Source organism: Dromiciops gliroides, chromosome 2 (assembly GCF_019393635.1).
Source record: "Dromiciops gliroides isolate mDroGli1 chromosome 2, mDroGli1.pri, whole genome shotgun sequence".
Taxonomy (NCBI): Eukaryota; Metazoa; Chordata; class Mammalia; order Microbiotheria; family Microbiotheriidae; genus Dromiciops; species Dromiciops gliroides.
In genome coordinates, this window is record NC_057862.1 from 87,375,499 (window position 1) to 87,519,677 (window position 144,179).

General features: G+C 38.3%; 1 protein-coding gene across 1 annotated transcript; it reads right to left on the minus strand.

Annotated features, from left to right (window-relative positions):
• Positions 1-1,297: 1,297 nt before the first annotated feature.
• On the minus strand, positions 1,298-80,493 carry DMBT1 (deleted in malignant brain tumors 1). The gene is made up of 33 exons (XM_043986672.1): positions 80,383-80,493; positions 72,944-72,967; positions 71,869-71,916; positions 70,121-70,438; positions 66,190-66,246; positions 62,952-63,008; positions 59,649-59,966; positions 57,984-58,010; positions 55,455-55,499; positions 52,482-52,511; positions 51,198-51,251; positions 48,754-49,071; positions 45,967-45,996; positions 44,167-44,223; positions 42,969-43,286; positions 41,351-41,380; positions 39,346-39,375; positions 38,013-38,330; positions 36,525-36,554; positions 34,289-34,318; positions 33,589-33,906; positions 32,271-32,300; positions 31,417-31,443; positions 28,207-28,360; positions 25,801-26,000; positions 22,154-22,465; positions 19,276-19,368; positions 14,052-14,202; positions 11,104-11,312; positions 9,472-9,644; positions 6,150-6,547; positions 3,771-4,041; positions 1,298-1,935 (listed from the first exon to the last, which is right to left on the minus strand). The coding sequence occupies exons 1-32, from the start codon at positions 80,438-80,440 to the stop codon at positions 3,792-3,794; spliced, it is 4,512 nt and encodes a 1,503-aa protein (XP_043842607.1). The 5' UTR covers positions 80,441-80,493; the 3' UTR covers positions 1,298-1,935; positions 3,771-3,791.
• Between the last annotated feature and the right edge of the window lie 63,686 nt (positions 80,494-144,179).

Genomic DNA, 144,179 nt, shown 5'->3' on the forward strand with positions numbered 1-144,179 from the left:
TTGACTTAAGTAATTTAGATTTAGGTGAGGCAGGGCTGTGCAAAGTCAGCATGGTAGTGGGGGGAGATATTTTGGGTCAACTATGATTATTTGAGACTAAAAGTACAATTTTGAACTTATTGGTATTACATGGGCCTTTTCTAAGCAACAGAAAAGAGAAGGAACATTTAGCAGAGACTACTGGTTCAGCTGAAGCTGCACACCACTTGAGATCAGTGAGGAACAAGCCCTTCAGGAGTAATATCACCAGAAGACATCAGCAATCCTTCAGTGTTAGAGTTATGTGTTACATCTCTGTGGAGAGAAGTTTTGAGAAGCCAGGGTGCCAGGATGCAAGCCCTGGGGTTCTTTGAACTTGGAATTTGGTGGGACCATACTATATAGAAACTGGGTTAAACTGGAAGCCTAATCCCCCATCCCTTCTGAAGGACTGAAGTGGTGTAAAGGGGATTTTGCCCTCCAGATGTTGAGGGAGGAGGAGTGTGTGTATGTTTTTTCTTATACTTTTGAAGTAAGATTCTCTGATAGTAAATGGAACTGGGTTACAGGGTAATCCTAAAATTAAGGGAACACAATCAATAGTGGTTTGAGTCAATGTCAGAGAAAAACACCTCAAACCTCTATAAGGATTACAGAGAGCCCCCTGGAGGAGAAGTTAAATATTACACATCTGGCCTTCAGGCAGTGGAGGCCAGGGTGGTCACTATGAGTGTCACTGTCCCCTGTGCCTAGAATTTTCTCCCACACTTCATCACTTTCTCCTGGTTTCCTCCAAGTCCTAGTTAAAATCCCAGCCTACTCAATCCTCCTTAATCTTAGTTGCTGACTTCTGAAATGATCTTCAATTTATCCTGTATGTATATTGTTTGGCCATTCTCCATGAGATTGTGAATTGCTTGAGAACATTAAGAGCAGGAACTGTTGTTTTGTTTTGCTTTTTGCTTCTTTGTATCCTTAACACTTAGCACAGTGCCTGACACATAGTAAATGTTTGTCAGTTTTACTTGACTTGACTTTGGCAAACACTGGTGTAACCTAACCTCCATTATTTTATAGATGATGAAATTGTCCCAAAGAGGAGAGTTGTGTGACTTGCCTCTGGTCACACGACAGCTTAGTGGCAAAGTAGAACATAAACTAAAACCAAGACCTCCTGAATTCTCATCCACTAGACCACAAATCTTTTTCTACCAGACCATTGTGGTCATTTGAAACCATTGCTTCTAATAACTGATGGATGTCTCAGAAAATACTAATGATACCAATATTTGCTTTAACAAAGATATTTTATTCAGTCTATAATTTCCCTAAATAAGGCTATTATTTGTATTAAGGGTTCCACATTAGTTTTCCATTTTTAATATTTTTTTCCAAATGCATACCCAAACATAAGAAATCCTATCTAGCAGAAATTTCCCTTCTATCTGGACTTTTTAAATCAAATTTTATACAGAATTTCTTTACGCTGGCAACTGTTTCATTTTTTTAATCAACTGCTTAATATTTCAAACAAATCTGAACAACATTGGGAACTCACAACCACCCTGCCCCACTCCCAACCCCCAGCTCAATTACGCCAATGTAAACCGAATCACAGCACAATCCATAGGGCATATTCATGCTGATTTCTTGAATGTGACTTTTCTTGGACTGCATGACTTGCCAAGGATGGTGCCAAAAAGGGAGACAGACAGACTATGATCTTCAAATATTATGGAAAAGAGACCTCTCCAGGAAAAGATAGACTCTTTTTCCTACTCAAAAAAAAAAATCAATCTGGGAGGGAAAGACCCTTAGTTAGGGTTTCTTCTTTTTCTTCAAAACAAAGGCTGCAAACACACTACAAGGAAGGCAACAGCAGAGACAGCGAGGGGGTTAGAACCCTCCTGGGTGGGATTCACTCAGTCCAGTCATCAACATCTGCAACAGTTCAATCTGAGAAGATGAGAAAAAACATAGTTGATTTTTTTTGTCCCAGTTATTTAATATCAGGAACTAGAGCATGACTTGGGAGTTGAGAAAAGACCAGAGAAAGGCTTTTGAAGAGGCTCTTTATGAACTATATGTAAGAAAGACCTGATTATATTTAAATGTTAGTGTGTCATCTAATTAATTTTTTAAAAATATTTTATGATATTTAGTTTGTTTTTTGTTTTAACTCTAAGAACATTATTCATTCTTTGCCTGAGTGGGAAAAATGCTCAAAACCCAGCAATTATTTGGAATTTACTTGTATTACATTGTATCTTTTCCTCTACGATCCCTACAATACTAACTTTACAGTGTGACCTTGGGCAAGTCATTTCCTTTACTTGTGCCTCAATTTCCTTCTCTATAAAACAAGGAAGTTCTATCAAATTATCCCTAATGTCTGCTTTCTATATCTGACAATATTAATATTGTATAAATATAGTAACCATAATAATCATATGGAAAGTCACAATAAGAACTCATTTATATTGTACCACTTTCTACCAGAAGCCTTTCCTGATTCTGATCCTTTCCAGTTCTTTACCCATTTCTACCCCACAGCTGCTAGAGTTGTCCCTACCAAAATTGTCTCACATTTATTTTGGATATCTATATCTATATCTTTATCTATAGTTAATAAGTATCTGATACTAAATTTGAACTCAGGCCTTCTTGACTCCAGGCCAAGCACTCTATCTGTTGCATCGCCTGGAGGCATGATCTATATTTTTATATCTATATGCCTATCTATAGACCAATATCTCTACACCTATATATCTATACTTACCTATAGATCTACATTTATACATATCTATATCTGATACCTATATTTATATACATCTACAGATACATATTTACATATTGATAAATATTTACATATGAATTTTATCTATCCTTATCTATATCTCTATAGAAATCTCTATATCTCTTAGATATCTCTATAGCTATGTGGAGCTACATAGAGATATAGGTATAGAGACATAAATACAGATCTGCAAAGCTAAGCAACACAATAGATAGAGTGCTGGATCTAGAGGCAAGAAGATCTTAATACAAATCTGACCCTAGACCCCTACTAATTATGTGACTCATGGCAAGTCCCTTAAATTCTGCTTGCCCCAATATCCTCAAATTTAAAATGGGAATAATAAATAGCATCTGCCTCACAGGATTGTGTGAGCATCAAATGAAATAGTATCTCTAAAACACTTTGCTTAGGACCTGACATATAATAGGCATTATATAAATGCTAGTTATTATTACTATATACACATACTGAGCATGTATATCATATATAGAGTATATAGCATATATAGAAATATTTATGCATGTATTAATATAAAATATATACATACACATATATATTATATCCATATATATGTACACATATATATTATGTGTGCTTTAATAGCTTAAAACTGCATAAAGACTTTTGCTTATATGTATATGCCTGTATATATGTATGTGTGTATATCTTTTATTGAGACAGAGACTATGCCTTTTTATCTTTGTAATTCCCATTACCTAGCATGGCCCACAGTAGGCAACTAATAAATCTTTCTTGATTGAATAAGTTAAGGTTTATAAAACTTTTGTTCACAATAAAACTGTGAGACAGTGTTTTGCACCAGGTACATTTTTTCAAGGGAAATATATGATGTTTACAGCAACTGGTTCAAAGAGAAACAATTAAATCCAGTCATATTAGAATTGTCATTCTAGTTATTAACACATTTTCTTGCTGAGCTACCCTAATTATTTAGCTCCTAGAATTAAGGTCACCAAATTTTTGAGTTTACCCGATTTTAGTCTTTTGCTTCTTATTTCTGAAGTTGGAATGGCCCCAAAACAACATCCACTTTCTCCTGATAGGAACTTGTATCTCTTTTGGACCTTGTTACACATCCTCTGTAGCATCGTGAAGAATAATCAAAGGCCTGACACACCACCAATTTACACTGCAGGTAAACAGATGGATATCTCTCCAGGAAGGCAAAGGATCTGAATCCAAAACGAACTTGATGTGGGTATGGTGAGTAGTATGTCAAATAGGTGTTGTCCCTTGTGCACCTGTAAGCAGAGAAAATTCAGTTGATGGCTTTTACCAATAGGTTATAACATCAGAATAAAATAATGCCCTATTACTCCTAGAACACAGTGAGCCAGTTTTTATCACCCGCTCAGAAGCCTGGGGCCTTTTTGGTGACCCTAGGGGAGAATGGATTTATCTAAAGTTGGGATTAGACATGGTCCGTTGGCTCTATTTGTCAAAGAAATTTCTGGCAAAGTGAAAACGTCAACCTTGACTTAAGAAGCAGTAAGTCAATTAGGAAACAGAATTTAGGGGTTTGTGTTGAAAGGAGTCTAGATGTCTTGTATAACTCCCTCAACGGATAGATGAGAAACTGAAGTCCTGGGGAGGTGAAGTGATTTGTTCAACTGGCAATTAAAGGGGAAAACTAGGATTTGAACCCCACCGCTCCTGATTCCGAAGCCAATATTGTTCCTACTATATGCCATGATGCCTTTTTCTAAGTCATTAGAGATTAATGAGTAGATATATATAGTTGCATAAATATGTCTGTGTGTATGTATGTATATAATATACATTTATATAGTATACAATTATATATAATGTTAAATATATAACCATATCTGAAAATTGTGGATAAACTAGTTGCTAAATTCAGAACATATTTTTATATAGAAACGTTTATTCAATCAGTCAATATTTATTATCTTCTATATAAAAGCCCCGGTCATAAGAGTTAAGGGAAATATAAGATGGTGTCTTCCCTCTGGGAGCTTACAGTCAAATAAGAAGAAGAACTCATATCTATATAGCATGTTAAGGTTTGTAAAGTGCTTTTCTCACAACAGCCTCATGAGGCTACCTCCAATTCTCAAGCAAAGAAATGGAAACTGATAATGACCAATTAACTTGTCTATGATCACATAGCTAGTGAGGGTCAGAGCTAGTATTTGAATGCAGGCATCTTGTCTCCAAATCCAAAGTTCCTCTCACTACACTTTGATTTCTCTCATAAGGAAGAGGGTGTGTGGAAGGAGAGGGAGGCATGTACACTCATGAGTATAATGCAAAGTAGAAGATGATGAGCACATAAGAAAAGCATTAAAAGTTATAAGATATCAGAGGAAGGGGAGATCAAGGAAATCTCAGAAAAGATGGGATTGGGGTTGGATCTTAAAAGATGGATGGATTTCAGTAGCCAAAGATGAGGAAGAGGATATTCTAGAGATAGGGAATTATGTCAGCAGAGGCAAGAAATGACTACCTACTATATCTAAAGAGGAAGAGTATAAGATAATCCTGGAAACTGAACCCCTCCATTCTCCTAGGGAAAAAAGTTAGCCAAAGAGAAGAAAGATTCAGTTGAAATCACTAAAGTGTTTAGACTGATAAGGGTTTTAGAGATCATCTAATCCAATCCCTTCATCTGACAGGTGGAAAAAACAGAAACCCAGAGAAGTTAAATTATGTGCCATGATCATATAGCTAGGATTTGAAACCAGGACTCTCTACTTCTTGTCTAATCTTTGTCTGCTCTACCATACTACCTCTAATTTCAGGCATTTATTAGGAATAAAATTCACCTCCATTAGGTTGACCTGGACTCATTTTAGATTAAGCCCAATATTCTTCATCTAGGAAATATAAATTTGATGTTCATAAATATAACCTTGAGCCACAAGATCTCTACCATCTAAAAACAATTATTTTTACCTGTACTTATTAAACATGAAAGTAAAATAACATATTTGAAAAATATCTTCAGTAACAAGGCTTAGCTGAGAGTCATAAATTCTAGACCTGAACTCAGCTGCTTACTTGCTATGTGACTTTGGACAGACAAGTGACTAAATCTCTCTGAACTAAATTTCCTCCTCTGTCAAATGGGTACAAGGGTCTACTGAATGAGACTGTTAGGAGGATCATAGGAACTATTAGATGCAAGGAACTTTGAAATACTTTTTTAAAAGCCAACTAACAGAGGTAGTATTGTTATTACTGATTCTGTTGTTGTTTATTATAAGGACTTTGTGATTTATCAATACTATTTATCCAGAAAAATCCATCCCTTGAGCATTTCAGGAAACTTAGTTTTTATTCTAATGAATGGAAGGTAAATTTACGTAGCAGCAGAGACAGTCCTTACCCATTCCTGATTAAATCATAAGTCAAGGTCCTGAAATCATTTGCACTTGGGGATGCTATGCAGGTGTCCACAAAAAGTGCCAAGTTGGAATCAGAGTGGTGGATTTCTGCTTGAAAGTACAAGGGCTGGTTTAATTGTACAACATATGGTGTACCATTCACAGGTGAGAAGAAAGAAGAGGATTCAAAGAAAGAGATGTCCACATGGAAACTGCCATACTGGATTTCTTTGATTTCAGCAGTCTCATTAGTAACAAACATCGTTTCTACCCAGGTGTTTCTAAGCATTTTGCAGCTAACATGCAAGCGGAGACCTCTCTGTCTTGTGATCACACCATTGGGTTGACTAGGTAGATTTGCTATAAGGACATTGCTATAGTTGATAGTATCATTGTTTATCTGTGGAGAAAAAAAACAACAGCGACATTATCAGAGAGATGATAAGGCAATAATAACTACACCCAAAATAAAAATCATTGTACCTCACATGTGTATGTCAACAAAAAGTTTACAAAGCACTTTTATTCACAACAATCCTATGAGATGGGGAGTGAAAGCATTATTGTTCCAATTTTAGAGATAAAGAAACTAAGACTCAGAGAGAATTGATTTGCTCAAGATCTCAAAGCTACATATTATAAAAGTTGTCACTCAGACCCAGGCTTTCTGTTTACAAGTCAAATGCTCTCCTCCCTGTGCAACACTGCCCAAACAGGTTCAGTTCAAAAGAGTATTGAGATGTTTGTGAAACTCAGTCCAAGTCACACCAAGGCTGCCTGTTGCAAAAAAAAGCTGGTCAACTTGATTGGCCTTTGACCTTGCTTTAACCTTACTCTTTTGCTCCCTCAGGATACACACCTGAACAGATAAGTAAAGGGATCCGTTTCATCTTCCTGGTAGAATATAAAGTACTTGAGAGCAGGGATACTTTCTGGTTTTATCTTCCTACCCCAGAATTCTGTGGGTAATTTCAATATTTTAATACCATATTGTTCCAAATATAAGATAACCTTACTTTTCAAAGATAAAGAACTATTTTAATACAAAAGTGACAACGTCCTGCCTCTTGATGCTGTGACATAAAAGGAGTGAAGGGACCCTTCCTCCCACTGCTCTTTGTTTTCTGAGACTAGAGCTCATTCACATAAAGCTGGAAGGAACTTCAGAGGTCATCTAGTTCAACTTCTTCACTTTATAGAGGAAGAAACTGAGGCAATTAAAGTTTAATTTAAAGGTCATGCAGATAGCTGAGATTTTAAACCTATGTCCCCTGGCTCCAAATCCAGTAAGCTGGAGTTAGCGTTCTATTTAATGCTTTACTCTGTAGCCATCTGGTTTCCAAAGTACGCTATCAGATGAGTCTCTGTACCTCAGATCTTCACAGGGCTATTGCCTTAAACCTGGGATGGGCCTTAGGAGCCACCTAGTTCTACCATCTTATCCTTGTTCTTGTTGTTGACCCTTCATGGTCCCATAGCCCATGGCATAGCCAGGCCCTTCGGTCCTCTACTCTCTAACATGTTAGACACCTTCTGACCTGAGGGGCTCATCTTCTGATGTTGCATCTCTTAGCATTTTAATCCTATTCATGGGGTTTTCTTAGCAAAGATACTGGAGTGGTTAGTCATTTCTTTCTCCAATGGTTCACCTTTTGTCAAAATGCTCCACTATGGTCCAGCTCTGGTAACCCCTGCATGGCATAACTCATGGTTTCATTGAGCAACACAAGCCCCTCTAACATGACTAGGCAGTGATCGAGGAGGGGCCATCTTATTTTACAGAAATGAAAACTGAGGTCCACTGAGGTTGACTGACTTGCAGGGTTTTTTGTTGCCTTGTGTCTTAGATTCAGTCTTTGTGGAAACCCACCTTGCTGCTGCAGTAACTCTCTAAAGCTATTTAGAAAATCAAACTTGGAGTCCCGGCTCTTGCATTAACTAGATACATGACCATAAGCAAATCATTTGCCCTCTTAGGTCCCTATTATATTTGTTAAAAGTGAGACTTTGCTAGGTGTTCCTCTAGTTCCCTTAAAGTTCAGAGATTGCAGTGATGCTGGAGTTAAGGTATTGATTAACTGTTTGCTTTCAATCAGCCTTGAAAAGGCTGTTTGATTCAACAAAGAAAAACACCATATACTTATTTTGTCACTGTGCAATTCACCCTTAACATTGAACATTGACTTTAAAAGACAACTTTCAACTTGTAGGTGTATTTGACATAATTTATAAAAGTCATATTTGTGCAAGGAATTGGATGTGCTAAGTTTCAAGTGCCTTTTAACTTAGAAACCTTCTATCAAGAATTATTTCAAGGCCATGAAAAGTGGCACATATTTCCTAATAAATTATATTATACAGAGTATGGTCAGTTTTGGAGGAATAACCCCTATTTGCAATGTGGTCCAGAGGAAAGATAAATTCATTGAGAGTCAGAAAAAAACAAGATCATATTCACCCATCTCTTATTAGTCATGCAACTTAACTTCTCTGGACTCCAGTTTCCTTATCTGTAAAATGAGGAGATTGGACTAAATGACTGTTAAGGTCTCTTTTCACTCTAAATCTCTATCTCTATTATCTTACAAGGCTGAGCTAATGTTATTGGGATGCCTATTCTCCCAAAATAGCTGGAGTTTTATCACGGTGGTATGTGAAAAGGAAGGAGTTTCTTATGACAGTTAAAAATGCAAATGGAAAGAAGTATGTTGTATTAGAAAGAGCCCAAGACTTGGAATCAGAAGGATCTAGTTTCAAATTCCAATTCATCCTGTAGCTCTGTATGACTACGTTACTGTACCTATTTGAGCCACCAATTCTTCATCTGTCAAATGGGAATGATGACATATGCGGAACCTACCTCAGAGGGATGTTGGGCAAATCGAATAAGGAAATGTATGTGAAAGCATTTTATGCGTTCTGATGTTCTATATAAGAGTGAACTATCACTATTACATGTTAGCTGGCATTGTAATTAGAGCACTGTACTCAGAGTCAGGAATACCTGAGTTCAAATCCTGCATCAAACATTTGCTAATTCTATGACCCTGGACAAGTCACTTCTCTCAGCCTCAGAAAATGAGGATAATAATGATAGCACTTACCTCCCAATGTCATTAAGAGGATCAAATGAGATAACATTCAAGCAAACTTCAACATGCTATATTAATTTGAGTAAATAAACAAGGTCCCCACCAACTGTGGTACTGTCATGGATGGTGAACTGGCAAAGGAAACTGACAGTCTCAGAATTTCAAAAATAATTATTTTCTCTTATAAGAAGCACTGTTTCATATCACATTAAAAGGCAAAGTGAAGACTTACGGTTTCTACTGTCCCACAGCCATTATATGGTATATCAAATACAAAATAGCTGGAGTTTTCCATAGGCCAACAGGATGAATTATATAAGAGAAAATTCAATGAGTGATAGCCCAGAACCTGGAGATAACTTTTACTGATGGTGGCTCTCATTTTTTCTGGTAAGCATGTTAGAGCTGATGGTGGACAAAAGATAAAATCCTTGTTAGTGTCTTTGGATGTGTACAAACGGGTACTAGAGTTATTCTCAAAGAAAAGATGCAAACAGTGAGATAGTCTATAACACCTGTTTTGGGATTTTATTGCATGGAGCATTAAGAAACAGCAAGGCATGAGAAGGCCTTCAACATAGCCAAAATTTATTCTGCAGAACCCAAATGGGCAAAAATCGATCTAAAAATCAAAAGGTAATTACATTCATGGGATCTCTGAAGAAGCAGAAGGATGGGGACTTCACAATATGAACACAACCCTGCACCGCAGCACCACAGCACCACCCCCTAGTGCACATTTGTATAACTCCTATTTCATAGCCATGACATTCAAGATATTTTTCATGGCCTGATCGATAAAATCCTCATAATATCCTGGTGGCTGCATGGGGCATCAGTAAGCCATAAAGAAATTCCATGAAGGGATTTCAGTGGAATAAAATAACTTACCATTGCAAAGAAAAGTACAATTCCCTACATATGCTGGAAGCTCACTCTCCTGCTACTCTTGGGAATCCACAATGGGACCCTGTTGGTTGTAATGATTGGAATGATGCCACCTGCTGGAGAGTTACTGTAGGAAAGCTCCGCCATGAGGAGAAGGAGTCTGAGGGCAAGCCATGCGGCTTTCCGTGGCATCAGGAAGTGATGTTTTCTCGTGGGTACTGTCTATAAAAGAGGCGAGGCTTGCTCTCTCGCTCTCTTTCTGGAGGACTTTGGAGGGGAGAGGAGCTGGAGACATTTGCTCTCTGAGATAGACAGCTGAATCTAGGCCTCTTTCTCTCTCTTCACCAAATTCATATTCTCCTTAACAAATGCTTAAAAGTCTGAACTCTTGCTAAAGCTTATAATTTATTGGCGACCATTCATTAGATATTTTAGACAGACTAGCTAGAATTTTAGCTCTTACATGGTTCAGTAAAGACAAATTTGTCATATCAAATTTGTCTCTACTAAAAACAGCGCCATGTCAGGGTTTGTAGTGGGTTATTATTGCATATTTGAGCAAAAACTCTAACTAGGTTTGACATCATGGAGGACAGTCATGGTCTCTATAAAAATTCTCCTAGTCACCATTGCAAACAAAATGACAGATTGCAAAAACTACCGGGATGGACCACAATTCCTATGTCCACATTAGGTTCTGGGGCAGTACCTACACTTCCTACTTCACAACTTACCATCTAATAATTCAAATGGTAGGAAAAGAGACATGGAAACCATGATCAGGTCCATGAAAAGTCTACAACTTGACTGACAGCATTCATTTCAGCTCCCCTGCCTTCCATTTCACCTAAGCAAAATCATTGAGAACTCAATGACCTGACAGGGCTTGTAGAGCTTCCTAACTTACAATCAGGAAGTGGCAGAGGCAACACAACAATCTCAACTAGCCAATCACTTTGCTGAAGATGAAACTTACAGGTGCCATCATCATATGCTGTGGAATAGTACTGAGCCTGGAATCCTCTTCTGGTGACACTGCCATCGGTGATGAATCGAATGGACATGAAGTTTGATGTTGATGTAAAGGAACCTCTTCCTCCATCGCAAACTCGTGAAATTAATGGGGATGTCTGGTAAGGCCCATCATATACTTGAATATAATCATAGTTACATCCTCCTTCTAGCCTAAAGAGCCAGAAGCAAAGGATATGTTAGTTTTATTCCTACTTGGATGTAGGAGATCAGATCTCCTGCTGTCCCCACATCTACTTTTCCCCTTCCTTCTTGTGCTGTCTCTTGGTTGCCTGGGGGTCTTTACTGGACCCCCATTACCCACCCAGGTCTGTCCTACTCTAGCAGGGCCCCATCCTCTGGCCTCCCTTTCCCACCTCCCATCCCAAATTATGTGTCCCTTTCTATTTTGGCATTCCACTTTCTAATTTCTCTAATAAACTAATTTTCATTGATTCTAATGATTTAAGTTGCTAACTCCCTTAACTAAAAATTTGTGTTCTGGAGAATACAAAGGAATAATTTTTAACTTAGGAAATTGAATCATAATTCCAGGTAGTGAGGAAGATATGTGAGACAAGTTGGGGCCTCAAATTACACAGCATAGGAATCTGCCTTCACTGAAAGCCAGGCATCTACCCAGTAAATCGAGTAATGACTAGCAAAGCACCCCAAATTTCCTTGTACCAAGTTGTCTTTAAGCTAATTGTTCTGATACCAGAGAAAAATATTCCATCCTTAGTCCTAATGTACAAATGGGTCACTGAATCTTAAGATTATAGTTCACAAAACTATGCTAAAATAAACCAAGTCTGCACTTGGGGCAAATTCATTTTGAGAGTACAAAGGACACTCTTACCCTGGTGACTATAGTGTTGGAGAAGGAGGGGAAAGAGAAAGGTAGAGGACAAGCAGTCCCAGTGTAGGTGAAAACAATCAAGAGCTGCCCCCCCCACCTCAAACTTAACCCAAAGTGGGGAGAGGGAGAATAAGGCCCCTTGAAGAAGGGGATACAGTGATAGAACACTGGATGTATATAGTAATGGTTGTGGCCCATGCTGCCAGGCAAAACTCAGGGATGATGGCTTCCTCACACTAGTCACAGTTCTACCTTAAAATAACATGGTGTTGGGGTAGTGGAGGGCAAATCACTTAGAATCATATTGATGGAGATACTGTACCCAATTTGAAAGAGCATTGAAATTGCAGTCAAAAAACCGAAGTTCTGGGGAGAGCTAGGTGGTGCAGTGGATAAAGCACTGGCCCTGGATTCAAGAGGACCTGAGTTCAAATCCAGCCTTAGACACTTGACATTCACTAGCTGTGTGACCCTGGGCAAGTCACTTAACCCTCATTGCCCTGTCCAAAACAACAACAACAACAACAACAACAACAACCAAGAAAACCAAAGTTCTTGTTCTGATAGGGGAGACACAGATTGTTCTAAGTACTACACATATATGGCTTGTAACTAGAATGTACTTCATAAGTGCAACAAATAATTATGATTATCATTATTATTAGTACACCTGTCATTTCATCAGTATGGTTGTGAGCTCCCTCTTCTCCTTTCTGCCTCATTTACTATCACCCAGGTGCCTTCTGCCACTCTCTCTTCCTTCATCTCTGTCTCATGTGATGAAGGGGCCTTACCCTTCTACTTGTTCAAGAAATCCCATTCCATCCCAACTCCCCCAACAGATTGCCACTCATGTCACCCCACTCTTTCACTTACGTTCAATTTTTCCTACTTCTCTAGGCTCCAGACATTCTTCTCTTTGGCTGTCCACCATACCTGGAATGCCCTTCTGCCTCTATTCTGCTTACTGATCTCCCTGCCTTCCTTTAAGTCATAATTAAAATCCACCTTCTATAGGAAGACTTCCCCAGCCCCTCTTAATTCCAGTGCCCTCTCTCTTTTAATTACTTCCTTTTTATCTTGTATATATTTGCTTTGTGTGTGTGTGTGTGTGTATATATATACACACACACACATATATGTTTGCATATTGTCTCCTCCATTAGATTCTACACTTCTTGGTACATTGGCTAAAGCATTGGACCTGGATTCAGGAGGACCTAAGTCCAAATCCAGCCTGAGGTACTTGACACTTACTAGCTGTGTGACCATGGATGAGTTATGTAAGCCTCATTGCCTCACCAAAAAAAAAAAAAAAGATAAAAAGATTGTAAGCTCCTCGAGGGCAGGAACTATTTTTTGTCTTTGTGTGTGTGTATTCCCAGAGCTTGATAAATGTTTATTTTTTATTACTGATTACTCTGTGTAAGAGCTTCCTGTAGAGAATGACATGTCCTGTGCAACTTATAGTCTTAGTTGCCTCGAGCACTGATAAGTTACATGACTTGCCCAGTATCCCCCAACCAGGATGTGTCAGAGGTAAGACTTGGTAACATGCAGGGTCCTACTGAAAGTCTCACCTCGAGTCTCAGTTCTTATGAGATGGTGAGGGAGACACTAGACATGCACAGTCTAAGGATTTTGCAATGGCCCCTGATGTGACATTTCTGAACATAGTCTGCATCCCCAGACATTCCTCAGGCTCCCTCCTCTGTGTTGAAGCAGCATGGTATCAGGGGGCAAGTAGAAAGAGCAGCAATTTAGTGAACTCCTTGATTCTTGTGTCCCAAGTCACTGGGTGGTTGAGTTACCCATCACTACCCAAGACTGACCAGGGATGCTGTAACTATTGAGTAAAACCATCACTAACTGGCTTGCTGCTGATTTACAGTGGAATGGGGAGGTTGCCACCGCTTATGTCTTTATGTACCCCAAAGTTATTTTCAGCAGCCCAGTAGCACAAAATCTGTGCTTCTGGGCCAGCTTTTTGTCCATTTAAAATTCTGTGTTTTGATTGGGTTGTCATATTCTGTAAAGAAGCTCTTTTCACTTACTGTACATATTCAAATACTATGGTCACACGGTAGTTGTTTGAGACTTCAATATCCCAGACACAATCAGCTCTGTTTGGATAGTTCCCAGGGTAATTTGGGCTGGAAATGATTCCCGAGGATTGGGAAAGGAATCCTCCACAAGAAAAGGGTGCTGTAGAAAGAAGACAGAAATTAAGACCTCACTTTCTTGATCTATAAAGGAGGGATTATAATCCTTGCCCTATGTGTCTCATGGAGTTGTTGCAAGGATCAAATGAGATTATGGATGTAAAAAATCCTGTTAAACTAAAAATAGATCCTTATACCACTTGGAGTCAACTAGAGAAATCATGTGTTCATTAATGTCATTGGAATTATTTTTGGCATAATATCATATCACTTAGGAAACAGATTATGGAAAGCAGATGACCAACAAACCACCTTCTCTCCCCCAGAATTCCCTTTTTTAAAACTGAGTAGCCCCTACTCTTATGATTATCATCACAAAGCAAGAAGGAATGTCTCCATCATAGGAAGAGTCAAATAAATCTGCTTTCCAGTAGTTCACTATGCTTTGATATGGAAATCCCAGGCCTACAGGGAGGTAGATTTTTTTTTCTATATCTGTCCCCAGCCTCCACTGATTAAAGTGCTGGGAAAGAGAGATGAAAATAGAATAATAGATCAGAACAGAAACAATTTAATTTCTTTTTTTCTTTCCTTTCTTTTCTCCTTCCTTTCTCCTTCCTTTCTTTTCCTTCTTTCCTTTTTTCTTTCTTTTCCTTCCTTCCTTTTTTCTTTTCTTTTTCTCTCTCTTTCCTCTTCTATCTGTCTTTCTCATTTTCTTCCATTCTTCCAGGCATTCAATTTCATGAACATAGGGATACCCAATATAGAAACTCCCTCCACGGATGCAGATTTATCATTCATCTGTACCTTCTAATTTTAGAGAGTTAGCTAAGGGTACTCAGAGACCTGATGTCTTGTTGGGGTAACACAAAATAATAAATGTCAGAGATAGAAATTGAACCCGGTTCTTCCTGGCTCCAAGGCCAATCTTCTATCCACTGTGTTGCACAGCCCCTAGAAAATTTGGATATTCATAGAATGCTAGTGCTAGAAGGTACCATAGGCATGTGGTCCAACAATCTTCTTCACTTTATTGCTGAGGAAACTGAGATCAAGAAAATGACGTGTCTCAGATAATGTAGAGAGATAGCTGCAGAGTCAAATAGAATACAGATCTTATCCAGTGTTTTTCCATTACTGGCATCCTGGCTCATGCTATCTCCAGTAGAAATAGGATACCTTTGACCATTTGTAAGAGTTCCCTGGAGGTTGGGGTAAACTGTGGGGGTATGAAGTTGATGTGCACTACTCTCAATCTAATTTCTTATCTGTAAAATGGGAGGACTATTTGCCCTTAAGGTGAAAATGCAAGATTGCTGTGTTTTTGAGTTCTTTCTTATATCTACTTCTTATACTTTCTTTTTTCCTCCTTAATTTCACTTCAGTTTTGCTATCACCATGCTTACTTTAAGCAATGCTCACCACCCCCATCCTCTCTGTTTTTTTGCTTCTAATCTTCTATGACATTGAAAACCAGATAACCAAGTTAGTTCTAATACAAAATAATATATGCAAAGTATATATGATGATATATAAAAAATGTATACAATAATATATACAAAATAAGAGCAAATAAGTTCTGAATGAGCATCTAAGGCTCTCTTCCATGATTAAAGAGTGTGTACATTATTGCATGGACTTTGTGACATCTGCGTTTGGCTTCTATGAGGCCATTTGTACTTACTTCGTGATCATCAGCAGTCCTCTAGATAGCATACGTTGACAAATAAGTCATCTCTTGACAAATAATATATTGGTACTTCAGGAATTTCAAGGATTATGAAGGCTTGTGGCCCCCATCAAAACTCCTTAATTTGCCGACTGATACAGATTGTCAAGTCCAGACCAATGATTTTTTAATTCCTTCTCCTACCCACTCCACCCTACCTCCCCCCAAAAGGCCATGCAAATTACAAACCCACCATCTCTTGGAAATATCGAATAAGTGGTAGGTAATTAGGCTGAAAAGAATCTCAGCAAATCTGAAGATGGGAAGCCAACGAGAATCAAAGACTATAATGTGGAAGAGGTAGACATCCTGTTTGACTCTGGAAGATATTACAAGGACCAAACTAATGAAAGGACTGGGGAAATTTACTAACAATTAGAATGAATAACAGAATGGGCAGTTTTAAGAGGCGAGGCAGAGAGTTCCCTATCTTCAGAAGAACTCAAGCAAACATTGAATGACCACTCAAAGATGTAGAAAAGATTCATGATAGCTCAGGCAAGGTTTGGACAAGATGGCTTCTGAGGGTATTTCAATTCTAAGATTATATGTGTGTGTGTGTATGTGTATCAGTACCTCATAATCACAAATTGTTATGTGCACATAAATTTAAGGTGCAACACATCATAATAGAAAGAACATTGGACAAAATGTCAAAAGATCTGGGTTCCAATCTTGGCTCAGCCAATCTGACCTCAGACATTTACTAACTGTTTCACCCTGAGCAAGTTACTGAACCTCTCTTGGCCTCATGTTCTTCATCTATAAAATGGGAATAAAAATAGCAACTACACCCTAGAATTGTGGTTAAGATAAAATGAGATAATATTTGTAAGACACTTTGCAAACCTTAAAGAGTTATACAAATATTAGTTATTGTTGTTGTTGTTAGTTAGTTTTGAGGCTAATTCTTCTTAACGTTGCTTCTCTGATAAGGATAAAATGAGCTATTTGTTGTGAAAGCATTTTATAAACCTTAAAACATGGGGGCAGCTAGGTGGTGTTGTGGATAAAGCACCAGCCCTGGATTCAGGAATACCTGAGTTCAAATCCAGCATCAGACACTTGACACATACTAGCTGTGTGACCCTGGGCAAGTCACATAACTCCCATAGCCCCACAAAAAAAAAACACATATAAAGTTAAATTTATGTTTATTGATGTTGTTATTATTCCACAAATATTCTTCTCCCTCAGTATCATATTGTGTCATGGAGGTAACTCCATATTTTCACAATCTGTGTCAATTAAATACAAGGTTCCAGTAGGGTTCACTGAAAAGTTTTCAAGTGTGGTCTTAGGAATGGACTGTGTCAAAGAGAATCATTCAACTTTGTCTTTAGTAAATAGATCTATTGGAAACCCATCCATATGAAGTCTTTCCTGATCTTTTCAACTTCTAGTGCCCTTCCTCTCAAATAACTCAACTGTCTATAGTTAATTTAACTCAGTCTATATATAAATCTGTCTATATTTCTATGTGTATCTGCTCTCTCCCCCACATAGAGGGACTTTTTTTTTCATTCTTTGCCTTTGTAACCTCAGTGCCTCACACATAATAGGTGCTTAATAAATGCTTATTGATTGTTTGATATCAATTAGAATGATTGGTATAAAGATCTCTCCACAATTTTATTGCCAGTTTCATACAAGAAATCTAAGCTTTATTTAACTTAGTGAGGGGTTTCTAGAAAGTTCTAAGAAATTACTTCAGACTGCAGAGATCTTTTTTAATCTCACAGGGAAAACAAATACAAAATTCATTCATGATTTTAGATCATAAAAACTAGTTACATATTACTCCCAGGGCTCCAATATGAGATAAAGGTGTTGCAAATTACAATGATTCAAGGAAAGTCATTATGAAAAATGAGAGATTATTTGTTCAAGGGTTGATTATTAGTCATGTATTTGAAAGTGGTTTAAGTGACCTAAGAAAGACGATAAATCTCTCTTGTGGCTCAAAACCTAACTTTGTGTTGAATTCAGAAGGAATGCTTATGATGCAGTAGTAAGCCTAATCTTTACCTCACATTGGTCCAAAAATCAGAAAGTAAATTGCAATACAGAGGAAGTTCATGGTGAGTTTGTGTTAGATGTGCCCATTGAGATTAGGGGAAATTTCTTCTTGGTTTGACCACCTAATTTGACAACACTGAGGACAACTTCACAAGAGACTCAAGTCAGAGCCACAGGCCATGTGTTTTCATGGATGGGCCCAGTAGACAGGAAAACATTCATCCCATTTGTATATATGGTATGCTTTGCTTAAGTATTTTGGGGATGTAAAGCAAACCACCACACAAATGGAGATGCCTTTGAAACTCTGTGAAATCGCCAAATGAAATTTGCAGGGAAAATGTCCCTATGAAAGTTGCAAGAATGTTTATGATATTGATGGGAACATTTTTTAAATTTAAAAAAAGGAGGGAAAAGGCCTGATTTTATTTGGTCATATAACAAAAATCATTCCTATCCTTTGCTACCTTGCATCATGGGGATCTTGATCATGTGCTAGAAGTTTAAAGTTAGTTATTTCAGCTAAGTTTTCAGGCCCTGCGAAAACTGGGGTGTGTGTGTGTGTGTGTGTGTGTGTGTGTGTGTGTGTGTATGAAACTCTTAATATTCTACTTTTTCAATTGGAATTGTTATCCAAGGACCACCCTTGCTAAATTTTGAGAGACTCATTCCTAGTATGTTGGCAACCTCCACGCACAGGCTTGTCTACTAATGGGTGGAAGGGTGTGAACTAGATCATTGGAAAGAATACTCACCAAAAAACTCAGGGGTCATTGATGTATTGAATATATGAATATATGTATATGAATATTGTCGTTATAAGGAGAGAAGGGGAAAATCCTTTCATGGATTGGAAAATTGGGCCACTATTTGGGGTTCTCACCCAGGGTCTGCAAACTTGTTTCTTAAGAAATGTATTTTTCTGGCTTTGTTTGTAATATGACATATTATATTTTATGCATTTAAGAACAGTAATCTGAAAAAGGGTCCATAGGCTTCACCAAATTACTAAAGGGGTCCATGACACAAAAAATGTTTTAAAATTCCTGGACTAGCTCATCTTTCTAGGTCTAAGCATCTCTGACTCTACAGATGAGTTAGCTTACAACCTCTAAAGGACCTCACACATGTCTATTTTGGCATAATAATTAATGGTGATGATGATATATCAAAGATATCATTTATATAGTGCTTACAATGTACCAGGCACTTTTCTAAGTGCTTTAAAGAAATCATACATACACCATTCTCATTGGCATTGCTTCTGGAACTGTATCATGGCACTTAGAGATGAGAAACATATAAAGCAGATAAAACCCAAGAGCATCCAAATTCCCCACCTGGAAAGTCAAGGATGCTCCCACTTACCTGCTGCAGTTGTGCTTGTTGGGTAGACTAGAGTTGTATAATATGGATAGACTGGAGTTGTATATTGAGGATAGACTGGAGTTGTATAATGACCTGTTGGTAGGGATTTTAAAAAGTAAGTTAGCTTTGCTATAGAACACCTAGAAAATGACCTGGAAGCATTTATTGTTCATACGAAAGATTTTAAAATGAGCCAGGCAGGGGCAGCTAGGTGTCACAGTGGATAAAGCATCAGCCCTGGATTCAGGAGTACCTGAGTTCAAATCTGACCTCAGACACTTGACACTTACTAGCTGTGTGACCCTGGGCAAGTCACTTAACCCCCATTGCCCCGCCAAAAAAAAAAAATTTTAATTAAAGAAAAGAAGAAATTAGCCAGGCCACAAATTGGCCTTTTCTAACAAAATCACCTAGCAGGCAGATGGGCAATTCTAAAGCGTGTTACAAAAACAATACTAAGTCTCACCAAGGTAGAATGGGAAAGATCCAGTAATTGGAAATATTTTTTAAAAAAAGAAAGAAAGAAAAGAAAAAAGCACAGGGATGAGTCAGGATCAAAAGTGGATATTAAAAAAATGGGTATTTTAAGCTGCATAATGAACAAGAGTGACCTACCCTGCAAGCACACACACACACACACACACACACATACAGACAGAAAAATTGCGTTTCTGATGCTTGATGACTTAGACCTGTCTGGAAGAAACTTTGGAAATCATTTAGATTATCTGTCATTTTACAGATAGGGAAACCAAGGCCCAAGTTATGTACTGATGAGACCTTAACCAGAACACTTAACGGGGTCCTGGCAATGCACTTAAAGGGGATATTGGCAGATGGATAAGGAAGAAGTCTGATGTAGGGAACAGAAAGCTAAGAATTTCACATGAGGGGCCAATTGAGTTTGCACAACAGAATAGAAATTAAGGAGTTGCATTTTATAGCTTCTCCTTCCCTGGTGCACTCAGCAGATATCCTAAGGAGAGATGAATGAACAATCAGGCTGACCAAACATTACTCCAGCAAACTTACCTGATTTGGTGAATTTCTGCATCTCCTCTATTTGGGAGAAGGAAACTCATACAATTGTTGCATGGGGACAGGTCACCCCTTCCTGAAGGGGTAAGGGTGAGATAGAATTGGGAGGGAAGAATAGGAAGGGAGAAAGGAAAGCAATTCCATCAAGGTGGTCATCTAGCATCTAGGGGAAAACTAAAATAGCTGCTGGACTAGCTGAAAGTTTTCCATTTTCCAGAAGCTAATTTAGTGTTAACCTAAGTGGATTTCTCCAAAAAACCTATCCCCATTCTCTTCTGCCTCAGATGGTCATAAGAACAACAGCATTAACATGACTGACCTATAATGAGAAAGTGAATTGACTCATAAAGAGGAGCAGCAGGTTAGGCACCTGTACAGCAGATGTGTCAAACACACTGGCCCACAAGCTTACGACTGCCTTCAACACTCCCACAAACAGCCCAAACCAGATTAAAATGTAATTTAAAAATATTTAACAAAACAAATAAAAGTATAATAAAACATAATATAAATTTATGTTTTTCTGAATCAATAAGCAGCTCACAGAGATCGTTATGTTTGGCTTAGTGGCTCTGTTTCTATTGGAGGTTGGCATCAGTGATATACACCCCAGGGATTTTTTTTAGCAAATAAGGACACCAGCTGATATTTATTAACACATATGCACAAATTCATGAGCTCTCACAACTTGACTATAAAAAAAATGAAACTGATTTTAAGAAAAAATTGCCAGACCTTACACATCTAAACCAGTGCCACAACCTTTAAAGTGGTCACTTTAAGTCACTTATTTTAACATTTCTGTTGTCCTCCCTACATTCGTCAATCATTATTGTTCACCCTAAATTCATACTTTGGGAATTCAGCTCATCTGATATAAAATTCATCATCATCTATCCAAACCAGCTCTTCTTCCCAACTTCCATCTTTCTGTTAGTGCTATCATCATTCCTGTAACTCAGATCCCACACCTTAGAACTCTTCCTTTTCCCTCCCTTCCTCTGAAATATGCATTACCTCCAACTCTTCTCTCTATTCCTCTTACTTCCATCCTAGTTCAAACCTTCATTATCTCTTCACCTGTACATTTAGATAGTCACTTAATCACTCCTGGCTGGCCTCTGCTGACATTTTCTCCCTGCTCTGATCCATCCAGCATATACTGCTGATGGATTAATCTCATGAAAACATAGATCTCATTTTGTTATACATCCCCAATTCCTATTCCCCTCCCTCCCTTCCAAAAAAAGTTCAAGGGCTCCTTATTACTTGTCAAATAAATTCCAAAACACTTCCATTTGGCAATCTAGGTTTACCATGATCTGGATCTATCCTACCTCTAATTTTGTTTATGTTCCCACAGTCTAGGGTTCAGCAAAGCCATTCACCAAATTCTCCTACTTTTCTTCATCTATGCCTTTACTCATATTATTGTTCATACTTTGAACATTCTTCCCTCCCGGGTTTACCTGTCCCATTTGAATATATCTTGCAAAGGCCAGTTCAAAAGTAACCTCATTTATCAAGGTTTCCCAGATATACCTCACCCCCAGAAAAAAATAACCTGGAAGTAATCAATTCCTCCTCCTAACTTCCATAACTCTTTATATCTCACTTTCAGCACTTTCATCTTTTACTCTATACATCAATTATTTGTGTATATGTTTTATCTCTCCTACTAGATTGTAATCTCCACAAGGGCAGGGAATATATTGACTTTTCCACTATTTCATCTACCATAACATTTTGCACATAGCAGGTTCTCAGTGAGTATATGTTGAGTAAAGGGATGCGTAAATGAAATATGTTTTCCTGAAGTTATTAAGAAATCATTAAATACCTGAGCAGATGACACCGGCATCTTCCTGGTGACCACAGTTATGGGCAAACCAGCCATTATTCTGACACTGCCAGAGATTTAATTCGTTCCCTCTACACCTCACATCATCCAGGGTGATGGGCCCAGACCCTTTACCAAAGTAGGCATTTCCTGGGGCCAAAATGGCTGTTCCACACCCTAACTGTCGGCAGACCACTTGAGCATCTTGTAAGCTCCAGCTGTCATCACAAACTGTCCCCCACCATCCATTGTGATAAACTTCAACACGACCAGAGCAGTAATCAGATGAGTTTGCCAGCCTCAAGGCTGCATCTGGAAAAGACATGAAACAAATGATACTTTTGGTGTTTTGGGATTTTTATCATAAAAGTATTTTATTATTTTCTCGTTACATGTAGAGATAGTTTTCAACATGTTTTTATAAGATTTCTAGTTCCAAACTTTTCTCTCTCCCTCCCTTCCAACCCCTTTCTCCCCAAGACAACAAGCAATGTGATATAGGTTATATATATATATATATATATATATATATATATATATATATAATCACATTAAACATATTTCCTCATTAGTTATGTTGTTAAAGAAGAATCAGAAAAAAGGGGAAAACCTCAAAGAACAAAACCAAAGGAGAAACAGTATGTATGCTTCAATATGCATCTAGATCCCAAAGTTCTTTTTTTCTGAATGTGGAGAACATTTTCCATCATGAGGCCTTTGGAATTATCTTGGACCATTGTATAGCTGAGAAGAGTTAAATCTATCAAAGTTGATCATCACACAATGTTGTTGATACTGTGTACAATGTTCTCCTGGTTCTGCTCATCTCAATCAGCATCGGTTCCTGTAAGTTTTTCCAGGTTTCTCTAAAATCCACATGTTCATCGTTTCTTACAGCACAATAGTATTCCATTACATTCATATACCACAATTTGTTTATCCATTCCTCAATTGATGGGCATCTCCTCAATTTCCAATTCTTTGTCACCACAAAAAAGAGCAGCTATAAATATTTTTGTACATGTGGGTCCTTTTCCCCTTTTTATGATCTCTTTAGGATAAAGACCTAATAGTAGGGGGGACAGCAAGGTGACACAGTAGATAAAGCACTGGCCCTGTATTCAGGAGGACCTGAGTTCAAATCTATCCTCAGACACTTGAAACTTACTAGCTGTGTAACCCTGGGCAAGTCACTTAACGCTCATTGCCCCACAAAACAAAAAAAAGACCTAATAGTAGTATTGCTGGGTCAAAGGGTATGCACAGTTTTGTAGTCCTTTGGGCATAGTTCTAAATTGCCTCCAGAATGGTTGGATCAGTTCACAGATCCATCAACAATGCATTAGTGTTCCAATTTTTCCACAGATTCTCCAACATTTATTATTTTCTTTTTTTGTCATATTAGCCAATCTGATAGGTGTAAGGTGGTACCACAGAGTTGTTTTAATTTGCATTTCTCTAATCAATAGTGATTTAGAGCATTTTTTCATATGGCAATAGATATCTTTGATTTCTTCATCTGAAAACTTCCTGTTCATATCCTTTGACCACTTCTCAATTGGGGAATGACTTGCATTCTTAACAAATGGTACTTTTGACCTGTAGCTACTAGTCAATAAAGATAATTTAACATTATATAAAATTCTAAATCCTCTTTAATTAAGTGGTCTTATTTACCTTATCTCTAAAGCCAACTGAGTATTTATAAAAGAAGACTATATTGGGAAAAGTATTTTCTCTTCTGATACTCAGTTTTCTCCTCTGTAAAATGAGGTGACTGTACTAAATGATCTCTAAAGAATCTTCAAATTCTATTATTCTATGATTCTATGCTCTATTAGGAAGCTTATAAAAAGCAAATATCATTACAGGATGATTTATGTGAATGAAAAGCCATATCAGTTCTAGATTTTCTGTATTATTGTTCACATGGTCAATTCAATATACCCCATATGACTACAAGTTCATTATAGAGACTAAAATCTCTCTCAATAAATGTAATATCAATCTCCAAAAGATCCTAGATACCAAAGTGGTACTATCTAGTGATGCTACCACCTTTCCTTGCTGTCTTGGTATTCTTGGAAAAATGCTAAGGAAATCATAACTCCATAACTTCCATCCCATTGAGAATTAAGTTAATTACTCCTTGTAAACATAAACATTGAGATGTATTGGTGGCTCTGTCCTGACTTCTCTGGAAATCTCCTTAAATGTAAATTGCCAAGCAGGAATATGATGAATCTGGTACATTTATTGTCCTTGACAAATGTTTCTAAAGACACTGCTAGCAGGTGCAGCTAAGGTTACACATGAGTGAATCATAAATTAATCATAAATCTTCTCTGGCAAATAGACCCCTCTACCCCATGTTAACCTCATGGAAGTGGCATAAGCTACCTTCTTATCAGTGAAGCTTTTCCTTGGGGAATGATATATCTTATAATGGAGTATTCTTGACCCTTCTAAGATGTAGTAGAGTATAAGATTTTTGAATATTGTGGTCTTTGGATTCCCTATCATAGCACCCAGAACAGAGTAGACAGATGTCTATCAAGTTCAATTGTATGAAAAGCCAGGACTATCTAGCTATGTCCCAGAAGAATCAGAATATACTGAAGATTAAGATTAGTCTGAGACATTCAAATATGTAATGATATCTTCACCATGTCCATCAAAATATTCATAAGAAGCACCAAGGCATCAAGAATAGAGTTGGCCTCAGAGATAGGAAGATCTGTGTTCAAGTCTCACCTCTGACATATACCAGCTAGGTGACCCTAGGCAAGTCACAGCCTCTCAGTGTTCCCAGGGAGCTGACAATAAGTTACAGTTGCTGATCTAATGGGAGGTAGGAAGTAAAGTGGAAAGAATACCAGGCCTGAAGTTAGGAAGACCCAAGTTCAAATGCAAGCTCAGACACTTTCTAGCTGTGTAGCCCCGGGCAAGTCACTTAGTCACTGCTTGCCTAGGTCTCATCCTCAATTAAATGGGGATAACAATACCATTTAACCTTCCAGTGTTGTTATGAAGATCAAATGAGATAAGAATTGTAAAGCACTTAGCATAGTGCTTGCCACATAATAAGCACTATGTAAATATTAGTTATCATCATCATCATTTATTTACATTGGTAGTGGGGCTACTTCAATGGGATTCCCCTATACCAATGAAATCATGGGTCCCAATCCAAAAACAAAACATGTGTTCAAGAATTCTACATTCATGTTCATTCTAAGCTATAATCTAAAACCAATCATTCTAAGACCAAGATCATAAATGTTACTTTTGAAAGGGACCTCAATTTAATTTAATTTAATAATAATATTAATTTAATCTGTTTTCATTTTATAGATAAGAAAACTGAAATTTAATAAGGTGAAGTGACACAGCTAGTCAATGTTGGAGCCAGATCTAGCACCCAGAAGTAATGATTTCTACTGTGGTGCTTCCCACCTGACCCCCACCTCTACTATGCCAGCTGATATAAACACAGAAAAAGAAAAATATGATGTCAAAAGACATCCTTTCCAAAATGATCTCTTGAGAATGGCCATGTTAAAAAAAAAAAAAGGCAGCAGGGTGAGGGATGTGGGGAGGTTGTTAGCAACCCACATATAAGATCAATTCTTGTTGTTGGTTCTTACCTCTTGGAAAAGAGTTAAACCAAGCAGAAAATCCTGTGTTTTGGATACTGACATCACTGACAAAGCGAACAGTCAATCGGTTGGAGGAGGAGGTAAATATTTGCTGGGTTTGGTTGCAGAGTTTCCCCAGTAACAAACCATTTGGTGATCCATCAAAGATTTCAATATAATCATAATTACAAGAATTGTGTGCCTCCAGCCTGAAGAGGAACAGTAAGAACATAGCTTATCAGCATTTTAATTCTAGATAAACTGTTTAGTAGCTCTGAGCCCCCAAATCAAGGAATGGTAGAGAAAAGCTTCTTATAGTACAAAACAGCTCATTGAGCTCCACAAATCTATTCTCTAACAAATTCTTACATGTACATGGAGCAAGAACCAGATTGAGGAAATTGATGGTTTTTCATCATCTTAAAATTACATTCTAGAACTTATTTTCTAAAATAGTACCATATTCACTTACACCCCCCCTACACACACACACATGCACCCACGCGCACACACATACACACACACACACACACACATTTTCCCAGATTTTTAAACATGGAAATAGACATAAGATGACCAGGGTTCCCACTCTGACAGGCCTCCTAGACTAGAACTGTGGTTCCTCATTAAATAAATCCTCTCCCCTTCTCTCAGGCTCCTATGGCTATGAACAGCAACAAACTCCTTCATAATGGAAGGAACCTTGAAAAGACTTTGTAAGGACAATAAAAATGGGTGCAAAGAGTGGTCAACTCTTTCACTTACTCTTTGCCACTAGGATTTAATAAAATCTGGTTCTCAGCTGCTCTGATTCAAGTATGAGAATCTCTGGTCTGTTGCTCTTATGCATTCTATTATGCATGTACATGTGGACAACTGTCTCAGTCCTTCTTACTATCTCTCTTAAATGCACAGTGATGTTATAAAACTCTTTGAGTTGCTTAAGGATAAAGACCAGAATATCCTATTATTCCCATGTGACCAAACCCTACAAAACATTGGAAAAGGTCTCATTCTTAATTTGCTCATTCTAGCCAACTCTCCTCATCTACTCCTGCCCACAAGAAGGTTCTATTTAGGTTCCAATATCTGGTCTTACAACCCCTATAAGGTAGTCACTTCTAAAGCTAGAACTACATAGGCTTCTTTAATTGCATGCTGTATTTACTCAAAAATTTCCCTCCCTCCCCATTTCATGCATTTCTTCTACTTCTTTATTTTTCCCCTTATTCTATTTCATTTTGGGGGGTAAAATATTGGATTGGTTATTTGGCCAGAGATTAAGGCTTAAGGAAAAATGCTGTATTTGTAGTCAGAGAACCTGGGTTTATAATCTAGTTCTTACACTTATTACCAGTGTGACCTTATCTCTGAACCATGGTTTCCTCATCTGTTAAATGAATGGGTTAAAGTAGATGACCTCTATGTGCTCTTTCAGTTCTAAATACTGATCCTGTGAAATCATGAAAACCATCCTCGAAGGACAGAGGAGGTTATAATTTGTGTCAATGAAGAGACTACTAAACTGGGCAGTTCGGTGGCACAGTGCCCATCTGGAGTAAGGACTTGAGTTCAAATCCAGCCTCAAATACTTACTAGCTGTATGGGCAGGTCATTTAATTTCTGTTTTCCTCAGTTTCCCCAACTTTAAGATGAAGACAATAATGATAGCTACCTCCCAGAGCTGTTATGAGGATCAAATGAGACAATGTGTCTAAAGCACTTAGATCAGTGCTGGGCACATAGTAGGTAACTAATCGTATCATCATCTTTTTAAATAAATACAGACACATTTGTAGATAAATATGTATATACACATCTATGTATATATATATATATATATATATATATATACATATAAAACCAACTTAATATATTTTGTGTTGTTCAGTCTTTTCAGTCATGTTCAACTTTTCATGACCCTGTTTGGAGTTTTCTTGGCAAAGATGCTGGAGTGGCTTGCCATTCCCTTCATTTTACAGATGAGAAAATGGAGACAAATGGAATTAACTGACTTGCACAGGTGCATATATATGCATATGTGTATGTATATGCGTGTATATACAATGTATATGTATATGTATATAATATAAATATAATTAACATAAAATGAAACTATTAAAACCTATCAAGGGGCAGCTAGATGGCGCAGTGGTTAAAGCGCTGGCCCTGGATTCAGGAGTACCTGAGTTCAAATCCGGCCTCAGACACTTGACACTTACTAGCTGTGTGACCCTGGGCAAGTCACTTAACCCCCATTGCCCCGCCAAAAAAACCCAAAAAAAACCCTATCAGCCAGCAACTAGAATTATGCACATTTGTGTGTGTGTGTGTGTGTGTGTGTGCGCGCGCGCGCGTGCACGTGAGTACTGAATGGACACTGTCCTGTATGTGTATCACTGTGGTATTACTTACTGCAGGTAATTGAAGCCCAGATTTATCCTGGAAGTGTAATTCACTTCTATCTCCCAGACGCAGTTGACATTGTTTGGGTAGAATGAAGGATATGAAGGACTTGTAAATGACCCAGAGGCATTCAAAAAGAAGCCGCCACAAGTAGGAGGACTCACTAGAAGAGAGAAAGAGTGGAAAGTGAATATTTCCTTCATGGCTCCCATGTAAACCTTCTGTTCATTGGTCCCTCATGTTCTTTACCACTAGTGTCAAGCCCAGACCATAATCTGCTATAAGGGGGGAAGGAGAGCAAATTCATTTTGATGTCTTTCCTCAGGATGGAAATCTCAGGGCTCTTGGGGACTTCCCCAACATCTCAAAGGGACTGGGATAGTTGCGATAGGAATTATCATTCAGTCATGTCTTGGGGGGAGAAAAAACAGAAAGGGTATAAGAGCCTCTTTAAGGGATAGACCTTCAACATTGGTCATTAGAGCCCTCACTTGCCTTGCTGACTCATTCTTTGCAAATCTTTGGAAACCAGGACTTTTCCTATACTTTGGGTGTTTCATTTTCATGTGATGACTAATGCTAAGTTCATCCCTATCCTAATAGCATTTTAGTGACCAGAGTCCTTTCTTTTGCTTCTCCTTTTCTGTCTCTGTCTCTCAGGCTGCTTCTATCTTTGTCTGTCTCCCTTAATCTCTGAGTTTCTGCCTCTGCTATCTGCTCATTCTCTCTCTCTCTCTCTCTCTCTCTCTCTCTCTCTCTCTCTCTCTCTCTCTCTCTCTCTCTCTCTCCCTCCCTCCCTCCCTCCCTCCCCACCTCTGAAATGATCCTTTGTGGAAAGAAGGAAGGAGGGAAGGAAGGATTCACAAGACTTGTGTTGAAATCCTGCCTCTTCTATTTACTACCTGTGTGACCTTGGGCAAGTCATTTCATCTCTCTGACCTTAGTTTCCCTATTAGTAAAATGATTTGGTTAAGTTTGACAACCTCTAAACACTCTTCCAGCTCTACATGTATGATACTATAAAGGCTGAGTTTGGGACTTTGGTCTCAATCCAACAGATTTTATTCTGAATTTTTAAGGAACTATGATGACAACATCAAGTCTTTGATCTCTATCTACATGGTATCTACTATGCTTCTCTCCCTCTAGATCCCAGAATTTTCATGCCATTGGTATATACAACGCCAATATTTCTATTTAATTTCCAACTAGCATGGGAAATGGATGGTTTACCATTGATTCTCAGAATAGACTTGAATTTGAAAATCAGTCTCAAAGAGATTTCCTGTCAAAATGCCCCCTGAAAAGGGAAGCAAGCTTCCCAGCTTCCATATACCAACTCTAGCAAAACCCTGAAATTCATATCAGACTGAACCATGCTCAAGAAATCAAAAAAATATAGTAAATTTGTTTTTCTATCACAGATTTGTACTACCCCCAAATCCTAAAAATTAGAGCCATCTGAAAAGTGGAGGTAAACTGACTAACCTCAACATACTAGAATGTTGGACTAAATATAATGAGATGAAATTCAGTGACTCTTAGCCTGGGATTTAAAAATTCCATTTCACAAGTACTATGTGGGAAAGGCATGGTCAGATAGCATCCTATCTAAAGATTCAGAGACTTTAGTGCATGGCAAACTCAAAAATATTCAACAGATGACAGGCAACCAGAACAGATGATACAATAGTAAATTGCACTGAGAGGCAGGGGATCCAGGAATAAACTATCTGAAGTGTTCATCTACCCTGTTTAGACAATTTCTATGTTAGATTTTGAGTACCACTTTTTAGGAAAGATAATGATTTTTAGAAAAGTGGACAAAGAACCAACCACCAGGACAATGAAGCACCTTGAGATATGCTACATGAGAATCTGTTGAAGGAGTTTGGGAATATTTAGCTTAGAGAAGAAAATACTTAGAGGGGACTTGATAGCTGGATTTAAGTATTTAAAGGTCTGCAGTTCAGAAGAGGGATTAAGCTTGTTTTGTTCTGCCTCAAAGGTTAGAACTAGGAGCACTGGTTGAAAATTGTAAAGAGATGGATCAAGTCTTGGTAGAACTTGGTAACAAAAAGAGCTATCCAAAAGAGAAATGGGCTACCTTGAGAGGCTGAGCCTCCTACAGGTTTTCAGACAAAGACTGGATTATTGAATAGGTTGTACAAGAAATTCTTGCTCAAGCACTGGTTACACTAGATGACCTCGGAGGAATACCACACCAATATTTTTTCAACGGGCTGATTGGTTTTGTTGGCTTTTTCCTCTTCTTTTTAAAAAAATTAATTGTTGGGGGAAGCTAGGTGGTGCAGTGAATAAAGCACTGGCCCTGGATTCAGGAGGACCTGAGTTCAAATCTGGCTTCAGACACTTGACTCTTACTAGCTGTGTGACCCTGGGCAAGTCACTTAACCCTCATTGCCCCAGAAAAAAAGAAATATTACAACTTCATGAGGTTGATAGTATAGATATCCCCCTTTTATAAATGAGAAAACTAAGATTCAAAGAAGTGAAGTGACTTGCCCCTGCTTATACCAATTCTAAGAGCAAGAACTAAAGTCCATTTCCCCTTATTCCAAGATCAGTGCTTAGAAAGGTTTTTTCCTCCAGAATTCATGGATCTCCAAGGTGGGAGATTTGTGAATGGCTCAGATTGAACCTCTCAACCTTATAGAAAACGTTGCTTAGACCAAACTGCCAGGCTCTTGACCATGTCTTTATATCATTATCTCAAGCAAAATGTAGAACAATGATCAATTCTGTCACCTAGAGCTCAAATTAAAGGGAAATGTATTGGACATTGCCTAATATGGGGGAAATTTACAGGAATGGTTGGACAAATCATAGCTTAAGTGAGATATGTAATATAGGTCTGCACACTACAGTTAATTTCTAGAGTTCAGCCTTGAGGCTTTCAATGAAATAAAAGTTTGGGTTTTTTTTCTGGATCTTTGGCAGGGAAGGGAAGCAGTTGTTATAGTGAAAGTAATAGTTCTAAAATACAGTATCTCTGGAATTATCCTTTTTCTGCTTCCTACAGTTAGAAAAACAAAACAAACCAAAAAAAGGAATTGAGCATCCAAGACTGAGCTCATTCACTTCAATCAGTCAAACGACAATATTGATATTCTATGGTACTTATTTGCCAGCAGCAAGATTGGCCACCAGCCTGGTGCTATTTGGGCCTTTTGATTCTCTTCTCTGGTTTAAGCTTACCATCTGTGGTTGTTGGATGCCACCAACCTAGAAAGAGAAAAAAAAATTTTTTTAAAAGGAAGGAATAGCAATAGTCCCAAAGTATGCAAACTTGGATAAGAATTAATGCTCAGAGTTCTTTATTCTGGTAAGAAGCAGTAGAAAAGTGATCAAGTGGACTGATTTCTCTAAAGGAGTTGGCTTGAAACCTAAAAGAATGAAAACTTTTTTTCTTTGTTTATCTAAGGATCTAGAACAATGCAAGATTCACTGTATGTAAAAACAGAGGGTTAAAAAAAAGGCAAGAATAGTACCTAAACTTATATATTTCAGAGAAAAGGGCTTAAACATGATTCATACAAGAGCAAGAGAATGATAACCTAAAATTAAAGGGCAGTGCACTGCCACAGTGGATAGAGCACCTGCCATGGAATCAAAAGAACCCAAGTTCAAATCCTGCCTTAGACCTTTACTAAGCTGTGTGATCCTGGGCAAGTCACTTAACCCCAATTGCCTCCAAAGGAATTAAAATTAAATATCATAGCATTTTATAAAGAAACTTTTAGTTTGGCAATATTTCTAAAGCTAAAAGAATTATAATGGCGAACTCTAACTCAAAACAATGCAGCAATGAGCAAATTCAGTCAATAGGATTAGATGTAGAGACCAGGACTCTTGAAGCTCCCCAGAAGGGTGAGTCAGATGAATTGGATAATTTTGGGCTATAAATGAGAGCTCTTAACATGACCTCAGCTCATGGGATGGGCATCATAGTAGGGAAAAAAATCCCACCACCTTCTGGATCACTAGTAAAGAAAGCAGGTTTTACTCAAATAGGAAGCCTCAGTGTTGAGTACAAAAGGAACCAGACTTACTCGTGGTGGGTGAAATTGTTGAAGCAGCTTCTGTAAGAAAGATAAGGTCAAAAGATTAAACAAATCCTATTTTATAGGGAAAGTTTTATTGGGCAGGACGTCTAAAATCCCCCAACAGGTACCTCTTCAACAGTTACTGTGTACTAGGCACTGTGCTAAGCACTAGGGGACATAAAGAAAAAGCCAAAGAAAAAAAATCCATGCCCATGAGGAGCTTGCATTCTGATAGGAGTGATAACATCTACATAAATTGGTGTGTAGAAAGGTTCCATGCAGAGTAGTTTGGGAGGGGGGACAGAAAAGAAGGAGGGAAGAAGAAAGAAGGTCTTCCTGCAGAAGGTGGTCTTGAAGGTAGCCAGAGGCCAGAGGGAGACAGAGGGGAGGAGGAAGGACAGAAGGAAGGAGAAGGGAGATGGAGCATTATGTGTAAGGAGTGGCAAGTGAGCTATCACACCTGGACTATAGCATGGGCAGATATGTAATAAGTAAGAGGATGGGAAGGAGTTATAGGTTAGGAAGACATTTAAATGACAGAGAAGCTTATTTTGATTGATAGGGAGCAGAAGCATCTAGGTGGCCCTGCGGATAGAGAACTGGATCTGGAGTCAGGGAAACTCGAGTCCCAATCCAACTTCAGCCAATTACTAGCTTTGTGACCCTGGGAAAGTCATTTAACCTGTCTGCCTCAGTTTCCTTAACTAGGAAAAGAGAAATAACAATAGCAGTTACCTTACAGGGTTGTTGTGAGGGCGAAATTAGATATTTGTAAATTGATAAACACAGGGTCTTGAACAGGATAAATGCTTAAGTAATGTGTTTCCCTCCTGCTCCATTCCCCCAAATGGCATTACTGAACAGGAAGTGACCTTGTCAGATAAATGCTTTAGGAAAATCATTAGAAAGAAATTAGAACAAGTTCGAATTCAAAATAATGGGAACTATATATTAACACTGCTGATATGACAAGGTAAGAACATCAGCTCTGCCAAAATGGTCAGGAAGGGTCTGTACAAGTCCTTTGGGGAATCTAACAAAAGAGTTCTTAGTCTAAGTCTTAGTTCATTGTATAAATTTTTTTTTTTGGTGAGGCAATTGGGGTTAAGTGACTTGCCCAGGGTCACAAAGCTAGTAAGTGTTAAGTGTCTGAGGTCAGATTTGAACTCAGGTACTCCTGAATCCAGGGCCGGTGCTCTATCCACTGCACCATCTAGCAGTCCCCTAATTGTATAAATATTAATGTGAAGGTGAAAAGAACCCTCCTCCTATGATATAGGAGTCCTTCCAGAAAGGAAACTGATGTTTCCCAGAGAGATGATACCTGAGCAGATGACACTGGCGTCCTCACCATGGTTACAGTTGTGGGAAAGCCACCCATTATGGGGACAGTTCCACAGGTAAAATTCAGACCCAGAACACCGCACATTATCCAGGACAATTCTGCCAGTGCCCTGACCAAACCGGGCACTTCCTGGAGCTGACACAGCATATCCACAGCCCAGCTGCCTGCAGACAACATTGGCATCGCTCAAATCCCACTCGTCATCACAAACAGTGCCCCAGGATCCTTGGTACCACACTTCAACTCGACCCTGGCATCTTTCTCCTCCATTCACCAGTGTCAAGGACAGACCAGAATCTGATACAAGGGAGAGGAGGGGAAAGAACAAATGCTGTTTCAGTGTCCTTCCTCAGGTATGAAACCTACAGGCTTTTAGAGACTTCCCTAAAGGCTCAGAAGGGGCTGGGACTGCTAAGTTGGAAACTCCCTTTAAGTCATATCTTAGTGTGCACACAGACACACGCACACACACTCACATGTATATGTAATCTAGTGAAAGGGAATAAAGGGGAAATGGAAGCTAGAAAGGCAAGATGAAAGGGGAACAGAGGAAAGGGGAAATGACCCTGGAACATTTGAGAAGCTGTGTGATTTTTCTTTCCAATATTTCTGAGTAAAGAAAACAGGTTTTACTCAAATAGGAAGCTTCAGTGCTGAGTACAAAAGGAACTCGACTTACCTATGGTGGGTGAAATTGTTGAAGCAGCTTCTGTAAGAAAGGTAAGGTCAAAAGATTAAACAAATCCTATTTTATAGGGAAAGTTTTATTGGGCAGGACGTCTAAAATCCCCCAACAGGTACCTCTTAAACAGTTACTATGTACTAGGCATCTATGTATGTATGTATGTACTATGTATCTGTTCACATAGCATTTAGTGGCCATAACACCATCTCCATCACAGACACTAAATTGATACTTCCTCTACGATCAGGCCTTTTGGGTCATTCTATCTCAATTCATGGACTTGACTAAAAGCTTAAAAAAAACATATCTGGGGGCAGCTAGGGGGTGCAGTGGATAAAGCACAAGCTGGATTCAGGAGGACCTGAGTTCAAATCCTGCCTTGGACACTTGACACTTACTAGCTGTGTGACCCTGGGCAAGTCACTTAACCCTCATTGCCCTGAAACAAAGAAACAAACATACAAAAATCCATATCTGCTGAGACTACAAAAGAGTTATTTGGAGAAGGAGTATGAGGAGAAGAGGAAAAAAAAATGGAATGGGTAAAGCAAGGGGAGTAAGGAAGGGGAGAGGAAAGGAAAGAATCAACTAAGAAAAGACAAAATGAATGAAGGGAAGAAAGAAAGGAAAAAAGAAGAAAATCAAAAAAGTGGGAAAGGAAAGATTTTTTGGCCTCTAAAAATGCTGCGGAAAGTTTCTGTGGATAAATACTTAACGTCTTAAAGCTGCTTTAAACCATCTATTTCTCTCACATAAAAAGTATAAAGCTGCTTACATGGAGAATAATTGTTGGGAATGGTTTCCAAAACAGAAAAATCTACCTCCTCTAAAAGTAATGAGTATTTGGAAAGCTTGGACCACATGCCCTTGCATAAACATTCAAGCTCTAAGAATTCTTGAATCCATCATCAAAAAACTGAGTGCCATCTATAAAGTGTGGTCTTTCAAAATCTGTGATCAATAATTTTGGTTGATATTTGGTGCCATTAAGGGAAAGGATCATAACTGGTTGTTTCAACTTAATGTGAACGGAGGATGATGTCTGAAGAACTAGTCTCTACTACCTACACAGAACATACAAATAATCTCCACTAGGGAAAGGTTTTCTCCTGTCCATGGGGATTCACATGGTCCAAATTGAAAGGAATATTCCCTTGTTTGAGGAAAATACTAACCTCCAGAAGTTCAGGCATCAGAAGCACTTCTTTACATATTCTTTGAGGAAAGCATCATCTGCCCACATTCTGAGGGTCTTATTTTTTAAATGAGAGGATTGGACAAAACACAAAAAAAAACTGGAATTAAAGGCATCCTTGAAAATAGCTAAAATCAATCAAGGTTTGTCCATAGGTTCTTTTTTTTTTTTTTTTTTTTTTTTGGTGAGGCAATTGGGGTTAAGTGACTTGTCCGGGGTCACACAACTAGTAAGTGTTAAGTGTCTGAGGCTGGATTTGAACTTAGATAAGAAAGCAAAGCAATGGAAAGGGGACAAGGGAACAATAATGAGAAAGGGAAGGGAAAGAAAGGCAAGGAGAGGCAAGGGTAGAAAACCAAAAAGAATCTGATAGTGTAAACATAAGAGTCAAAAAAATGGCGACAGGAGGTAGAAATCATAGGGACTACTGATAATTTCAGAATGAAAGATTTAAAATAAAACAGTGAAAGTAATGGAAGGTTTCCTAAATATACAATTAAAAGAAAAGGAGAGAAGGGGATAGAAAAAGAGATAGGAGAAATTGAAGAGAGCAGGAGAGAAAACAGAAGATGAGACTAGGAAAAATGTAATAAAATCTGGAATTTCAAACTACAGAAAAGATAGATTATCCTGGATTCCTATAATCTCCTAGAAATGACCACTTAGCTATTCCCTAAATGTTTTAAAATAAAGATTAGACATGATCACTGCTTCTATAGGATTTCTCTTTTGTCATATTATTGAAACATAAAGAATCAAAAGAAAAAAAGGTAATTTAAAATAATTGGAACTATAAAGAAACTTTGCCAATAGGAAAATCTCTGGGACCCATCACAACATTCAGGAAGGGTCAGTCAAAAGAAATAAGTATTTGGGGGATAGAACTAAAATGAATTTTCTTCACATAGTCTCAGCTCATCTCATTCACATCACTGCAGAGGAGAAAAGACTCAGGTCTTTACAATGCTAGAAAATACATTAGGTTTTTATCATATAGAAAGCCATGATAATGAATAAGAAAGAACGCAGACTTACCAGTGGTAGGTGGAAGTGATGTACTGGCTTCTACAAGAGAAAGAAGGTCAAATCAGACACAGACATATTTTAGAGACAGAAGTGACATATAGGAATAGCAAGTCAATACTCCTAGCCCACCAAGGAATGAGGAATATCCATAGCACACACCATAAAGATCAACAAGAAATTCACAGTCACAGAATTTAAGATTTGGAAAGAACCCTAACAACCACCTAGGCCAATGCTTGATGAAAGGAATACCTGCTACAGCACACCTGGCTAGTGGCTATACAATGCTCTCCTTGAATAATTCAAGGAAGGTCATGCAAAGATGATTCACTTTATGGGAGGTCACTGAGCTATGCAAGATGATCCTGTGGCCAAAGAAAAATGGAGACTATTACCCACTTAATCTTCAACAGTGTCACTGCTGAATCCTAACCAGTATGACAAAGCCATCACAGAGCCAAGTCCAACAAGGCCCAATTAAGAGTCAAGAAACAATAGCTAAGGGCACTAGACCAAAAAAGCAAAAAATCTGGGTTTAAGCTCTTTGTCACTTACTAGCTGACCTTTAGTCAATCTCTTAATGTCACTTGGGCTCAGGTTCCTCATTTGCAATAGACATAGCTTGGACCACATTGCCTTGCATAAACATTCAAGCTCTAAAAATTCTTGAATCCATCATAAAATACTGAGTGCCATCTATAAAGTGTGGTCTTTTAAAATCTGTGATCAGTAATTATTTTAGTTGATACTTAGTGCCATTAGGGACAAGGACCATAACTGATTGTTTCAACTTAATGAGAAGGGAGGATGTTGTCTGAAGAACCAGTCTCTGCTACCTACACAGAACATACAAATAGTCTCCACTAGGGAAACGTTTTCTCCTGTCCATGGGGATTCACCTTGTTCAAACTGAAAGGAGTATTCCCTTATTTGAGGAAAAAGGAACTGAGTTCATAATATTTGGAGGAAAACTTGGTACCTTGGATTCCTTTGAAGTGTTCCAGGAATTACAAAGGGGCAGGCGTAAGAGGGAAAGAGCATAATAAATTTAGGGGTAGAAGAGATGTTAAAAGGTACCCAGTCTAGCCCCTTCCCTTTACCTCTAAGGAAAATGAGGCCCAGAGTGATTAAGTAATTGGCAATGGTCATAGCAATAATGAGAGACAGACTCAAAGTTTTAACCCAATTCTATGACTCCCAAACTAGGGCTCTCTCCCCAGGACCACCCTTTCCCTCAACAATTCCTCTCTCAATGTTATTACCATCACTGGAGAAAAGGATAGTGACTGGGTTTTGGAAAATGAACCAAGTTCTCTCCTTAACTATAGCAGTCACTGATACTCAGTACTCTCTAACTCTGAGAAGCTTGTCAATATTTCTGGGTAGGAAAGAACTCTCAACAATCTCAGGACAAGAAGAATCTCATCCAAGAAAAATGTCCCCTGACAGGATTTACCCCAGAAAAGAAGGAGCAGCTGTTTCCCAGAGAGACCTTACCTGAGCAGATGACACTGGCATCCTCACCATGGTTGCAGTTGTGGGAAAGCCAGCCTCTATGGGGACAGTTCCACAGGTAGGATTCAGACCCAGAGCAACTCACATCATCCAAGACAATGTTGCCAGTGCCCTGACCAAATCGGGCACTTCCTGGAGCTGACACTGCATATCCACAACCCAGCTGCCTGCAGACAACGTTGGCATCGTTCAAATCCCAGCTGTCATCACAAACAGTGCCCCAGGATCCTTGGTACTGCACTTCAACTCGACCCTGGCATCTTTCTCCTCCATTCACCAGTGTCAAGGCCAGTCCAGAATCTGATGCAAAGGAAGAAGGAAGCATTTCCATGGTAGTCTCCTCCCTCAGGGATAGAGTCCTTGGCTGCTTAGACACTTCCCCAAACCTTCAAAGGGCCTGGGATTACTGAGATGGGGAATCTACTTTAGTCCTGTCCTAAGGCCAGAGAAGCCCAAGGAAAAGAGGACCAGAGCCTGAGGAGGTAAGTGCTATCACACCCATAGCAAGTATTCCACCTCTTTGTGGGATCCTGGCATGCCACATAATCTCCCTGCTTAAAGGACCAACAGGTAATGATGAACTAACCCTAAACATTCCTAATTTCCTTTATTTAAGACAAAGGAGCATCTAATTTTAAATTTACTTTCTAATGCTTCCAAATCCCAATCTGTCTGCATAGCATTAATGGCAACTATACCAGCTAGTTCAGAGAAACTAAACTGATGATTCCTCCATGGTCAGGCCATTAGGGTCAACCCATTTCAATTTATGCCCCTAACTTCAAGATTTTTAAAAATCACATCTTCTGAGACTACAAAACAGAGTAATTTGAAGGAGAGTGAGTAAAACAGAGAAAAAGAACAGAATGGGAAAGGCAAGGGGAAGAAGGAAGGAAGGAAAGAGAGAGGAAATGAAATAAGGAAGTAAGGATAAATAGAAGAGTGAATGAAGGCAAGGAAGAAAGAAAACATTGAAAATTAAACCAAGAAAAATGGGAATGGAAAGAAATTTTGGTCTCTAGAAAATGATAAGAAAAGTTCCAAGGCCATGTGTATCTTTTACATTCCCATGTGCCCATCAGAGTCTTCACATATAGCATCAATGAGACAGGCCCTCTTCAAACCCTCATTCCACATTCTACAAGAGCAAAAAGTCCACGTGCCAAGAGGACCTTCTCCTGACCTTCTTTTATAGAGAAACAGCATGAAGCTTATGAAACATCCTTCTGGCTGCCCTCCTTTCCACCTGAAGGTCATCAGCTAAAAACCCTTTTGTAACATGTCAAATATTGAATAAGAAAGAACTCAAACTTACCAGTAGTAGGTGGAATTGATGTACTGGCTTCTACGAGAGAGAGATAGTCAAATCAGACATAGAGATATTTTAGAGACAGAAGTGACAGATAGGAATAAGAAGTCAATAGTCTTAGCCCACCAAGGAATGAGGGATTTCCATAGCACACATCACAAAGATCAACAAGAAATTCACAGTCACAGAATTTGAGAAAGATCTTCTCAGACATAAATGCCAGGTTCTTTTTTACAGAACAGTCCAGACATGCAATGACAGACCTGTGTTAGAAGTTTTGATCTCCAGCAAAATATTCTCAGAAATTAATGCCATCAATCATTCCCATGCTGAGCCATTATTAAAATAATTATGGGAATGGCTTACACACAAATCCATATGTGTGTGTGTGTGTGTGTTTATTTATATTTATATGTGTGTATAGATTTGGTTTCTAGAAGACTTTCTAATATCAGATGGTTTTCCATAAGAAGTTTTAAAGTATAAGTATATACACCTAGCAGATCTTTGACTTTGACACTATCACACATCCCCTTAGGCATTCTTTTGAGCTATGCCTTCTACCCGAAACAGGATTCCTCCTCATCTTGCTTTAGCTTTCAGAAGTCCTGACTCACAGCAAGGTTAACCTCAGGTGCCATCTCTATGGGGATATCTTCCCTCAATTCCTCAGCTTTATTCCTCAATGGCTACATTTACCTTGTTTTATGCTTATCTCCATACATAAGACAGACTCCTAGCCAACTGCAAATTTGGGGGTGGGGGGGACAGGAATGTACCCATTTGATAGGTATATCCACTGTGACTAGCAAACACCTTGAACATTGGATGCACTTAATAAAAGTATGTGCAAAAAATTGAATTGCTATTTAAAGATGCTCATATCTTTGTATCAACTCTATTTCTCTGACCAAAACTTATCAGAGATTCACAAAAAGAGAATGGCAATATAGGAAGCATTGCCTGTTCCATATGTTGTGTATACTGGTGACTGAGTGGTTGGAAAGGCAGCTCTTTCTCAAAGTGAAAAGGTCAAATTCAATCTCATCTCTCCATGAGAGGGTACTCCCTCAAAGTGCCTGCTCATTTCCTTACAACCACAAATACAGACATCAGGAGCACCTCCTTGGACAGTCTTTTAGGAAAGGCATTTCATTAAAAAGCTGAAATTTGGAAGATTCAGTAATATGTTTTTAGGAAAAAGAAAGAAAAAAGGAAAGCAAAGCAATAGAAAAGAAATGGGGGAGAAACAACAGAGGAAGGGAAAGAAAATGAAAAGAATAAAAGGATGAGAAGGAAAGGGAAGGGAATGGAATGGAACAGAATAAAAAATAGGAAAGGGAAGAGGAATGCAGAGAAAGGAAGGAAACTTTATATATCCTATTGTTGTAAATTTAAGAGGAAAGAAATTGTGGTCAGCAGGTAGAAACCATACTGAGTATTCAATTATCTCAAAATAATAGCTGGAAAAATAAGACAGTGGGAGTAATGCAAGGTTTATTAAATACAAAACTAAAAGAAGAGAGGGGAAGGAAAAAGGGAAAAAGGAGAAGAGGGGACGTTTAAAAGATGGAAAGAGACAAGACAAGGTGAGAATGGACAAAAACAATAGAAGCTAGAATTGTTAATAGCAGAAGAGAGATTAACCTTGATTCATATAATTTGCATTAAATGGAAATTTAGGTCCAAGAGTTTTCAAATAAAGAGTAGACATGATGACTTTTTATGTGGAACTTTTCCTTTGGTAGAATTTCTAAAACTAAAAGAATCAAAAGATGCTAATATAAAATAATTCGTGGCATTAAAGAATTTCAGAAATAATATGAAATCTAGGACCCATCACAACACCCAGGAAGGGTCAGTCAGAAGGAAGAAGTATTTGGGGAAGAGAACTAAAATGAAGTTTCTTCATATAGTCTCTGCTCATCCCATTCACATCAATGCAGAGGAGAAAAGCACCATCTCTCATATAGAAAGTCATGATATTAAATAAGAAAGAACTCAAACTTACCAGTAGTAGGTGGAATTGATGTACTGGCTTCTACGAGAGAGAGATAGTCAAATCAGACATAGAGATATTTTAGAGACAGAAGTGACAGATAGGAATAAGAAGTCAATACTCTTAGCCCACCAAGGAATGAGGGATTTCCATAGCACACATCACAAAGATCAACAAGAAATTCACAGTCACAGAATCGGAGATTTGGAAGGACCCCTAACAACCACTTAGGGCCAGCACTTGATGAAAGGACTTGATGAAAGAACAGAACAGAACAAGGCACAAGAGAACAATAATCCTCACACAACCTGGCCAGACCACGTGTGAAATAATGTGCTTAGTTCCAGAAACCATATTTTGAGAATTCAAAATATGTTCTGTTCTGTTCTCTTGTGCCTCAGTTCACCTGGCTAGTGGTTGTACAATGCTTTCCTTGAATAAATCATGGAAGGTTAAGTAAAGATGATTCACTTTATGGGAGATCACTGAACTATGCAGGCTGACCTTGTGGCCAAAGAAAAGTGGAGACTTAATCTTCACCAGTGTCACTGCTGAATCCTAACCAGTATGACAAAGCCATCACAGAGCCAAGCCCAACAAGGCCCAATTAAGAGTCAAGAAACAAGAGCTAAGGGCACTATACCAAAAAAGCAAAAAATCTGGGTTTAAGCTCTTTGTCACTTACTAGCTGGTTGACCTTTAGCCAATCTCTTAATGTCTCTTGGGCTCAGTTTCCTCATCAGAAATAGACCTAACTTGGACCACATGCATTGCATAAACATTCAAGTTCTAACCATTCTTGAATGTATGATCAAAAACTGAGCACCATCTATAAAGTGTGGTCTTTTAAAATCTGTGATCAGTAATTATTTTGGTTGATTCTTGTGCCATTAGGGAAAAGGACCATGACTGATTGTTTCAACTTAATGAGAAGGGAGGATGTTGTCTGAAGAACCAGTCTCTGCTACCTACACAGAACATACAAATAGTCTCCACTAGGGAAACGTTTTCTCCTGTCCATGGGGATTCACCTTGTTCAAACTGAAAGGAGTATTCCCTTATTTGAGGAAAAAGGAACTGAGTTCATAATATTTGGAGGAAAACTTGGTACCTTGGATTCCTTTGAAGTGTTCCAGGAATTACAAAGGGGCAGGCGTAAGAGGGAAAGAGCATAATAAATTTAGGGGTAGAAGAGATGTTAAAAGGTACCCAGTCTAGCTCCTTCCCTTTACCTCTAAGGAAAATGAGGCCCAGAGTGATTAAGTAATTGGCAAAGGGCATAGCAATAATGAAAGATAGACTCAAAGTTTTAATCCAATTCTATGACTCCCAAACTAGGGCTCTCTCCCCAGGACCACCCTTTCCCTCAACAATTCCTCTCTCAATGTTATTACCATCACTGGAGAAAAGGATAGTGACTGGGTCTTGGAAAAAATGAACCAAGTTCTCTCCTTAACTCTAGCAGTCACTGATACTCAGTACTCTCTCCCTCTAAGAAATCTGTCGACATTTCTGGGCAGGAAAGAACTCTCAAAAATCTCAGGACAAGAAGAATCTCATCCAAGAAAAATGTCCCCTGGCAGGATTTACCCCAGAAAAGAAGGAGAGATGTTTCCCAGAGAGACCTTACCTGAGCAGATGACACTGGCGTCCTCACCATGGTTGCAGTTGTGGGAAAGCCAGCCTCTATGGGGACAGTTCCACAGGTAGGATTCAGACCCAGAGCAACTCACATCATCCAAGACAATGTTGCCAGTGCCCTGACCAAATCGGGCACTTCCTGGAGCTGACACTGCATATCCACAACCCAGCTGCCTGCAGACAACGTTGGCATCGTTCAAATCCCAGCTGTCATCACAAACAGTGCCCCAGGATCCTTGGTACTGCACTTCAACTCGACCCTGGCATCTTTCTCCTCCATTCACCAGTGTCAAGGCCAGTCCAGAATCTGATGCAAAGGAAGAAGGAAGCATTTCCATGGTAGTCTCCTCCCTCAGGGATAGAGTCCTTGGCTGCTTAGGCACTTCCCCAAACCTTCAAAGGGCCTGGGATTACTGAGATGGGGAATCTACTTTAGTCCTGTCCTTAGGCCAGAGAAGCCCAAGGAAAAGAGGACCAGAGCCTGAGGAGGTAAGTGCTATCACACCCATAGCAAGTATTCCACCTCTTTGTGGGATCCTGGCATGCCACATAATCTCCCTACTTAAGCATCAACAGCAATTCATAAACCAAGCCTAAATCTTCCTAATTTGCTTCATCTAAAACATTGAAGGAACTAAGTTTTCTTTCTAATACTCTAAGTCCTAATCTGTCCACATAGCATTTAGTGGCCCCAACACCATCTCCATCACAGAGAAACCATACTGATGCTTCCTCCATGGTCAGGCCTTTTGGTTCACCCCCCTTCACTTTATGGACTTAACTTATAGGGTTTTCTCAAATCATGTCTGCTGAGACTGCAAAAGGGCATTATTTGAAAAAGAAGAATGAGGAGAATAGAGGAAAAGAAGAACAGAATGGGAAAAGCAGGGGAAGAAAGAAGGAAGGAAAGAGAGAGGCAAGGAAATAATTCACTAAGGAGGAAGAGAAGAATGAATGAAGACAAGGAAGAAAAAAAAGGAATGAGAAGAAAACTAGGAAACGTGGGAATTGAAAGAAATTTTCTCTGTATCCACAGAGACTAGCACATGCCTTGAATACTTGATGCACTTAATAGTATATGGAAGCAATTGAATTTAAAGGTGCTCACATTTTTGTATCAACTCTTTTCTCTAAAGAAAACTCATTAGAGAATCACAGAAAGGGAATGGCAGGATAGGAAGCATTACCTGTTCCATATATGGCAGTGGAGAAAGGTGTCTGAGGAGTTGGAAATTCTGTTGCTCCTAGAAGAGATAAGGTCTAAATCAATTTCATCACAGGATTAGATGCTATTCCCTCAAAGTGCCTGTTCATTTCAATACTAACTGTACGGACATCAGAAGTACTTCTTTACATATTCTTTTAGGAAAGCATCATCTGCCCACATTCTGAGGGTCTTGTTGTTTTTGAAATGAGAAGATTGCACAAAACACAAACAAACTGGAATTAAAGGCATCCTTGAAAATAGCTAAAATGAAGTAAGGTTTGTCCATATGTTCTTAATTAAAGGAATGGCCAGTGAAGGGAGGCAAGACAAAGCAGTCAAGGGAAGACAAAGGAGTCAAGGCAAGACAAGACAAGGGTAGGAAATTGAAGAGGATCTGATAGTGTAAGCTTACGACCTAAAATTGGGGACAAGAAGTAGAAATCATAGGGACTGTCAATAATTTCAGGATGAAAGATTGAAAATAAAACAACAGTAGTAATGGAAGTTTTACTAAATATAAAATTAAAAGAAAAGAAGGAAAGGGGGAGGAAAATGAGAAAAGAGAAGAACTTGTATAGAGAAGAAGAGAAAAAAGAATATGAGACTATCTCCTAGAAATGACCACTTAGCTCGGCCTTGAAAGTTTTAAAATAAAGATTACACATGACCACTGCTTATATAAGATTTCTCTTTTGTAATATTTTTGAAACTCTAATAATCAAAATAACAAGTGAATCCTTGAAAACAGCTAAAATAAAGCAAGGTTTGTTTGTCTGTTTTTTCAGGGCAATGAGGGTTAAGTGACTTGCCCAGGGTCATAGAGCTAGTAAGTTTCAAGTATCTGAAGTCGGATTTGAAATCAGGTCCTCCTGAATCCAGGGCCAGTGCTTTCTCCACTGTGCCACCTACTGCCCCCTCTATGTTCTTAATAAAAGGAATGGATGAGAAAGCAAAGCAATGGAAAGGGGAAAGGGGGAAAATAATGGGAAAAGGGAAGGGAAAGAAAAGAAAGGGTAGGGAAGGGAAGGGAAGGGAAGGGAAAGGAAGGGAAGGGAAGGCAAAGCAAGGAAAGGCAAGAGAGGACAAGGAAAGGCAAGGGTTGGAAATTGAAAAGAATCTGATATTGTAAACTTAGAAAAATGGGGACAGTAGGTAGAAACCACAGGGACTATTCAATATTTTCAGAATAAAAGCCTGAAAATAAAACAGTGGAAGTAATGGAAGGTTTACTAAATATAAAATTCAGTGAAAAGAAGGAAAGGGGAAGGGGAAATAGAAAAGAGAAGAACTTGTATAGAGGAGAAGAGAAAAAGAAGATGAGACTAGAAGAACATGCAATAGAATCTAGAGTTTCAAACTGCAGAGAAGATACATTAACCTGGATTCCTATAATCTCATAGAAATGACCACTTAGCTATGCCATGAACTTTTTAACAAAGATTAGACATGATCACAGATTCTATAGAATTTCTCTTTTGTAAAATTTTCAAAACTCAGAGAATCAAAAGAACAAATGTTAATTCAAAATAATTGGAACTATAAAAAACTTTGTCAATAGGACAATCTCTGGAACCCATCACAACACACAGGAAGGGTCAGTCAGATGGGAGAAGTATTTGGGGGATAGAACTAAAATGAAATTTCTTCACATAGTCTCAGCTCATGTCATTCACATCACTGCAGAGGAGAAAAGCACCATTTCTCTACAATGCTAGAAAATGCATTAGATTTTTCTCATATAGAATGCCATGATATTGAATAAGAAAGAACTCATACTTACCAGTGGCAGGTGGAATTGATGTACTGGCTTCTACAAGTAAGAGAAGGTCAAATCAAACATGGACATATTTTAGAGACAGAAGTGACAGATAGGAATAGGAAATCAATACTCCTAACCCATGAAGGAATAACGGATGTCCATAGCATACATCAAAAAGATGAACAAGAAATTCACAGTCACAGAATTTGAGATTTGGAAGGAATTCTAACAACAACTTCAGCTAACACTTGATGAAAGGAATACCCACTAAAGTACACCTGGCTAGTCTCTCCTTTAAGAATTCTGGGAAGTATGCACAAAGATGATTCATTTTATGGGAGGTCACTGAGCTATGCTAGCTGACGTTGAGGTCAAATAGAATTGGCAGTAGCCAATAGTTACCAACATAACTGTCAATATTGTCACTGTTAAATCCTACCCAGTATGACATAACCGTCACAGTGTCAGGCCTAGTAAAGCCCAATTAAGGACCAAGAACAAAGAGCTAAGGGCTCTGGACCAAAAAAATCAAGAAATGTGGGTTCAAGACTCAGCTCTTTGTCACTTACCAGCTACATGATTTTTGGCCAGTCCCTTAATATCTCTCAAGCTCAATTTCCTTATATATAATAGGTATAACTTGGGTTAGATATCCTTGTATTATCATTCAAACTCTACCCTTTCTTGAATCTAGCATCAAGAAACTAGATGCCCTGAGTGATCAGAACATTATGTTTGATAATTGAGCCACTCAGGAAAAGGACCCTAATTGCTTGTTTCAACTTCAAGTGAAACAATGTTTTCTAGTCTTTGCTACCTACAGAATACATGCATATACTCTCCAGCAGATAAAGGTTTTGTCTTGTCCATAAGGATTCACTTATTTCAAATTGAAAAGAGTATTCTCTTATTTAAGAAAATAAATTGAGTTAATAATATTTGGAAGTAAATTGGCACCTTGGATTCATTTAAAATGTTCTAGGAATTACAAAGGTGCATGAGTGACAGGACAATATGATAATAAATTTAGAGCTAGAAGAGATATGTGGGAAAACTAGGACACCAACGCACTGTTGGTGGAGTTGGACATTGATCCAACAATTCTGGAGAGCAATTTGGAACTATGCCCATAGGCCTATAAAACTGCATATATCCTTTGATCTAGCACATACCACTGTTATTTCTATATCCCCAAAAGATCCAGAAAAATGGAAAAGGACCTGTTTGTATAAAAATATTTATATCAACTCTTTTTATGGTGGCTAAAATAGGAAGTCAAAGTGATACTCACTGATTGGGGAATTGCTAGACAAGCTGTGCTATATGATTGTAATGGAATGTTATTGTGCAATAAGAAATGAAAAGCAAGATGATTTCAGAAAAACCTTGAAAGACTTAACATGAACTGATGCATAATGAAGTGAACAGAATCAGGAGAATGTTGTATAAAGCAACAGCAATATTGTTCAAGGAAGAAATGTGAATGACTTAGCTATTGTCAACAATAATCCAAGACAATCCCAAGGTACTAATGATGAAGCATAGTATCCTCCTCCAGGAAAAAAAAAACTGATATTGATTGAATACAGACTGGAGGATACTATGTTTCACTTTCTTTTCGTTTCCTTTATTCTGGTCTTCTTATACAAAATGACTAATATGTAAAGTTTTACATAATCCCACATGTGTAACCTACTTCTGATTGCTTACTATCTCAGGGAGGGGAAAAGGGAAGGCTGTAGGAAGTTAGGGATAGAATTTGGAACTTAAAACTTTAAATAAAAAAATTTTTTTAAGTTTTTTTTTAAATTAGGGCATCCATTTCAGACTTCTTCCTTTTACCCATAATGAAACTGAGACTTAGAGTTGTAGTAAAAAAATATGAAAGTTTTTTTAACAGTCGGTTAGGATAATTGAAAGACGCCAGTTTTTCTTTAAGGACCACCCTTTCTGGGAGGAGACCAATGGCATGAGCTACGCACGCCAGTGCGCCTGCTGCGCATGTCAGACTGCCTGCTTATGCACTCGACTTCCGGGGTGCGAGCTGAAAAGGCAAGGAGAGAACGGAAGTGGGGCTTTTTTCTGCTCCGCTGGTCTCCTGGCTGCGCTGCACAGACAGACTCGGACTGGAGTTTGACTTGGCCCGGCTCTCGGTTAACAGCACGCGCTTGACTCGGTCTCTCTCCCCAAAAGTGGCCTTCAGTTTTGGTGAGTTTTATACAGAATATAGACTAAGCCTAGACTTAAGACGATTTGTATTGTATTTCTATTTTCCTATCCTTCTAATCAACATCACCTTGTGACTACCATCCAATAAAAGCTCTATCTAGAAAACCAGAAGCTTCTTCCATTTACTAGTCTGGGAGATAAATTAAGGGAAAAGTTAAGTAGGGGAGATTTATGATCTAATATCCAATTTTAATCTCACAGAGTGATTAAGTAACTGGCAAAGGTCTTAGAAATAATTAAGAGACAGAGTCAACGTTTTAAAACAATTCGACAACTTCCAAACTAGGGCTCTTTCTCCAGGACCACCCTTTCCCTCAACAATCCCTCTTTCAAGTGTTATTACCATCACTGGAGAAAAGGATAGTGAGTTGCTCTTGGAAAAAATAAACCAAGTTCTCTCCTTAACTCCAAGAATCACAGATCCTCAGTACTCTCCACCTCTGAGAAGCTTATGGACATATCTGGGCAGGAAGAATCTCTCAACATGCTCAGGACAAGAATCCCAGCCAGGAAGAAAATGTTCCCCTGACAGGATTTACCCCAGAAATGAAGGAGAGATGTTTCCCAGAGAGACCTTACCTGAGCAGATGACACTGGCGTCCTCACCATGGTTGCAGTTGTGGGAAAGCCAGCCTCTATGGGGACAGTTCCACAGGTAGGATTCAGACCCAGAGCAACTCACATCATCCAAGACAATGTTGCCAGTGCCCTGACCAAATCGGGCACTTCCTGGAGCTGACACTGCATATCCACAACCCAGCTGCCTGCAGACAACGTTGGCATCGTTCAAATCCCAGCTGTCATCACAAACAGTGCCCCAGGATCCTTGGTACTGCACTTCAACTCGACCCTGGCATCTTTCTCCTCCATTCACCAGTGTCAAGGCCAGTCCAGAATCTGATGCAAAGGAAGAAGGAAGCATTTCCATGGTAGTCTCCTCCCTCAGGGATAGAGTCCTTGGCTGCTTAGGCACTTCCCCAAACCTTCAAAGGGCCTGGGATTACTGAGATGGGGAATCTACTTTAGTCCTGTCCTAAGGCCAGAGAAGCCCAAGGAAAAGAGGACCAGAGCCTGAGGAGGTAAGTGCTATCACACCCATAGCAAGTATTCCACCTCTTTGTGGGATCCTGGCATGCCACATAATCTCCCTGCTTAAAGGATCAACAGGTAATGATGAACTAACCCTAAACATTCCTAATTTCCTTTATTTAAGACACTGGAGCATCTAATTTTAAATTTACTTTCTAATGCTTCCAAATCCCAATCTGTCTGCATAGCATTAATGGCAACTATACCAGCTAGATCAGAGAAACTAAACTGATGATTCCTGCATGATCAGGCCATTAGGGTCAACCCATTTCAATTTATGCTCCTAACTTCAAGATTTTTAAAAATCACATCTTCTGAGACTACAAAACAGAGTTATTTGAAGGAGAATGAGGAGAATAGAGAAAAAGAACAGAATGGGAAAAGCAAGGAAAAGAAGGAAGGAAGGAAAGAGAAAGGAAATGAAATAAGGAAGTAAGGAGAAATAGAAGAGTGAAGGAAGGTAAGGAAGAAAGAAAATAAAGAAAATTAAACTAAGAAAAGTGGGAATGGAAAGAAATTTTGGTTTCTAGAAAATGATAGGAAAAGGTCCAATTCCATTTACATTCCCATGTGCAAGTCAGAACCTGCACAAATAACATCAATGAAACAGGCCCTTTTCAAACCCTCATTCCAGATTCCATAAGAGCAAAAAGTCCACTTGCCAAGAGGACCTTCTCTTGACCTTCATTCCTAGAGAAACAGCATGAAGCTTATGAAACATCCTCCTGTCTGCCCTCGTTTCCTCCTGGTGGTCCTCAGTTTAACACCCTTTTGTAACATGTCAACATGGGAAAAATCTTCTCAGACATAAATGCCAGGTTCTTTTTTTTTTTTTTTTTTTTGGTGAGGCAATTGGCGCTAAGTGACTTGCCCAGGGTCACACAGCTAGTAAGTGTCAAGTGTCTGAGGCTGGATTTGAACTCAGGTCCTCCTGAATCCAGGGCTGGTGCTCTATCCACTGCACCACCTAGCTGCCCCCAGGTTCTTTTTTACAGAACAGTCCAGACATGCAATGACAGACCTGTGTTGGAAGTTTTGATCTCCAGCAAAATATTCTCAGAAATTAACTCCATCAATCATTCCCATGCTGAGCCATTATAAAAATAATTATGGGGGCAGCTAGGTGGCGCAGTGGTTAAAGCACTAGCCCTGGATTCAGGAGTACCTGAGTTCAAATCCGGCCTCAGACACTTGACACTTACTAGCTGTGTAACCGTGGGCAAGTCACTTAACCCCCATTGCCTAAAAAAAAAAAAAAATAATAATAATAATAATAATAATAATAATAATAATAATAATAATAATGGGAATGGCTAACACACAAATCCATATATATACACATATACATACATACATACATATTTGTTTGTTTATTTATATTTATATGTGTGTATAGATTTGGTTCCTAAAAGACTTTCTAATGTAAGATGGTTTTACATAAGAAGCTTTAAAGTATAAATATATAGACCTAGCAGATCTTTGACCTTGACACTATCAGATATCCCCTAACTCATTCTTATGAGCTATGCCTTCTGTCTGAAACAGGCTCCTTCCTCATCTTGCTTTAACTTTCAGAAGTCCTGACTTACAGCAAGGTTAACCTCAGGTACCATATCTATGGGGATATCTTCCCTCAATCTCTCAGCTTTATTCCTCAGTGGCTACACTTACCTTGTTTTATGCTTATCTCCATACATCAGACAGACTCCTAGTCAACTGCAAATTTGGTGGGGGGGAGACAGAAATGTACCCTTTTGATAGGTATAGCCACTGTGACTAGCACACACCTTGAACATTGGATGCACTTAATAAAAGTATGTGCAATAAATTGAAATGCTATTTAAAGATGCTCATATCTTTGTATCAACTCTTTTTCTCTGACCAAAACTCATTAGAGATTCACAAAAAGAGAATGGCAGGATAGGAAGCATTACCTGTTCCATAAGTTGTGTATACAGGTAACTGAGTGGTTGGAAAGTCAGCTCTTCCTAGAAGTGAAAAGGTCAAATTCAATCTCATCTCTCCATTAGAGAGTATTCCCTCAAAGTGCCTGTTCATTTCCTTACAACCACAAATACAGACATCAGAAGCATCTCCTTAGACAATCATTTAGGAAAGTATCATATATCCACATTCTGTGGGTCTGTTTTTTTTAATTTGTTTTGTTTTGTTTGTTTTTTGCAAGGCAATAAGGGTTAAGTGACTTGCCCAGGGTCACACAGCTAGTAAGTGTCAAGTGTCTGAGGCTGGATTTGAACACAAGTCTTCCTGAATCCAGGGCCAGTGCTCTATACACTGCACCAACTAGCTGTTCCCCTGTTTGTTTTTAAGGACAAGATCCAAAAAAAATAGAATTAAAGGGATTTCATTAAAAAACTGAAATATGGAAGGTTCAGTAATATGTTTTTAGGATAAAGAAAGAAGAAAGGAAAGCAAAGCAATGGAAAGAAGAAAGGGGGAGAAATAACAGGGGAAGTGAAAGAAAGTGAAAGGAATAAAAGGATGAAAGGGAAGGGAATGGAATGGAATGGAATAAAAAATAGAAAAGGGAAGAAGAATGTTGAGAAAGGAAGGAAACTTTAAATATCCTATTATTGTAAACTTAAGAGGAAAGAAATTGTGGTCAGCAGGTAGAAATCATACCGAGTATTCAATTATCTCAAAATAATAGCTGGAAAAATAAGACAGTGGGAGTAATGCAAGGTTTATTAAATACAAAACTAAAAGAAGAGAGGGAAAGGACAAAGGGAAAAAGGAGAAGAGGGGACGTTTAAAAGATGGGAAGAGACAAGAGAAGGTGAGAATGGACAAAAACAATAGAAGCTAGAATTGTTAATAGCAGAGGAGAGATTAACCTTAATTCATATAATTTGCTTTAAATGGAAAGTTAGGTCCAAGAGTTTTCAAATAAAGAGTAGACATGATGACTTTTTAAGTGGAATTTTCCTTTGGTAGAATTTCTAAAACTAAAAGAATCAAAAGATGCTAATATAAAATAATTAGTGGCATTAAAGAATTTCAGAAATAATATGAAATCTAGGACCCATCACAACACCCATGAAGGGTCAATCAGATGGAAGAAGTATTTGGGGGAGAGAACTAAACTGGAGTTTCTTCACATAGTCTCTGCTCATCTCATTCACATCAATGCAGAGGAGAAAAGCACCATCTCTCATATAGAAAGTCATGATATTGAATAAGAAAGAACTCAGACTTACCAGTGGTAGATGGAATTGATGTACTGGCTTCTACAAGAGAGAGAAGGTCAAATCAGATGTGGACATATTTTAGAGACAGAAGTGACAGATAGGAATAGGAAGTCAATACACCTAGTCCACCAAGGAATGAGGGATTTCCATAGCACACATCTCAAAGATCAACAAGAAATTCACAGTCACAGAATTTGAGAATTGAAAGGAACCCTAACAACCACTTAGGGCCAGCACTTGATGAAAGGAATCCCCACTACAGCTCACCTGGCTAGTGGTTGTACAATGCTTTCCTTGAATAATTCAAGGAAGGTCTTGCAAAGATGATTCACTTTATGGGAGATCACTGAACTATGCAGGCTGACCTTGTGGCCAAAGAAAAGTAGAGACTAATCTCCACCAGTGTCACTGCTGAATCCTAACTAGTATGACAAAGCCATCACAGAGCCAAGCCCAACAAGGCCAATTAAGGGTCAAGAAACAAGAGCTAAGGGCACTGGATCAAAAAAAGCAAGAAATCTGGGTTTAAGCTCTTTGTCACTTACTAGTTGGTTGACCTTTAGCCAATCTCTTAATGTCTCTTGGGCTCAGTTTCCTCATATGTAATAGATATAACTTGGACCACATTGCCTTGCATAAACATTCAAGTTCTATCCATTCTTGAATCTATGAACAAACAACCAAGTGCCATCTATAAAGTGTGGTCTTTTAAAATTTGTGATCAGTAATTATTTTGGTTAATTCTTGTGCCATTAGGGAAAAGGACCATAATTGAAGGGAGGATGTTGTCTGAAGAACTAGTCTCTGCTACCTACACACAACATACAAATAGTCTCCACTAGGGAAGCGTTTTCTCCTGCCCATGGGAATTCACCTTGTTCAAACTGAAAGGAATATTACCTTATTTGAGGAAAAAGAAATTGAGTTCATAATATTTGGAGGAAAACCTGGTACCTTGGATTCCTTTGAAGTGTTCTTGGAATTACAAAGGGGCAGGAGTAAGAGGGCAAGAGGATAATAAATTTAGGGGTAGAAGAGATGTTAAAAGGTACCCAGTCTAGCCCCTTCCCTTTACCTCTAAGGAAAATGAGGCCCAGAGTGATTAAGTAATTGGCAAAGGTCATAGCAATAATGAGAGACAGACTCAAAGTTTTAACCCAATTCAATGATTCTCAAACTAGGGCTCTCTCCCCAGGACCAACCTTTCCCTCAACAATTGTTCTCTCAAGTGTTATTACCACCACTGGAGAAAAGGATAGTGACTGGGTCTTGGAAAATGAACTAAGTTCTCTCCTTAACTCCAGCAGTCACTGATACTCATTCTGTATTCCACAAGAACAAAGAAGCCTTGTGTAAAGAGGACCTTTTCATGACCTCCTTCCCTACAGAGAAACAAAGTGAGGCTTATGAACCATCCTCCGTCTGTCCTCTTCTCCTCCTGGTGGTCATCAGCTTAAAACACATTTGTATTATGTCAAAGTGAGAATAACATTATCAGAAATAAAGGCCAGGTTCTTTTTTACAGAACAGACCCTGCAGTGACAGAGTTGTGGTAGAAGTCTGGATCTCCCTCAAAATATTTTCAGAAATTAACATCATTTCCAGTATGAGCCATTATAAAAGTATTTATGTAGATGTTTAATAGGGAAATACATATCTAAATATATATATGTGTATGTAGGTATAAATTGATTTTAGGTTTTCAAAGGGTTTTGCATATAAAGTCACATTGGATTCTCATTACAAACATTTGGGATTAGTTCTTTCATTATTCCCATTTTAGAAATTAGAAAACTGAACCCAAGTAAAGTTAAATCACTTCACCAAGGTCACATAACTAATATGTTTCTAAGGTAGGATTCCAACTCATAGCTTTCCTAACTCCAAGTCCAGTAGTCTATCCATGAAGACAGCTGACTAATGATTGTATGCAATATAGTCAAAAAGAAGTGAATAGGGTATTCCAAAAGTCCTACTTTTAAGCAGTTCGGGTATTACAACTTATAACTGCACTAAAACATTTGGGATGCCCTGTACTCATTAGTAGTTGTAGAGGCCTGGCCCCTCAAACCATGGCATCTGAACTCAAGAGAAAAGTCTTTGACTCAAGATTGCTCCATGATATAACTGCATATTGAAGGGGAATTACTGATTCACACCTCTAAACATGATTGGGGCACAGAGAAGATGCCTTCTCTGCCAACTCAAAAAGGGTCAACAACCTCACAGCAGGTTCAACAAATCAAAACCATCAAAGCGTTGATGGAGAGTATGAGGACTCCCCATTTGTTTGGGGATGTGAGGCTCTGGACTATGAAATTCTACAATCATAAGTGACCTTTTGTGCATGTGTAGATGAGCTACAGAAAGTCTTTGTAACATGAGATGACATGAATATATAAAGCATAAGGGCCAAACCAGACCACTAACTATCCTTTCAACTTGACACTGTATCTGAAACCTCCCTCTGCATTCTCATAAGCTATCCCTTCTGCCTGGTAGGCACTCTGTCCTCATCTCTCTTTGTCTTTCAGAATGCCTGACTTTCAGCAAGGTTCACCTCAGGTGCCATCTCTATGGAAAAATATTCCCTCATCCCCTCAGCCTTAATCCTCTGTGCCTCCACTGGCCTCTATTAACTTATGTCCATGGATCATGCATGACTCCTGGCAAATTGCAAGTTTGTTTGACAGGAAGAGATTCATTTTTATATGTATACCCAAGGTTAATAGCATTGAACATTTGATGCATTTAATATAATTTATGTTATGTATAATCATTATATATTATCTATAATTATTATCTATTATATTATGTATAATTACATATACATTATCTAATATAATTTAAAATAATGCATTTAATACGAGTATGGGAAAGAAATTGAATTTCAGGATGCTCATATCTTGGGATCAACTCTTTTTTCTGTCTAAAAATCATTAGAGGATCACCAACAGGAAACGGTAGAATAGGAAGCATTACCTGTTGTGTGTAAAGGTGACGGAGTAGTTGGAAAGACTGTTGTTCCTAGAAGTGAAAAGTTAAAATTCAATTTCATGTCAATATGAGAGTATTCTCAGGATGAGAGTTTTAGAAATTCTACATTCAGAAGTGACTGTCTCCGCACATGTGGATCAACTACATAAAGTCTTTCTAATGTGAGATGATTTTACCTAAGAATTTGTAAAGTATATGTGTATATAACTAGCTGATCTTTCAACCTGACCCTAATTCTGTTTATGTTCATGATCTATCTCCGCCGCCTAAAATGTGCTCCCTCTTTACCCCTCTCAGTCTCTCGGGAATGTCTGACTTCCATCAAGGTTCACCTCAGGTACCACTTCCAACTTGAAGTCTTACCTCATTCCCCGACTTCCCCTCATACATACATCATGAAGCCTCCTAACAAACTGCTAATTTGGGGGAACAGGAATGTAGCCATTTTTATGAGTATCCACAGTGACTAGCACATACCTTGAACATTTGATGCAATTAACAAATGGAAATGAAACAAATTTATATTTAAAGATGGTCACATCTCTCTATCAATGAAATTCTCTGCCTAAAACTCATTGGAGGATCACAAAAAAAGGGAATGACAAGATAGGGAGAATTACCTGTTTCATAAATTGTCATTTATAAAAGTGACTGAAGAGTTGAAAAGGCTGTCGTTCCTAGAAAAGTTTTGATTCAATCTCATCTCAGGATTAGAGGGTATTCCCTCAAAGTAACTGCTCATTTATTTCCTCATTAACTACCACAAATCATGTCATCACAATCTCTACATCTGTTTCTTTTCAAATTGAGAGGATTGGGCAAGTCACAAATAAACTGGAATTAAAAGTATTTCTTTCAAAAGCTAGAAATCAGGCAAGGTTAAGTCATGTGTTGTTAGGAAAATATATGGAGGAGAAAGGAAAGCAAGGCAAAGGGAAGTGAAAAAGAGGAAAGAATAATGCACAATGAGAAATGAAGGGAAGGGGAGGGACGATAGCTTGATTTTGTAAATTTACGAGACAAGAAATGTGGACAAGCAGGTAAAACCATAGAGACTATCAAAAAATCTCAGAATCAAAGCCTGAAGAAAAAACACACATGGAAGTAATGCAAGATTTACTAAATATAAAAAAGGAAGACAATGGAGAGGGGGAAGGGGAAAGAGGTGTAAGGGGAAATTCAAAAGAGGGGGAAAGACAACAGGAGAGGAGAGTAGATGAAAGGAAAAAAATTAGAATTTTAAATTGCAGAGAGATTAACTTTGATTCATATAATTGTCTAGAAATGAACACTTAGTTTTCTGGTGCAAAGAATTTGAAATTGAAGAGATGCCCATCAACTGGGGAATGGCTGAACAAATTGTGGGATGAGATTATGATGGAACACTATTGTGTTATAAGAAATGATGAGGAGGGCAGCTAGGTAGCACAGTAGATAAAGCATTAGCCCTGGATTCAGGAGGACTTGAGTTCAAATCTGGCCTTAGACACTTGACACTAGCTGTGTGACCCTGGGCAAGTCACTTAACCTTCACTGCCCTGACCCCCCCCCCCAAAATGATGAGCAGAATGCTCTCAGAACAACCTGGAAAGACTTACATGAGATGATGAAAAGTGAAATGTACTTTATACAAAGTAACAGCAATATTCTAACATGATCAGCTGTGAATGACTTAGCTATTCTCAGCAATACAATGATTCAAGACAACTCTGAAGGACTTATGATGAAAAATGCTATCACCATAGAAAGAACTGATGGTGTCTGAATACAGGTTGAAGCATAATTTTATTTTAGTTTCTTTTTCTTAAGTTTTTTGGTCTTTTTTATTTCAAAACCTGACTAATATGGAACTTATATTGAATTGCTTTTGTCCTTAAGGGGGGGGGATGGGGAGGGAGGGAGGGAGGAAGAGAATTTGAGACATAAAGTTTTAAAAATGGATGTTAAAATTGTTTTAACATGCAATTGGCAAAACTTTTAAAAAGTAAATAAACACTTAGCTATGGATTACAAGTTTTAAAATAAGGATTGCACATGATCACTTTGATATAGAAGTATTTTGGTAGTATTTTTAAAACTAAAAGAGTAATAAGAAGAAATGCTAAATCAGAATGCTTAGAGCCATAAATGAACTTTGCCAATAGAACAATATCTGGGACTCATCACAGAACCCAATAAGGGTCATCATATGGAAGAAATATTTTGAGGGCTATAACTAAAATAAAGTTTCTGTTTATTAAACATACATCACTGCAGAGGAGAAGCACCATCTCTCTACAGTACTAAAAAATAAAACAGACTTTTCTTATATAGATGGCCACAATGTTGAATGAGAAAGAAGGGAGCAAGTTGGTGGTGCAGTGGATAAAGCACTGGCCCTAGATTCAGGAGGACCTGAGTTCAAATCCAGCCTCAGACACTTGACACTTACTATCAATATGACCCTGGGCAAGTCACTTAATCCTCATTGCCCCACAAAAAACAAAAACAAAACAAGAAAGAAAGCAAACTTACCATGGTTGGGTGGATCTGATGTACTGGCTGTTACAAGAGAGAAAAGATCAAATCAAACATCGGCACACTTTAGAGACAGAAATCACAGGTAGGAACAAGAAGTTAATACTTCCAGCCCACTAAGGAATGAGGGATGTACACAGAATAAAACACAAAGATCAAAAACAAATTCCCAGTTACAGAATTTGAGATTTGGAATGAACCCTAACAGCAACTTAATTCAACATGTCATGGGAGGAATCCCCACTACAGCACACCTGGTTAGTGGTTGTTTAGTCTTTTCTTGAAAAATTCCAGAAGGGTCATGCAAAGATGATTCCTTTTAGCAGACATCATTGAGCTATGCTAGCTGAACTTGAAGCCAAAGAAAATTGGCCATTTTTACCCACATAGCCATCAACAGTGTCACTGCTGATTCCTAACCAGTATGACATGGCCATCACAGAATCAGCCCCAATAAAACCCAATTAGGGGCCAAGAACTATGAGCTAAGGGCCCTGGACCAAAAAAGTAAGAAATCTGGGTTCAAGTCTCAGCTCCTTCTCACTTACTAGCTACATATTTGGCTAAACCCTTAACATCTCTTGGTATCACTTTCCTCATCTTTAATAAGCTTAAGTTGGGCCAGATGTCCTTGCACGATCATTCAAGCTCTGGCGCTCCTTGACTCTCGCATCAAGAAACCAAGTGCCAACAATTAAATGTGTTTTTGTTCATCTGAGGAATCAGAACATTATTATGCTTGATAACCGTGCCATTGGAGAAAAGCACCATCACTTATAATTTTAAATTAAAGTAAATGGAGGGTATTTTCTGAGATACTAGTCTCTGCCTACCTATAGAGTACATACACATAGTCGCCAGCAGATAAAGGTTTTGTCATGTCCACAGGGATTCACCTTGTTGAAATTTAGAAGAATATACCCTTATTTGAGAGGGAAAAACAAAGAAATCAGATTCATAACGTTTGGAGGGAAACTGGGCATCTTTGATTCCTTTGAATATAAGTGACAGAATGATATTATAATAAATTGAGAGCTAGAAGAGATATTAAAAGGCATCCAGTCCAGCCTCTTCCCTTTACTTATAAGGAAACTGAGGCCCAGAGTGATTAAGTAATTGGCAAAGGTCATAGCAATAATGAGAGACAGACTCAAAGTTTTAACCCAATTCTATGACTCCCAAACTAGGGCTCTTTCCCCAGTGCCACATTTTCCTTCAACAATCCCTATTTCAAGAGTTATTAATATCACTGGATAGGGGCAGCTAGGTGGCACAGTGGATAAAGCACCAGCCCTGGATTCAGGAGGACCTGAGTTCAAATGCGGCCTCAGACACTTGACACTCACTAGCTGTGTGACCCTGGGCAAGTCACTTAATCCCCATTGTCCCACCAAAAAAAAAAAAAAAGAAAGAAAAAAGAAAAATATCACTGGAGAAAAGGATGGTGAATGGCCCTTAGAAAAATAAACCAAGTTCTCTCCTCAACTCCAACAATCACTGATCCTCAGGACTCTCTACCTTTGATAAACTTGTGTATGTTTCTGGGCAGGAAGAAACTCTCAACAAGTTCAGGACAAGAAGAATCTCAGCCAGGAAGATACTGTTTCCCTGAAAGGATCCACTCCAGAAAAGAAGAAGCATAGTATCCCAGAGAGATGATACCTGAGCAGATGACACTGGCATCCTCAGTGTGCTGACAGTTGTGGGAGAGCCACCCACTGTGGCGGCAGTTCCACAGGTAGAATTCAGACCCAGAGCAACTCACATCATCCAAGACAATGTTGCCAGTGCCCTGACCAAATCGGGCACTTCCTGGAGCTGACACTGCATATCCACAACCCAGCTGCCTGCAGACAACATTGGCATCGTTCAAATCCCAGCTGTCATCACAAACAGTGCCCCAGGATCCTTGGTACCGCATTTCAACTCGACCCTGGCATCTGTCTCCTCCATTCACCAGTGTCAAGGCCAGTCCAGAATCTGATGCAAAGGAAGAAGGAAAGCATTTCCATGGTAGTCTCCCTCAGGGATAGAGTCCTTGGCTGCTTAGGCACTTCCCCAAACCTTCAAAGGGCCTGGGATTACTGTGGTGGGGAATCTACTTTAGTCTTGTCTTAAGGTCAGAATAACTCAATGAAAAGTGGACCAGAGCCTGAGAAGGTAAGAGCTGTCCCACCCTTAACAAGTATTCCACCTCTTTGTGGGATGTAGGCATATCATATATTCTCCCTGGGTAGAAGATAAACAGGCTATTGATAAACCAAGCCTAAAACTTCCTTATTCTTTTCATATCTAATATGTGAGAAGCTGACTGATTTTGATTTTCCACACTTCTAAATGCTCCTCTGGTCACATCACACTTCATCATCAAAATCATCTCCATCACACAGACACTAAAAGAATCATTACTTCATAGGCCTGCCTTTTTAGTCTTTTCACAACCATTTAGGCAAATGACTCAATTCTGAACTTCTAAAAGGGTTGTTAGAAGAGGTAGAGGAAAAGGAAAGAGGAATATAAATGGTAAAGCAAGGGAAGGAACATAGTAAGGAGAGAGGAAAGAAAAGAGTGAAATAGGGAGACAAGAATGAATGAAGGCAGGGAAGAAAGAAAGAAGATAAGCAAGAGAAACAGTAATGGAAAGAAATTTTGTCTTGCACAGATTTATGAGAAAAGTTTCTCTGAAATATACTTAACACCCGAAAGATGTTACACATAAATTATTATTAAGCTGTTCACATCCAAAATATTTCCTCTGTATGATTTCCTTTTTGTGGGGCAATGAGGGTTAAGTGACTTGCCCAGGGTCACACAGCTAGTAAGTGTAAGTGCCTAAGGCCGGATTTGAACTCAGGTCCTCTTGAATCCAGGGCTGGTGCTTTTTTCACTGTGCCACCTAGCTGCCCCAACCTCTGTATGATTTCCAAACCAGATGGCATTTACCTCCTCTAGGAATAATGAATATCTGGAAAGTAGGAAAATTGAATGGTAATTACTTGTTCCATACTCTATTTCTTTGGCCAAGGGCTTCTTTATATGATGGTTCAAACTCAGTTAATTGGACAACAGGTTCTGAGACACAGCATAGTAGCTGACACTGAGGGGTTGGAAACAGCAATAATTTATAGGTGTCCCAGTGGTCACTTACTGCACCCAGAAACTTCAAATGTGGTTAATGCAATAAGAGGCATATTGGACCATGTAAATTATATTGTATTTAACATTTTGAAATCTACATGAATCTTCTATATTCTCATGTGGATGTCAAAACCTGCAAATAGGATATTAAGGCAGATTTTCTAATAACCTCCATTGCTAGGGAAAAAAAGTGGTGTTGATGAACCATACTCCTTACTTTCCTCTTTCTTTCCTGGTAGATATCAAGACCAATTTTTCCATATATCAAAGTGGAAATGATCTTGTGATAAACAAATATCAGGTTCTTCTTTACTAAACAATCCAGATCCAGCTCTATCAATCTTAGGAAGCCTTGTGTTGGGAGTTGTAATCTCCATCAAATTATTCTCACAGACATTGGGAATCAATCTTTTTCAGTATGATCCATTTTAAAGATAATAATGACAATTGAATATATATATATATACAAATATAATGATATAATGAATTAAAATTTTCAAAGTGTTTTACATATAATATCACATTGGATCCTCACAATAACCCTTTGGGGTTGGTGATCTTATTGTTCCCATTTTAGGAATGAAAAAACTGAGTCCAGGAAAATTAAAGTGACTTGACCTGGGTCATATAGCTTATGAGCATCTAAGGAAGGATTCCAAATCAGAGTCTTCCTGACTCCAAACCCAGCAGTCTATCTATGATGCCAGCTACCTGATGATGGTATGCTCTATGAAGGGGCAAAAATAAATGAAGTTGTTCCAAAAGTCTTAGAATTGACCTGTTTAATTATGAAGACTTAAAACTGCACTGTCTTTGGGGGCACCTTGCATTGATTGGTGGTTGCTGAAGGCCCAGCTTCTCAAATCAGGGTATCTGAATGAAAGAAAATGACTGACTCAAGATTGTTCATTGAGTTAACTGGAGTTTGAGAGGGGATTGCTGATTCACACCTCTGAGCACATTTGAGCACAGGAAAGATGTCATCCATGTTCTCTTCTCTGCCCCCTTAGTATCCTACAAAAAGGGGTCAACACTGTCCCTTTTGATTCAACAAATAGAGATCATCTCAGAGGTGGAGAGTACTGAGGATCAATGACTGCTAGAGTTAAGGAAACAACTTGGTTTATTTTTCCAAGAACCACTCACTATCCTTTTCTCCAGAGATGATAATAACACTTGAAATAGGGACTATTGAGGGAAAGGATGGCACTGGGGAGAGTCCTAGTTTGGGAGTCAGAGAATTGGGTTAAAACTTTGACTCTGTCTCTAATTATTTCTATGATCTTTGCAAATTACTTAATCATTCAAGGCCTCAGTTTCCTTATAGGTAAAGGGAAGAGGCTAGAATGGGTAATTTTAATATTTCTTCTAGCTCTCAATTTATTATCCTATCATCCTGTCACTCATGCCCTTTTGTAAGATGGAGATGGTGTCTGAGGTGAACCTTAATGGAATTCAGGCATTTTGATAGACAAAGAGTGAATAGGAGCTATGCCATCTCCATCTGGAAGTCTTCCCTCATTCCCTGCCCTTTAATCCTCCATGCCTCCAACTACTTCATATTATTCTTATGTGTATCCATCATGCTTCCTTCTAGCAAATGGCAAATTTTTTGAGGCAGGAATGTGTCGAATTTTATATGTGTATCAGCAGTGATTAGCACATGCCTTGACCATGTGATACACTTAATAAAAGCACGTGGAATAAATTGAACTGAATTGATCCACATTGAAATTTTAAAATGCTCCCAGCTCTGCATCAACCCTTTTCTTTGTCCAAACTCATTAGAGTCTCGCAAAAACAGAAAAGCAGGAGAAGCAGCATTACCTGTTCCATATGTTGTTGTGGCTAAAGGTGACTCAGTAGTTGGAAAGTCTGTAGTTCCTAGAAGAGAAAAGTTCCAAATCAATCTCATGTCTAGATTAGAGGGTATTCCCTCAATGTGCCTGCTCATTTCCTTACTAACTACCACAAATATGGGCATCAGAAACACTTCCTTAGATGGTCTTTTAGGAAAGCATCATGTCAAATTCTCTGGGTCTGTTTGTTTCCAAGATGAGAGTATTGACAAGATACAAATAAGCTTGAAATTAAGGCAGAGTAGGGTCCGATTAGCACAATGAAAAATGTACCAGATCTTGAGGAAATAAGTGCTATGCCATTCATATTAAGTATTGAACCACTTTGTCACATCCATTGATTCCATATACTTTTTCTGGTTAGAGGATCAAGAGGCTATCAATAAGCCAAGCTTAAAATTTCCTGATTTATCTTATATAAGATATTTAAAGAGTTTGGTATGAATTTGATTTTCAACACTTGTGACTCTTCCTCACACAGCATCTTAGTGGTAACAATCTCCATAATACAATCAGACTTCACCCTTTCTTCATTGTCATGGCTTTTTGGCCTTGCCACCTAAAGTATGGACATGACCAAACATTTTTTTTTAAAAACACATCTGAGCTTACAAAATAGTTATTTGATAAAGGAGAAGAGGGGAAAAGGATACAAAAAGGAAAGGAAGAATTAAAAAGGTAAAGCAAAGCAAGAAATAAGCAGAGAAAAGGGAAGAAAGAAATAGGGAGGGAGAAAAGAATTAATGAAGACAGGAAGGAAAGAAAAGAGGAAAAAGGAAGAAAAAAGGAATGTTTTTTGTACTCCAGATAATGTTTAAAAAGTTTCCTATGTGAGAGCTTATTTGAACCATCTTATTTCTCTTGAAAGAGAAATAAAAAGTGGGCATTGACTTGACCACTTCTAGAATGATTCCTGAATATTGTTTAACCTAAAAGGAATCTACCCCTTCTAGGGATAATGAGAGTTGGAAGGTAGAAAAGTTGCATAGATTTCTTGGTCCACACGCTGTCTTTTTGGGCAGGATCATCCTTACAAGATAGTACAAACTCATTTCTACAACAGATTCTTCAGTGGCTGATACTGAGACATTGGAACGAGATATTTGTGAACATTACAATGGTCATTTTCGAGACCCAAAAAGCTTCACTTAAAGGTAATAAAACATGAGGAATCTTGAGCCTCTTAAGTAACGTTGTCTTACAAGTATCTGCAGATCCCAATGGATCTCCCTTCACTCCCACTGCTGACATCTGAATGCACCTACACATGTAGCATTGATAAACACAGCTTACATCCCATTATCCACATGAATTCAAAAACTCCATTGGAAAGAGGATTCTCACATGACAGTCATTCCACCAGAGAAAAATGAAGTGGCTATGAATCCTCCTACCTGACTGTCCTAATTCCTCATGGTCTATCCCTCAGGCTTTTTGTGAAAGGTGAAACTTAGAAGTGGTTATTGGGTTCTCATCTAAAGGTCAGTCTCTCAGTTTGTGGTGTTGGGAACAAGGAGCAAATGTCAGAGATCTTCCCACACTAGGGAAGATCTTCCCACTGAAATACTAGTGACAACATTAGGAGAACGTTTTTATTGTCTGGGTTGCATTGAAATATTCTTAGAAATATGCCATCATCCTTAATAGATGCCCTAACAATGACCATTTGGTGTACGTATGTATGCAGTGATATATAGATATGGCTATAGATGGATATAAACACTGCACATATATACATACATACACATTTCACAATTTTAGTAGTTTCTGAGAGATCAGTTCAATTCAGCAAGAGAAGAGTACAAAAAGGTGTGAATTCAAGATGGTCTATGGGTTAAGTGGATATTTGAGGGTGAACAGCAGATTGACTCATTTAACCTAGCCTGACTCATAGTTGTGATTTCATCAAAGAATTGATGGGGCATACTGTAACAGCTATCCATATTCTTTTCTCTGCCCATATACTCAGCCAATGTTCACAGAACCAAGGAATAAATACCTTCCTAGTTTATTTTTTTTAAAACAAAAAATGAATCAGTGGCACTCTATAAGTTGCCATTTCCAAAGATATGCATGTGGCCATAGGAAGTCTTCCAAATCTAAGGCTCCTTGTTCCCAACACCACAAACAAAATCACAGACAAGGAAAGGTTCTGAAGCCTTTCCCCAAATGTAAGAGCCTAACTGGACTATTAGTAGATGTTCGTTGAACTTGAACTGGAAGATTTCCTTAAACTCATGCCTACGTGCCTTGGGGTGTATGGGGTGTTCAAGAGGACTACCACCACTAGTGTGAGGGTTTGCCAAGCCCTTTTTAAAACCATTCATCCACCTTTGGTGTCCACCTGTCATCCAATTCTCATCTGTTGGCTCCAAGAACCTGTAGCATATACAGCAGCCACAACCCAGTAGAACTGTCTCTGAAGACAGGCCAAACCAGGTTGAGGGTAACCAACAAGTCCCAAACCTGAGTTTGGGTAATGTCTACCATAACCACATGAAGACTTTTCCCAGTGTAATTGAGGGATTAGAACAATCTGTCCCAATAGTTATGAAGATGGCTGAAGCAGGAGCTGTGGAGGGCTGAGAATTTGGTCAGACATTAAGACAACAAGACCATCCACTGCATCCAAGGTCATCGCCAGTCATGTTGACTTGTCCTGACAATGGACTTGAATGACTTAGGAAAAGGGTGAAGCTGAAGACTGCGCAATTATGCTTCATTTAAGTCTAATTTCATGTAGAAGTTCATGCACATCATTCACCCATGATGTCGTTGGGTTATCTTCAAAAACAAAGGACAAACAACAGCATGTCTTCACACCAGCTGGCTATTCCCATGCCCAGAATACACTTGGCCCTCACATCTACCTTTTAGAAGTCTTAAGACTTTAAGTCAGCTGCCACCATCCTGATCTCCCTAAATGTACCCTTCTCCCCCCAAAAATTAGTTTTTATTTCAATTTGTGTATATAAAATATAACACCTTTAGAGCAGGAAGGGATTAATTTTTTGCATCTCTAACATCAAGCACAAGTTTTTACACATAATACTGGGTTTAATAAGTATATAAGATATGAATTTAATTGAAATTCATTTATCCCCTTCTAAGCAAAAAGGGGGGCATGTTTCTATTTTAATATCTCTTGTGTTAGTCTCAAATCATAACAAATTCACATAGAGGAATAGCTATATAAAAGGAATTACTTATTTCATAGAATGTTGGTTCCCTGCTCCAGGAAAAACTTGAATCGGTTGTTGTTTCTAGAAGAAAAAAGAAATTAATTCAGTCCCATGTCTCAATTATAAATTGTTCCATTATACCACCCAAAAAGTTGCTATCTTTTATTAAGAATGACAAATACGGTCTTCAGAAGAGTTTCTTCGCAGGAAAGAAAAAGCAAGGTGGCTCAGTGGAAACCACAGTGACACAATGGACTGAGGTAGCATCAAGGAAACCTGAATTTAATCTCACCTCAGACCCTCACTATTTATGTGACTTAGGAAGGTCACTTTACTGCTCTCAACCCCAGGGTCATCATCTATAAAGTGATAATAACAGTACCGACCTCACATGATTATTGTGAGGCTCAAATGAAATAACATATGATAAGATGCTTTGCAAACTTTAAAACACTATAATATAAATACCAGCCACCATGGTGATTTTGGCCAGAGGGAAGCAGCATTTCGTTAAATTCTCTGGGCCTCATTTTTCTCCTGTGCAAATGGGTTGGCCTAGATGTATTCTAAAATCCCCTCTACCTCTAAGTCCTTTGGACACCTATGATGAGATAAAAATCCCAGTAAATTAGAATCATGCAGTCCTGGGCCACAAACCATGGTGGACCACATGCCAAAGTCATCAGCATATAATTATGCCAATTGTAGTGGATATCTCCCATTTTTGTTGTGCGTTAAGCTTTATAAATCATGAGTTAAATCAAATGCCTTGTGGCTTGCAAAGTTTTTTGTATACTTTATCACATACAAGCCTCACTCACACCAACCATATAAAATAATGACTACTGGTAATATTATGCCTATTTACAGAAGAGGTTGGGACACAGAGCAAAGTTAAGTCACTTCTTGATTTTCACAGTTAGTATCATATGCACTGCAGTCAAACTCACATTTTCCCCCAGCTCCAAGTGAAAAATTTCATCTACTACACCTTGTCCTTTCTTAACAACTCTATTAGGATGACAATGTGAGTAAAACCCCCATTTTGCATATAAAGAAACTGATACCTAGAGAAATAAATTGACTTCCTAAGAGCCACTCTGCTACAAAGAGCCAGGACAGAAAATCTGGTCTTCTTACTCCAAGACCAATGTTCTAAAAGTCTGCTTCCCAGGGGTGTAATGGTCTTCTCTTGGCATTTCATAGAGATCACAGAGCCCATCACCACTATTAGCAACAGTAATCAAACTGAAGGCAAACTACTAGCCTATAAATCATGTTCCAATATCATCTTGTGTACAATATATTTTTTTATTTATTAACACTGTCCTAGGAAAAACTGAAAAGGACATAGAATACAAATTACCAGAAAGGCTGATGATAAAGCAAGTTTTAAAATAGCCTAAGATTATAAACATCATAAAATAATTGTGCAGATTATGTACAAATATAATCACACCAAAATGGTAAGAGTACAACTCCCAGGCTCAACATTAAAGAAAACTATTTTTGTTATATTGACATTTTAAGACCTGAAAAATGGGAACAGAAGATAGACTCCAGACTCTCCATTAAATGATGCTATTTCTTCCATTCCACCCCTTCCTTCCATGTCCTGTATTCAGAGGAAAAAAATAACCAGGCACTGGGGTATAATTTGAGCCTTAAAAGCTGAGTAGCCTATAGAATGCTGCTACTCAACAATGACTAGGGCCGTTGTTGCAAATGTTAGGGTCATGCATTCACTTCCCTAGGGCCAATACTTAAAGAAAATAGAGATTAAAATTCAGTGTCTGCCATGGTCCCAAAATATGTGGAAAAACAACCAACAGTTTAGGAAAGAGATTTTTTTGTTTGTTGTTGTTGTTGTTGTTTTTGTTTGTTTGTTTGTTTGTTTTTTGCAGAGCAATGAGGGTTAAGTGACTTGCCCAGGGTCACACAGCTAGTAAGTGTCAAGTGTCTAAGGCCGGATTTGAACTCAGGTCCTCCTGAATCCAGGGGTGGTGCTTTATCCACTGTGCCACCCAGCTGCCCCTGGAAAAAGATTGAAGTAAACAAAATCCTGGGCCTGAGCATACATGCAAGCTTGGACCAGAGGCTCATCTTTCTGAGGACTGGCTGAGAGTAACTAAATCCTCTTAGTTGAGGAGTTCATAAACTTTTTTCATATCTTGAACCCCTTTGGAAGTCTAAGTGGTACAGTAGATAAAGTCTTAGACCTGGAGTCATGAAGAATTGAATTCAAATCCCAACTCAAACACTTACTGGATGTGTGACCTTAGGCAATTTATTTAACCTCTGTCTGCCTCAGTTTCCTCCTCCATAAAATGAGGATAATAATATTATCTTCCTTCCAAGATTATTGTGAGAATCAAAGGATAACATTTTAAGTACTTTGTAAACCTTAAAGTACTAAATAAATGTTAGCTACTATTAGTAGTAATATTATTATCAGAATAATGTTTTAAATGCATAAAATATATAGGGGATTATAAAGGAAACCAATTTTATTGAAATATATATAAACAAAAAAAATTTAAGCTCACAGACTCCAGATTAAGAACCCCTTTCTCTAGGTGAGTTTACATACAAGGGACACAATAAAAATTTGTTATTGATGACTAAAACAGTAAAGGGGTCATAAAGTACACAATCGTAGGTCACACAAATAAAATACGAAATTTCAAAACTTAAAAGGTCTTAAATTGTTCCCATATAATATGTTGATAGAAACAATCACTTGTCTATACCTGATTTTCTAAAAATCAGAATTAACCCTTTAAAATAAAAATTGAGAAAGAGCATAGAACAATGGAGAGTGAGGTGCCCTCTCAGTCAGGAACACCTGGGCTGAAGTTTCATATCTGACACCTATTGGCTGTGTGATCTTGAGCAAATTACAACCTGTCCATGTCCTGGGCAACTCCCCAAGACTGCATATAAATTGACGTGTCTGGGTAGAGTGACATGCTTCTACAAATTCTCTCTATCAATAAAATCATACTTAGTCCATATCCTGTCCTGAAAATCAAAATTAAACAGAGAAAGGAACTTTTCTTAGCTTTGTAACTGGTATTTTAAAAATTAAAAGTAACAAAAGTAAAACCCAATTTAAAAAAAATTAAGTGAACACCTCTACTAACAAGATGCCAGGAAATCAGTCTCATAGTTGTCAGGTAGAGGGCTAAGTATCAAGCCTTGCTTGGGGCATGACTTTAAGCTCTTGGCATGTTCTGAGTTCATCAGCTGGAAATCACTGCAAGCTTATGAGCACCATTCCTGAAAGCAGCATCAGGAAGGAAAACTCCATTATATTCAGTGAGGATGCCATGATGCCAATGAACAAAATGAGACTTAATAAGGGGCGGCTAGGTGGTGCAGTGGATAGAGAACTGGCCTTGGATTCAGGAGGACCTGAGTTCAAATCCAGCCTCAGACACTTGACACTTAACTAGCTGTGTGACCCTGGGCCAGTCACTTAACCCTCATTGCTCTGCAAAAAAACAAAAAGATACTTAATAGGTGCCTTGTATGAAAATCTGTAGAGGCTGCTATAAGAGAGACAGGGGAAAAGGAGGTATAAAGAGAGTCGACTTGGTGAAGCATTGGTTCATTTCAGCCCAAGATTTCACTGAATCATCTCCCTCAGGAAGTATGGCCCTTAAAAAAAGAAGGAAATATTTGTAAATATACTATCTGAGGGGGACAGCTTGGTGCTGTAGTGACGTGGAGTTAAGAAGATTCATCTTCATGAATTCAAATGTGACCTCAGATGCTTACTAGTTGTGTGACCCTGAGCAAGTCACTTAACTCTGTTTGCCTCTGTTTCCTCATTTGCAAAATGAGCTGGAGAAGGAAATGGCAAACCACTCCAGTATCTTTGCCAAGAAAACCTCAAATGGGGTCACAAAGAGTCAGAAACAATTGAAATGATTAAACAACAAAACAACACTACCTGAGTGAGAGCAAATAACTCCAGCATCTTCCCTGTGGCCACATTCATGGTTATAGAACCCATGGTGAAGGCAATTGGACAGGTAGGACTCTGTCCCTGAGCACTGCACCCCATCTAGGAGAATGTTTCCAGAGCCTTGACCAAATCGGGCACCTCCTGGGGCTGACACTGCATAGCCACAGTTAAGCTGCCTACAGACGACGTTGGCATCTGTTACGTCCCAGCCATCATCACAAACAGTACTCCAGTATCCTTGGTACAGAACCTCAATTCGCCCCTGACACCTGTTTTCTCCATTGACTAGTCTCAGAGGCAAACCTGCATTGGACACAGATGGGAAGGAAATCAACTCAGCTTCAATTTGTTTGTTCAATTTGTTCAGGGGCAGCTAGGTGGCGCAGTGGATAGAGCACCGGCCCTGGAGTCAGGAGTACCTGAGTTCAAATCCGACCTGAGACACTTAACACTTACTAGCTGTGTGACCCTGGGCAAGTCACTTAACCCCAATTGCCTCACTAAAACAAACAAACAAACAAAAACCAAAACAAAACAACAAAAAAACCAACAAAAAACAAAAAAATCAAATGACTTTCAAAGGAACAACTTTTTTGGGACTTGTAGACAAGTCAGAATGGTCAGGGACAGGAATGCAAAGGAAAAAAAAACTCCTCTTAAGTTGGAACTTGTGAATGAGAGGTCTATAATGCTCCTTCAAGTTCTGGTGGTGGTATGTACCAACCAATCTCTTCCTTTTGTGCTCCACTCAAGAGTTCTTCCCACAGCCACATCTGATTGAATAAGAATAGCTTACATTTTCAGGGGCCCTTACAATTTATAAAACATTTTCCTTGGGGCAATCCTCTCCGGAAGTAAAGGTACTAGTACCCCCTTCAAGATAAGGAAACTGAGATGGAGGTGGAAATGACTTGCCCAGGGCCAGAAAACTAGTAATTCTCAGCTTGAACCCATGTTCTTAGACTATAATATCTTTACACAATGCTCAGGTTTGAGTCCTCTGATGGTAGGAAAAGATAAAGTGGGTCAAAGGTTGATAAAGCTTGATTCTCATCTTTGAAACAAGCGAGACTTTGGAGGAAGATAGACTCTTCTTCCTAAATAAAAGTAATAATCCAAGATGATACCTCAGAAACATTTCTCTCAATGCCCTATCAATTAGAAGAAAAAAAAACTATGAGAATCAATTTTATGTGGAAAAAATTCAACTAATTCTGGGGCACAGAAAGAATCACTTTAGATGAAAGTAGGTATAACCTGAGGAGGCTAAGAAAGCCTATCTGAGCAGGTAGAGCAGTAGATATGTAGATTTGCTTAGGAAAGAGACTTATGTATGTGCATTTCAGGAAGTGAGTAGTGGAGGTGAGGAAGTTATTTCTGGAAAAAGAGAGACATACTGGGTGACAGACACAGAGACAAAGACAGGGACAGAACAAAGAGAAAGAGACTGAGACGAAGAATAAATTAGTTCTCCAGGAACTTTTCATCAAATTCAGATGCCCCCCTCCATGATGTGGCTGACCTTGCTGTCTCCTTTGCCATACCAGCAGATGTGCCTCTGAAAGGGGTGGGTCCAGCCAAGGAGGAATCTTAAAAGATGCCTCTCTCTATAAGGAGATCCTTTCTACATTTCAAACACAGTCAGAATAATGGACAATCATCCCATAGGGGGACCTCTGGAGAAGAACACAGACAGAACTACTTGATGAGGAATGGAGTTTAGAAAGACTTACTGGTAGACACTGGAGTATCTGTTGTTCCCACAATGCTAAATGAGTCAGCTGTTCATGGAAGCAAAGAACAAAGAATAAGTTAAATTAGTTCAATTTCCACACCTCTAATTAGCCAAGAAATCCCTACCAACCTAAAAATAAAGATTTTGTGAGTCGTTAATTTTGATCAATTAAATTCTGTCTTAAATGGCCTGAGATGTCTAATTAGAGAAATATGATTTAAAATCATCCAACTTACTTTAAAAGTTATGAGTTTAATGTATTTTTTATAAAAAGTAAATTCTGTATAATATTTCTTCTACCCACTAATTCAGTTTTATGTGCAACCAATTCTTTTCTGTTTATGTACATGGAAGCATTCATTTTATTGGGTGGGATTTTTTTCATTTTAGTGATTGCTTTTTTTGTTAGTGTTTGTTTATTTGTTTGTTTGTTTTGGGAGAGTAGGTCTCCTCTTGTCCAAGATGGAAATTCATAGGCCCAATACAACCAGCGATCATTTCTCCTTTGGCAGCCTATTGACTCTTGTTCCCATACCATTGTGAGATTTAGTTGGAGACACCCGATTATTGGTACTGGCCCACTGCAGCTTAGAACTCCTGAGCTCACCAATCTCAGTCTCCCCAGGAGCAAGGATCATCGGTTTTAGAGCTAGAAGAGATCTTGGAAGTCATTGAGTTCAAACCCCTCATTTTACAAATGAGGTTAACTAGGGCTCAGAAAGGTTAGGTAACTAGCTCATGGTTACACAGTTAGCAAACATCTAAGTCTGGATGGAAACATATGTCTTCATGACTCCAATTCCAGTGTTCTATCCATGAACTATCCCATGCTGCCTATAGGTATAGGCCACCATGTTCAGTCTATTTAGTGTCTGTTAAATTGAGAATGAAAAATTAAAAATTTAAGATTGGGGAGAAAAAGCAAAGGGTTCCCTTTTTTGGACAGAATGAACTCCTCAGGTTCCACTCCAAATTTATCTTTTGTAAAAACTTAGGCTTCCATGAAATCTACTAAAGCAAAAGTCCACCTTTACTAAAACCAGTTATAAGTGAATGCACATAAAAAGACTTACCATTTGTGGTATCTGCAGTAGTTCCTGAAAGGGGAAAAAAACTTGGGTAATTCATAGTAAGAGATTTTTTTTTTGGTATCTAAATGTCTTCCTAGACACCCCTGGGCTTTTTGTGACAAGAGAGCTAAGAACTTTGTTTTAGGGTTCTCCAGAATCTGAATACAACTCCATACTTTCTCATCATCTAAAATGTTATTGTCAAAGCACAAATGTTATTGTCAAACCTCCATCACCCCAGCACAACTGCTCTGTAAGAACACAAAAAGAAGGAGTGCAGAAAAATGGACCTGTTATAAAGACATCCTGGTGCAAGGTAGAAAGAGGACAGCAGAAATAGAAAATATGAAGTTCATTTGTACTCAACCCCCTCTGTTTTTTATAGTATTCTCTTAATTATTTTAATACTTTTCATTGATACCTTCTGTCTTTCCATCACAATCATTTCCCACCCCCAGGATATAACCCTTTGATATGACAAAGAAAATCTAAGTAAAAAGATCTAGTACACAAACTTAATTGTACAATTAATCGATAAACAATTATTGGGGCAGCTAGGTGATATAGTAGATAGAGCACTAGCCCTGGATTCAGGAGGACCGAGTTTAAATCTAGCCTTAGACACTTGACATTTACTAGCTGTGTGACCCTGGGCAAGTCACTTAACCCCAAATGCCTCACTAAAAAAAATTTTTTTTAATTATTAAGCACCTACTGTGTGCCGGACATTGTGCTAAAAACTGGGACAATAGATACTATTCTATCTACTATAAGTTCTCCCCACCTCTCTAACATATTCCCTTGTACCTTCATTTATTTTTCAAGTACCTAGAATTTGTCTTCCTTTTAATGATCTTCTCATTTTAAATATAGCATGATGTATACTGTTCTCTTGATTTGCATTATTTCACTTGGCATCAGTTGATATAAATCTTGTGTTTCATTAAGTAATGAAGAGAGAACTGTACTTGGAGTCAGGAAGGCAGGTTCAAATCTTATGTCAGACACTTACTAGCTATGTGACCCTGGACACGTCATTGAATTCTGGGCTTCAGTTAGAGACACCTAGATAGAATGGTTTTGTAGCCCTGGAACATAGTACATGCTTAATAACTGTTTATTGATTATTTGATTGCAGAGACATGGGCCTGGAATCAGGAAGGCTTGAATTCAAATCTGGCTCTAAATATATAATCCCCAAAGTCATAATTTCTTACTGCACAATAGCATTCCATTATTTTCATTTCCCATAGTTTTTTCCAGCCATTTGACCATCAATGGGCACTCACTTTTTTTCTAGTTCTTTTTTGCCACAATGATGGATGCTATGAATATTTGGGGATATCCTGAACCTTCATTTATGCCTTTACTTCCTTGTGGTATAGTTCATGAATTGGGACCACTGGGTCAAAGGGACAATCTTGTTCTTTTTTTGTATATTTCCAAGCTGAATTCCTAAAGAGTTGGACTAATTCACCCCTTCATGATAGTACATAAAATGTACCAGTTTTCTAACAGTTCCTTCAACTTAAACTGTTACCATATTGTCATCTTCACTAATTCCAAAGTGTGTGGTATAAACTCACACAAACATTAATTTTTATTTCTCTTAATATGATGATTTAGATCATGTAATAGCTTGTAATTATTCTTTCAAAAATTGTTCCTGTCCTTTGACCATTTATCTATTAGGAAAAGCTGCCTTTATTTAAAGCCTGTTAATCAGAGGATCTTATAGACCACTGGTTCCACTGTCTTCACTTTTACAAATGAGGTAACCGAGGCCTCGTCAGTAATTTAAGTGATTTGCCCAACATCACACAGATAGCAGGTATCTGATGCAGGATTAAATTATACATCTTCATGATTACCAAATATAGTGCTCTATCCACTATGCCATGCAGCCTTTTGTGTCTATCATACACCTAAGCCACCATCATTAGGAATTCTTGGGAGAAGCTGGAAAGACATTAATGAAAATGATACACCTAGGAAAAAACAGTAATTTTTAAAACACTGCAAATTAAATATCTGCACAAGACAATATAATATAGTGGAAAGGTTTCAGGATGGGGCATTCCAAGTACTAAGTTTGAATCCTAATTCTACCACTTGCTAGCTGTGCGGCCTCTTCTCTAAAATCAGCCATAACATGCTAAGTCCAAATCTTAACTTTGACATTAAGTCTATGACCTTGGATGAGTTGCTCACTTTACTGAGTCTCCAAGTTTTCTTCTTTGTAAAATGGGAATAATAATTTTTCTATGACCTACGCCCCAGGGTTTTGGCAAGGAAAGTACTTTATAAATGTTAAGGCTCTCTGCACATGTAAAGTTTTTGTTTTGTTTTGTTTTGTTTTGTTTTTGTAGGGCATTGAGGGTTAAGTGACTTGCCCAGGGCCACACAGCTTGTAAGTGTCAAGTGTCTGAGTCCAGATTTGAACTCAGATCCTCTTGACTCTAGGGCCAGTGCTTTATCCACTGTGCCACCTAGCTGCCCCATGTAAAGTTTTTGTTCAGCTAGCTACCTTTATTATTTTTAACTTTTTAATTAGCATCAGGGTTTCTCATGATGAAGGCAATTGGGTGGCTAAGTGGATAGCGTGCTGGGCCTAGAGTGAGGAAGACCTGAGTTCAAATCCAGCCTCAGACACATACTAACTATATGACCCTGGGCAAGTCACTTAACTTCTGTTTGCCTTAATCCACTGGAGAAAAAAAATTTCCAAACCACTCCAGTAGCTCTACTAAGAAAACCCCAAATGGGGTAACTAAGCATTTGAAATGATGGAACAACAACAAAATTCTCATAACGAGAGGACAAGTAGTTTTGGGGAAATGATGAAGATAAAGCAACTAGCAAACCATAGCAGGCAGTCACAGAGGATCAGATTGCTTCATCCTATGTGATCCCCATGGAAATGTCATAAGACCTCAGGAAAAGAATGTAAAATGACTTCCCAAATTTTCTACTATCTTGAAAAGACATATTTGAAAGAGCATAAAATACCTATTTGCCTTTCTTTCAAATGCTTAATTCAGATGATCAATAATGATGATTGGTTTGCCTACATCTGACAGGATTTGGGTGGGAGAGTTTGGCCCCTGGTCCAGTGTTGGCAGGTCTGTCTCTAGCCACATATACTGTGGTGATTCCATTCTGGATTGAAACCACTGTTGTCTACTGTCCATTAAACACCTTCCCCCTGTACCCCAAAATGAGCATCACTGAAGAAGCCTTTGATGTGTCAGATGCTGGGAAGATGGATGGTATGGAGCTAGAGGCTGGCCTAAAAACGTTTCTTTACTTATAGGTTACTCTTTCCTTTCCTAAACACACACACACACACACACACACACACATATACACACACATGTGCTCACCCCCCCACATACACACGCATGCCCCAAGTGAAAACAGAGCAAGCAAGGGGAACGAGGAACTCAGAAAGTATTTCTGCCCTTCTTCCCCAACTCAGGGACACTTCAGATGGAGAGGGCAGCTGCTTGTATTAGAATTTGACTTTAGGCGTGAAGAGCTCTCCTCTTTTCCCCAAAGTGCTTTCCCATTACAATGCCTAACGTTGCTGCCATTAGAGTTAGACTTTTGAGCTCAGGTATTATTTCTAGCAGGACCCCAGTTTAGAAGAACTATGTGAGCTGCAAAGAACATGCTAATCCATCCAATTAATGTACCTTAGAGCATTTGTCTGTCAGCTTCTCGAGCTATACCCTTGAAGAGGTAAGTCCTGAGGACAAAGGGGAAGAGGGAATTTTTTATGAGATATCTCATCAAAGGTTGGCAAAAGTAAAGCGAATGAGAGTCAAAGAATAATAAAACTGGGTAGGGGCATCCCAGTAATTTGACTCAGCTAGTCGGGCCACTGGGAAATACTTTTGAGGGGACAGGAGCCATAAAGAACACACAATAAATTGAAGAGGCATAGAGCATCTATCATCCCCTCCCTGACACGTTGTAGAAGTCTGGACTTTGGATCATGAAAAGACTTGGACATGGAAGACCCAGGGATAAGAACCTGCTTTGTTGTTTATAAGCTGTGTGACTTTGAACAAGTCACTTAACCACTCTGAGCCTCGGTTTCCTCATCTACAAAATGAGTATTTAAAAAGTAGACTATTTAACAAATAGCATCATTGTGAAGATCAAATGAGATAGTGAATAATTGCTCTCTAAACCTTGAAAGCAATAAGGAAAATTTGAAGGAAAAGCCATAGTGGGTGAGATAAGATCCATGACAAATAAAAGAGTGTCTCACTGGAATAATCATAGTAATGGCTCACTCACAACTAATAACACTTTAAGGTTTGCAAGGGGCAGCTATATGGTTCAGCGGATAGAGCACTGGGCTTGGAACTAGAAAGAATCATCTTCCTGGGTTCAAATCCAGCCTCAGACACTTACTGTGACCCTGGGCAAATCATTTAACCCTGTTTACCTTAGTTTCCTCATCTGTAAAAGTGGAAGGAAATGACAAATTTCTACAGTACTTTGGCCAAGAAAAAGTCAAACAGTGTCACAAAGAGTCAGACATGACTGAAAAATGACTTAACAACAACAAAAATGTTTGCAAAGTACTTAACACACATTCTTGTATTTCATTCTCACAGCAGTCCTAGGAAGGAGACACTATTTTTATTTCCATTTTGCAAATGAAAAGATTGGAGGTCAGAGAGTTTGAAAACTTCAAGGGGGGTAACATAGCTAGTTAGTGCTAAAGATGGAATTTGAACTCCCCTAACTTGAAGTCCTGAGTTCTAGCCACTGCATCACTTGCCACTTCTAAAGTTAAACATTCTACTTTAAAAATGGGAATTAAAGAAATATGGCTCTTTTCTAAAAACAAAGAGTTTCAGGAAGTAGAAAGAATTGCACAAATAATGGAGGAAAGAATGTGGATCATCACTGAAATCTCAGAATTGTGCACAGGAAGGAATTTTCAAGATCACTGAGAGACAGCAGAGGAGACATAGACCTAGGAGCCAAAAGATTTGTATTCTGGTCCTAGCTCTACCATCAAATCACTACAACCTTGGGCAAGATGATTTTCTGGGCCTCGGTTTCCCCAACTATAAAATTTAATTCAAAATAACTACCATTTATTAAGCATTTACCACACTATGGGGCCCTCAAGGAGTTTACAATCTATACAAAATGATCAATGAGATGGCTGGATTAGTTCATCTCCATTGTCTATGATATAATCTTCCGTCAAGTTACAAAGCACTGTACCACAATGGAAAGAGTACTTTATTGGGAATCAAAAGGGTTGGACTTGATTCTCCTCTCTGCCACATGTTTAAGCCTCAGTTTCTGAATCTTGAAAATGAAGGGGGTTGTTCTTTAAAATCCTTTCTAGCTTGAAATTCAGTGATCTCATGACACTTTTTGCTTGTAGAAGGAAAGTGACCTCTCCAAGGTCATACAGTTATTAAGTGGCAGAGCCAATATGCAAACCTACGTCTTAATGCCAAGACCAGTAATCTATTCAAGACATCATTCTGCCTCTAAAATTGAGATTAAGGGGCAGCTAGGTGGCGCAGTGGATAGAGCACCGGCCCTGGAGTCAGGAGTACCTGAGTTCAAATCCGGCCTCAGACACTTAACACTTACTAGCTGTGTGACCCTGGGCAAGTCACTTAACCCCAATTGCCTCACTAAAAAAATAATAATGATAATAATAATAAAATTGAGATTAAAAAAATACATATCTCTTTAATGGACCTCAATAGAGTAGCAAAAAAAAAATCTATACTGTTAAGCTGCCTGGGAGGGTCAGAAGGACCCTGAATCTAGTAAGGAGGAATCAACCTGTCCTGCTATGTTCACTTGGTGATGGACAGGGCTTAGAGTCATAAGCTCCCGCCCTGCTCCTGGCTAATGATAGACAGGGTTCCCATAAAATCCTTCATATCAATAAATACCTAAATCAATTTATCTTGATTCTAGAAAGTAGGAATTCATGACACTTGTTCTCCATTATCAATTAGTTTGGATAGTTTTGCAATTTCCACGATTAGGAAAGTTGACTTTCATTTCCCCTATACTCAATCTACCTAGATGGAAAGTCCAAGGACATGGGGCTTTGAACTCATTTCAGTTTCATGTGAAAGTTCTGACTGTAAGGGATTGGCCTTTGCTGGGTTTTCCATTCAGATTCCAAGCCCTGCAGTGAAGGACCATGAAAGCAGAGTCTGTAAATCCCCTGTGCTCAAAGCAGCTTGACCCTATACTGGCTCCTGATGCTGAAGATTTGCATATGGTGGAGAGAGTGACTTTGAGGAATGACAAATGTGAAAAACATACTTTCATCTCTCTCTCAAGCCCCCAGCCAGGACAACTGCCTTTTTAATTACACCACTATCTCTACACATGAGTTACACACTCATCATCACTCAGTCTTTAGGGAGTAGGAGGTGGGGAAGGTTGTCTGCTTCTAGCATCTTAATGGAATTAATTTGCCAGGTGAAACATGACTCTCCCCCCCACCCAACCACCCGGGGCCTCCTACAATCTTTTCTCTCCAGATGAAGATAACCAAGAATGATTATTTACTTTCTTAAATACACAGGGTTGTGAAATATTTGAATCTAACAAAAAACAAAATTAAAAACAATATGCACATTTAATGAGAACATGACTAAGCACTTGCTCACTTAGCAGCCCTGTGAAAATTGTCTTGGAAAGAATCACAAAATGCAGTACTACACAAGCTTGCCTCTGGCTCTGCAGGAATGTAGCCATCTATTCCATCTGACACTCAGATTTGGGTGAGAAGCTAGCTCTAGGCCATCTGGCAAAAGCTATGGCAGACAGAAGGGTGGGTTCCCCATTCCCTTTTTGACTGTCAAACTACTTAGCTATGTGTGTACTCTAATTATGAAGCATCCTTAAGACAGATATATCTGCAGGCGGAATTCAAGTTACAAGTCTTTAAGAAATATGAAATTAACAAGGGAATCTGTCCTGCCAACCTTGTATCATGGAGATTACATTGGATCAAACAGTCTGGGTCCTTTTCGTCGGAGCCACAAATGCAAAAAGCATAAGATGAAACATTATATCCCTCAACCACATGTTCTACAATTTTATAACATCTATGTTGTTTTCAAGACCAAATAATCCTTTGACAACAACTTAATGAATCCAGGGACATTGCAATTAGCCTCCTCTGATTCCAACTGCTTATATTTCTCCAAGACAGAAAAAAAAATATTTCATCTAGTTAAAAAAAAACACTTATTCAAAGCCTTCTGTGTGTAAGACACTTTGTAAATAATTATAACCAAGGTCTACTGGCTGCCTTCATCTGTAGCAAAATTCCTCCTGAAATGGAGAGTCTAGGACCAGGGTCTTAAACATGAAAACTCATCCAAATAGGACTTTGGAGGAAAATAGACAAATTTCATAATTAGTAACAGTACCTGCATATAGAAGTTGGCACCATAACAGCCATACCCCCAGGAACATGGAGATGCCCATTTTGCTGGGTCCCTGTCAATCTCAAGAAAGACACTTGGAAATTTATATGCTCCAAAGTATGAGGAGGCGTGCTCTCGGGTGAAGAATCTTGCGATTGCTGCAATAAATCTACTAAAAGGAAGTAAGTGAATTAACTCACAGGTAGTTCACTAATCTGTGGGAAAAGAATAGGTGTGTCTGATTGATTGCCCCCTGAAAGATTTGGCATGACTCCAATTACAAAAACACTTTGAAATCAATAATATAATTTGCCACTTCCTTCTCTGCCATCCAACAAGAAGACTTCTAAGTGTTCCTGGGACATAGGGGAAACTTCATTTAGCAATGGAATCTGTGCTTTAAGACAATCCAGGCAAAGCAGGATGTGGGCAACTCTGCAAATAGTGAAGAGGGAGCCAAGGGGAAAAGAATAACTATGGGATAGTTTGCCCTAAGGAACACTCCCTTCGCAGCCCCATGAATGCCTCTTGCTGAGCTGAAGGGTAGCTGAGGTAGTTAGTGTAATGGCAAAGAAGAAAGGTTGACCATACACTACTTCATTGTGACCCCTTGTTTTAAATACAAAGAAGAATCCCTGTCTTTTGTGCTGGTCCCATCTCCAAATCACAAAGATTTATGCCTCAAATCATGCAAGCTCTGAGGTTTTCCCAATCAGATTTCCCCTTATGTTGTAGCCACTAATATTTCATGGTACTTAGCAAGTGCTCCAAGCTTTTCTCCTGCTCCATTCCTTCATTGCCATGGAGATGTCATTCTCTTCAGTGCCACCTGCTCTCACCTTCTGAATTAATGCAAAATTCTACAAGCAACCAAAAAGATGGTAATTTCTATGAAAAGTATCAACTACCCATTGTCAAATCAAATGAGAGGCCATTTGTGGAACCAATGACTCTTGTTCAGGAGTTAATTTTTAGACAATGGCAAGAGATACCTATCAAAACTGCAAGTCATTTCTACCCCTACTGACCTCTAGTTTGGAAAAGTTTCCAGCTCTCAAAATTGTCACTTATTTGTGGTTGCGGTTATCTCTATCAATGCCTTCCATGTAGTCGACAACAAATATATGTCTGTTGGTTATGATTGAAAATAAACTTCTCCAGCACATTGTTTGAATCCTATAGATAGGTTATTTATTGGAAAACAAGAACAAAAATCATATAGCTTGAGAAGACATGAATGGCTTCCAATTTGCACAATTGGAGGGAGTTCACACATCATTGAGCTCATGGATTCACCAAAGTTTTAGTGCAGCCATCCACAGAACACACACACCCCTTCATTTGTCCAAGACTTTGCAGTTAGTCAAGGACTTCCAAATCCATCATCTCATTTGCTCTTCACGATGCCATGAGGGAGGGAAGGCAGGTTATCTCCATTCTGTGGATAAGGAAACTGAGACTTGGAGAGATATAGCTAATAAGTGGCATGGCAAGGACTTTGGCACAAAAGGATCACAGTATTTGAACTACATGAGATCTTAAAGATAATATAGTTCAAATCATTGCTTTTTTATAAGAAGAATGGAGGCTCAGAGAATTTAAGTGATTTGCCTAATTTTACCGCTAAGAAATAATAGATCTGAGATATTCAAGTCTAGGCCTTTTGATTCCAAAGGCAGGGCTCTTTCCACTATGCTTGGTAGTCTACTAGCAAAGGATATTTTTATTTCCTTAGTGAAAATTTGCAATTATACACTGCCCTCCAGGAATATATTACCAATCACTAATAAGAGAAAGACTGGTTGGATTTACCTAATAATAATAAATAACAACAACAACAACAACAACAATAATAATACCAAGCACTTAAAAGACTGCACAGTACTTTACAAAAACCTCATTTTATCCTCACAACAATCCTAGTGGGTAAGTGCAATTATCTTGATTTTACAGATGAGGAAATTGAAGAAGACAGAAGTTAAGTGACTTTGCCAGGGTCACAACCTAGTAATTGTCTGAGGCAAGATTTGAATTTAAGTCTTCCTGATGCCAAGTCCAGCACTCTATTCACTGTGCCATCTAGCTCCTTCATAAAGGCAGAAATTTGTACATCTTCTTCATGCCTGAAACTTCCCCCCACCTTTTATAGCATTTACTTTTGGTCCCTAATTCATATTCTTATTTGCAAGAGCAAAGACCTATTTCCTGATTGTTTTTTTTTAAATAGAAACACCCCCCCCCATCCTCCCATGATCACTCCCAGAACTTGCCTCAATAGATCTCTGGGATTTATCAGGAGAGAACAAGTATGGAAAGCATAGCACATAACATTGTGGGAAGTACAATAGTGAATACTCTTCATCTCATCAATCACCCACACAAGGGCTTGAGGATTGTGGGTTACACCTCAATAAATGAAGAAACACTGAAGCTTCCTCATAATTCAAAGAAACTTATCCCATTTTTATTAGCCAATCATATCTCAGCAATGCTTAGGACCTAAAGTTCCTAAGACATTGGGGGAACTATCTTTATAAGATTAATAGAAGTAGATAGTCAAGAGTTTCACAGAATGAGTAATGTATAGGTTACAATTTCTTCCCCTGTAGGAAGTAGTAGCATCAATGAGATAGTAAATTCATTGCTGTATTAAATTACTATCCTCTATTGTAAATTTCTTAAGAACAAGAATTGTTATTTTTCCTTTTTTTCACATTCTCAGTGTTTCAAATGTTCAAGTTATTAACTACTAGAAAATGGAAATAATATTATGGGGGAACCCACCATCAATCATATATGATCCCCAGATCTCAGAGACAGGCCCTTCCACAGAAGAGGTCAAGGTCCAATAGCCAATCCTTGATGGAGCCAGGGACAGAACCTCCAAATGACATAATCACAGTATACCACTCCCTTCATTTTACATCTGAGGAAATTAACACTAAAAGAGATGAAGTGATTTATTCAAGGTCACATAGAAGAACTGCTTAGCCACAGAACCAGGACTGGAATAAATCAGTGACTGTTGTTTAACATGCTTTTCTCCTAACCCACCCCTCTTTTTGACTTGTGAACTTTTGTGCTCAATTAATCAAGAATTCACTTTTAGAGATAAAGGATTGGAAGAGAAAGAAGGGTATAGTTCATTGTGGCCAGTTATCCATTCCTTGGATCACACCCATAGGCAAGAACCTTTAGGCTCTAAACTTCCCCTACTTCTTTGAAGGTTGTGGGAAGTCTCTGAATTGATTTTGTTCTGGAGCCCTGGGAGAGCAAACACGTCAGCTCCAAGGACTTGGAGTCATTAGAATATCTGAGAGCAAGGATCCTAGAGATCCCAGGGGACATAACATGGGACAGGTGAGACAATGATTAGCTGAACCACAGGTGGAGCTGATAAGATGGAAAGCTACATCTGGATTTGGACAATGGTAAGAAAGACCAGGAAATCAAGTGCAGTCACTTTCCGAGTCCCTCCTACCAAGCCTTTTTTTCCAGAAAATCTCTTCTTTTAGGCTAATTAATACTCAAATCTCTCCATTTTCTTCATTTGTTCACACCATAATGGTTGTACCATCAATTTAGCAATTAGCACCACTTCATTTCTGTATTTTCTCTTTTATGCCCCTGTTCTATTTCCCCCACTAGGCTATAAGTCTCTCAAAGGTCATCACTGTGTCTAATACTTTCATATATTTCCATTATTTTGCACAATGCCCTAGAACACTATAGAACACTAGAACATTAGAATTGAAAGCAATATCTGGGATTATATAAATATGTTTCTTTATTTGATGGAGGGAAAATTGAGGCTTCAGGAAGTATAGTTGCTCATCCAATTTCATGTAGCTAGAGGGAGGGGTGCAGGGATGCTTCAATAATTGATGATGATGATTACAATGATGCTGATGATTTTCAAAATGGTCCACTCTTCCAGTATGCAAAAGGACAATCAAAGTGTTTGAAATAGATTGTAGAATAGACAGCTTTCCAGGGCTTCCTAAGGTGATACATTTTCTATTAGCTCCTATTCACCCTAGTTATAACTACAGCTTACAGAATGACAGTATTTCAGGGTTAGAAGAGATCTCAGATGGTTCAAGCGATATCTGAAAAGAAATTGCAGAGAGAGAGAGAGAGAGAGAGAGAGAGAGAGAGAGAGAGAGAGAGAGAGAGAGAGAGAGAGAGAGAGAGAGAGAAATACCCAATAAGCGATTATCTGGCCTTTGCCTAAAGAACTCCAATTAGGAGGAATCTCCTACTTCCCATGCTAGCCCATACCACTTTGGGAGAGCTTTGATTGTTGGTAATTTTTCCTTCAATCAAACCCAAATTTGTCTCCTGTCAAATTCTATCCGCTGCTTCTTCTTTTGCTCCCTGGGGCCAAGTAGAACAAGTCTACCCTCCTACCAGAAGACATTTCACATGCATAGCTCTCATATTCGCTCATAAGTTTTCTCTTTTTTCAATCTACTCTTGTTTAATTTCTTCAACAAATCCAATTATCATTTGCCATAATCTCAGCAAGGTAACTATTTGATGGCTTTTAAATATTTGGACTGTATCTATTGCAGGACTATCCCACAGCAAAATTGTGAAATAGATTGTTTGCCTTTAGTGGTCTCAACCTCACTTTTTTTTTAATCCCTCACTCCCAACCTAAGCAGTTCAGTAACCTCATGATCTCTCAACTTTCTTTCTTATCAAAACTATTTCTGAAGAAAGGAGCAGACAAACTCATTCACATTCTGGTATAAATGAATGAGGAATCTGAAACATTAGTCTTCCAGTACAGGAGAATGTGCTCAACCATTGTCTTGGGATCTCACTACCACCCACTAATAAGGACACAATCAATGACAAAACAAAGTGTAATAGTTTTCATTGTCAACAACACTTAAGACATTGGTTCTGACATTGAAAATGTTTTCAAATACTAAGTGTAAATTGTCCTGTTAACAATACGTTTATTGATGATTGATAGAATCATGGCTAGTCACAGACCTGAGCCTGGCTTTTAAAAAGGAAAGGACAAAGACAGAGAAACACGGGGAGAGGGAGACAGACAGGGACAAAGAGAGGGGAACAGACAGAGACAGAGAGAGATAAAAACAAAGATAGAAAGTCAGAGACATGGAAAGCTAGATAAAGACTGAGAGACAAAGACAAAAGACAGAGAGGGACAGAAAGAGAAAAAAGGAAGAGAAGGAGAAGGGGGGGAAGAGAGAGAAATAACAAGGGAGAGGAGCACAGAGCCAATAGACAAGGACAAAAGGAGAGGGCCTCTCCCCACTGGAAAAGAGTTGCCTGGGCATCTCTAGAACCCCTCCAGGGAGCTCTATTACCCCCAGGAGAGGAAGGGGCCACACACATGTCCCCAGAGGTAACAGTGACTAAAAGATGAGATGGAGCAACTAAGGAGTTCCTATACAAACAGGGAAATTCTGAGAACAAGCTTCCTGAACCAAGTAGTAGAGTTTCAGGACCAATCAAGAGCTCAAAGGAGCAGGTATTGCCACATCCAAAACATGGATCCACCACTCTATTTCTTAGCTAGTATCAAATAATTCTGATGACTGCTGCTTTATAGTATAGCTTCAGATTTGGTACAGCTAGCCCACCTTCCTGTGCATTTTTCATTAGTTCCTTTGATATTCTTAACCTTTTGTTCTTCCAAATAAATTTTGTTATTTTTTCTAGCTCATAAAATAATTTTTAGGTAGTCGGATTGGTATGGCTTTGAATAAGTAAATTAATTTAGGTAGAATTGTCATTTTTTAAAATTAATAAAGTATTTTACTTTTTTCTGTTACATGTAAAGATAGTTCTCAACTTTTGTTTATACAAGCTTTACAATTTCAGATTTTTCTCCCTCCCTCCCCTCCCTTGTCCCTCCCCTAGACAGCAGGTAATCTGATACAGGTTATATATATATATATATACACATAATAACATTGATCCTATTTCTGCATTAGTCATGTTATAAGAGAAAAAATCAGAGCAATGATGAAAAACCTCAAAATAGAAAAAAACAACAGCATCAAAAACAAAAGAAATAGTATGGTTCATTCAGCATCTATACTCCGCAGTTCTTTTTTTTTTTCCCTTGGATTTGGAGATCCTCTTCTATCACGAGTTCCCTGGAACTCTTCTGTGCCATTTGCATTGGTGAGAAGAATATAGTCCATCACAGTAGATCAACACTCAATGTTGATGATACTGTGTACAATGTTCTTCTGGTTCTGCTCATCTCACTCATCATCAGCTCATGTAAGACCCTCCATGTTTCTCTGAACTCCTCCTGCTCATCATTTCTTACAGCACAATAGTATTCCATTGTATTCATATACCACAACTTGTCCAGCCATTCCCCAATTGATGGGCACCCCCTCAACTTCCAATTCCTTGCTACCACGTAAAGAGCAGCTATAAATATTTTTGTACATGTGGGTCCCTTTCCCCTTTCCATGATTTCTTTGGGAAAAAGACCCAAAAGTGGTATTGCTGGGTCAAAGGGTATGCACAGCTTTATCACCCTTTGGGCATAATTCCAAATTGCTCTCCAGAATGCTTGGATCAGTTCACAGCTCCACCAACAATGCATTAGTGTTCCAATTTTCCCACAGCCTCTCCAACATTTATTATCTTCCTTTTTTGTCATTTTAGCCAATGTGATAGGTGTCAGGTGGTACCTCAGAGTTGTTTTAATTTGCATCTCTCTAATCATTAGAGATTTAGAGCATTTTTTCATATGGGAATAGATAGCTTTGGTTTCTTCATCAGAAAACTGCCTGTTCGTATCCTTTGACCATTTCTCAATTGGGGAATGACTTGGGTTCTTATAAATTTGATTCAGTTCCCTATATATTTTAGAGACGAGGCCTTTATCAGAAGTACTGGCCTCAGGGGCAGCTAGGTGGCACAGTGGACAGAGCACCAGCCCTGGATTCAGGAGTACCTGAGTTCAAATCCGGCCTCAGACACTTAACACTTACTAGCTGTGTGACCCTGGGCAAGTCACTTAACCCCAATTGCCTCACCAAAAAAAAAAAAAAAAAAGAAGTACTGGCCTCAAAAATTGTTTCCCAGCTCTCTGCCTCCCTTCTAATTTTGGATGCATTGCTTCTGTTTGTACAAATTTTTTTTAATTTAATGTAATCAAAATCATCCATTTTGCATTTTATAATATACTCTATCTCTTGTTTGGTCATAAACTGTTTTCCTTTCCAAAGATCTGATAGGTAGACTATTCCTTTCTCTCCTAATTTACCTATGGTATCACCTCTTATGCCTAAATTGTGTATCCATTTTGACCTTAGGATTGTCATTTTTATTGTATTAGCTCAGCCTATCCATGAGCAATTGGTATTTTTCCAATTATTTAGATCTGATTTTATTTGTGTCAAAAGTGTTTTGTAATTGTATTCACAGAGTTCCTGGGTTTGTCTTGTCAGGTAGACTCCCAAGTATTTTATATTGTCTACAGTTACTTTAAATGGAATTTCTCTTTCTATCTCTTGCTGCTAAGCTTTGTTGGTCATGTATAGAAATGCTGATGATTTATGTGGATTTATTTTATATCCTACAACTTTGCTAAAGTTGTTAATTGTTTCAAGTTAGTTTTTGAATTGATTCTCTAGGATTCTCTAAATATACCATCATATCATTTGCAAAGAATGATAGTTTTGTTTCCTTCTTTGCCTATTCTAATTCCTTTAATTTCCTTTCTCTCCTCTTATTGCTAAAGTTAACATTTCTAGTACAATATTAAATAATAGAGGTGATTATGGACATCCCTGTTTCACTCCTGATCTTACTGGGAATGCCTCTAATTTATCCCCATTACATAAAATGTTTGCTGGCCACATCGAAAACCTGAAAGAACCAGTGTCTTGCTCTCTATAATTACTACAAGTTATAGACACCATCTATGTCTAAGGGAAAAGAGTTAATACTCATAATCTCAATCATTTTTTTTTCTCACAAGGAATCTTTAATTCTAGAGGCATGGCATGTGTCTAGAAGTCTATATGGGTCCTTGGGGAGACTACTGGAAAGGGAAGGACATTTGTTTTCATATTCATGGGCTAAGTTACAAATCCTGTTTTATAAACTTTATATTTTGAAGGTATCATGGTATAATAATAACCAGCATTTATATAGTTCTGTAAGGTTTGCAAAGCATTTTCCACATATTATCTAAAGTGGAATCAAGAAAAACAGGTTTCAAATACTACCTTAGACACTTACTAGCTGTTCAACTCTAAGAAAGTTGTTTAATCTATCTCAGTCACAGTTATGTCACCTGCAAAATGGGGACATGAAATTCAAACATTAATAATATTTTTGAGGAACTTTTCAGACCTTAAAATGCTATGAAATGTTAGTTATAATTATTGTTATGGTTCTTATTGTGTTAAATAAAGCTTCCTCTGTATCTGATGTTCTGTTAGCCTGAAAGCTGAGGGTCCTTTTATTTTTTTCTGTAGAGACCTGTATTTTGATGTTGCCAGAGACAACTCTGAGTGGGGAAAAATATCAAATTCTAATGTTCCCAAAGGAAACCTTTGGTGGGATCATGAGTCAAAAAGAACATCCCCAAGGTTAAAACTGATTTATATCAACTGTGACAGACTTAACTCTTCTCAGCAATACAATGATCCAAGACAATGCCAAAAGACTTATGTTGGAAAATGCTCTCCACATTCAGAAAAAGAATTGTGATGTCTGAATGCAAACTGACGCATACTATTTTCACTTCTGTTGTTCCTTTTTTGTTATTGTTCTTATTTATTCTTTCTTGCGTTTTTTCCCTTTGGTTCTGATTAATGTGAAAATAGGTTTAATATGATTGTAATGTATAACCTATATCAAATTGTTTGCTGGCCTCGGGAGGTGGGGAAGGAAGGGAGGGTGGGCAGGAGAAAAATTTGGAACTCAAGAAAGATCTTTACATGTAATTGAGAAAAATTAAAAATAAAAGTAAAATAAAATAAACTGATCTATATAAGCCTAGATCTTTGGTATTGGGCCTAGAGTATACAAAGGTATAGTTGTATTTAACAGGGGAGATAACATCAAAGTAAAGAAATTAAACTTTATTCATGGAATCTTAGGCACAATCAAACCATGTTGGAGAGTTATTCTGAGACGATATGAGGGGCTTCTCAGTTCCTCAGAAAAATCTACCACATAGACAGCGACCTAGTCCACTTATACAATGGGCCATCCCTAGAATCGTATAAACCAAGAAAGAGACCTTGAAGGTAATCTAGTCTAATCTCCTAGCCAAAGCAGGCGTCTTATTTATAGCACTTCTGTTATGGGGTCATACTTCCTCTATGGGAGCACATTGAGTAACAAGGAATTCATTATTTCATCACATATTACTTCTGCTGTTGAACAATTCCAGTTTGTTATGGGAAAAATCCCTCCTTCCAATAAAATAGAAACTTCTTCCCTATTATTTTAACCCATTGGCTCTCATTCTGCCTTGTGGAAGTACGTGGAATAAATCTAATCCTTCTTCTATGTGACAATCCTCTTGATATCTGAAGAAAGTAATCAAGTCCTCTCTAAGTCTTCTCTTCTCCAGGCTATGTATGGTCCCTTCCCTCAATTAATCTACATATGACACAGATCTGGAATTCTGGGAAGATGGCAGAATAGACCAGAAAATTCTGGGCTTTCCAAATGTCCTCCACAGACAGAACATTGAAAAAAATGAACATAAAGCAGCAAAATGGAATGGGTAAAGCAGTTGTCCTCCTAAGAAAATTTGAGAGGACCTCAGGACATAGCCGTGATGATCTTCACCCTCCTCTCAATGTTTTACAGCTTTCTGATAAACCTTTTCATAATAAAGTACTCAGAACTGGTCTTACTATGGAACAGTATGGCCAAACTACACTTACTTTTGTTTGTTCTCCATATTTCTATTGTCAGTCTAAGAGCCCAGTGGATTTTATTTTGGATAGTTATATGACATTGCTGCCTTAGATTTAATCCATTGGACCCCTAAAAGCTTCTCTGAATTAAAATCTTGGTAATGCTTAAAATTCTATTCTATATAATGATAGAAGAAAAATATCAAGAAATTCTCAATAGACCAAATAGTGAACAGAAATACCAATAGTGTCTCAAGCCTACTTTATCATGATTCTATACTCAGGCCAATTTGGTTTCTCCCAAGATTCTTGAGCCAGGTCAAATTTGTTTCTCCAACCCACAGTCACCATCTTGCCCTTTTCTTTTCACTCTTTCATTGCTAGGCACTTAATACATTTTGTTCAATTGGGTTAACTCTGACAGTAAAGACAATATTAAAAAAATTATAAGAGAGTATTTTTGTTTTAACCAGGAGAAAAACCTCAAAGTAAAAGAATCAAAGTTCAATGGTGGAATTTTAGGCACAAAGAAGCCATGTTGAAGAACTATTCTTGGGAAACAGAAAAGTTAAACAGTTCAACTAAAATATTCTGCCCAAAAAAGAAGCCTGTTTCAAAAGTTGGAATCCTTTTAAGTGAATTATTGCTCCAGAGTTTGAAGTATTCACAGAGTAGGTGGCAGAAGTCAGGTGTAATGTGGTAAACAAGGAATCATCCTGTAGCTTGCAATCTTGGGTCATGGTAAGTTTAAGGAAAACTTTCAGGTCAGTTGATCCTTTCACCCAAATCAGTCCATTCATTCATTCCACAGTCAGACCAGGCAACAGTGTCTTTGTCTCAGGTTTGACTTGTGCTTCGAATCACAACAAATACCAAGATTCTAAGGAAATGGAACAAATGAAGGTTTTTGAATACACACAGCTCAATGAAAGGCATTTCACATCCAGCCAATATCTAAGTGCAAGAAAATAAAAAACCACCCCAAATTACCTAGCCTAAAGAGCAACCTAGATAATTTCCTCAGTCTAGCTACAAAGAAGCTCTTATATTCAACCAATGAAGAATTAAACCAAGATAGATGGGAAACCACAAGTTCAGAGTACAAATAGTCAAACCAGTTTCTTAAGTGAAACATATATTGTCCTATGCTTCCCTCTTCCTGATTCCTGACACAAAACAGAAGATTTCAGGGCAGGGAACCAACCTAGCTACACAACTCTACATTTATACCCACATGAGATACCCAGCTGATTTGACCTAAAATGGATCTTTAGGACCTTCTTCAATGAACACCTCACTTGTAGATGTTCTCTCACATAACAATATTCAATTAACGGAGAACCAGTAGCTTTGCACCAGAAATCAGGCATTGATCCAAGGGTCTATGGGAGATAACACATATTTCAGTGGGTTAACCAGGGAGTGGTGGGACTTTGCCACACCTGGAAACTCTCTCAAGTCATAACACAGCTTGGTACTTACCTTGGCCTCTTTTGTGGACCTTTTCTTTAACTCTTGGAGTGATGCCAGACTCAAAATTCTTTCCAGATGACAAGGTTTTTACCTGGATTGTTTTTAACCTTTTCGTGTGCACTTTGAAGGAACATATGCAATATTCTATTCTTTCAACGGAGTTATTTTTCCTATATTGTAGGTACCTCTGCTACTATTACTAACAATGATAATAATTCACATTTATGTAGTATTTTATTACAAAATTCTTCACACATGCTCATTTATTTGAGCCTCACAGCAATCCTGTATAATAGGCAGAATAAAAACTATCCCTGGGGGCAGCTAGGTGGCGCTGCAGTGGGTAAAGCCCTGGCCCTGAAGTCAGGAGTACCTGAGTTCAAATCCAATCTTAGACATTTGACACTTACTAGCTGAGTGACCCTGGGCAAGTCACTTAACCCTCATTGCCCCCCCCCCAAAAAATCCCCATTTCGATTCTGGCTAGATCACTACTAAAGTGTAGGTTTGAGTGGGAAGAGTGAGCTCAAAAAATTCAGAGGCTTTCCTTCCAAGGATTTAATAGATGATTTATTAAGAGTGCAGATTCTGGGATTATACCATAAAGTACATGTACATACATACATACAGACAGACAGACAGACATATGTAGACATATATATGTATACATAGATATTATATATATGGAGGGAGAGAGAGAGAAAGAAATAGAGTGAGTTTGTGTGTGTGTAAGGTGATCTTGATAACTAACTGTAGTTGGGCACTATCTAAAATCAAGCAGTTGACTTGTAAAGTAGGACAGATTCAGAGTTTCTGAGAAAACTATCCAGGTGCCAAGCAATGCTGATACTTATATTCATGGCAAAAGTAGCTTGTATTCATTCACTTTTTTTGAGCTGCCTGACCCTAAAGTTCATTTAAAAGTTAAATTTACTTACAGATAAGTAAACCTTGGCAGGAAATAGCAAAGCAGACATTTTTTGGCTGATTCTTATTTAGCTGTTTTTAAATGTCAGAAAAACTTTGTGCTGTCCTACCTTATTTCTCTAGCATTTTAAGGTTTCTCATCAGTAATGTTCCAAATAGATGGAATATAAAAGATATGAACACTTGAATGGTGAGTGGAGAAGACTAGCAAACTAGCTAGCTCTTGACACTAGAATATGTCTACAACCTAACTACAGTCATCTAACCCCATAACTGTACTGATGCCTATTACTACTTACAACTGTGAAACTTGCTTCTTCTCTGTCCTCTTGAAATTGAAATAAAATTTAATGAGAATCTCTGTTAATTTAAAAACAATTATCTCCATTTCAAGGAATGAGGTTCTGAGAGATTCAGTGATCTGTCAAAGGTAGGTAGAAGAATGGGAATTCAAACCCAGGTTGTCTGACTCCAAAGCCAGCACCCTTTCCACGTTGCCTTTATAGTTGCATCCTTTTAGGGTGCAGTGGATAGAATGCTGGGCTTGGAGTCAAGAAGATCTACATTCTAACTTGGCCTCAGACACTAGTTATGTGACTTTAGGCAAGCCACCTGATGGCTACCTGCCTTGGTTTACCCAACTGTAAAGTGGGGATTAATAATAGAATCAGCATCACAGGGTTGTTGTGAGGATCAAATGAGCACAGTTCTGGGCAATTCGCACTGAATACGTAGTAGGTATTCAATAAACATTTGCCAATTTATTGAGCTAGTCTTTCAGATGCATAGTTGGCAGGGATTACATGCTCACCTATTCCCACTGCAAATGCCTCTCTCAACCTTTGTCTTTTGGACTCCCTAGAATCCTACAAGACTCGGATAAAATGCACAAGGACTTTCTTGGTCTCCTAGATAGTAGTACCCTGCCATGTCCCAGTATTTGTATATGTGTATGTTATCTATCTCATTAAAATTTTCTTGAGGGCAGGGACTTTTGTCTTTGAATCTCCAGCACCTAGAACAGCACCTGATGCCTAGTAGGGGGTAAATAAATGCTAAATTAATTGATTCATTACATGCTTGTATAGTCAAGTATTTCTATTCATGGGCCTATACTTTTAACTGTGCAGAGCTTTTTATAGCTGTTAAATTTGAGAGTTTCAAAATTGAAAGGAACCTGAGAAGTCACCTCATTTACTATCCTCATTTTGTGGGAAAAGAAATTAAGTCACTAGGGAAAGGGGGAGCTACTTGTCTAAGATTAATTACTGGCAGAGCAAAGGCTAAGATTCAAGTCTTTTGGCATGAACCTTAGCTAGATAATCAACATAGCAGGTTGAAATTATTTAATAAAGTGTTTCTGTTTGTGGTTGTGGAGAAAGCTTCAAAGTCATGGGAATCAGTGTAGAGATAAGAAAAGTAATCACTAAAAGTAACCAGATTCCCCAAAGTTGTTTGCCTAATTGAGCAACAAACCCTCTAACCTACCATTATCCTCCTAAGGTGCAGTGGTATGTATGTATATTGGCCTGGGAAAGCAATAAGGTTTGGTGTCAAAGACTCTACATTTGAATGTGGAAGACTTCAAATATAGAAGCTGTTTAGAGATTCATTTTAAAATAACATTCTTTATAGTGCCACATAGGCAAAGCTGTTTAAAAGATTCTGGTTCAGGGTATTTCAATTTATCTCCAACTCCCCAGATGCTGGAATAATATACTGAAGGAGTCTCAGAAATGCTAACACGAGTATAAAAATTTAGGATAAGAAACCACACCCACTTCTTGTTTGCACTAATGATGCTAGTTAGTTCCTTTGTCGAGCAGCATCAGACCAGATAGCAATGTTTTCACTGATTGTTATATGAATTTGGATAGTCAGCCATTGACAGGGAAAACAAGAACGATGGAGGACTCTGGATTGGTTCTCTTATTCCTTCCACTCATATGATACACACAAAAGGGTTCTGAGCATTGTCTGAGGAGCCCAGCTGAGACCCAACCTTAGCATCATCTGAGCATCATTGACTCTGTCTTCTCCTGTACAATCATATGTTCATTCCATTTCCAAGTCCTATCAGTTCCCCTAAAGTGATGTTTCTCAAATTTGTCTCCTCCTTTTCCACCCTTACTCTTCCTACCCCAACTCAGATTTCCTTATTATCTGTAACTTATACTATTGAAATAATTCTTCATAACTAGTCTGATTACCCTTCTATCCATCCTACTTAATGATATTAGAAAAGTTTAGGGGCACCTAGGTGGTGCAGTGGATAGAGCACCGGCCCTGGATTCAGGAGGACCTGAGTTCAAATCCAGCCTCAGACCCTTGACACTTACTAGCTGTGTGACCCCGGGCAAGTCACTTGGCCCCAGTTGCCTCACCAAAAAAAAAAAAAAGTTTAATGTACAGCTCTGACCATAGCCATGTTACTTTCTATTAAAAAAAAAAACTCCAGCAGCTTCCAAACAGTTTGTCTAACAGTTAAGGCTCCACCTCCAACCTATCTTTTTGCCCTTATCTCTCACTACTCTTTTTTAGAACTTTCACTTAGATATTTCACTCAAGTCATATCAGGTTGCTCACTATTCCTGGGTCATATCCCCATGATTTCCTGCTTCAGTGTCCCTGATTGTACCATTTCCTCTGTCCTAAAAATGGATTCCCTCTTCTTCCTTCTCCCATCTTCTCCTGCCAAAATCTTACCCATCCATCAAGGACCAATGTCAATGTCACCATCTCCATGGAAACTTTCCTTCATCCCTCCAGTCCTTGTAAATACCCAAAGTGTTCTGTCCACAACTTTCCTACAACATTTGTCACATATGGCTGGTATTAATGTGATTTCTCATTGTGCTTTTTCTTACCTGCCAGACAATGAACTATGAAAAGGCAGGGCTCTAGTCTCATGTGTATTGTGTGAGTTGTCCCTATGCATTAATAAACATGTATTAGGAGCATCTAGGTGGCACAGTGGATAGAGCACCAGCCCTGGAGTCAGGAGTACCTGGGTTCAAATCCGGCCTCAGACACTTAACACTTAACTAGCTGTGTGACCCTGGGCAAGTCACTTAACCCCAATTGCCTCACTAAAAATTAAAATAAAATAAAATAAACATGTATTGAATTAATTAACCAAGCAATTGGTGAACCTCAGAACTCCATTTTTCCAAAGATGGCCCTTTTGTTAGGATTATAGCCAATGTCGCTAAGATATCCTCACTGAGTTTCCTGATTATGCTGCCAAGCCAGGGTTGGTCAACCTCCCTGTAACATTCTAAGATGCTTTTCTTCATGCGTTAGTCTGTCTGATAGGTTATTTCTCCTATTGTGAGTTCTCAGTCTGGTTGAAAAACACTCTTCCTGTTCAAAATTCACCAGTCTCTCATCTTTGTTCTCAACAAATTCCTCCCACTTCACAATAACAATGGATTTCCTTTTCATTAATCCTCCTTACCTTCACTGAGGTACCTCTTCCTCATGCACATGCAACCTTAATCCAAGTCCTGACAGCCTTAAATCCACAATTATTGTTTATGAGTTACTGTTCTAGGTTATTGTCACTGAAGGGACTGTGCCAAGTCAAGGCGATCAGCATTGCTCTCAGCACTCTTATCAGTCTCTGTCTCCATGGCATTCTTGTCAGTAATGAGCAAGAGAGTAGGTCCATCCCAAGGCATCTCTTTCTCAGTTCTCACTGCTTTTCCCACTTTATTTTTCTTTATCTTCAAGATGTGGAGGGGAAGCTAGATGGTGCAGTGGTTAAAGCACTGGCCCTGGATTCAGGAGTACCTGAGTTCAAATCTTACTTCAGACACTTGACACTTACTAGCTGTGTGACCCTGGGCAAGTCACTTAACCCCCCATTGCCTGCAAAAAACAAAACAAAACAAAACAAGATGTGGAAAAGACTTTGTGTTACTCCTACATTCTGTCATCAGTGGCTTAATTTTTGGTACTTTAGGCTGTTAAGTTGAAAGTTGCTTTTACAATGCTTGGTCAGAATTTGTTAAACTCCAGTGTACAACAATCATCCAATACATATGCATAGTACCATGGGATTTTAGGGCTAGACAGGGGTCTGGTAAAGGGTCACTCAATGTGGCCCCTGACACCTGCCTGTTGGCTGGAATGTGATTAAGTCTTGCTCAGATGGATGGGAATATATCTTGTTTTTAAGACTTGTTTAGAGATTCTTCCTCTCTTCGTCACCAGTTCTGACATAACACAACTGTTATTTATGAGCTTAAAAGATGGTAAGCAGGCTGCTCCCAAATGAAGAAGATAGAGAAAAATGCACCTTTTCCATTCTGAGTTTATGTTGGGACAGTCCTGCCCTTCTATTCCTAGAAAATGGACTTTCAGGACTTAAGTAAACTGGGTCAGAGGCATCAAGATACAATATCCTTTCACTCTTGCTTCCTGGTCAGAGTCTCCCATGGTTGTTATCAATCCTATCCCCTAATTGAGCACACACAAAAACAACTCAAAATATACACACCAAAGGAGACCCAAAAGAAAAACCTAAGAAATTAATGAATTCATTTGAACCCTTATTACATAATAAAAAGAGACTCATGCTGGTGAAGAGATTTAATGCTCACTAAGCATTTTTGTTCACAATAACTTGATGTGAAAGGTATTATTATCCCTAGTATGCAGTCAAAGGAAACGATGAGTACAAGTTACAAAGGAATACATTTAAACTTGATTTCATGAAAGCTTTCCTACCAATTAGAGCTATCCAGAAGTAGAATTTGGTTAGATCATATGCTAGTGAGTTCTTTTTTATTAAAAGTCTTCAAGCAGAAGCAGGACGATCATTTAGGGGTATATTATAGTAATGGTTCCTATCTAACATGGGTTCTGTTAGGTGGCCATTGAGGTCTCTTCCAACTCCCAAAATTCTGCTGATTCTATGATCCTAACACTTAGAAAAGTTGTCTGACTTGCCCACAGTTACATAGCTATTGAGTGTTATAGACAAGATAGGAATCCTGGTTTCCTGACTCTAAGTCACAAACTATTTTCATTATGCCAAGCTTTTCTTAAACCTATTTGTAGTTTCAGCCAAGACCACATGTTGGATTAACCAAGTCCCTATATTCATTTCCTGTAGTCCACTACAGATAAAAAGAAATATCCTATTTTTTTTAAAATGCTAACTCATGGTGGAGAGGTGCTCTCTGACTTTACAAAGGCTTTATTTTACTAAGAGAATTCAATCTCTTGTAGATATTAACAAGTTGGAAAGGCTTCCAAGACAGTCCAGTACCAGAACGACATAATCATTGTTCTAAGACCAGCTTGGCTAAGTTCAGAGATGTTCCTTAAGAGAGAGTTTATCATCAGGTTATGATTTTTTTCCATTGGCCACAACAACTCACAAAGTTCATCTACTAAGTTTTTTGGGTTTTGTTTTATTTGTTTTGTTTTGTTTGTGGGGCAATGGGGGTTAAGTGACTTGCCCAGGGTCACACAGCTAGTAAGTGTCAAGTGTCTGAGGTCGGATTTGAATTCAAGTACTCCTGAATCCAGGGCCAGTGCTTTATCCACTGCACTATCTAGCTGCCCCATCTACTAAGTTTTAAATGGGTAGTAATCTTCATTGGTGGGGGGACTAGCCACACTTGAAAAATCACATATTTTTAAAATGTATTTGTAGTTTTATTTGTAATAAATTCGCCTTTTGCAAATATCAAAAGCTACCTCTGAAAACAAATGATGTAGCATTAAATGAAGAGCCTACAGTCACCCTATTGTCTTTGTAAATTTACAGACTACAAATATATCCCTCCTCTACCTTCATTTCATCAGAGTGAAGCTTCTTTATTTTTAAAAACAATTTAAGCTTTTATTGTTGTATTTTGTTTTGTATATCACCATAATTTCCCCCAGTATCCTTCCCTCGAGGCTCAGAGATCCATCCCATATGATAAATAGTATTTTGAAAAACAAAAAAGAGGAAAAACTAGCATAACTTATCAATAACCATTCCTTTGTGAATTTGTAGACTCTAATCATATCCCTTCTCTGCCTTGATCTCATAAGGCTGAAGTTACTTTTCTTAAAAAAAAAAATGATCATTGTGTTTTATTTTGTACACTGCCATAATTACCCCAGGAGTTTTACTTTCTTCAGAGAGCCATCCAGTATAATAAATAATATTTTTAAAGATGAAAAAGTTGAAACTAGCATAACATCAATATATTGAAAAAGTCTAAAAATATGTACAATGTCCAACACTTGTGTACTTCTTTTTTGTGGGGCAATGGGGGTTAAGTGACTTGCCCAGGGTCACACAGCTAGTTAAGTGTCAAGAGTCTGAGGCTGGATTTGAACTCAAGTACTCCTGAATCCAGGGTTATCCACTGTGCCACCTAGCTGCCCCAACTTGTGTACTTCTACATCTACAAAGGGGAGAGATGGGTGTGCTTCTCAGTTATCTTTTAATCCATGCTTGTTCTCTAGAATTTCGCAGCATTCACTTCTGATATTTTTGTATACAATTTTTCTTTCTCTTTACATCATTGCCATTGTGCATACTGTTTTCTTAGCTATCCTTATTTCATTCTGCATCAGTTTATGTAGATCTTTCCATGCTTCTCTGTATTCATCATGTTTTTTCTTACAGCACAGCAATATTCTGTTATATCCATGGCCCACAATTTGTTTTAGCCATTCCAATCAATCAATCAATATTTATTAAGCACTTACTAGATGCCAGACACTACGCTAAATTCTGGGGATAAAAAAAGGAGAAAAGAGAGCCCTTGCCCTCAAGGAGCTTAAAATATAATGGGAGAGACAACATACAAACAAATATATACTATGCAGAATAAATAGGCTACAATTAACACAGGAAAGGCACTGGAATTAAGGGGGGTTGAGGAAGGCTTCCTGTAGTAGATGGAATTTTAGTTGTGTCTTAATACAGAGAGATGAGTAATCAGAACAGAAGAAAAAGAGCATTCCAGGCATGAAGGATAGACAGAGACAAAATCCTGATCCAAGAGAGGGAATGTTTTATTTGTGGAACAGCTAGGAGGCCGGTGTTATTGGATTGAAAAGTACATGTTGGAAGGGGCCCCTAGTGGACAGTGGATAAAGCACTAGCCCTGGATTCAGGAGGACCTGAGTTCAAATCCAGCCTCAGATACTTGACACTTACTAACTGTGTGACACTGGGCAAGTCACTTAACCCTCATTGCCCCTCAAAAAAAAGATAAAAGTACATGTTGGGGAGTAAGGTATAAGAAGACTAGAAAGGTAAGAGGAGGGATATATTATGAGGGACTTTGGATGTCAGAGTATTTTGCATTTGTACATGGAGACAATAGGAAGCCATTGGAGTTTATTGACTGGGGGGTGGGATGATGGGACCTGTACTTTAGGAAATCACTTTAGTGGCTGAATGGATGATGAATTGGAGTGGGGGGAGACTTGAGACAGACTCACCAACAGTCTGTTGCAATAATCCAGGCATGAGGTGATAAGTGCCTGCACTAGAGTGATAGTAGTGTCAGAAGAGAGAAGAGGGTGAATCCAAGATGTTGTGTATGTGAAATTTATAGGCTTTGGGCAACAGATTGGATGGGAGAGGGGGCCTGAGGTTCTGGGAAGATGGTGTTGCTCCCTACTGGAATAGGGAAGGTAGGAGGCATGGAAAGGATTTAGGAGGAAAGATATGAGTTTAGTTTTGGACATATTGAATGTAAGATGTCTACTGGACATCCAGTTTGAGATGTCTGAAAAGCAGTTGGAGATCTGAGATTGGAGGTCAGAAGAGAGATTGGGGCAGAAAAGGTAAATCTGAGACTCATCAACAAAGAGATGGCAATTAAATACATGGGAGCCAGTGAGATCACCAAGTGAAATATTTCAGTGAGAGAAGAGGTGACCCAGGACAGACATCTGAGGGGCATTTACATTTAGAGGGCATGATTTTGAGGAAGGACCAGCAAAGGAAACAGAAGGAGGGTCAGATAAATATGAGAAAAGCCAGGATCAAGTTGGAGAGAGTGATCAACAGTGTAAAAAGGTGTAGAGAGGTCAAGGAGAAGGACTGATTGACAAAAGTACATTGGATTTGGCAATTAAGTGATCATTAATAACTTTGGGGAGAGTGGTTTCAGTGGAATGATAGGACTGGGCACCAAATTATAAAGGATTAAGAGGAGAGTACAAGGAGAGAATGTGAAGGCACCTATTATAGATACCCATTCTGAGAGTTTAGCTACAAAGAGCAGAAGAGAAATAGGATGAAAGTGAGCAGGAATGGAAGGACCAAGTGAAGTTTTTTACAGGATACAGAAGATAATGACATGTTTGCAAACTATAGGAATTCAGATAGTAGACAGGAAGAGATTGAAAATAAGTGAGAGAATTGGATTACAGAGGGGGCAATCTGTTGGGGGAGATGGGATGGAATGGGATCACTTGAACAAGTAGAAGAGTTAACCCTGGTAAGGAGTAAGGCCATTTCACTATGTGAGATAGGAATGAAGGAGGAGAGAGTAGCAGAAGGCACCTGATTGACAGTAAATGAGAAAGAGGGGAGAAGAGTTAGTATACAGCAAATGGCCTCAATTTTTTCTGTATAATACGGGGCAAAATTCTTTGCTGAGAGAATAACGATTGGGGCAGCTATGAGAGGTTTGAGAAGGTATAAAAAGATTTGGAAAAGCAACTGTTAAGAGTGGGATAATGAATTGATAAGGGAAATATATAGTAGGATTGCCTAGCAACAGTGAGGGCCCTGTTGAGGTTATATAACATAAAATCACAGTGGACAAAGTCAGAATAGTTTCAGTATTTTCTCCACCATTGTTCAGAATGTGTAGTGATGAATAGTGGAAATGATTCAAGGCTGAGGCTTGGCTTAGTATAATCAGTGATATAAGGAGGCTAGGGATTTCCCAGTCAATGTAATCTACTTTATTTCCAATTCTTTGCTATAATTAAAAAGTGCTGCTAAAAACATTTTTTTATGTATGTATACATGTATACTTTTTTCTTATCAATGGTCTCCTTGTGGTACAAGCCTAATAGTGGAATATCTGGGTCAAAGGGAATGGACATTGAAATCACTTGATTTCCACAACTCCAAATTGATTTTCCAAAATAACTGTACTGAATCTCACTTCCACCAGCAATACACTGGTGTTCCCATACTCCTACAGCCCCTTCACCACTGTCTGTGCCCATTTTTGTTATCTTTGTCCATTTGCAGAGTGTGAATGAAACCTTAGAGTTGTTTTGATTTGCATTTCTTTTTATTAGTAATTTGGAGAGTTCTTTCATGTGATTGCTGATAGTTTTCAATTATTTTGAGAACAGGTTGATCATATCCTTTGACCATTTGTCTATTGAGAAATAGTTTTGGCTTATGTATCTCTATGTCAAAAGATACATATGTATGTACATATACACATATGTTATGTCTTTATATATCTTAGATACCATGTCCTTATCTGAGAAATTTGATGCAAAGATTTGTTGTCATTCAGCCACTTCCTTTCTTATTCTTAGTGCATTAATTTTGTTTATGTGGAAGCTTTTCTGTTTCATGTAGTTAAAGTCATCTATTTTATCATTTGTAGTTGTCTCTACCTCTTATTTGGTTAAGAATACATCTCCCTGGGGCAGCTAGATGGGGCAGTGGATAGAGCACCGGCCCTGGAGTCAGGAGTACCTGAGTTCAAATCCAACCTCAGACACTTAACACTTACTAGCTGTGTGACCCTGAGCAAGTCACTTAACCCCCATTGCCTCACTAAAAAAAAAAAAATAAATAATAATACATCTCCCCATGAGCTAAAAAAGGCATATGATCTGCTTCTCCTCTACTTTTTTATAGTATGATCTTTAATATTAAGGGCATTTGTCCATTAGTAATGTATTGCAGGAGAGTGAAATTGAGATGGTAGAATGAGAACCAGTGGCTTTTTTTTCTGGCTCTTCCAAAATACCCCCTGCACAACAACCTAAAAAAAGCACAAACCTAAAATCTGAAGAGGAAAACCAAGAAAAAGTAACAAGTCACTTTTTCAGCCTAGGGCTGCTTAGGAAGACAGAGTTTTGGAGATAACAGGGTTGGGGCTGGCCAGGAGTGCAAAAGCAGCACCACCACAACAGGCTTTCTCTCCTCTTCCTCATACTAACCGTTCCAATTTCCTTTAAGTCCAATAGCAGATGGTTTGGATTACTGGTGCTATATGATAGAGCTTGAAGTTTGGAAATTATATTCCCTTCTTCTGTATTTCTCATTATTATCCTTGATATTCTAGACATTTTGTTTTTCCAAACCAATTTTTATTATTTTATTAGACTCTATAAAGTATTCATTTGGTAATTTGATTAGTATAGCATTAGAAGTGTAAATTACTTTGGGTAGGATTATTATTTTTATTATATTTCAGCATGGTCTAGCCATGGGCACTGAATATTCTTCCAGCTATTTAAGTTGTTCTATATTTCTTTGTGGAAAACTTTGGTTTGTTTTTTGTTTGTTTGTTTGTTTGTTTGTTTTGGTGAGGCAATTGGGGTTAAGTGACTTGCCCAGGGTCACACAGCTAGTAAGTGTTAAGTGTCTGAGGCCGGATTTGAACTCAGGTCCTACTGAATCCAGGGTCGGTGCTCTATCCACTGTGCCACCTAGCTGCCCCTGTGGAACACTTTGTAATTAATTCTATACTTTTTTGTACTTTAGTAGAATGATGTTCAAATACTTTGTGTACTGTGTAGTTATTTGTAATGAGATTTCCCTTTCTATTATTACTGCTAGGATTTTGTTGTCATATTGAAATGATAATGTTTTTGAGGGGTTATTTTGCTGCCTGCAACTTTTACTGAAGCTATTAATTGTATCAATTACTATCTTTGCTGGTGTCCAAGCATTTTCCAAGTAAGTAATTATATCTTTACCTATTTTTATGCCTTTAATTTCTTTCTCATCTTATTTCTATTGCTAGCATTTCCAGAATCATATCAAATAACAGTGAGAACAATAAGCATCTTTTCATTACTCCTATATTTATTGGGAAAGGGCCTAGTGTATCCCCATTGCATATAATGTTTCTTTTTTGTTTAAAAATATGCCTTTTATGATATTATAAAAGTTTTTCTATCCTTATACTTTGTAGGGGTTTTAGCATAAATGCATGTTGTGTTTCATCAAAGGCTTTTTCTACATCTATTGAGATAATCATATGGTTTATGAAGCTTTTGTTTTTTAACTCTCTCCAGCTCATCTTATATACAATGAAACAGAGGCAAACAGGATTAAGTGACTTTCCCAGGGTTACACAGTTAAGATCTGAGGCTGGATATGAACTCAGGTCTTCCTGATTCCAAACCCTGCCTTCTAACTACTGTGCCACCTAGCTGCCCAATACTATTCACTAAACATTTATTGAGCATGTATTATATGCAAGAAACTGTGTTTTCTATTATTAGATAAGCAAAACTAAAACTCTTGTTTTATATATGTCCTAAAAGAATTGACCATCCTGTAACTTCCTCTGAAGGTTCATGATTATTTAATCTCAATTTTGGATGGGGTCTTCTCAGGTGTTATATAATCTAACAATCATCTTTGTATATCAATTTCATGTACAGCCTCCTTTGGTTCCATTTTTCTTTGAGTCACCTGTGAGATCAGTGAGAGCAGTAAAATCATTGATAAATAGTGAGATTATAAGTATGGATTAATCGGGCTCTCTCCTAGTTTGTCTTCTAAGTTATCTGTAGGATATCCCAGACTCTTCTTGACATTTGACCTGGTATCTTTGTTTTTCCTAATTCAAAAAACAACATGTGAGTGAGACTCTCCTTTACTTCTTTGGAACAAATCAAGTAAAGAATTCACTGAGTGGCTATTTTTTCACTTGCCTTTTCTCCTATAATAATGAAGTAGCCACAGTGATTCTTCTAGGACTTTCTCATTTTTTATGGATTCCTACCTTTTGAAAGACCTCTGTGGTCTTTAATGCCTTTTTTAATGCCTTTTTGAAGTAGAAAATAGAGGCTGAAGTTTGACACCTGAGAAAAAAAAAATGTAAGCCACAACTGAGACTTTCAAACTTCCTTGTCATCTCACCTCTAAATAAATGATCCAAGTAAAGAACCATAGACTTTTGTTGTGGGGAAATAGGGTAGGGGGTTTGGGATAGGGGTCCTTAGGAATTCCTCTTTAAAGAATTACACCCTCTTGCACACAAATCCAGTAGAATAAGATAATAGTTTATTTAGGGGCTGGGGAAAGGAAACTAAGAGAGAAATCCTTGGGCTTCTTCTCATGGGGAGAAGGCATGGCACATAGTGTGGCTCTGGGATACCAATCTCCTCGAGCAGGAGACAGGCAGATACTTTTATAGAGGTCTGATGGTGGTCCCATGAGGTGATCATCTGACTGTGGAAAGTTCCCCTATTGAGGGAGGACCATCCCCCACTGGCTGGGAGAATTGGGTGAGGGGTGGGTGGGGATCTCTCAAGCCATCTCTCTCCTCCTCCCTCTACAAAGGCAGCAGCTACACCTAATCTTATCTCCCCAGGGATGAGGGAGACTGGAATGAAGGGTGGTGGTCCTGGAGCTAGCTCAGTCCTGATCAGGTTACACTTATCTCTTTAGGTGTGTCTGTCCTTCGGTTTAGTTTCTCAAGGAGAAGGTTCTTTGATGTACCCCCAGAGAACTTCTGGAGTGCTAGGCCCTATAACACTTTAAAATGTAGAAGGAACCTTATTCAGAGATCTTTTCTCCCAATCCCTTCACCTTGCAAATGAAGATATAGAGACAGAGAAGTAAAATAGCTTGCATCTAACGCAATCTAAGACATTAGTGTCAGCTAGAGGTCAGACATCTAAAAATGGCAAAAGCAGGATAACAAGAGTCCTTCCTACATCTCTCCCTCCTTCTATTGCACTATCCTGGAAACTACTCCAATCTGTTCAAAATATATCTAATCAAATATCTAGCTAAATTTTCTCTCAACCCAGTGCTGGGGGTTATAGACCTTGGATCATATCTTTAAAGCTTGGAAGTGAACTTTCTTCAGACTTTACATTAGCCCTTTCTCCTTGCTAAATTATATTACTTCTTTCAGGGCAATCATAAAATACAAGAATGTTTTGTGTTAATATACTATTATCATTAGAGTTTATTCTCTCTGATTATTTCTTTACTCATTAACTTTTGGAAGAATGTTGGCAGAATCAACAGCAACTGGATAAAGTTTAGCTTGGTGGAAAAGACATGGTGATAAAATATGCATTAAGAGGAATGGTTCTGGGGATGGTTAGGTGGCACAGTGGATAAAAGCACCGGCCCTGGAGTCAGGAGTACCTGAGTTCAAATCCGGCCTCAGACACTTGACACTTACTAGCTGTGTGACCCTGGGCAAGTCACTTAACCCCCATTGCCCCATAAAAAATTTTTTAAAAAAGAGGAATGGTTCTATAAAAGCAAGAGGGAAAGAGCTTGACTTCTATCTTTCTGGGTCCCTTTTTCATCTAGGAGGCTTGGGATGCAGCATTCTAAGACTTAGTGTCTACATGGACTTTAACCGATAAGAACTTTACTGGTTTCTGACTTGAATACATTTCATTCAACTATCTGGGGTCTGCCCCCCCCACTTTGTCTCTTGTTCTAGAGTTTTACTCTCTTCATAGCAGGATGGTTTGCTTATATCCCCATCTGTTGCACTTTCAATTCATTTACTTTTCTTTTTTTGTGAGGCAATGAGGGTTAAGTGATTTGCCCAGGGTCACACAGCTAGTAAGTGTCAAGTGTCTGAGGCCAGTTTTGAACTCAGGTCCTCCTGAACCCAGGGCAGGTGCTTTATCCACTGTGCCACCTATCTGCCCCATCTAATTTTCTTAAGTAAAAATAATAGTTGATGATATTGCCTGTCTACTTTAAAAACAACGACTTATAATGGAGCCAGTTAACCTAATTTTGTCATTCACCTGATCAAAAATACTCACTGCATAGGACAGTGGTCTTCAAACTTTTTTATTCATGCACTTATGTTCTTAATGTGGCTTGAGTGAGGTCCAGGATCACAAGGTGTAGGACAAGAAGAGGCTGGAAATCCCCCTTAGGATACCACTTATGTTGCCTGGGGCAACAGCTGGAGTGGCATGTAGTTCAGAGCAGATGCAGGCCTGGTGTCAAGGAGAAGTGAGCAGTTCCTACCATTAAGGCATGGAGTTTTGATCCCAGGCATTATTTTCTATATTTCCTAAGCCATAATCTGGGAATTAGGCATGACTGCCAAGACGATTAGTCCCAGTCCTAGACAATGGCTGATGCTTCTATGGGACAAAACTGTAATGGATGGAAGATGAGCACAGCATGGGTGACTAGAAGAAATTAAAGCAAACAAGTGTTATGGAAGGGGGGAATACTCAGAGCACAAGGGACAGTAAGGGAAGATGCATACAGGTCAGGTACACTGGGGTGCCAAGTGGAAAAGAAAAATGCATGGTAACAAGACTCAAGGCTTTTTTGTAGGGTAATATCTGGGTCAAACAGGACAAGATATTGGGGAGGAGTACACAGTCCAGGCCTGTAGTGCAAGTTATGGTTCAGAGTCAGGTGCTGACTCATGTCGGGGTGATGCCCTGGGTAACTGGAAAGCTAATGGATTCTCAAATTCCCTATGGGCAGGAAAAGGGGCTTTCTGCCACTACTGTAGGCCTTACTTTAGCTGGATCAGCTTAGGACATTTGGATTTCCCTGGCTTCTTCTTCACTTACTGATCTGGGGAGGCAGTTAAGGTTTTTACAATACCTCAGTAAGCAATTTTTAGTGGGAGAATTATATGGTGAGATTCCCTTCGTTTATTCCTTTCTCACAAGCTGTAGGTGCATGTGGTAAGGTTTCCCCCAATTCTTTGAGAGCAACTGAGAAAACATCTATAAAATGGCTAAAGGTTGATAATTCCATACAAGAGTATTTTGTCTAGTCCTTTTTTTACTTTATTCTATTTACAGTAAACTTTTTGATCATAGAATGCTAAGTCTCTGAATCTGTGAATGTAATAGACAGTGAATTGAGAAAGGGGAGTTCAAATGGGTAAGAGGCTCATGATCAGAGTACAGATAGCAGGTTTCATTTTTCAATATTTTGAGTAAAATCCCATTTAGTCTTTCAAATTAATTTCAGAACTAACCACTGAGAGTTAATCCAAGATGCTTGCCACCATCACAACAGAGACCAAGGACTTTGGGGAAGACAGGGAAGGGTGAGAAAAGTATTTTAGACATGTATTGGCTTAACATTCTCTAATGATCAACAGATAACTATAACCTCTTAGAAAGTATGGTAAAATTACTGGGATTTAGCTGATTCATTTGGGAGGAGCCACACCTGCAGTTACTATGCTACTGAAGTCAGAAGGAGAAACCTCTCTCCATAGGCAGTTTTTGAAGGACCTCCCCTTTTGGGGGAGGAAGATTAAACGCTTGCTGAGGAGAGTTCGCAGTTCTTCTTAAGGAGCTGTCTCTCTCTTCTTCCCTTCCCATGGCTCAAGCAAGAGCGCAGCAGATGAGTCATTCAAGCCTGTGCTTTCCATTGAAGGAAGCTACGAGCTCCAGGTGGTGAGTTACTCTGCTCTTGAATAGACTTAGGTTAGAGCTAGGAGTATTATCCTTATCTCTTCTCCCCTATTCTCTTGTCTTTTATTTTATTAATTTCACCTTTGCTGTTTATTCTCCTTAATAAAACCTCATTCATCTGTGGAAAAGAGGTTGTTAAGCTCCTTTCTTATTGGCCTGGGAGAAATATCTAAAAAGGCAGTTTTGGAGGGGAGGGAGCTTTAAACCTAGAGGTTCCTCATTATCTCCAGGACCCCAATATTTCAGTGAGCCACCCAATTAACTCTCCATATATTAAATTTGGCCCTCACAGAAGGCTAATTCACTCCTAAGCCAGAGAGAAATTGACAAGGCTGCTCTGGTGGTTCAGGTAGAGCATTGCCTAGTAGACAATTCAAATCTTTTACTCTCTCAGTGGATAATTAATAAGAGTAACATGCTTCAATACTATAGTCTTAAGGACAGTAGCACTTAAAATGATAGAATCAGAGTTCTAGTATTGGAAGGAATCTCAAAAGCCATCTAGTCCCCTTCACTTATAGACAAAGAAACTGAGTTTCAGAAAGGCTAAATGACTTGTCCGAGATCACACAGGTTGTATGTCAGAGGTGGGAATCAAACCTAGTTTCTCTGACTCTTGAGTCACTACTTTTCCACTTATATCATGTTCTTTATACAACCCGAAGGTCCTAAAATGGAGATGTGGAGAATAGTATCCTAAGTGTCACAGTGCTTTGATAAAATATACAGGAATTTCTTCAATTTTCCCCCAAATACTCTTTTTGGAAATAGTACTGGATAGGATTGAGATTATCTAGTTTTAGGTCACAGCCTTGGTAGTTATTTATGTGACCTTTTATAATCCCCTTTGCCTCTCTATGCTAACATTTTTTTCCTTTATAAAATGAGGCATATACACATATTCATGAATGGATATATGCAACCACACAGGTATATGAATCCTTCCCCACAAATACCCATTAAAACATGTGCAGACACAAGTAGATATGTTCACACAACACAAAGAACAGAAGTCAAGGATCACAATATACACATACATAAATACTAAGCATACTTGATATACTTATCTGGACACATTCATATAGACACATGAGTATATGCCCTCCCAGAATACATATGAACATAAAACCATTATTTCTTTACTGACCTATATTAAAAGTCAGTAATGACCATGGGATTCAATTTAGAGATTGTCAAAAGAGATCCTGGATGACTTCAGAAAATCCTGGAAAGACATGTATGAAATGATATATAGTGAAATGAGCAGAACCAAGAGAACATTGTGCCCAGAGACAGCAATATTGTTCGATGAAGGACTGTGAATGACTTGAATATTCTCAACAATACAATGATACAAGACAATCCCAAAGGACTATTGATGAAACATACTATCCACCTCCAAAGAAAGAACTGATATTGATGGAATAGACTGAAACATGCTATTTTTCACTTTCATTTTTTTCTTTTAACCAAGTTTTCTTGTACAAAATGGAAAATATGGTAATGTTTTACATAATCATACATATCTGATTGCTTGCCACCTGAGGGAGAGGGGGGAGGGAAGGAGAGATAAAAACTGGAACCCAAAACTATAAATAAAAATGCTTATTACATTAAAAAAAGAGATCCTGAATCCACAAACCATAGGGCATGGAAGACATGTATATACCATATATGACCTTGGATGTGTATACTGTATTTGCTAGGGTATATGAAATACACCATAATTTTAAAGTGCCCCCAAATCTATGGAACCAGTAATGTCATTGTCATCATTTTGAGTGTTTTTAAGTCTTAGTAATCTGATAAAAAGTTATTTCAAATTGCTGTTCAAGTTGAAGGCAATGTGTGTAATGCCAGTGCACATACCAAATCAATTTCCCGTTACATATGCTGACTAGTGTGACAAAAACACTAAATCAGACTCAAACCCATCAGTGCATGCAATTATCTATTTAACAATATAAACAACAACCCCTCTAAGGACAATTTCTAAAGGTCTTATACCACCTAGCTTATACCATTCTCACAACAAAGTTCACTCTTTGTCCAAACTGAAGCTATATGCCTTCTTCCAACATAGCATTCTGGAAAGTTTCCTTCTACTCTCAAGCAAAATCAGGGTACTTGACTTTCCAAATAAGGGTACATAGAAGTCAGTTCTGGTGGCTGCCCAGAAGCAGATTGATGGTATTTATATGAGATTTTTCTGTTTTCATGAGTAAGCAATGACCATGCAAAACCAGTGACAGAAGGTACAACATAATGGAAAGACCTCTAGGGAGAGAGTTGTGAGTTGTTGGTCTTGTTGTTTAGTCAATTAGTCATTCCCAACTCTTCTTCACCCCACTGGGGGTTTTCTTGGAAAATATACTAGAGAGATTTGCCATTTCCTTTACCAGCTCATTTGCAGATAAGGAAACTGAGGCAAACAAGGTTAAGTGGCTTACCCAAGATCACAGAGCTAGTATCTGTAGCCAAATTGAACTCCTTCTAACTTCAGGACCAGTATTCTATCCACTGAGCAACCCAACTGCCCATTAGCGTTGTGAGACCTAGGTTCTTATTCTAGCTCTGTTATTGTTTAATCTTTAAAAAAATCACTTTACCCCCTCTGAGCCTTAGTTTCATCCTCCAGAAAATGGAGATAATAAAGTTGTACTCTCATACTCCCTACCACATGGGACTGTTGTGAGAATCAAATTAAACAATGTATATAAAGTACTTTGTAAATTATAGTTATATAAAAATGCAAGACTTTATTATCACAGAGCAGGAATAGTTTGGGAGCATAAAGAAAAATTATCTGCCTGATGAGTCAGTTATTGAAGGTTCACTAAATGCTGGCCTATTGTGACAAGAAGCTGTAACATTTTATTTGTCACACATTACAAAGGTATGCCATTTTTTTCTTATTTTATCTCTTGTTATTAATGTCATGAGATGTGCCATCACATATCTGCCTTCAAACTCTCTATTCAGATTACTAAAGTTCTTAATCAAATGTATCCCCATTTCCCTGATTTTTCAAAGTATTTTTTTACATTTTTAGGAATTAATATTAAACTCAAGGCAATATCACTTTATTGTAATATAGGTGTTTTCTTCAGAAATCATCTCCTTTTAATGAATAAAACACCATTATTTAAAAATAAGAGAAAGCCATTAGAAAGCAGTTTTACTATCCTACTATATGTGTGTGTTTGGGCATATATAAGTAGAGGGGAGGAGAAGAGAGGGAGAGGGAAGGAGAGGGAGAGGGAGAGGGAGAGGGAGAGGGAGAGGGAGAGGGAGAGCGAGAGGGAGAGGGAGAGGGAGAGGGAGAGGGAGAGGGAGAGGGAGAGGGAGAGGGAGAGGGAGAGGGAGAGGGAGAGGGAGAGGGAGAGGGAGAGGGAGAGGGAGAGGGAGAGGGAGAGGGAGAGGGAGAGAATGAATGAGCCTTTTTCAATTCTAGGTAGTATGCTGGAAGAAGTCAGAGAAGTTACTTACCCACTGAGGCAGGCTGATATAACACTAAATAAAGATCCAAATTACTGTTCTTCCTCTTACCCAAGAATAGCAGTAGACTAGTAGACTAGAAGCTCTATGAGGCCAGAAACCATGTCTTGTTCTTCTTTTTATCTCTCACATAATCCACAAAGGATTCTACATACAGTGTGTACTTTTATAAATGTTTCCTGAATTTGTTGCTATTGTATAAAAACACCCCATGGCCTTTTTCAGCACTCCACCATATGGACAGCAGCCCAAACTTGCTGCTTGAATTCAAAGAAGTCATAGTTTTTGCTGTTCAGTCATTTTCAATCATGTCCCAAATCTTCATGACCCCATTTGGGGTTCTCATGGCAGAGATACTGGAGTACTTTGCCATTTTTCCTCCAGATCATTTTACACATGAGTAACTGAGGCAAACATGTTTGTGCCTTGCACAACTAGTGAGTGTCTGAGACCAGATTTAAATTCAAGAAGGTGAGTCTTCCTGACTCCAGACCTGGCACTCTATCCACTCTGCCACCTAGCTTTCCAGAGAAGTGACAGTTTAAAGGCTAAAATGAACCTTAGAGACTACCTAGCTCAACATTCCCCAAGTGAGTTTGACCAGGAAGCACTTTGGGGATGGACATGTATAAGTGCAAGACTTCTCAGACCTATTCTGACAAAAACCTGAAATTTGCAACAAACCAAATAATGTTCCAGAAAGCCAATGATAAGATATAGTAATTGACTGTCTCCACCCGAGAACTGTAAAAATATTCAACCAGAAGTCTGCAGGAATTAGAAAATTGTGCCACTAACAGGAACAGCACCACCACAGGCAACCAAGCCAGCATTTGTCCAGTAGATTAGACAAGGGCCACATATGCTTGTAGCCTGAAAGTTTCTATATCTAGAAAAAGGAAGGGGTGCTTTATCCCAAGACTCAAGGAAGTTGGAAAGCTCCAAGATGGTGACCTTGAATTCTTCAGGGAGTAGCAGCAACTAGTGCAGGGAAAGATAGAGATGCCCAAGGAACTCAGGTCTCCAAGGTTCCTAGCACTATATCCTGAGATGTCATGAAGGCCCCTAAAGACCTAGAATTCTGAATCTCAAAGATCTATTGAAAACCTAACCCTAGGAAATAAAAATTAGGAATCCAGGTGATAGGTTGAAACTAAGCAAGGTTTACTATCCCACCCAAAAGTACAGCAAGAGACAGAACCCAGCCATAGCACAAACCCTCCAGTTCAGGAACTAAGGCTGGAGAGATTAGTGAAGCAAAGAAGGTACCAACTAGTATTTAAAAATTGCAGATCTGGACATTCCCCTGAAGAAGGAAGTTCATAACAACAATAAAAGAAACTCGAAGGAAAAAAAAATTATTTTCCACAGGACTAAAGGAATACCTAAAAGAAATGAAAGAGATAAAAGAAGAAATAAAAGCGCTGGAGGAAAAAATGGAAGGAAAATAAATAACTTAGAAGAGAAAATGTTAAATCTTACTCAAGTAGCAGTCCCTGAATCACAGTAAAACAATTAGAAATCAATGACTACAAGAGATAGAAACAGAAGAAAATTAAAAGATACCTTTTTAAAAACATAGAAGAAAAACATAAGGTACTTGATACAAAAATAAACAACTGACCTGGAAAACATGTCAAGGAAAGAGAATTTAAGAATTACTAGGGGGGCAGCTAGGTGGCCCAGTGGATAAAACACCCGCCCTAGATTCAGGAGGACCTGAGTTCAAATCCAGTCTCAGACACTTGACACTAGCTGTGTGACCTTGGGCAAGTCACTTAACCCCCATTGCCCCACAAAAAAACCAAAACAAACAAAAAACAAAACAAAACAAAGAAGAATTACTAGACTCCCTGAAACCAGTGTTTTTTTTTAAGCCTGGACATTTTCATTCAAGAAATCATAAATGCAAACTATTAAAACCTATTAAAGTGGGGCAGCTAGGTGGCGCAATGGATAAGGCACTAGCCTTGGATTCAGGAGGACCTGAGTTCAAACCCAGCCTCAGACACTTACTAGCTGTGTGACCCTGGGCAAGTCACTTAAACCCCATTGCCCTGCAAAAAAATAAATAAATAAATAAAACCTATTAAAGTAATACCATTGCCCAAAGTAATCACAATTACTCCCAGAAGGCAAAGTTGCTTAAAGTAAACATAATCTCTTGTTTTAAAAAAATGTCTCAGGAATTTTATAGCCAAAATCTAGAACATCCATGTTAAAGAAGAAATACTACAAATGTACATACAAGTAGCTCAAGTACCATGCAACTACTATATGAATCACATAAGACTTGGCAACTTCTGCTCAAAATGAGAGATCTTAGGATACAGTATTACAACAGCCAAAGGACAGAGGCTTATTAACAAGAATAACTTACCTAGCAAAGCTGAACATAATTCTACAGAGGGAAAATGGATCTTTAATGGAATAGAAGACTTTCAAGAATTTTTGATGATAAGAGCAAAGCTGAGTAAGAACTTTAAATGCTTTTAGAAAACAGTGCCTGACTAAAGCAGGTGCTTAATAAATGTTAGTTGACTATCTGATTGACACCGTGCTAACATTTTAGTAGAGAGAGAAGATACAAGTGACCTTATAGAAACTTACTGTCCTAAAAGGGTATTGAGGGATTTAAATCTAAAAAACGGAAGACTTGTAGTGAATTTTTTCTGTTCTGGGCAGAAAGATAAGGAAGAACGAATAAAATACAGTGGCATAAAAAGGAAGGAGAAGGGGTGGAACTTGTTATTTCTCATAATTGGGGTACATAAAAGGAAGAGTAGATAAGGGAAAAGGGGAAAGGAGAATGAACATCAGATAAACCACAGTCTTATCTGAAGCAGACAAAGGAGGGTTGAGCACATACACGCACAGAGTTTGGTCTAGGAATACAGCAAACTCAACCGGGAAAAGAGAGGGGCTGGGCAAGGTTATGAGGAAGGGCAATATCAGAAAAGAAAAATTCACAGTTAAGCTTTCTTATTCTAAAGGGGAGATTAAATGGAAAAAAGAAAAGAACTAGAATCTAAGGGGGTAGTATGTAGCTTGCCTCTTAGACTACTGGGGCTTAAATTGCCTTTTACACAACTGGAAATGACTGATCAGATGATGGCATATGAATTAATGAAATACTATTGTACCATAAGAAATTATGAAAGACATTTTCAGGGAATCTTAGGTAGTATGAACTGATTCAAATTTAAGTGAGCAGAATCAGGAGACAAATTTATACCATGATGTATAAATTGATGTAATATGTTAAAAAATAAACTTTGAAAGACTTAAGAACTCTGATCACCATGATGAAACATATTATTCACCTTCAAACAAATGGAGGACTCAGGATGCAAAAAGAGACATGCATTTTTGTGTATGGCCTCTGAGTTGATTCTTTTGCTTGGCTATACTTGATATAAGAAGGTTTTTTCCCTTCTCTCAGTTTTTAATTGGGAAGGATGGTTAGAGGGAAAGAGAGAAGCAGAAATAGGAGTAGTCCCATTAAATGTTTTAACACAGAGAAGAAAACAAAAGGAAATTCATAAAGAAGCAGAAACAAGACAATTTTTGAAGTAAAATGTAGAATTACACACTTTTTTGAAAATGGCAAACAATAATAAATGAAGATTCACAGTTTCATATACAATCCTCTTTTTTGTCTTCTGCTTGTGAGCATTGGAATGATGCCCCTGCTGGGAGGAACATTTTGAGCTCTGGCCTGAGGGGAGACATGCGACTTTAGTGTCCAGAAGCTGGCCAGCTGGCACCCAGGAACTTATCTCTGTAGAACCGCCTGTTAGACTTGTCAATCAGAGCCACCAGCCAATTAGCTTGGAACAGTGTTTGTATATATGTATGTGTGTGTGTGTGTGTGTGTGTGTGTGTGTGTGTGTATGGCCCTTTTTGCTGTTGGAGAGGAGGCTTCTGGGATGAAGAAGGGGTGAGGCTCTCTCTTTTTTCGCCGGGACCTCGTGTGGAGTGGAGCTGAGATGCTGGCTCCCTTAGATAGATAGATGAAGACATCTTGGCCTCTTTCTCTCTCCTCACCAAATTTTTATGTTCCTTAATATGCTTAAAAGGCTAAACTCTTGCCAAAGCTTCTAATTTATTGGTGACCACTCATTAGATTTTTAGATAGTCTAGCTAGAATTTTAGCCACCTCACAGATAGCAACTATTCAGATGGCGACCACAATAGGGAGATGATGAACCCTGCGATCTTCTGATCTTCCAGTTTGGTAAGAATTTTCCCCAATTTCCCATGTGCTTGTCTCTTTATGTTTTAAATTGGCTGTTAAGTATATACTTTAACTCTTAAGTACTCTTAGCCTCCTATTTTGAAGCCTCACTCCCTTTTACAAAATGGACTGGAGTCTGTGGGACCAAAAAAGCCTTCTAAATTTTACCCTTTTAAGCCTCTTCTCCTGGCTTTTCAGCCAGGTCAAGACTGACCTTGTTTTTAAGTTTGGCCCTTATGAATTTGAATATTCTATTCCTATTTTAATTTTTATTCTTACTTTTCTTTGTGTTATAGTGAGGAAATTGGAGGAGAAGGAAGCTTTTCCAAATTGTAACACTAAGCATTTCTCTCCTTTTGCATGCCTGGAGGCAAAGACCCAGCCTCTAGAGGCCTTTATCCCCCTAGGGGGAAGGGGAACCCAGACCTGAGTTAGAAACCAAGTCTGATTCTAATTGCCCTAGTCCCTCCCCAGCTGAGCTGACATGTTTTAGTGTAACCCCTACAGCTGTGCAACACGTGGAAGAGATGGTCCTAATCCCTCCTCTTGGGACCCCACCTCCTCTGGCAAAACCTCCTACTCCTTCCACGGTTGTGCTATCTGTAAGGCAGCAAAAATTCTAGCTAGACTATCTAAAAATCTAATGAGTGGTCACCAGTAAATTAGAAGCTTTAGCAAGAGTTTAGACTTTTAAGCATTTATTAAGGAACATAAGAATTTGGTGAGGAGAGAGAAAGAAGCCAAGATGCCTTTATCTATCTGTCTAAGGGAGCCAGCATCTCAGCTCCACTCCACAAAAGGTCCCGGCAAAAAAAGAGAGAGCCTCACCCCTTTTTCATCCCAGAAGCCTCTTCTCCAACAGCAAAAAGGGCCATACACACACACACACACACACACACACACACACACACACACACACACACACACACACACTGCTCCAAGCTAATTGGCTGGTGGCTCTGATTGACAAGTCTAACAGGAGGCTCTACAGAGACAAGTTCCTGGGTTCCAGCTGGCCAGCTTCTGGACACTAAAGTCGCATGTATCCCCTCAGGACAGAGCTCGAAATGTTCCTCCCTACATGGGTGTCATTCCAACTCTCACATGCTGTATATGTGGAAATATTATTTTTTGTTATTTCAATTCAAAAGAAAAAATAGAATTTAAAAATAAAATTTTTAAAATGTTTTAATGAAAACTCTAAATACTGATCCAGAAGGTATGGGAATATTGAATACCTCTAGGAAGAAAAATTCATTGAAATTATGAAGTAAATTAGAAGATATTATACCCATTATCATACTTCCTCCAAATATCACATAGTTTAGGGGTATTATGAATAATTTCATATTCGATATTAGTCAAGGGGGAAAATTGCTAGCATCAGCATTTTCTTATGGAACCCTTATTCACATAGTATGAAGACACAAAGATTCACTGAAACAGTTTGGTAAGCAATGGTGTAATGCAATCTTGACATTTTACTGATGAAGAAACTTAGGCTCAGAGGGGAAAGTCACTTGCCTGTGGCCACACAGCAAGTTAGCAGGCAAAGCAGGGATCAAAACCAAGATCCCTCAAATTCTAATCCAGTGCCTTTTCCCACTAAACTAAAATGTTTCTCCTTGAAACAACTGATGGCTATCACACTGCCCTTTCAGGAAATACTTAAAAAGAAAAAAAAACTATGCTTTCTTTGATAAAGATATTTTATTAAGTCCATAACAGCCTAAAGAAAGACTATGCTGTAGTAGGGGTCCACAAGGATTTTGTGGACAATCAACACATCCTCAATTTTCACCCTGGGTCCCTTAGAAACTGAGTCCCAGAATGACCCATATGGCATATTCTTCATGATGGTTTCTTAAATGTGATCTTTCTTTGACTTCAAGTCATCCAAAGGATTATCCCAAGGGTGGGAGTAAGACCGGGGAGGGGGGGGGAGAAAAAAAGAGATATAATTTCTTCAGTGCTTCACACCTTATAGGTAAGAAGCCTCTCCATTGCAGCCTTTCTCCTCTTCTTCAACACAAAGGCCCCAAAGACCACGACAACCACAAGGAATACTCCAACAGCAGCAGCTAGGGGTTGAGAGGCATCATTGTATTCAGACTGGCCTTCTACATCTGCAACAGCTAGATATGGGAATACAAGAGAAATAATAGTTGATCACGTGTCATTGAATATTATAAATTAGACTATAGTGCAGGAGATGCTCACAAAGGACTGTAGATGGACTTCCAGGGAAACTATGAGTCAGACCTAAGAAGGAACCAAAGTAATTGTATTTAATCATTTAAATGACTCTAATAATGCTACTCTTATTTAGTAGGTAGTTTTGGGAATTTTGTTGATTTTCTCAGACTTTAATCCAACCTTTGTCAGAGTGAAAAATTAGATTGTGAGTTCTTGAGATTTGAAAAAAATAATCTTTCTTCATATTCCCAGCACTTATCAAAATGCCTGTCATAAGGAATGTACTTAAAAATGCTTGTTGACTTGATTTATGTCCTTGAAACACATCCAATTCCTTGGAATTTGGCTGCATTTGCTAGGTTTAACAATCCCAAATCATCAGCCACCAATACAGTATGATGTTAAGAAAATCATTTCCCTCTCTGGGCATCAGTTTCCTCCTCTGTAAAATGACAATGTTGAACCAGATGATCTCAAAATCCCTCAGGACAGCTAGGTGGCACAGTGGATAAAGCACCAGCCCTGGATTCAGGAGGACCTGAGTTCAAATATGGCCTCAGACACTTGACACTTACTAGCTTTGTGACCCTGGACAAGTCACTTAACCCTCATTGCCCCACAAAAAACAAACAAAACAAACAAACAAACAAATCCCTTACAGCTCTACCAGTCTATAATTGTCATAAAAATATAATCATAAAACAATAATGTATCTATACAGTACTTTGTAGTTTACAAAATACTTTTCTCAAAACAAAACTATAAGATAGATGGTACAAACATTATTGTCTCAATTTTTCAAACAAGATAACTGATGCTCAGAAAATGTGGGTGATATGACCAGAGTCACATGCCTAGAAAATGACAGAACCATATCCCAGGTACCCCTAGTAAGATGGTGGCACAACTTGGATGCTATTGAAACTTTAAAGCCACAGACATGTTCCAGAATGATCTAGATTCTCCCCTTTGCCCTAGAAATATTTATCACTAAAGGACCATGGGAGGGAAAATCATTTTCTGGAATAAATCTGAGAGAATCCACTGCCAATTTGGACACCTTGACATATGCTTGCTTCACCAAGGAAATACCATGTTCAAAGGTTCAGGAGAGGATATCTCAAGAACACAAAGTGCATGCATGCTCTGACCTCATCATTTCAATCCATAATCAGACATACTAGAGATTTCAATGGACAGTACAATTATTGAGGGGGGGATTAAGCCTGTGAGCAGACATCCTTCTCTCCCTTCCCAGCGTTTCCTGGGAAGACCACCAGATGTATGGTATTTAACTAAATACCAGAAAGGAAATAGAGATAATGCAGCAGAAGAATCACATTTGGACTGGCCCAACAGTATTCCCAGCCCTTACTGTGAGGGTCACGGGATACTAGGAGAAGGCTCTGTTGGCATTCCCTGCCTCTTCATCATAAGGCCACAGAAATAGCTGATATAGGTATTTATGGTTCACAAACCACTTTATTTTCATTCGTTCACTTGATCTTCACAAATCCATGAGATACATAGCACAAGTCTTGTTATTCTCATTTTACAGATGAAAAAACAAAATCAGAAAGGTGAATGACCTGACACACAGGACAGAGCCAGAATATAAATCCAGGCCTTCTGAATCCAAATGCTGTGCTCTTTCTACTATACCATAGAAGTAGTGTTTTTTCTTTCTTTCAGGGTTCCTTTCTTCACTGGAGACTAGAAAATGCACTGTATATCAACAAAATGGACAACACATAGTAAGAATAATAAAAGTAGTTGTAAAGCACCTACTATGTGCCAGGGAATGTGCTAAGCACTTTACAACTATTATCTGATTTGATCCTCAAAATAACCTTCAGAGGTAGGTGCTATTATTATACTTATTCTGCAGTTGGAGAAACTGAGTGAAACAAGTTAAATGACTTGCCGGAGGTCATACAAGCTAACAAATGTCTGATGCCAAATTTTAATTCAGGTCTTCATGACTCCAGGCTGAATGCCACCTAGCTACCTATCCATCCTAATCCAAGGAGACGCTAAGTTTAGTGTTATTCAAATCAGGCTAACCACTTGGGCTATATGATAAGCTAACTGTGCTCCATAGCCAAAAAGGCAATATCATATAACTTTGTATCTCATCTTCCTCCACTCCCCAAGTCTAACATATGTACTGATTTAGTAGGCTTTCAGTAAATGTTGAACTCCCATTTCTACTCAGGGTTCTGGCTTTAAATTAGACATAGGATCATGTTAACTTGTGTCCTAAGAGGTCTTTTGGCACTGGTTACATTTTTTAAAAGGAAATGTAGGGCATATTTCCACGCAGTAATTGGTTTGAAAAGAAATAGTAGAGTTCAGCAAACACAACATTAGAACTGTGAGACTAGTAATCAACTGATTATTTCACTGAACTAGCCAAACAGTTAGCTGCTTGGGCCATTCTATCCAATGAAGTCAAACATCACCAACGTATTGAATTACCCAGGTTTCCTCCATCTTTTGCTTCATCTTTCTTAAGTTGAAATGGTCCCAAAACCGTATCCATTTGTTCTTCATAGGAACTTGTGTCTCTCTTAGATCTCTCGATACAAAATTTGTAGCATCTTGAAGAATAATCAAAGGCCTTGCACACAACCATTTTACATCGTAGGTAGACAGAACGGTGTCTCTCTAGGAAGGCAAAGGATCTGAATCCAAAACGAACCTGACTTGGGGAAGGTGAGTAATATGTAGTGTAGGTGTTGTCCTTCACACACCTGAAAACAGAGAAAAATCAGCAGGTGAGCTTTCACCAAAAGGTCATATCAACCAGATAAAATATTTTCTTTTGTCAAAGAAAAAAGCTTCCAGATCTTATCATCATACCCCACCCCCTTTCCAACAGCATGTTACCTTTTTTGTGACCTAAGAAGGAAATGGGTTTATCTAATATGGGGAATTAGACATGGTTAGTTGGCCCTCTTTATCAAAGAAATTTCCAGAAAATATAAAATGTCAACAGTGATTTAAATTGTATATCAGGTAACCAAAGAACTCAACATTTTAGAATTGAAAGGATCCTTAGAAATAATCTTAAATATCATTTTATAGATAAGAAACTGAAGTTCTGGTGTGCTGAAGTGACTTGGCCAACTGGCAAATAAGTGGCAGAGCTTGGATTTGAACCCAGGTCTTCTGAAGCTAACAGTCTTCCTCCCATGCCATGTTGCCTATTTCTAAACCATTATAGATAAATGGATAAATATACATTTTTGCATAAGCATGTAGCTGAAAGTTGTGGATGAGCCAGCTATTTAGAAATCAGAATATGTTTTCCATAGGAACATTCATTCACTAAAACAGGTTGCTTTCAGTCTTGGGGAAGGGGGAGAGAAGGAGGGAGGGAGAAAAATTTGGAACTAAAAATCTTATGAAAACAAATGTTGAAAACTATTTTTACATGTAAGTGGAAAATCATAAAATAATTTTATGATTAATAAAAAAATTTTAAAGCAAAAAAACAAAAAAGGAACATTCATTCAGTCAATATTTATTAAACATCTTCTATGTATGACAACCTTTAAGAAGAGCTAAATAAGACATTATGCCTAATCTCCCGGAGTTTCCAGTCAGGCAATAATAACTCCCATTTATATAGTGTGTCCTTCAGAGAGGTTAAAAGATTTGTTCAAGGCTACACAGCAAGCAAATAGCATAGCTAACCCTTAACCCAGAACTTCTGATTTCATATTTGGTATTTTTTTAAGGCAATGAGGGTTTAGTAACTTGCCCAGGGTCACACAGCTAGTAAGTATCAAGTGTCTGAAGCTAGATTTGAACTCAAGTCCTCCTGAATCCAGGGCCAGTGATTTATCTACTGTGCCACCTAGCTGCCCCCCATATTTAGTCTTAATACTACTATAGTACAACCATTCTAGATTAAGGGACTAATTAGGAATAAAAGCCACTTCCAGTAAACTGATCTACAGTCATGGTACCTGCAATCTAATTTCCTATGTGTTCTTGATCTATACCAGGATTTCTTAACTTAGGATCCACAGACCCTTAAAGGGCCTATGCATAGATTTCAGGGTCTGTGAAGTTGTATCTTTTGTGATTCTGTGTATTCTATTTTATACATTTAAAGTGATTCTTAGAAGGGATCCAAAGACTTCATCAGCCTGGTGAAGGGATCCATGACACATACACACACACACACACACACACACACACACACACACACACACACTCACACAGCTTATAGGGGCAGCTAGGTGACACAGTGGATAAAGCACCAGCCCTGGATTCAGGAGGACCTGAGTTCAAACCCAGCCTCAGACACTTGATACTTAGTAACTGTGTGACCCTGGGCAAGTCACTTAACCCTCATTGTACCACAAAACAAAAATGAAAACAAAAAAAACTTAAGGACCTCTTATGGATATTGAAGTAAATATAAACTGATAAATGACCTTAGAGAACAAGTTCTTCAGTCATCTAAGAAATATTCTATTATATTCACTAGACTGTGTTTCTTAAATAAAAAAGTAGATTGATACATTTGAAAAACATTTTTAGCAACAAGACTTAATTGGAAATTGGGAGTTTTTGTTTTGAATTTAGTTATTTGCTGCATGTCTTTGGGAAAATCATCTAACCTCTCCAGATCTCAGTTTTTTCATCTACTAAATAAGGATAGCAGTACTTACCATACTTAACAGGATTATTATGAGGACTAAATAAGAGAATAGATATGAATGTTTTGAAAAATTTTAAACGCTAAACAAAAATTTTATTATTATTACTTATTAGGGCTTTAGATTTGCTCAACATTAACAAATCAGCAAATCCAATCCTTGGGTATTTCAGGAAACTGAGTTTTTGTTCTAATGATGGGAAATTAAATTTCAGCAATAGCAAAGACAGTCCTTACCCTTTCCGAATTAAATCATAAGTCAGGGTTGTAAAATCATGTGGACTTGGGGATGCTTTGCAGGTGTCCAGAAACAAAACCAGGTTAGAATCAGGGTGGACAATTTCTGCTTTGATGTAGACTTTCTGGTTTAAATATACATAGTATGGTGTACTATTCACAGCAGAGACAAAAGAAGAGGATTCAAAAAATGACATCTCCACATGGAAATTGCTATACTGGATTTCATTTATCTCAAAAGACCCGTTAGTAGCAAACATGGTTTCCACCCAGGTATTTTTTAGCATTTTGCAGCTAACATGTAAATGGAGATTTTCATTCCTTGTGATTACATGACCCTGTAGACTTGTTTGATTCACTGTGAGGATGTTACTGTAGTTGATAGTATCACTGTTTGTCTGTAAAAAACAAAAAAGGACAATCACAAAGATATAAGCACAATAACAACCACTCTGACAATAATAAAAGTTGTCATTCATATATATTTGTTTCCAAAAGGTTCACAAAGAGCTTTCTTCACAACATATCTGTGAGGTATATCATGCAAGTATGACTCTACCTGTTTTACAAATTAGGAAACTAAGACTCAAAGAGGTGAAGCAATTTACCCAAACTTTCGAATAGCAGGGTTGAAACTTAGACTCAAGTTTTCTGTCTCTAATTCCAGTGCTTTTCCTACTGTAATGTGTCAAATACAGATTCTGTGGTATGGCAAAAACTAGGTATAGACCAACATCTCACACCGTATACCAAAATCAGGTCAAAATGGGTACACAATTTATACGTAAAGGGCGATACCATAAGTAAATTAAGAGATTATTGGATAGTTTATCTGTCAGATTTAAGGACAGGGGGAAAATATAGGACCAAAGAAGATATAGAGAGCATTAGAAAATGTAAAAGATAATTTTGATTATATAAAATCAAAAAGGTTTTGCAAAAACAAAACTAATGTGAACAAAATTATCAGGAAAGCAGAAAACTAGGAAAGAATTTTTGCAACAAGTATCTCTCATAAAGACTTCATTTCTCAAATATATGGAGAACTGAGTCACATTTATGAAAATACAAGTCGTTCCCCAATTGATAAATGGTTAAAGGATATGAACAGTTTTAGACAAAGTCAAAGTTACCTAAAGTTATATGAAAAAATGCTCTAAATTACTATCAATCAGAAAAAATTCTAATTAAAGCAAGTCTGAGGTACCACCTCACACCTATCTGAGTGGCTAATATAACCAAAAAAGGAAAATATTGGATGTTGGAGGGAATGAGGGAATACTGAAATCCTAATCCACTGTTGGTAGAGTTGTGAACGGATCCAACCATTTTGGAGAGCAATTTGGAACTATGCTCAGTGGGCTATCAAACTGTGCATGCCCTTTGACCAGCAAAATCACTGCTAGATATCTATAGATATCTATATATCCCAAAGAACTCCAAAAAAGAGGAAAAGACATTTGTACAAAAAATATTTATAGCAGCTCTTTTTGTGGTGACTAAGAATTGGAAATCAAAAGGATGCCCATCAATGGGGAAATGGCTAAACAAGCTGCAGTATATGATTGTAATGGAATATTATTTTGCTATAAGAAATTGTAAGCAGGATGATTTCAGAAAGGCTTCAGAAGACCTATGCAACCCTGAAGTAAAGTGAAGTAAGCAGAACCAGGAAAATATTGTACATAGTGACAGCAATTATTTTCAGCAATACGGTGATCCAAAACACTCCCAAAGGACTAATGATGAGCATACTATCTGCCTCCAAAGAAAGAACTGGTATTGACTGAACACAGACTAAAGTATGCTATTTTTCATTTTTTTTTTAGTCTTCTTATACAAAATTACCAATATGGTATTGTTTTACATAATTGCACATGTATAACCTATATCTGATTGCTTACCATCTCAGGGAGGGGATGGGGAAGAAAGGAACTGAAAACTTGAAATAAAAAGGTTTATTTTTAAAAAGAAGTTAACAACATGGCTTGTTTTCAATATTTAATAGAATTTTGAAACATAATTAAATTCATTAAGTCTTATTTTTAAAAAATACAGGTTCTATCAAAATAATACTGAAGAGTTTATGAAATTCACTGAAAATCACCCCAAGACAGAATTTCCCTAATAAACTAAGCTGATTTGAAAATAAGATGCTCTCCTCACATTTCACCTAAGCTAGATGGCAGTGATACATAAAGAAGGTAGATAAATTCAAATTGATGATTTTCCTAAATAAATCAAGGGCAAAGTGTGAAGGGTTTCCTCACTCACCCTAAAGGAATTATAGGGAATTATTCATTAAACAAGGGACATTGATAACTGGGTAGTTGAAGGTCAGACCCATGATGGGTCCTAAAAAGCATAAATCAACTTTCAGGAAAGAGTCAAAACACATAGATGAAAGTTCTCTCTTCACCTTTCCCTTGGAGAGTGCCGCAATGGAGCTAAGATTTTTCTCCAACCTTCCCACCACCACCATGGTGACAGAGTCTTGCATCAGAAGTACAGGGTCATGTCGAGTGGTAAGAATCCATTGGAAGAGTCAAGTTGAATCAGTCATCAATAGGAGTCAAGGGTACAGCCTCTAGATCTAGAATCTTGCTCAGCAGATAGAAAACCTGAGAGCTGAAAGCCCTACTGCTGCTAGGGTATAGGGTCTGATTCTACCTGAAAATGCTTTCAGAAAATGTATAATTGTTTTCCCAGTCTCCTGATAGAGAGGTAGTGGACTTGAGATGCAGAATGAGACACATTTTTGGACATGGCCAAGACAGAAATTTGTTTTAACTATGCATATACAAGTATTTTTTTATTTTTATTTTCTTTTTTGGAGGAAGGAAAGAGAAAAAAATGAATACTTGTTCATTGAAAATATATGTGTGGGGGGCAGCTAGATAGCACAGTGGATAAAGCACCGGCCCTGGAGTCAGGAGTACCTGAGTTCAAATCCGGCCTCAGACACTTGACACTTACTAGCTGTGTGACCCTGGGCAAGTCACTTAACCCCCATTGCCCCACAAAAAAACCCAAAAAAACAAACAAACAAATAAAATATATGTGTGTATAATTTTTTTTTTAATGTATAGCAGTACCCTAGCCCAATCTATCAACTAAGATTAAATCTGGAAACATTGTTAACTACAACCATGCTGTGAAGCAGCATCTATAAAAACTGAGATGAAGCTCAGTGGAAGTAGTGGGATGGTATCAGTGGCCCTGTAACTTTAAGCATCAATTGAACAAGTACTGTCTTCACTATGCATTGGCCATATGGATTCTTTACCTTTTGTCTCTTCATTTGTAAACTCCATGAGCATTTACTCTTTCCAGAGACACTGTCTATAAAGTAAATTTAGAACTGGAAGGTTCCTTAACCCCATCCCTACTTATCAGATATGGAAACTGATACCCAGACAGGTTAAGTGACTTGCAAATTTTCTCCAAACCCTGTGTCTTGAATACAGTTGTCCTAGAAACCAGCCATGATACTATATAGTATCTCTCACTATTTATTAGAGTGCTGGACAAGCCATCAGGAGATCTGCTTTCTAGCGCCAAGTCTTCTATTAACTAGATATGTAATATTAAGCAAGTCACTTTCATTCTCTGGGCTTTAGCTTTCTCATCTGTTAAAAGAGAGGCTTAACTAGCTCTTCTTGTTTTTGTATAGCTCAGAGATTAGTAATTCTGGAAGCCTCACATTTATCCCATGCTATAGCTTGCCTCTAGGTTCTTTGCAAGATCTTGGCAGAAATGAGGTATAGACCAACATTTCACACCATAAATCAAGACAAGGTCAAAATGAGTACATGATTTAAACATGAAGAGTGATATAATAAGCAAATTATAAGATCATGGAATATTTAACTATTAGATTTATGAACAAGAGAAGAATTTATGACAAAATAAGAGATAGAGAGCATCATAAGATATAAAATGGGTAGTTTTGATTATATCAAATTAAAAAGGGTTTGTATAAACAAAACTAATGCAACCAAAATTAGAAGGAAAATAGGAAACTGGGGAGATTTTTTTACAGCATTTCCCTGATAAAGGCCTTATTTCTCAAATATGTAGAGAATGAATTGAATTTATGAGAACATTAATCATCCCTCCAATTAATAAATAGTCAAAAGATATGAACAGGCAGATTTCTTCTTTCAGAAAAAGAAATCAAAGCTATTGTCTAATATGACAGAAAAGGAAATTACAAATATTGGGGGGATGGAAAAATAAGGACATTAATGCACTATTGATGGAATTATGAAGTGATTCTGGAGAACAATTTGAAATTATGCCCAAAGGGCCATAAAGCTGTGCATACCATTTGACCCAGAAATACCATTACTAGGTCTGTACTGCAAAGAGATCAAAGAAATGGAAAAATGATCTATATGTACTAAAATATTTGTAGCAGCTCTTTTATGGTGGCAAAAAATTGGAAATTGAGAAGATGCCTATCAAGTAAAGAATGGCTGATCAAGTTGTGGTATATGATTGTGATGGAAAACTATTGTGCTCTAAGAAATGACAAGCAGGATGCTTTCAGAAAAATCTGGTTAGATTTAGATGAACTGATACAAAGTGAAGTGAGTAGAACCAGGAGAACATTGTACATAGTAACAGCAATAATGTGTGGTTATTGTATAAATTATATTAATATAATGCAATATTGTTATACCATAAGAGATTTTAAGAGAGTTTCAGAAAAACCTGAGAGTACCTATATGAACTGATGCAAGAACAAAGAGAAAAAATTTATATAATAGCAACAGTGTTGTAATTACAAGGAACTTTGAAAGACTTAAGAAATCAGATCAGTGCAATGAGTAACCATGCTTACAATGGATTGATTATAAAGAATCTTACCCAGCTTCTGACCAAAACAAAAAAAAGAGATGGACTCAAGAAAGACAATGAGACATACATTTCTGACCATGACCAATGTGGGAATTTATTTTTCTTTACTGTGCACATTTGTTATAAATATTGGGAGGGGGGTTCCCAATAAAGTGAGTAAGTTGTGAGGGAAAGAAACTAAGTGATTATTTTTTTAAAATTAATTTTAAAAAGAATAACCTGTCTCTCTAAAAGTGATTTTTAAAAATCAGGCTTGGATAATAATTTTTAAATTGCTCAAATCTATTAGAACGAGAAGGAAAAAAGAAAAATAAAAAGAACCCTTGACTCACAGTCTGGAGAAAATAAAAACCCAATTTAAAACACCCAGCAATGTCACAGCCAAAATCTAGAGCTTTTAAAGCAAAGAAAAAATAAAAAAGAAAGTGTTCAAGTAATAAAGAACCAAAATTAGAACAACCCAAGAATTAGCAACTTCTAGAAATGAAAGAAAATACTTGAATATTGTATTGCAAAAGGCAAAATAAAAGGGTTTACGAGTCCTACAAATTGTTGTTGTTGTTCAGTCATTTCCTACTCTTCATGATCCCATTTGGGATTTTCTTGGCAAAGATACTGGAGTGGCTTGCCATTTCCTTTTCCAGCTCATTTTACAGAAGAGGAAACTGAGGCAAACAGAGTGCAGTGACTTACCCAGAGCCATACAGCTAGTGGCTGAGGCCAGATTTGAACTCAGGAACATGAGTCTTCCTGACTCCAGGCCAGGCATTCTGTCCACTCAGCCACTTAGCTGCCAAAAGGGGGAAAGGAAGACATAAAAGTGCAGGGGAATAGTCATAAGCAAAACAAACTTCAGAAAGGTAACTATAAAGCATGGATCAATGGGAGAAAAAGAAAATTTAAGAACCAAGTTTCAAAAATAATGAAAAGGGGGCAGCTAGATTGTGCAGTGGATAAAGCACTGGCCCTGGATTCAGGAGTACCTGAGTTCAAATCCAGCCTCCGACACTTGACACTTACTAGCTGTGTGACCCTGGACAAGTCACTTAACCCTCATTGCCCCACCAAAACAACAATAACAACAACAACAACAAAAATAATGAAAAGACTAAGAGTAGGAACAGACCACTTCAAATATAGATTATTAATGTTGAAAAAAATTCCTTCTCACTCTCTACCACTTTATTCTTAATAAAAATAAAAATCAGTACAGGAAGAAAAGTAGAGTTGGAAGACCTACATCATCCCTGAACAAAGCTAAACATTGCTGGACCTAGGTTTCCTTATTTGTAAAATGGGGGGGGGGGGGAATCGAAAACCTTTAAGGTCCCTTCTAGCTCTAGATCTCTTATCCTATAAACTTCTTTGAGCATTGATGTTTCAATTGTAAAATGGTTTTAATAATGCTTAGAGAACCTGCAGCATAGAGATATTGTACAGCTCAAATGAGGGAAAAAAAGGATATAAAAGCATCGTATCAATTCTAATGTTCCATATAAGAGTGAAATAACACTATTATTTCCTAATTTTTTTTTTAGTTTCTAGTCACAAGTTTTTAAAAAGAAGCATTACTTGGGGGCAAATCCAAGACATACCGTTTTTATTGTCCCACAGCTATCATATGGTATCTCAACTGTGACATGGCTTGAGTTTTCTGCAGCCAAGCAGGATGAGTTATATAAGGCAAACTTCCATGAAGTATAACCCATTAAGTGGAGATAGTTTTTACTGAAAGTGGCTGTCATTTGTTCTGGTGAGCAGATTAGAGCTGGTGGAGAACAAAAGATGCCTACTATTAGTCTCTTCAGTGATATAGCGAAGTCATTCTCAAAAAATCCAAAGAGTTGAGAGTCAATATCTGTCTTAAGGATTTTGTTGCAGTGAGTATTTATTGGTAATCAGCAGGGTATGAGCAGGCTTTCAACGTGACCAGACTTTATTGCTGCAAAACTTTAATGAGCCAAACCCTGTCTTAAATTCAAAGTACAGCCCACTAAGACCTCTGAAGTAGCAAAATGACAGAAATTCATAGTAACAACACAACACTGCACCACAGTGACCCCTGGTGTACCTAAATAACACAAGTTTACAGTACATGGTCATCCTTCATACAACACCAAAGTCATGACATTCTTTTTCTTTTTTTAGGATTTGATTAATAGAGTCCTCATCATATCCAGTATAGGTATATGGTATGAATAAATCAGTTCCCAGAAGGTAAAACAAAGGCAAGAAATTAAGTATAGTCAAATTTCGTTATCAGGTTCCTTTGCCATTACTAAGTACTTTCAGGGAATCAAAATAATTTATCATCACAAAGTATTATTCCCTAGAAAAGAAATATCCTAGGTCTTCATTTTGACCTACTATTTGTGTTAACACTGAACAAGAACTTTCATTTCCTTAGATTTCAGTTTCTTCATCTGTAAAATGAAGTATTAGACTAGATGACTTCTAAGGTCCCTTCCAACAATAACTCTATCATCCCATGTTGCTTTCTAGAGTCTACTCTGGAATCTTGTAATTCAGTATAGAGGACTGTCATATAAAATTGGATCCTATTGTGAATAATGCCACACCAAAGTTTGTAACAGGGTACAAAAGAAAGAGCCATATCTAAGTCCTATGCCTAACCATCATGGAGGATGGCCATGGCCTCCACCAAAATTCTACTCTGTAGTATCAGAGATAAATCATAAAAATGAACCAGAATGATACTTCCAATATTCATATAAGGCCTAAGATGGTAATTCAGCTGCCTGAAAGAGGAATGTACCTTCTCAAGAGTTCTCATAAACTCCTGAGGAATAACAAAGTACCAGAAAAATTTTGCTCTCTTTCTCCTGAATAATTTCTTTTATGTTTCATTGTCTCATCCTCCACAGGAGTCCTACTGTGATGCTTCCTTCTGGTGGGGAGGTGATTCTGGATTTTTTTTAATGTTAGCAATCACAGCAGAAGCCCTAGGAGGTTCTATGACTATGAAAAGACCACGGTCTCAAAGACAGATTGGGTCTTCTTTCTGAGGACCACCCTACCAAAGCATGTCAAGGATCATCAGTAGCCAATTGGCTAGTAGATAAGAAATTCTTTTGGCAAGAATTACCTGAAAGATGGACCCTAGATAGGCATTCCAGCCATTGTAGTAGCATTCACAAAATAGAAAAAGACTAAGAAGAAGGCCTCTAGCAAATGGGGAAGTCCTGTATGAGGACTTCTGGTAGCACAGGTAAAATTCTTATGAATTGCAATAAATAGAAAGGTTTATATGGGTTGAGACCTGAACCAGTGAACAAAGTACCCACATCAATGAGCTCATGGATCCACCATGACAGAGACTTTTTTAACTGTGTGTTAAACACAGTTCTGGGGGGGTGGCGGCAGGGGGGACAGCTAGGTAGCACAGTGGATAAGCACCAGCCCTGGAGTCAGGAGTACATGAGTTCAAATCCGACCTCAGACACTTAACACTTACTAGCTGTGTAACCCTGGACAAGTCACTTAACCCCAATTGCCTGACCTAAAAAAAAAAAAAAAAAGAATGATAAATACAGTTCTGGACCAGTAGAATGGAAACCTATTAACTAGCTGTATAACCCTCTTCATCTCTTTCCCTCTTGGAAAAGACTAGATTAGGTGATCTTTAAGTGAATAGAATCATGGGGTTTAGAGCTTGGAAGAACCTTGCTCAGCTCTAAAATTATTTAACAGAATACCCCTATCATACCTTCCCATTCAGTATGTCAAATACTGAAAGGAGAAAAGGAGGGGTGGGACAGAATAATCAGAGTACTTAACAAGTTTACAGCTCGACTTCCAGAATTTCAAATTCATTCCCTCTTCTCTCCCTCTATTTACCACCACCAAATAAATTGATTGAGAACTCAGTAGCCTGACTGTGTTAATAATACAGCTTCCATTATAAATGTATTTATTAATTGAATTGTTCATGTAAGCTTCCACTTGAAGGCAGGAAGTGGCAGAGGCAAGAATCTGATTTGGTCACCAACTAGCCAATCACTTTGCTAGAGGGGAAACTTACAAGTGCCATTGTTGGAAGGTGTGGAATAGTACTGAGCCTGGAATCCTCTTCTAGAGGTACCGCTACTGCTGATGAAGTGAACAGATATGAAGTTTGATGTTGAGGTAAAGGAATCTCTATCATCACCACAAATTCGTTTCATTTTAGGGGTTGTCTGGTAAGGCCCATCGTAGATTTCAATATAATCATAGTAGCAGCTTTTTTCTAGCCTAAGGAGCAAAAGCAAAGGATGTTTTAGTTTTATCTTGTCTAGATATGAGGCATCCTACTGTCCCACCACCACCACCTACTTTTTCTTACCCTCTTCACCTTATGCTATCTTGGCTGTCCAGGGAATCTCTCTTGAACCTATCACCTGCCCAAGGTTTCCTTCCCCCATTCTCTCCCTGCTTTTCCTCCTTCTGAAATTATGTGTCATTGTCTCTTCTGCCATTTTTAATGCTAGTGTCTTCCTTCTGTTGAGTACTTCCGATTTATCCGGTGTATAGCTTGTTTGGATATAGCTGTTTGCATATTGCCTCCCCCATTGGACCATAAACTCCTCGAGAGCAGGGACTACCTTTTGCCTTTATCTGCATCCCATAATATAGTACAGTGCCTTACACACAGGAGGGGCTTCATAAAAGTGTATTGACTGCCTTGTATGGGTTGGTGAGAGTGAGGAGAGAGATGGGGAGGATGATCCCATTGCAGCAACAGTAGATCTGGTTGGAGTCTGGACCTCACTCATGGGGATTATGGGAAAAAGGCAGTTCCCTCAAGAGGATGGGGATAGATGAGGTGGTTATACTTTCATCAAAATCTAAGATTGGTATCTTGGGGGAGGAAGTGTTTCTCTGTTTCTCACAGCGCTACCTTCAAATGAGCAGAATGGGGGAAGAAGGGGAATGAGATTTTAAGTTATAGTGGTGGGAGTTTGCAGTCTTGATTCCACTGCTTACCAGCAGTGTGGTGTTAAGCAAATAAATCACTTAATCTTTCTGTGCCTCAGTTTTCTTGCCTAAAAATGAAGTTCAGTGGGGTTAGGAGATGGCTAAAATCTCTTCCAATTCTAAATTTTGTTATCTTGTGATATTCAAAGTGGAAGTTAAAAATAATAATGACTAGCATTTACATAGCACTTTTAAGGTTTGCAAAACACTTTATAAATATTATCTCATATTATCCTCACAATAATATCGGCAGTTTAGTGTTATTATTAAACCCATTTTACAGATGAGGAATCAATGAATTCAGAAGTTAAATGACTTGCCCAAGGTCAAGCCATATTCAGCCAAGTCCAGCACTCTTATCCATTGTACCACCTAGATATTTTATTTATATACATATGTATGTGTGTATATATGTATATATGCATGTGTGTATGTATGTATGTATATGCATGTGTATGTATATATATATATATATATATATCTTGTGGCACAGAATTGATGTAGCCCTCAAATGAAATATTATACATTCTCTAACCATAATTCATTGTGTAAGTGTATTAAGATGATTTAAAATATAAGAAATAAAAGGAATTCTAAAAAGCCTTAAAAATTATAATAAAAATAGGGGGAGCTAGGTGGTGCAGTAGATAAAGCACTGGCCCTGGATTCAGGAGGACCTGAGTTCAAATGTGGACTCAGACAGTTGACACTAGCCACGTGACCCTGAGCAAGTCACTTAACCCTAATTGCCCTGCAAAAAAAAAAATTACAATAAAAATTACTTAAAGGCACTGAAAGATCAACGAATAGTTGACAGAAAGCTGGACTAAAGTTCTGGAAGACCTAGATTCAAATGTTAATTCTCATACCCACTAGTTGTGTGACTATGAATACATAAGTTACTTAGTCTCTTTGACCCTCATTTTCTTTATCTATAAAATATAGTTAACACCTATCACCTACCACACTGGGCATTTATAAAATGCACATGAGATATTGTATGTGAAGTACTGCATCATTTAAAAATAATGATCTTTGTGAATGAAACTAATGAATTTGAGGGGGGTTTTTTTCCCCTTGGTCAAGTTGGCCACCTAAGTATATAATCTTTTGACAGGCTACACACTAGATTGGCCCCCTGATAATATCTTCTAATGAATCAAACTTCCTATCTGGAAAGCAAGTGGCAATCTAATCCCTTTAATAATTGTTGACACTCAGCTGTGTGACCCTGGGCAAGTCACTTAACCATCATTGCTCCACAAAAAAATTAAAATTAAAAAAATAATATTTGTTGACACTCTACCAAAACATAACCAGGAGAAAGTAAGGCAGGGATGGTAGAAAAAGGCATTTAGCCAGGGAGGACATGTAGATGTTGGTGAAGTAATCAACCTGTTAACCTGTCTTAAAACTGTCAGCTGGACAGGAGTTTCCCTGAATTCCGAAGATACATCAGTTAAGGGCCTTGGTCACATTAGTGTATTTTAAGGGAATCGCCCTCTTAGAGAAAATTCAGGCCCCAGCTGAAAATGTCTCCCTCAGGTCCAGTTATCTATCAGGTGGTTAAGATGAAATGAGTCATCAGTCAGAGGATTCTGTGATAGCCACTGATGGGATATTTCTGAAGCCACAGAATACACAGTAAACTCAGATATTCTTCAGGACCTTCTTCTTAAGTTGAATCAACAGGGAGGAGGGGGAGGAGGGGGAGGAGGAAAGGAGTTTTGCAAATTCCATGATTCCTTAACCCCATATCATATATTGGTTGTTTGAGCTGTCTATTACCATACTGGACTATTCAGGGATGATAAAAACTATAAAATAAAACCAGCACTTGCTGCTGATAGCTGACAGGAAGAGATGTCTCCATCCCTTACATGGTGATATATCAATTAACTATTTCTAGAGGTCTGATAATATAAAATTCCTACAGACACTCCTCATGTGTTTTTTTTTTAATTTTCAAATTCACCATTTCAATTTGTTTGTTTCCAATTGTGTTAAAAGGTTCTTTACTTACTGAACATCTTGAAATACTATGGTCACAAGGTAATTGTTTGATACTTCAATATCCCAGAAACACTTGATGTTGTTTGGATAGTTTTCAGGGTAATTTGGGCTGAAGATTAGTCCTGAGGGCTGAGAAAGGAAGCCTCCACAAGAGTCATTTGCTGTAGAAACAAAACAAGAATTCAGATCTCAGCCTCCCCATAGATAAAGAAGAAATAATAATCCTCGCTGTAATGGCTTCATAGAGATATTGTGAAAATCAAACACGGTCATAGATATGAAAGCACTTTTTAACTAAAATCAGATACTTGTACCATTTGAAAATCATACATTCATTAGTCTTATTGGCACTGCTTTTTTGCACGATGTAATATCCCTTAAAGAATGAGAACCTTGCAATGCAGAAATTCAGAAAACCTCCAAGAATTATCTTTTTAAAGTAAAAATCAGTATCTACTGTGTATAGTTATATATATATATATATAAATATAAATATATATATACAGTTCTCAAAAAACCGAGAACACAAAAAATAGAGGATTACCTCCAAAAATATAAAATACAACAATTAAAGATCTTAAATAATCCAATCTTAGAAGAAAAATACTACTAGACCTTATTAATTAAACTTTTAAAAAATCAATACATATCTACACAAATCTTCCTCAAGAACTAAAAAAAGAAAGAAAAGAAAAACAAACAAAAAATACCTTATTGACTAGGATTCAGATGAATTATCAAACTATGTCTAGAAAAAAGATGAAAGCTACTGTTTAGACTCCTCTGTTATCATGGGAGTCTGAAGAAACCTATGGACCCCTTCTTACAATAATGTTTTTAAATAAATTGAGGAAAATGCCAAACTTCAGTTACAGGTTAGTAAAAATAAATGTTATTTTTTTTCCTTCCGAAGTCCTAGGTTAAGAATGGTTGACTTGGGGGCAGCTTGGTGGCGCAGTGGATGGAGCACCGGCCCTGGAGTCAGGAGGACCTGAGTTCAAATCCGGCCTCAGACACTTTACACTTACTAGCTGTGTGACCCTGGGCAAGTCACTTAACCCCGATTGCCTCACTAAAAAAAAAAAAAAAAAAAACAAGAATGCTTGACTTAGAGAAATAAAGGAAAGAATGTTATGGATATTATCAGAAACTGATCAAGTTCTCCTTATAACAAGCCTATGGGGTAAATGTTCTTACCAAGTCTGGGAGAATTTAAGGACTTGCCTGTGGTCACAGAGTTAATTCTGATCTCCTTGAGGGATGATTAGAACTCAGGTCTTATAGACTACAGATCTAGTTCTATATCTGCTCAGCAAAGCTAGGGCTGGGGAACAAATGAAGAAAAACTTTTTGATGGAAGGGTCAGTTTCTTTTTGTTTTTCTGTCCAGAGTTCGACGGACAATAAACAATATATTTTGTAGTTATTACCAAGGTCCAAACTTGTGAGTGTATTGACATGGGGAGCTCCCTCCACCAATGTGGATAGTTGTATCCTATAATTAGCATCCTTGATGACTTGTCAATCAAAGATCCTCCCCTCTTTAAGATATGGTTAGTTAGCCAGAACCAATTACAGAATAGCAATACATGCTCCATAGTCTCTCCAACGTATTTGCCTTATACATCATCACAGATGTGCTGAAAGAAGTCTTCCCAGGTTCTCCATGTGGAGAGATGCCATCATAAGTGTTCTGGGAACAGCTAGGTGGCACAGTGGATAAAGCACCAGCCATGGATTCAGGAGGACCTGAGTTCAAATCCAGCCTCAGACACTTGACACTTACTAGCTGTGTGACCCTGGGCAAGTCACTTAACCCCAATTGCCTCACCCAAAATAAATACATAAATAAATAAGTGTTCTGTATATGCAACAAGGCTTCCACTACATATGAAATATGCCTTCATCAGTTCCCATAGTGCTCTTATATTGTGAAAATCTGTGTCCCTCTATATTCAGTAATGTGATGTGTGTGGAGAAACCAAGGCTAAATTCACAGTTCATGACACTCTTATCTAACAATAGCACTGGACACAAAGGCTGGGGCTATGTATTCACCTAACTAGGGGCACATAGAAATACCCTGAGAGTCTGTTATTGGAGGCTACCAATCAGGAGAAAAACAAACCCAGTTTACAAGCAGTAAGAAAGCCTGAGGAGATACAGGAGCTCAAGCTTAGACTAGATAGCCTAGTCTTCTAAAGAATAACAAAAGAAATTAAGAAATAGTCCTGCCCATCTGTACAACTAAGTCTGTTCTTTATGGTGAGCATATGATCTTTTTATAAGGAGAGGCTGGACTTGGAAAAGAGCAGATTAATCACTCTCTACAAGCCTCTTAAACTCTTCAATCCCTAAACAAAGGAATTACAAAGGTTGGGATCTCATGAATTCACAAGTGGAGAACTTTAAGAGTTAGAACACTCACTCAGCAGTGCCTTCCCCAACATGCCTTTATGTGTGAGTGGCAAAGGGCAGCAAGTCAATCTCATGTTTATTATGTAGGAAGACATCCCTGGTAGCTGCGGTGACGTTGCCCAAATACCCTTGCCCCTCAGAAGAAACAGTAGATGTTCCAATTCCCATCTACGTGAAGGAAAGGGAAAGGGTAAAAGGAAGAAGCAGGTGGGCTGAAAACAGACCCACAAAGGCAACACGAGGTCTTAGGGAAAAGCAACTAGATACCCAGCTGGGACTGGGACTATATCCCAGAGATTACTCATGATAGGGACACAGGCTCATGATCCCCTTGTTTCATGTTTGAGGAGGCTTCAAGCAGTCCTGGTAGCTATTTGCCTAAGATCATAACAAATTCACAGGGGGCAGCTAGGTGGCGCAGTGGATAAAGCACTGGCCCTGGATTCAAGAGGACCTGAGTTCAAACCCAGCCTCAGACACTTACTAGCTCTGTGACCCTGGGCAAGTCACTTAACCCCCATTGCCCTGCAAAAAAAAAAAAAACAAAAAAAACAAATAAAATGTATTGACAAATTCACAAAGGGAATAGCAGCATAGAAAGAACCTTCATGGTTGTATTCTGCAGAGGATTTAGACTGGTTCTTGTTTCTAGGAGAAATGTTAAATTCAGTCACATATAAAACTACAAAGAACTAGCTAAATTCCGGACCTTCAATAATTTAGGAAATCCCTACTAGTCATGATTGTCTCAGATCATGAAGCAAAAGTAGAGAACAAGTTCGATTTCAGACCTCTAATTAATTAAGAAGTCCCTAACTGGCTTAAGAAAAATGATTTATTCACAAATGGCAAATCAAGTGAAATTTCATAGGCTAAATGAGGTGTTGAATGCCCTAAGTGATTTTCTTATTTTTAGGAATATTATCCTTAAAAACTTCTGAAAAGCAAAAATTCTTGTTGCTGAAATATCCTTTTTCTCCTGCCATAGGGATTTCAGTTGGTCTGGCTGCTGTTCTTGGAATGGTTGTCTCTGATCATAAAACTACCAGCAGTCTCTCTTTACTTTGGCATTCAGTGAGAGACTGTTGTAAGAGGAGAGGCAAAAGGGCCTTAGAAAGCCCTCAGTCTTTGACCTCTGTGTATGTCTGGTCTTTTCTGTCCTAGGGGAGGGGAATGACTCCAATCTTGAGAATTTTAAAAGGTCCAGAGTGTATCTCAGCTTCCCAGGGTTCCAAAGTCTGGGTCCCAGGGCCATCATAGCATGAATGCCCCAGAGAGCATGAATCATTCTTCAGGAGTGACCTTCTAGGGCCAGCTAGGTGGTGCAGTGGATAAAGCACTGGCCCTGGATTCAGGAGGACCTGAGTTCAAATCCGGCCTCAGACACTTACTAGCTATGTGACCCTGGGAAAGTCACTTAACCCCCATTGCCTCACCAAAAAAAAAGTGACCTTCTAGACCCAGGCCAGCAGACACTAGGACAAGGATTCATCTGGTGGTCATGCCACATATGGACATAAACTTGATGGAACCACTGGTATTATTATCCCCATTTCACATTGAGGAAACTGAGGCCAACCATTACATAGAAAATAAGTATCTGAGTTCACATTTAAACTCAATTCTTCCTGATTTGAAGTCCAGCACTCTATCCACTATGCCACCTAGTTCCCTCAAATAAGCATAGTCAAGCAAAACTAATTCCCATGTTGGCCATGTCTCAATGACAGAGTCCATCACCTCTCTGCAAGAGGTAGGGAATATGTTTCAACATGAGTTCTCTGGAATTATTGTCTCTTATTGTATTGACTAGAGTTGTCTTTCAGAGAACAGGAACTAGTCTCCACTTACTTTGCTGTTCTCTCTTACTGGCCCTTTAACCTCCTTCCCTATAGTTCCTCTCTCAGATCCATAGGATAGCGAGGCATGAACACTGGACTTAATATCAAGTGGTCTGGGTTCTGATTTCTTGATCTCCCCCCTCTCCAGGACCTCATCTCTGCAAAATTTTATCAAGTGTGCCATAGAAACCTCTTCATCCTGGAAGCCCACGCCACCCCCTAAATGCCTTTTCACACTGGAAGTACTCTGGGCCTTGTCCTCTGAGAGACTGGTTTCTCCCAGAACCTCTCCAGGTGACCCTCCTGGGTTATCTCCACTGGACTTTCTCTACCATTCCCCATGGAAGGGTGCATTCTTTTCCCCATCCTTCCCCCTCCTTTTTATGTATTGTTTTCCCCCATAAGAATGCTAGCTTTTAAGGGGAAAGGACTATCTTCCTGCTTCTATTTATATTCTTAGTGCTTAGCACATGGAAAGCATTCAGTTAAGCCTGGTTGACTGATACCACCCTGGATCTCAGCATCCTCGTTTTTAAAATAGGGGGTATTGAAAAATTATCTATAAGGTGCCTTCTAGCGCTAAATACCTTTATCTTATGACACAATATTTCCCAGAGAAGGAAATATTGCCTTTGCAAGGTCATGTAATTGGTAAGCAGTAAAGCCAATATACAAACTCAAATCTCTTTAATCCCAAATTCAGCGCTCTTTCCAAAACACCATGCGGTCTCCAAAATTGTCATGGCCAAAAAGTAAAAGACCAGCATGCTTAGCGAGGTATTGTCTGTAATGGGCACCAGTATAGTAACAACGTGTAACGACTGGAATAATGCCACTTGCTGGAGACTTACTGTAGAAAAGTTGCACCATGAGGTGAACGTCTCTGAGGGCAAGACCATGCGTCTTTTCTTTGGCGTCAGGAAGTGACTTTTGCTGGTGGGAGGAAGAAGGGGGAGCCGGGCGCTCTGACTTGCTCTTTTCCTGAGGATGCTGGTGGAGAAGGGAGCTAGAAATGTGCTCTCCCTTTAATAGACAGGAATCTAGGCCTTTCTCTCTCTCTTTACCAAATTCTTATTCTCCTTAATAAATGCTTAAATGTCTAACTCTTGCTAAAGCTTATAATTTATTGGCGACCACTCATTAGATATTTTAGACAGACTAGCTAGAATTTTACCCTTAACAAAAGAAAGTCCACAGTGTAAAACTACCTAGAAGAGTCAGAAGGATGCTGAAATGAAGTAAGCAATTGGCTTGCCCTGCTATATTCAGTTCTTCTGTTGGTGATAGGTCTTAGAAACAAATAAGCTCCCTGCTCATCAGTGATAATAGTCAAAGTTCTCAAAAAATCCTTTGGATGAATAAATACCTCAAATTTACTTTGAGCTTAAGAAAGAGGAGTTTATGATGTTGTATCTCAATTTCAACTGTTTTCAAATAACTTCCCTTAGTAAGGAAAGTTGTCTATTTTCACTCTCCCACCCCCCACTACTGCTATCTATAGCACCAATTCCAAGGACAATGAGGCTTTAAATCCAACTAAGATTTTCATGAGAAAGTTCTGAATATAGAAGGCCAGCCCCCATTGCATTTGCCATTTAAAGCCCAAGCCCTTTGGTGAAAGACCACTAAAACAGGTTTTTTAAAAAGTAAATATATAATTCCCCCATGCTCAAAACAACTTAGCCCTACATTGCCTCCTGAGGCTCAGGGTGGGAGAGTAGATGACAAAGATAAAAAACATTCTTGATTTATTACTCATCCCCTCACTCCCATAGTTATAGGCCTGTAAATGAGTTGTACACCAACAGTCATGTTTACCATTATTGGTTCCTTAGTGTGATGGGTTTGAAAGGTTGTAAAGGGGAAGTCCATTTTTCTCCTATCATTTTTTTTTTTTAGTGAGGCAATTGGGGTTAAATGACTTGCCCAGGGTCACACAGCTAGTAAGTGTTAAGTGTCTGAGGCCAGATTTGAACTCAGGTACTCCTGACTCCAGGGCCGGTGCTCTGCGCCACCTAGCTGCCCCTTCATTTTTTTAAACAATCAATTTGCCAGGTGAAATATCAACCCCCACTATCTTCTTTCTCCAAATCCTGGGGTGTTGATGTACAAAACCATAGATGGTGATCAATTTCACAAACAATTTGGTTTATGAAACACACAAGTCTGACAAAAGACAATATTAAAATGGTACGCACACATAATGAGGATATAACAAAGCATGTTGCTCAGCAGCTCTGTGAAAATTGACTTGGAAAGTCAGTTGAGAATTACAGAATCCAGTGCTCCCCAAGTTTGCCTAGGGCTCTGCAGGCATTTAGCCAACTCTCTCATGTGACACCTGGATTTGGGTGAGAGGCTAGCTCCAGGTCAAATGGCAAAGGCTGTGGCAGACACAAGTGAATTCCTTATTCCCTTTTCTACCATCAAAACACTTAGCTATGTGTGTACTCTAATTATGAAGTGTTTGTGAGATAGATATGTCTGCAGGCAGAATTCAAATTACATGCCTTTAACAAATATTATGTTAACAAGAGGATATATCCTGCCCATCTGTACATCATGGAGACTGTGGTTTTACTATATTTCAACAAACATTCTGGGGCTTTTTTATTTAAGCCACAAACACAAATAGCAAGAGACAAAGAGTTTTATCATTTAAATCCACACTAAATTATTTTAACAACCATGTGATTTCCAAGACCAATTATTCAATTACCATAATGATTTAATGAAACCAATAATATCACAATTAGTTTGTTCTTGTTCCAATTGTTTATACTTCATAATAGTAGCAAGATATCCATTATTCAACCCAACAAACATCTATTCAATGCCTAATGAGTATAAGATGCTTTGTAGAAAATAACCAAAGTCCTTTGTCTACTGTGACAAAGACAGACTGTGACAAAACTCCTCCTGAAACATATAGTCTAATACTAGTCTTTGAAATACTAAAACTTACACTTAAAGGAGAAAAAAATCAAAGATAATAATTACTCACAGTACCTGCATCAAGAAGTTGGCACAATAATAACCATATCCCAAAAAACATAGAGATTCCCATTTTGCTGTGGAGTCACACCAGAATTAAAGACACTGGTATTTATATGTTACCATGTTTAAGGAGGTGTGCTCTCTGGTGTGTTTTCTTGCTTTTACAACTCCAAAAGAATTTAATTGAAAGGAAATGAATTCACTCATAACCAGTTCACTATCTGTAGTAATAACAGTGTGTCTAATCAGTTGTCCCCTAAATGATTTGGCAATTGTAGAACCACTTTGAAATGAGTAAGATAATTTGCCACTTTTCTGCCATCCAGTAAGTGAAGTTCTAAGTACTCCCATATTAAGGCCTAGGAGAGCCTAAATTTACTTATGGAACCTATGCTTCAAGATAGTCTAGGTAGAATATGATATGGTAGAATAGCTAAATTGGGCATAGTTCACTGGGCGTGGAGTCAAGAAGACCCAAGTTCAAATTCAGCCTCAGGCATATGCTAACAACATGATACTGAGCTTATCATTTAGCTTCTGCCTGCCTCAACTGTAAAATGGAACTAATTATAGTACCTACATTCCAGTGTTGCTGTGAAGATAACATTACATTTGTAAAGCACTTTGCAAAATTTAAAACACTTTTAAAAAGCTAGTTATTATTATAATTTCACAAATTGTGAAGAGGAAGTCAAAGGGGAAAATAATCTTTCATGGTTTATTTGCCCTACAGAATATTCTCTAAATAGTCCCATAGCTACCAAGTGCTGGGCCTACAACTTACAGTCATAGGACCAAAAGACCTGGAGCTTGAAGAGACCTGAAGGATTATCCAGCCCATCTTTGATCTTGTCTCCCCGCTCAGAGAATCCATCTGTCATCTGTGCTGCTTAGATCTCACACATACCTAGTTATTTACATGTTGTTTCCTGCACTGGAATGTGAGCTCTTTGAGGACAGGAACAATGTTTGCCTTTCTTTGTATCTCTAATATTTAGCACAGAGCTTGGCACATAATAAGTGATTAACAAATGCTCATTGACTGACTTACTTATGAAGAAACTAAATAACAGAGGTGGGATATTTAGGCCTGGGCTTTTTTGTTCCAAGTCTGATGTCCTTTCTTCTACCCTTGGTTCATGTCAACATGGCAAAAGGTCCTCAGTGAAGTTCCCCCAAGGATCTGTGTTTGGACTTGTGCTGTTTAACATTTTTATCAATAATTTGAATAAAGGCCTTGAGTACTTGACGGACTGTAATGTGGAAAGGGGATTTTGTTTGACCCCAGAAGGCAGAAGCATGAACAATGGATAGAAGTTGCAAAGGGGCCAATTGGGCTTAATATTTGAGGGGAGGGAATTCCTAACCATTAGAGCTGTCCACAAGTGGAATCAGCTGCTTGGAAAAGTGGACGCTTCCATCTCCCTGAAGAACCTCAAGTAGAGGCTAGATAATGACATTCAAAGCAGATCCCCTTTGGAAAAGATATGAGTTGGACTAGATGGCAATTGAAGTCCCTTTCAACTCCTTACCACTAAGCTCTTTTGAAAAGCTCTATCCTCTTAAGTTCTTACCCAATCTCTCCATTTCATTCATTTGCTTCTTTTTTTGACTCTTCCCTTTGCTTGCTTTCACATGCTCTCAGTCCCTTGGATAGACAGACAAGAATGGAGCAAAGGAGAGGAAGGCATTTCTCTTTTCTGACTCCTACCCAGTAGCTGTTAATGGTGAATTGTGGGAGAAGCATATGATGAGCTCTAAGTTTGCCCAGGTTCCCTGGGGCTCCTTGACCTCAAGTTCCTAGTATTTGCTGTCTTTCATTTTTTTCTAAGCACAGGTCACATGATACAATAGGTTCTGAGGATGGACTTCCCCTATGCAAGCATCTAAAGATTTTATAGCATTCCTGAAGAAACGTGGCAGAGATAGACATATACTTGCATGTTACCC

Coding starts and splice junctions, on each gene's coding strand:
- DMBT1 (XM_043986672.1), bottom strand. CDS start 80,440: ATGGGCATCTCCATGTTCCTGGGGGTATGGCTGTTATGGTGCCAACTT. Junction 59,967..62,951: donor CACAACAACATATGGAACAG/GTAATGCTGCTT, acceptor CCTTTGCATCAG/ATTCTGGACTGGCCTTGACA. Junction 19,369..22,153: donor TGCCGGTGTCATCTGCTCAG/GTATTTAATGAT, acceptor CCCTACCAACAG/GTCATTATACAACTCCAGTC.